Here is a 135,217-nt window from a genome sequence, read left to right on the forward strand (position 1 = left end):
CCTTAATTCTACTGCATGCATCTCCATTTCTCCATTACTCTGTAATACCGATCCTGGGTACTTAAAACTATTGCTTTTCACAATCATTTCATCATCCACAGATACCGTTTTATTTGTAGTAACTGCATCTTTAAATGAACTTTCCAAATACTCTGTTTTTGTCCTACTAAGTTTTAAACCTTTTTCCTCCAGAGCTTGTCTCCACTGTTCCAGTTTTTGTTCGAAGTCTCTTTCACTATTTCCCATTAACACTACATCATCAGCATACATTAGAAACCATGGAATGCTACCCTGTAGTTTCGCTGTTATCTGGTCCAAAACTAATGAGAATAAGGACTAAGCATCGAGCCTTGGTGCAGTCCTACTTTCACCTGAAATTTATAAGTCTCTCCCACACCTGTCCTAACACTAGTCGTTACTCCCTCATACATATCTTTACATATTCGCCAGGGACTCCTTTCTTATTGAGTGACCACCACAGAATCTCTCGAGGAACTCTATCATATGCTTTCTCAAGATCAATGAATACCATATGAGCGTTGGTCTCTTTATTCCTGTATTTTTCCATCAGTTGCCTTACAATGAAAATTGCATCTGTTGTTGATCTGCCCTGCATAAAGCCAAATTGATGATCGGATATTTCGGTTTCTTCGCGTATTCGTCTATCAATTACTCTCTCTCCTATTTTCATGGTGTGGCTAAGTAGTTTTATAGCCCTGTAGTTTGTACATTGTTGTATGTTTCCCTTGTTTTTGTAGACAGGTACTAATATACTGCTTCTCCATTCGTCTGGCGTTTGTCCAACTTCCATAGTTCTATTAAATATACCTGCTAGTCAACTTATTCCTGTCTCTCCCAATGCTTTCCATAATTTCCATACTTCCCTAGGAATATCATCTGGTCCGACTGCTTTTCCTTTCTTTATTTTTTGAAGCGCTTGAGCCAGTTCCTCGTTTTTTATTCTGGTAGCCATTGCTGTTACTGCCTCCGTTAACTCCACAGGCTGTCTGTCAAATTCTTGATTTAATAAACTATCAAAATACTTTCTCCATCTCTTTTTGACATCCTTTTCGTGAATTAGTATTTTATCATTTTCATCTCGGATACATCTAATCTGATTAAAATCTCTTGCTTTCTTTGCTCTCTGTTTAGCTATTTTATATATCTTTGCTTCGCCTTCCCTGGTATCAAGTTGATCGTATAGGCTTGAATACGCTTCTGCTTTATCTTTTGCTACTGCTACTTTCGCTTCCTTTTTGGCGACCATATAGTTTTGAAGATCTATGTCCGATCTGGTTTCTTGCCACTTTTTATATAATTTTCCCTTCTCTTTTCAAGCAAATCGATCCATTCTGTAAAAATTGCGAGGTGAAAAGCTTCGGTTCCTGGACTACTTCCCATTGTGTGCAACACCATTTCGTTCGTAATATGATCGGTTTATGATATTTTCAAATTCTCCTAAAAGCTCCATCTCAAAAGCTTCCAGCTTTCTCATTAAGTCAACATTAACAATCCAAGCTTCGGCACCATAAACAAGAATAGAGTGGATGTAACATTTCACCATCCGATATCGGACTGAAATGATTGAGGCTTTTGAAATTTGGGCTTACCGCAGAATATTGAGGATATCGTGGATAAACAGAGTAACAAATCAAGCTGAATATCATAAAACGAAGAAAACTAGAGTACTTTGCCCACTTGATGAGAAATCCGAAATATGAAATACTACATATAATACTACATATAATATACTACATACTTTTTAATATAGAATGTAACAATAATGTAATTTTGTTTTTACACCTATTGAAGTGGCTAGTTACAATTACTTGTACACTGTACGTAAGTAACCACACTTTCTTATTTTTTCAACTGTCAAAATTTCACCCTTTTGCTTTTTAATGTTAGTGGTGCACTTATTTCCAGGTTTACACTGATGATGGTCAGTTTGACCGAAAACGTTTTGTACTTCCACTCCTTTGTGGATAAATTTTAAGAATTTTTAATATATTCATATGCCTACATACAACAGAAGTGTTTACTTCATTCCACGTTACTGCATATAATATCCAAGGAAAGTTAGATAGAGAAAAACTTCCTGGCTTAGGAACCTCTGCCAGTGGTATGGAGTGAGCACCATGACACTATTTCGGTCAGCTGTGAACAAAGTAAAGGTCATGCGACTGATTTCCAATGTTCTGGGAGGTCAAGGCACTCAAAAAGAAGAATATCGGATTTACAGGTTGAGTCTTTGGTTACTTAGAAACTTCCTCATCTTCAACAAGGCTGCTATTCTTGATCGAATTTCTGATTTCTAATTTAGATCTTCCCTAATTTAGACTCCTAAGTATTTCAGTTTGTCCACTTATTCAATATCTTATAACTTTTTTTTTGTTTTCTTTATGTTTATTGTTAAACCAAACTGTTCCCTAGTAGGTATTACAAATTGTGTTAGAATATCCGTCAGAAAAATATGTATCTCTTCACTATCTTGGACCAGTGTATATTTTATTTGAAAATAAAAATCTGGAAAATAATTAAAGGAAAATACCAACTATTTTTAAAACAAGTTTTATTTTAAAACAATAAATAGGTATAAAAAATTAATTCTAGTAACAGTACATATATACACTTCTTAAACATCAATAGGCACTTTAAAATTAAAGTCCTCACTTAAGAATCCCTGATATATTCGCTGACACAAATGTAGAAAATTGGTATGACAGATCCGTTCAAAGTTTGAAGACGATACAAAAATGACTCATAATATCGTTTTATCTTCCAAAAAACAGTTTTCTACAGTTCTTTGTGGAATCCATTTTCCTTTACGTGTGTATCCTTTTCTGTATCCTTTTCTGCTGGTGTAGAATATTTTAGTGCCCCTAAAATGAATACAAGATAGATTATGATCTATTTTATTGTTTTAAATATAAATTAGGCTCGAAGAAATTATGTTTAATTCAGATAAATTACAACTTAAAGGCGGGTTGACATTACTAGTGAATAACGAACGTGGCTCACGCTTACGTTGCATAAATACAAATGTACTGCTCGAGTTTGAAAATAGATAATAAAATATAGTATTTTTACTTCAAAAACGTTATTACGTAGGTCAAAATTTTTGATGTAAGAGAACTGTCAAAACATTAGAATGTGACTTTTCATTATTGCTATGTTTATTATAAACATAGCAATAATGAAAAGTCACATTCTAATGTTTTGACAGCAATAATGAAAAGTCACATTCTAATGTTTTGACAGTTCTCTTACGTCAAAAATTTTGACCTACGTAATAACGTTTTTGTAGTAAAAATACTATATCTAACAATAGCACGGGCAAAATACGTAAGCGTGAGCCACGTTCGTTATTCACTAGTAATGCCAACGCGCCTTAAAGCAGGCAACCTATTGTACTTTGATGATATCATACCGGATTGTAATTTTTTACATGATATGTGTTAAAATTGGAGTTTACACCGTGTCATTATCTTACATAGATGGTACATCATAGTAACAGAATATCAAGAACTTTGCACGAAATATCAAGAACACAAATTAGACTTCGACACGTAGATAGCCTACCGTGCCCCCTATTCAACATTGCAATAGAGCAGTGGTCCTCAGCCTATTTGAATCATGTACCACCAAATTATTTTTGGTACCATCTAACTGAAATACCTATCTCGCAAGGTAATCTAAATTATATGCTGGAAATAACGGACCTGCAAGAGATACACTGAACGGTAACATCCTGTTTGGGGGCACCAAAATGAGCTTTTTTTCTGCTGGTGTTACACAAAATACTAATTAAAAAAAATGAAAGGCGCTTATGTTGGTTTTGCATGCGGGCTTTACGTATCACCGCAAATATGATATGTACCACTAGTGGTACATATACCACAGGTTGAGAACAGCTGCCCTAGAGAAAGCTGTTAAAGAATGTGGAATAACATCATGAGGAACCGTTATTAATAAGACTGTACAAATACTAGCCCATGCGGATGATATTGATATAACATCAAGAAGAAAGGTGGACCCGGTCTAGTCGTTCACGGCATTGGAAGTAGCAGCAAAAAGGATGGAGCTACGCATTAATACTAGTAAAACTAAATGAAGGTGACAAATAATAAGCAATTAGCAAAACCCAAAGAACTAACGGTTAGAACATATACTTTCGAAGGATTAAGAGAGTTCACATATATCTACGCGCACAAATCAACCAAAGTAACACAGTAACTGCAGAAATCAACAAACTATGGATTAAAGAAACTTACATCAAACATAGTCACAAAAAGAACGCAAATATTGAGATACACAACTCTTATCAAGCCCGTCCTCACTTTCCCGTCAGAAAGGTGGACGATGATGACAAAAACCTGCCACTTAAGGCTGTTTTGAACGTAAAACACTCAGACATATTATTGTGTTTCAATTTATCAATCAAAGATAGAATAAAATTTTTTATTTTTTTAATATAACGCGGGCACATAAATTTGATACACCCTGTATATTGATTTGTAAATATTTATTAGAAGTTAGCTTTCACGCAAGGTGGTTTCTCCTTAATGAATTTTTCCATGAAGAATATTAAAAACATTTGTAAATAAAAGTGAAGTGAAAGTTATTTAGGATTATTATTTTAAACCGATTGTTTATTACGGGAAAGGTAGAAGCCATAGGTAATTAGTTCTTAGAAAATTAAGGTAAAGAAAGTTTGGAATTTTAATCTCTTTTTGTTTAACCCCGAGTAAATTTTGTAGAATTTCCCGAAAGTAATTATTATGATGGTAGGAATATTTTTGAAAGTATGAGTGGGTGTTTCGAATGAAAAAAGAATGGGGAAGAAGAAATGTCTGTGATTGGTTTGGCAATTTGGACTGGGAAGGAGAGAAGGTTGAATTTTCAGATAGTTTTGGAAAGAGGGATTATTGTGTTACCGGCATTCGAGAAGAGCAGTAAAAAGTTTTAGTGAGTAGTTCAGAAGCAAGTACTAGTGGTTGTTTCTATAGTGAGATTAGCTGAAAAGTGGAATGAGAGACAAATCAAATCGAGAAGAAATACCTCTTTGATTCTGTAAAGTCCAAGAGAGTAAGTTACAAGAATTATCGTTATTAAAATTATTTGTGACATTAAGTAAAAAGATACTTGGGTCTCAGGAGATTATTGTTAAGAGAAAGAGAGGAGAGATTTTGGAGTTTATTGAACGAGTACTGGCAAAAAGAGGCCTGGCTTGTGTTTTGGAGAAATAGTTGCTGGTATCCTTTTGGATTGTTTGCTGAGAACGGAGAGGGCTTTGATTGGTAGCCTAACATAATCAACAAGGAGGAGCTGTTTGGGTCAAGAGGAGACATCAATGTGTGTGAATCAAAAAGGTCAGTCAATAACCTATGTGATATATTTTTTTTATAATCAGAAGTTAATTTTTTTACGTAAAAGCATATGAATTTAAGATTCCAACATTTCAAAAATTTAATAGGAAGTATAAGTAATTTTGCGAATACCAAATTTGTTTGTTTAGCTGGGTTTATTAATGGTGTCAAGAACAAAGCGATAAATATTTGTTTGAATTAGATTAATTTATATGGTAAAAGTTTCTTTTGGACAGTTTGCCCACAGAATTTAATTGATAAATTTACAGAACATTGCTTTTGATAATAAAGGTAATTGTATGTGCTTATTTATGATTTTTCTATTTATTTCCTTTTCCTATTTTATCCCGATAAGGATCAACTAAGAGATACTGAAGCCACGAGAAAGGATAAGTATAACCTAAGAGAATTTAATTAAATTTTTTATGACAAAAGGCACCCTGAGATTTTTTCTTAATTTTTTATGTATGATTTGCGTTAATTAAATAATTAATTAAATAAATACTAATTAATATAAAAGTAATAGAAAGCAGATCATAACAATATTTATAAAGGCGTGCAGACGAACAGATTTTGGCGTAGATGCATAATTTTGAACTTTACCACCTTTATAGTAAATATAGTATTCTTTTTCTTATGCAATCCACTAATGGATGTTCGCGATCACGTTTGACCATTTTTTTCTATCCCTTGCAGTATGTATCAGGTCTCCTATGTTTTTTAGTCCTGTCCATTGTTTGACATTACGGAGCCATGACATTTTCTTCCTGCCCACTCCCCTTCTTCCTTCGATCTTTCCTTCAATTAAGGTTTGCAGAAACTGGTATCTTTCATTTCTAATTAGGTGCTCCAGGTATGCCGTTTTTCTCTGTTTAATTGTACATAGCAGTTGTCGTTCTGTACCAATTCTTCTCAGGATTTCTTCATTTGTTATTCTTGCGGTCCAGGGAGCTTTAAGTAGGTCCATCAAAAGTCCCTAGTATTGGTAGGTCCATCAAAATAAGCAGGCAATGGTGGCTGGGCCATCTAGGGAGAATGAACGAGGTGGAGTGAGAAGAGGCAGGCCAAGAACACTATTTAGGGACCAAGTGGAAGACGACTTACTAGTATTAAGAGTACGAAATTGGAAAACCACTTATAGGAAGAAATGGAAACTGATTCTAGATCAGACCAAGGCCCACAAGGGATTGTAGGGCCAATGATAGCGATACATCGTAGGAACCAATGTAAAAAACTTCTATTTTTTGAAAATAAACACAGAAGTACACAAGGCTTAATCCTTATGAGCTATAATGTTTTCTTACCTAAGAAACTGAGCAGCGCTGGAAGGTACACCAATCCATGTAGTGCTCCTATTATCACGATGCCTAGATACATTCTGAAATAAAATATCCGAAAGACCTGAGAACTAGCAAACGCTAAAATGATAATACCACAGAATTTTGTCAGGGTTATTCCGCTTAGTACCTAAAAATCAAAAATTGTTAGAGTAATGAGAATAATATAAATATTACAATAAATAATGTATGTTCCGTCGCTCCAAACTTCCCCTAACTTACTTAAGGGATGCGGCGAAACTTTTTCGGCGTGGGCATACTAATGGCTTGATTACACGTAACGAGTACAGTGGCGAGACAGCAAATTGTTACTAGGCCGAGACAGTGGTGAGGGCGAGAGATGGTTTATACGCATTTGGCAATTTTTTAATTTGGAGGCGAGTCAGTTCAGTTTCGATTCACAAAAACAAGGAGTAGTGTACTTATGGATCGTAAAGCTGACATTAAAAATATATCAAACAGCTTATACCACTGCTTATACAAGAATTGACGGATATATTATGAGAAAGAGATAAGCGTCTTTGGACTATAGACAATGGATTTTAAGAAGACCAAATCTCGGTACTCCCGATTTCTTCGATTCATTGATTTTTTTTATTTCTTGTCTATACGTCGAACTTAATTTTTTTTGACTTCTTGAGTTTTAAAACCAACAATAATTATTTCTTCTACAATCGATACATATGTTGCATCACGTACTTGTTTATTTTTATACTCCAAAGGTTTGAAATTTCATAAGCACGGGTGTGACTTATACAACTGAACTAAACTGTATTGTCCTATCTGAGTTCCATTTGTTAGCTATTTTTGAGAATCACATTCATTAACTCAAGTCGTCTCCTCTGATAAAGTGGTAATGTGCACAGTTATACAGCGAGTGTTGTTAACACATACCGAGTGGATTGGCGAGTATACGATTGAAGGGTGGGAGGTCGAAGACTCGGCCTAGTAAATAGAACAAGATCCGAGTGACTTTCTCGCTATATTACTGGGTCGAGTGCTCGGCCAAGTACTCGTTAGTATGTTTATACCAAACGAGCACTCGGCCGAGAACACTGTCACGCTACAATACTCGTTACGTGTAATCAAGGTTTAAGTAATCGTATAACCGTTACGCATATAACGTCACGCGTATTTAGTATAAACCCGTGAAAGTAACACGTCGTGACCCACGTGAAAGAATAAGATTTCGCAGTCTAGCCCAATTCCAGAATCCAGTGCCCTGGAGAAACAAGAAGAAGCAGACATTCATCATCAAAGGTATAGCGTAACATTTAATTTTACATCCGCACACAATTCAATCGATTGATAAATTTTGCATTTAATCATTTAACTTATTTTGACATAACGCATAACAAACAGCTGATCTGGGGGTGCGGGTTTCTGGAAGGAGTTGGAGAGGAAGTCTAAAGAAGACCTGCGGGAAACGCTTGGGCAGGACATGTCGGTAAAGGGAATAGAATATGACCCAATGGAGAAATGTAATTAAGGAAGCTATTAATTAGGTATGGTCGAAGCGAAGATCGGTGGGATATGTGCATTTTATCAATGAAATTCGATATTTTTAAGATATTCCAGAAGCCGCTACAGATAAAATGTTTTAACGACCTATTAATCATTTAGAATTACTCGATGGATATTAGTACAGTTAAAATAATTAAGACGATAACCAGACAATAATGATTTAATGACTGAAATTTGAAGGTTTTTTTAGTTTAATGACAAAAAGAGCAAGCCCATTGGCAGAACCCAATTAAAAATTATTTTGCACATCATATTTGAAACATTATTTGGTTGAAAAATCCCATTTTTGTTGGCAAAAAAATATATTAATTTGTTTGGACTAAATTACAGTTGTGTTTATCTTAAAAAGGATATGTTACTATCAACATTTACACAGTGTTGCCAAACTGAATTTTGTTAATTTGGGTGTAAATTTTTTCCACGGATCTCCGAGGGTACAAACTTACTTTAATTCCTGTATGCGCCAAGGCATCTGTCGCTCGATCCAGGGCATTATGTTTCGCAGAATTCTCAAATGCGTAAACCATATGTCCACAAAATTCAATTGCTATACCCACACTCTAAAATAATGAAAAATATAATTAAAATTTGTTAGTACATATTTTATGTATACGTTATATTATCTGCTATATTAATTAGTTAGTATTGTAAATGGTCGCTTTGTTGCAGACATATGAACAATTGAACAGTTCCTATACGTTCTCTGAAACTTTTAATCCTCAATCTTATACTGTATTTTCATATCCCGAAGTTTTATTTCTCTTCATTTTCTTTAGTGTGTTACTTATTTTGTGCCATATTCCTTTTTTGCCATTCGTTAATTTTCTCCTTAGATCTTTGAGCCTCCTGTTATCTCTAATTATTCATTGGTTTTATTCACTTTTGTACTTTCGGTTTTGTCCGTCCTTATAGATTTTTGTAATATTTTGCTTATATGTCTAATTTCGGGGTGTTCTTTGCTCCTACTACTTTGTATTTTTCTCCTCTCTTCCAATATACACACACCGGCAAAAATAAAGAAACACCTTAAAAATGGGGCATGTTTGATGTATCGAATCTTCTAAACCAGTTATCCGACTGGAGTGATTTTTTTGGTATGTTTTAGCCTTATTATCTAAGAATATCAGTGTAATAATATTGTTGCTAGATATGTAAACGTCATTTTATACTGGATGTGACAATCTTACTGTGTTTTTTCCCAAAGTTCGGAACACCCTGTGGAATATTCTAGCCTATACAACATATTGAAATTAAAACTCAATTGTAGCCTTAGGTTTTTTTAACATTTTTTTTTGATTAATTTGCTTGTGTGGGATAATAAAAGAGTTAGGTGCTTAGGCCAATCAAGTTATCAAGTTAGGTTTTACTAGACATAACGGAAAAGACGAGGTTTGACAGTTGAAATGTATAGTATAAGATATTACAAAAAGACTACCATCTTTGGATTCATCAATTTTTTAGTGGAACATTTTTTAAATAAACAATCAAAACGTCAAACTTAGCTTTTTACTCATAACTTAAAAACTTGTTTATTTAGAAATTTGACGTCTACAGGTAACTTTCTCAGAAAAAAAAAGATACATCGAACGAGATACGCTAAATAAAAATCGGTTAATAAACAAAAAAGTTATTGCAAAACGGATGACAAAATCACTGTTTTTGAATATAGTTAATAACAATTTTATTGTTTGTTAAAATACGTTTAAATATACCCAAAATTGAGGGCACTATGGTGTTTGAATGGTGTGCAAAAAATGGTCCAGATCTGTTAAATAGTTTTCGTAAAATTGAATTTGTTTATAAAATTTTTTGAAAACGAGCTAATTTCTGAGGCTGGTCCAGTTAATATGGCTGAATGTATCTCAATAATTCGGGGCTCATTTCCTTCGATAAGATGTATACTAACAGCTTATGTGTAACGTTACAAACGTCACATCTTTGATATTTTGTTTTTAAATAATTATTTTACCTTATTTTCTTTAATATTTCATTAATCATTATCTTCTTCTATTTGGTTTACCCATTTCCCCTTTAAAAATTGGTTGGCGCTCGTTCTATAATAGGCAACCCTATTTACATTGTATCTTCTCTCGTGTTTCATGTTCGTTATTTCAAATTTCAGTCCAAGGTTCGTTGTCATGTCATTTTAATGACAGTGACAACCCCCATATCTCATTCTCAAAATGGAGGTGGAAATGTTTTAAAAAGCAAAGTAGCTCCAAAAATAAATCATTTTATTTCAACAAATCATCTTCCTCTTGGGGTGAGCTACATATAGTTTTTTTAATAATTTCTTACAGTAATTATATTTCTCCATCTAACAGTTTTTCTAATTTTTTTATCTAACCTTCAAATGTTCAACCATGTGTTTGATTTCTATATTTCTTTTCATCTATTAATATGCACGTTTGGTAATCAGAATTTTAACTATTCTCATCTAAATTCTATGTAATTTACCCTTGCCAATTACTATTTCTGAATACTGTTGTGGCAAAGGTATATTTTGGTTTTTCTTCTTGATGGTTGATATGTGTCTCTGTTTTATAGTTTTTGGGAATAAAGATCACAGTCCTCCCTCCGGGAGCTTCAAGCCATCCACACCGGTGATGGAACTAGGGCTATACCACAACAATGGACCATGAAATCTAGGCTGCAACACTGAACATCTTTTGCTGCACTGACCTAGGGCCTCAACATCTGCCCAGGTCAAGAGAAGTCCACAGCAGTACCATACGACATCAAGAAGATACCATCAGCTACCAAAAGCCATAAGTATAATCCAGAATTGTTAGTTTTTGGCAAGAATTTGAATACATTTGTTAATGCAATTTACTAAGTCATTTTATTTATTATATCTTTATGAACAATAAACATGATTAGTTAAAAAACTATGTTTTGTTTGCTTCCATTCCAATTTTCAGAGTTCATTCTAAGGTTAGGACAAGACGAACACACACCTGAGTGACTGAGCTAAGCTAAGGGTGTAACGATGGCTATCTTGGTTAGTTGGGGTAATATTTTCGAATATTATTTCAATTAGCGGGGTAGTCAATCGCCTTTTTCGTTACATATGAAAAAAAAGTAAAAAAAAAATTACATATACGTAAAAATTACATTTTACGTTTTCGTAAAATTGAATTTGTTTATAAAATTTTTTGAAAACGAGCTAATTTCTGAGGCTGGTCCAGTTAATATGGCTGAATGTATCTCAATAATTCGGGGCTCATTTCCTTCGATAAGATGTATACTAACAGCTTATGAAAAAAAAAGTAAAAAAAAATTACATATACGTACACAAAATTATTTGTTAATAAATAGCAGTTTTTAAGCTTATAAACAATTACAATAATTTCGTAGAAATTAGATCAAATTAAATGGCAATAAAAAATACGGAAAGCTAATTAAAATACACAACTTTCAAAAAAAATTTTTAGGTCCTACGACCCTTGGGGTCTGAGATAGCCCCTTTTTTTGAAAAAATCACTGTTACGTTAATTAACAACACTAAGAACTGAAATTAATCAATCTTTTATAAGAAAAGTCAAAGTTTTTAACAAAGTTGTTAGTAAGAAAAAATGTTAAAAATTGTTTAAATGGGAGTGTTATAAACACAGAGTATTTTGCGTTCCGACTAAAGTAAAAAATAGCGGGCGTAGTCGACTGACTGAATAGTGGGCGCGGTTGGTGACCGGCATGCCGCAGCAACTATTAAAATTACGTTATCCCGACCACAAAAATCCACTTTAAGGTGAATGACAAATTTTCGTCATTCCTTATGTTTTCGAGGTCTCTGAATCCGAATATGGAGTTAATTTTTTTCTAGAATTAATGGAACATGTTCAAAAATCAAATTTTATGCAAAAATGCGAAAAATAAATTTTGATGATTTTTCAATTTTAACGCACTGTATTTTTGGTCGCTGTAAATATTTCCTTTTGAAAATTTTACTGTGTTATCTTTGAAGCATTTAAATAACAATGAGATTTGTCCAAAATGACTCAACACGTTAAAAGAGAAGTTGTTAATTTTTAAACATTTTGTCGTCAGATTTCGTTAGTTTCATGTCTACTTAAAAAAGTTGAGTGACAATCTTTTTAGTTTAAAATTTTAATTAATACAGAAATAAAATATAATTCATGAAGAAGTTTTCCAAAAAAAATTAATTTAAAATATGCAATAGGAAAAATGTTATGTGACTTTATAGACGAGGGGCACACCCCAAAAAAGCTTATTTCTCGAGATACTGATACTAATTGTGGTCATACATTTTTTATGGTGCTGAAAACTAAAATTAGGGTTGTTTTGAATTTTACGTGGGGAAACATTATCAAAATCGGAACTTTACCCTAAAAATAAAAAAAAATCACGTTTTTTGAGTTTAATTTGCTACAACTCTGTTCCATTGTAATATTTTTTTCTGATATTTTTATAGTATATATTTCTCACCTTTCTGAAGACAATGGGACCTGCTTCAATATTTCTGTCTTGCCATAAAGAAAGTTATAAATTGTTTGAAGTAAAAGGTGCAGACTCTTGAATTGCAAAGTTTAATCGCAAAAGTTGAGTAACAAAATTTGAAACTTAGCTGTTTAATTAATTTTAAGTTAAAATCTAGAGTACAGAGAACAAAATGAATGTTTTATAGAAAAAAGTGGTGTAACTTTTAATTTTAAGAAAAACGTGATTTCATTTTTTTTTTATTTTTAGGGTAAAATTGCGATTTTGACAATGTTTCCCCATCTAAAATTCAAAATAAAACTCATTTTCGTTTTCATCACCATCAAAAGTATAAAGTAAGACCAAAATTAGCCTTTCACCACACCGTGGTTGATATCTCGAGAAATGAGCGTTTTTTTTTGGGGGGGAGTACCACTCGTCTATAAGGTCGCGTAACTTTTTTTCTGTTGCATATTTTAACTTTGTGGCCTTTTTATTGTTATTTTTTAAATTCATTTATTTAAAATATAATTTTACTAAATAAATGTGCAACATAATAATATTCATAAAATTCAAGTTTCTACCAAAATATATAAATATAATATTAAGCTTCAAATCCGGTATACTGTCAATGTTAAAAAAATGGGCTGCAACGGTCTAGCGCTAGCGAATGCTAGTCCGCGAATTTATTCTCATTCGGCTGCGCCCATCATTTTTTTTTACTTTAATCGGAACGCAAAATACTCTTTCTTTATAACAATACTGTTTAAACAATTCTTAACATTTTTTTTGCAAAAAACTTTGTTAAAAACTTTGACTTTTCTTATAAAAGATTGGTTAATTTCAGTTCTTAGTGTTGTTAATTAACGTAACAGTGATTTTTTCAAAAAAAAGGGGCTATCTCAGACCCCAAGGGTCGTAGGACCTAAAAAATTTTTTTATAAGTTGTGTTTAATTTAATTTAATTTGATCTAATTTCTACGAAATTATTGTAATTGTTTTTAAGCTTAAAAACTGCTATTTATTAACAAATAATTTTGTGTACGTACATGTAATTTTTTTTACTTTTTTTTTTTCATAGGGTATTAGTATACATCTTAACGAAGGAAATGAGTCCCTGATTATTGAGATACATTCAGCCATATTAACTGGACCAGCCTCAGAACTTAGCTCGTTTTTCAAAAAAATTTATAAACAAATTAAATTTTGCAAAAACTACTTAACAGATCTGGACCATTTTTTGCACACCATTCAAACACTATAATGCCCTCAAGTTTAGGTATATTTAAACATATTTTAATAAACAATAAAATTGTTATTAACAATATTCAAAAACAGTGATTTTGTCGTCCGTTTTGCAATAACTTTTTTGTTTATTAACCGATTTTAATTTTGTGTATCTCTATCGATGTATCTTGTTTTTCTGAAAAAGTTATCTGTGGACGTGAAATTTCTAAATAAACAAGTTTTTAAGTTATGAGCAAAAAACTAAGTTTGACGTTTTGATTGTTTATTTAAAAAATGTTCCACTAAAAAATTGATGAATCCCAAGATGGTAGCCTTTTTGTAATATCTCATACTACACATTTCAACTGTCAAACCTCGTCTTTTCAATTATGTCGAAAAACGGCTTATTTTTTACTAACTTGATTGGTCTAGCTTTAAAAACTAGCCAAGTTCTTCATCAATACAGGGTTGTTTCTAAATAAGTGCGACAAACTATAAGGAGTAATTCTGCATGAAAAAATAATGACAGTTTATTTTATAAACATATATCCGTAAATGCTTCGTTTCCGAGATACGGGATATTGAATTTTTCTTGCAAACTGACGATTTATTTATTGCTCTAAAACTGGTTGAGATATGCAAATGATATTTGGTACGTTTTAAGAGGTGGTTATTGCACATTTTTTGACATACAATTAAGAATTTTATATTTACCACTGGCGTACATATGGGTATAAACATTATAGATATATCCATTTATGTGAATACACAATTCTTAATTGTATGTCAAAAAATGCGCAATAACCACCTCTTAAAACATACCAAATATCATTTGCATATCTCAACCAGTTTTAGAGCAATAAATAAATCGTCAGTTTGCAAGAAAAAATTCAACGTCCCTTATCTCGGAAACGAAGCATTTGCGGACATATATTTATCAGGTAAACTGTCATTATTTTTTCATGCATAATCACCCCTTAAAGTTTGTCGCACTTATTTAGAAACACCCTGTATTGATGAAGAACATGGCTAGTTGTTAAAGTACCTAACTTTTGTATTATCCAACATAGGTACATGAATCAAACAAGAAAATGTTAAGAAAGCTTAAGGCTACAATAGAGTTTTAATTTTAATATTTTATATAGGCTAAAATATTCCACAGGGTGTTCAGAATTTTAACGAGAAAACACAGTATGATTGTCACGTCCAGTATAAAATGACATTTACCTATCTAATAAAATCACTCCAATCGGACAACTGGTTTAGGAGATTCGATACATCAAACATGTCCCATTTTTAAGGTGTTCATTTAATTTTGCCGGTGTGTGTATTTATGTTTGAGGACTGTTTATGTTTGGTTACATGAGTAAGTTTGAATCTAATCTAATATCTCTTATCTAGTATTACAATACTTGATGAAATTAACATTTTTACTACTTTTATCTGATTTCTTGTTTATTACTCTTTTAATCAAATGCAAAATAATAATTTTATTTCTTCTTCTTCTTCACGTGAAGTATCAGAATTATCCGACGTTGGCGATCACCATTGCGAAAGCTCCTCGGTCTTCTGCAACATGGAATAATATTGTCGTGTATTTGATATCTGAGTCCACGTACGAATTTTATTTGACCAAGAAACTCGTTTTCTTCCTTACACTTCTACGGCCTTCTATTTTGTCTTTAAGGATCAGTTGTAATATTATTTTATATCGATTCCCCCTCACTATATGTCCCCGATAATATATTTTCCGATGTTTAACAGTCTTCATACTCTATCTTTGTTGACCTTCCAAAGATAGAGAATTTCTAAAGACTGTTAAACACCGGAAAATCTTTTCTTGCTCTCCAAGGTATCTTCAGCAATGCTTCAATTCTGTTCATGTTTTTTTACTTCTCCATTTTATAAACTTACGAGCATAGAAATCCCACCTAAAAATTTGGTCATTTTTGAAGCCTCGTATTTCCTAAACCTATTGGCCGATTTAAATGATTTTTTAATATGTTATAGCTTTATTCTTCATCAATATCGCTGTAATAATATTGTTGCTAAACAGGTAAGTGTTATTTTATACCGGGTGTAACAGTGATAGTGTGTTTCTTCCTCAAAGTTCGGAACACCCTGTGGACTATTCTAGCGTATATAAAATATTTAAATTAAACCTCGACTGTAGCCTTAGGCTTTCTTAATATTTTGCTTTTTGATTCATTCGCTTATGTTGGATAATAAAAAAGTTAGGGATTTTAACAACTAGCAACGTTCTTCATCAATACAGGGTGTTTCTAGATAAGTGCGACAAACCTTAACGGGTAATTCTGCATGAAAAAATAATGAACGTTAGGTTTATAATCATATGTTTGCAAATGCTTCGTTTCAGAAATACGGGATGTTGAATTGGTTCGTACAATCTGACGATTTATTTATTGCTCTAAAACCGCATGAGATATACAAATGAAATTTGGTTGTTTTTAAGAGGTAATTATTGTGCATATTTTGGCATACAGTTAAGAATTTTATATTCACCATTGGCGTGCATACGGGTAATATGACCGGGTAATATGACCCGTATGCACGCCAATGGTGCATATAAAATTTTTAATTGTATGTCAAATATGCGCAATAACTACCTTTTAAAGCCTACCAAATTTCATTTACATATCTCAACCGGTTTTAGAGCAGTAAATAAATTGTCAGTTTGTAAAAAATAATCAACATCCCTTATCTCGAAAACGAAGCATTTGCGGACATATGTTTATAAATGAAACGGTCATTATTTTTCATGTCAAATTTCCCCTTAAAGTTTGTCGCACTTATTTAGAAACACCCTGTATTGATGAAGAACGTTGCTAGTTGTTAAAATACCTAACTTTTTTATTATCCAACATAAGCGAATGAATCAAATAGCAAAATGTTAAGAAAGCCTAAGCCTATAGTTTAGTTTTAATTTCAATATTTTATATACGCGAGAATATTCCACAGGGTGTTCCGAACTTTGAGGAAAAAACACACTATTATTTTTACACCCGGTATAAAATAAAACTTACCTGTTTAGCAATAATATTATTACAGCGATATTGTTGAAGTATAAGACTATAACATATTAAAAAAATCACTTAAATTGGACAACAGGTTTAGGAAATACGAGACTTCAAAAATGACCAAATTTTTAGGTGGGCCGATTTCTATGCACGTAAGTTAGTTTATTTTTTAGTTCCTTCTCGTATCGGAGGTTGGCTATCATCACAGCTATCCGTACCTGATTGGCGGCTGCTCTGAAAAGATCTACTGAGCTGCAACTATACCACTCTTTTAGCTTTCTCAGCCAGGAAATTATTCGTCTTCCTATGGATCTTTTACCCTTAATGTTACCTTGCATTGTGAGCCTTAATATATTATATTTCACACTTTTGGCACTGTGGCCTAAATTTTCCAGCTTTTTTGTTTTGATGTTCTTTATTACCTCGCAATCCTTTTGTAGACTTTTTAACACTTCTGCATTTGTAACTCGTTAGATACATAGTATTTTCAAAACCATTTTATAACACAACTAGACATGCATCAAGTCAAACTAGTTTTATTTTATTCAGCAAACTTGACTTGACTTGAAAACCAAACTTTTTTTGTAAAAAAGTTTGACTTGACTTGATTTCGATATCTTTAGGTTTGACTTGAAATCAAACTTCTTCAAACAGTTTGAAGTTTGAATATCATATTGGGCAACGTGTTTATTTCCAATTCTCTCTACTACTCCGCCAATGGCGGATCTAGAAATTTGCCGAACCGTTTTCTTCTTCTTCTTCTTTTTTTCTCAAACTATCATGTGAAGCGATTTTTCAGTGATTTGGTGTTTATTTAAACAAATTTGCATTTTTTTTATCGTAACATCTCAATGGAAAAGCAATGTTTGAATAGAATGGACTCAAAAATGTGAATATTAGGCATAATAATAAGTTTTTTTTATTTAACACAAGTTTTTAATCAAATTTTAGTGTAGAAAACGTTAAAATACTGTTTTTTACATGTTCTTCCATTCTCAAAATATAAGTTCTTCGATTTGGCTGAAAATTTGCCCACACATAGACAAAACACAGGACTTTAAGTGGTTCGAAGAATTTATATAGTTTTGCAATACAAGAAAAGTTACATGCAATAATATCAGAGTTAAAATTATATATAGTCCAGTCGGGTTAGCATTTGATCTTGCATGCCGAGCTACCCAAGCAAGATTCTATTTTTCTAATCTTTAGGGGGTCGATAGTAGTGTAAATTTAAAATCGCGAATGAATTCCGCCGTTACGTTAGCCGCCATCCTAAATTTAAAGGAGAACCGGTTTTGCTCAACATCTCCGCCATTTTTAACTTTTCGACAAAAAGCGTAAGGAATGAAATTGTTGAAAATATGATTTCCTATAATTTATTTTATTATAATTTTTTTGTGCCGTCAAAAATTGGATCAAAAACTTGTTTTTAATTAAAATAACTTGTTATAATGCGTTATAATGAATTTTTGAGTCCCTACTATTAAAACATTATTTTTTCTATTGATATTTTACGATAAAAAAATGCAAATTTGTTTAAATATATATCAAATCACCGTAAAATCGGTTAAAATGGTATTTTGAGAAAAAAAAAGAAGAATTAAGCAGAAGCTATACACTAAATTTCAGACAAATCTGAGTAGTCCTGTCGCCAGGGGGGTACAACAGCTTCCTGTATTCAGATGGACTTACCCAAGTTTTTTTTATGTATTTTGACCTGTAGAACACGAATGTTTTGGGTAACAGTTGATCCGGATGTCGATAAGATTGTTATAAACCAAGAAGTTGAGGAATCACATAACAGCGATTTCTCGCAAAACAAAACATTTTTTTGTATTTTTTGGTCCATTTTAACCAAAAAATGTTCCTACAAATTTTTTCGTAGGATGCATAGTTTTCGAGATAAACGCGGTTGAACTTTCAAAAAATCGAAAAATTGGAATTTTTGAACCCGAAAAACTTTTGATTAAAAAATAAAATAGCAATTCTGCTTACCGCATTTGAAAGTTCAAGTCAAATTATATCGGTTTTAATTATTTGTATTGCCAAAAATGTATTATTTTATTGTTAAAACAAAGCTATAAACACCTAGTGCTTGAGTGATGTTTCAATGATTTCTCATTTAAAATCGAACGAGAACGTAGAGGAGGTAAAAGTGCAAGCGGGGCTATTTCTAAGTAGCATGCATTAAAACGCATGTATTAGGCACGGGAAACAGTATGTGTTCATAGCTTTTTTTAACAATCAAAAAATAAATTTTTAGCAATGCAAATATTCAAAACAGATATAATTTGACTTAAACTTTTAAAGGCGGTAAGCAGAATTACTATTTTATTTTTTATTCAAACGTTATTCGGGTTCAAAAATTGCAATTTTTCCATTTTTTGAAAGTTCAACCGCGTTTATCTCGAAAACTATGCATCCTACGAAAAAACTTGTAGGAACATTTTTTGGTTAGAATGACCCAAAAAATACAAAAAAATGTTTTGTTTTGCGAGAAATCGCTGTTATGTAATTCCTCAATTTCTTTGTTTATAACAATCTTATCGACATCCGGATCAACTGTTACCCAAAAAATTCGTGTTCTACGGGCCAAAATACATAAAAAAAAACTTGGGTAAGTCCATTTGAATTAAGAAGGCCGTTGTACCCCCCCCCCTGGCGACAGGACTAGAGATCCAAAAGTTTTTGTCTGAGTGATTTGACCTGGAATGTACCAGGTTTATAATCTAATATATTATATTTAATAGAAAGTTTCACTTAAAAAAAACTATAATTAGTACATTCAAGATATAAAGAACTTAGGAATTACTGAACGGGAGTCTTACAACTTGTAATATGAAGAAATGAATCTACACGGATAGTTTGACTTTCGAACAGGAATAAAGCACTTTGTTACTCCGAGTTCCCGTTAAGGGGAAAGGTGCAAAATGTCGCCTGTCAAAATTGTCAATGTGTTTTAAATGTAGATATTCATTTTTTTCGAATCCTGCATTTTTGAAAAATTTAAACGCGAATGAAAGATTACGTTATTACCGAGGGCCGAAATTCCCTTAGAATAAATAATATCTAAGTTTCTTTTGAATGAAATTTTTCAATTAAAAATCACACTAAATTTTACCTTTTATTTTCACTCTGTAACTTATTAAAATAAACATTATAGAAGTTTTAAGGGATTTTTGGCACTTCGAATTAATGTAATCTTTCACGCTGCTTTTAAATTTTTCAAAAGTATTTATTAGTTTTCTCAGGATTCGAAAAATAAATATATTTAAAACACATTGAATATTTTGACAGGAGGCATATTACCCCTATGCCATTAATGGTTGCAAAAAATACTATTTGGTTGATCAATGGACAATTCAAAATAATCATTTGGAGTTTTTATGACTTTCTTTTATTAACAGAGGCATTTATCTCATCGAAAGCAACATCTGGTACCAACCTGCAGGTACCAACCTGCAGTAATCTTTCATTGACTATAATCGCTTCCTATAGCGAGTTACTTTTATATGGAACTCATTGTATTATTAAATTTCTTATCTTAATTGGCAACTAACATGTCTATTTCAACAAAAAAGTATATCTCTACGAAATAAATTATTTTTCAAACAAGTTTGACAAACAGTTTGAATTTTCAAACCTGTACTATTGACCAGTTTGACTTGACTTGAATTATTTGTCGGAAGGATTGACTTGAGTTTGACTTGAAATTAAGTCAAACTCAAGTCAAGTTCAAACATTCAAGTCAAACTTGTGCAACTCTAAACACAACATCTCAAATGCTTCCAATCCAACTTCTTAATATTATCCACTTTTATTATCCAGATTTCCATACAACAAAGTCGAGAACACGTAGCATCTTAAGGCTCTTATCCTAAGCTCCAGAGGAAGGTCTCGATTAAGAAACATGTTTTTCATTTTTATAAATGCTTGTCTTGCAATTTCAATGCGTGTCCTGATTTCTTTATCTTGGCATTGTTTTCATTTACCCAGGTTCCGAGATATTTGTAGTTATTCACTCTTTCTACTTGTTTTCTCTCGATATCTAGTCTTCCTACCGTATGTTGCTTAGAAATAATCATAAATTTGGTTTTCTTGACGTTCATTTGTAGTCAATTTTTTACCTACCATTACAAAATTAAATACAAAATATTCTTGTTACTTACCATTACTAAATTGACCAAGGAGATAGCATTTAATGAAATGCCCCATAAGTACATCAATCCCATCATGTGAGAAATGATCATAATTGCAGTGGACGTCAGTATAAGCGATTGCATGATACTGAATCCAGTAAATACAAAGGTTGTGCCCAAAATAGTCGCCAAAGATACAGCTAATGACCTTAGCGTGTCACTCCAGATAGTGAGGTATTGTTCGAAATATACATAAAATACACTAAAAATAACAAGAATAATCAGGGAGGTGAGATTAATATATTCTAAAAAAATGTAAATTCATAGTAGACCAGGGCTGATCTGTGAAAAACGTCTATTTTTGCATGTGCAAGGTGGCATTTGGATTTTTGCAGATAAAGTTAGGTGACAACTTTAACAATAATAATTGACTTATGCTCCGTCACAAATATGCCCGGAACATTAATTAAAAAATTAAAATATTTAAAAATTTCGAAAAATATCGATTTTTTTCTATTTTCATTGCTTATAACTTTTAAACGATTAATTTTGGAACAAAGTCGTGGGTAAAGAAAATAAAGATAATTGAATTTTGTATAAAATACGGCTGCTTTAAAATGTCTTAAAATATTACCCTTACTGCAAAATATCAATAAATAGAAAGGGGGCAAAAAGACTGTTTTTATTCAATGTTTTTCAACCAGTTTGGTTGCAGTTAGAACCTTCATATTTCGCTTAGAAAATTCTTACAATATACTTAAACCGTCCACCAAATTTCGTTAAAATCGACCTAATAAATTTTGCATAATAATTTTGCAATCTAAATTTTTTTAAAAAAGTTCAAATTTTTAAAAAAATTTCTTAAGAAAAAGTAGACTATTTAGAAGTTTGCTATTTTTTTGCATATAAAAAGGTTCTCTACCTATCTAATACACTTTACAGGATTAAAATCGAATTATTTAAGCAGCCTCAGCACTGTTTTAAAGTTATAAACAATGTTTTGGCTTATAAACAAATACACTAAGGATGTTTGAGTTGGAATAAATTCATTTTCTTGAGAATGGGCGGCTCTGGAGATAAATCCCGAAACAGATCAATTTTTATTTTTAAATTATAATTTTTTGGCATAAATATCATACTAATGACGTCATCCATCTGGGATGATGACGTAATCTAAATATTGGAATTAATTTAATTCAATTTTTTTTTAATTCAAGTCCTGTATAAATAATTATGTGAATGTTTATATTAGTGAATACAAAATTGAATAGCCTTTCGATTGAGCTATCACACGGCACCTATTCTCATTTAAAAAAATCGTCGATTACGTCATCACGCCCATATGGATGACGTCACTAGTATGATATATATACCAAAAAATTAGTATTTAAAAATAAAAATCGACCTGTTTCGGGATTTATTTCCAAAGAAGCCTATTCTCAAGAAAATGAATTTATATCAACTTAAACGTGCTCACTGTATTTGTTTTTAAGCCAAAAAATTGTTTATAACTTTAAAACCGTGCTGAGGCCGCTTAAATAATCCGATTTTAATTTCGTAAAGTTTATTAGATAGGTAAAGGGCCTCTTTATATGTAAAAAAATTAGCAAACTTCTAAATGGTCTACTTTTTCTTAAGAAAATTTTTTAAAAATTTGAAAATGTTTTAAAAAAATTTAGATTGCAAAATTATTCTGCAAAATCTATCAGGTCGATTTTAATGAAATTTGGTGAACGATTTAAGTATGTTGTAAGAATTTTAAACATTGAATAAAAACAGGCTTATTTTGCCCCCTTATTTTGTATTTATTGCTATTTTGCAGAAAGGCTAATAATTTAAGACATTTTTAACCAGAGTCGTTTATCATACAAAATTCAATTATCTTTATTTTTCCCTACGACTTTGTTTCAAAATGAATCGTTTTAAAGTTATAAGCAAAGATAGTAGAAAAAAATCAATATTTTTCGAAATTTTTAAATATTTTGATAATTTTTTTATTAATGTTCCGGGCATCTTCTTCTTTAAGTACCGTGCCCAAATTTTTAGGCGTGGGTAGCTTCCATAACAATTTTCCGATATCGTTCTCGATCTTGTGCGGCATGTAACAATTGATCTGCTGATAATCCAGTCCATTGACGAAGGTTTTGGTGCCATGAATATTTCTTTCGACCAATTCCTCTTTTTCCGTCGATCTTTCCATTGAGTATTAACTGCAGCATCCTGTATCTGCTACCTCTCATTATATGCCCCAGATATTCAAGTTTTCTCTTTTTTATCATCTTCATTAAGTCACCTTCGCCTTGACCTACTCTGTTTAAGACTTCTCTGTTAGAAATGCGTTGAACCCAAGATATTCTGAGCATTCTACGATACGACCACATCTCAAAGGCTTCTAATTTGTTCATCATGTTAACCTTCATGATCCAGGCATATTTGAGCATAAAGTCAATTATAATTATTGAAGTTGTCGTCTAACTTTATCTGCAAAAATCCGAATGCCCCACCTCTCACATCCACCTCAAAACAGATCCGCCCTAGTGTATAGTATCATTATTCAATGGAAACACGCCATTTTTTATTTAGCAAATCTAAAACGGTGGATATAGTTTCTAAAGAAAAAATTATAAACATAAATAACATTTATTGATTTAATCCTTCTTCTTGTTTATGTGCTTTCTCCCAATCGGAGGTTGGATATCATCATCACTACGTTTATTCTATCTACCACTGTTCTGAAGAGTTGGTATTAAACTGATCAGTCCTTTAAATTTTTTAACCATGACAGTCTCCTGCTTCCGATACTCCTTCCTCCTCTTATCTTTTCATATATTATCAATCTTAGCATCGCATATTTCTGTCCCCCATTACTGTCCCAGACATTGTAAATTTCTTATTTTTATTATGTATATTATTTCGTTTTCTTTGCCCATTTCTCGCAATACTTACGTGTCTGTTTTCTTCTACGTCCACGGTATTATAATCTTCCCTCCGTAACAACACATTTCAAATGACGTTAGCTTAATTATATGTTGTTAAAGTTTGTTTAGCAGTAAATGGTTGACTTCAATTAAAACATCCTGGGTTAACCGATAATAGTATAAAAGACCCGTTTTCAGGTAAATTTTAAATATGTTTCATTTACATATTTCGGGTAAAAATTTTGTGGATCCTTTGCTTTATTATAGGAGTACCGTCTAGTCAGTGGTAATTATTGTCAAAAGACCAACCCGGTCTACCTCGTTCGCGTATCGCTTCGGACCGGTCTTAACAATGGGCCAAGTCAGATAAATTTAATAATATTTACGACCGCACTAATTGAAGTCAACCATTTACTGCTAAACAAACTTTACTTAAGTATCTAGCTTTCAAGTCCATATTGTATTATCGAACAGATTAACATCTCAGAGCTTTTGCTTCCATTTCTAATTTAGGCCTATAATGCAGATAATTGTTTTCATTTTTACAAACGCGTTTCTTGCTATTTCGATGCTGGCCCTTATTTCTCTTGTTTGATAATTATTTTTTGAAAACCAGATTCTCAGATATTTGTATTTTTCAATTTTTTTGTGTCGGTACATCTCTCAAATGTATGTTGGTTTGTATATTTATTTTCTTTGTTATTATCATATTTTTAATCTTTTTTATATTCATTTTAGTCCATATTTTTCACAGAAACTGCTTGTCTTGTTTAGTAGTAGTTGGAGTTGTTCAGTAGAGCTTGCCATAATCATCTTCATATCTTATGTTAATAATAGTTCCATGTCCACGTGATTCAAGCAAGTGTTGCACAGTCCATAATGTTTATTTATAATAAAACACGCTGTATATGTCTATATTTTTAAAAGCCCCTTAACAACCTAATCTCCACGAACTCTATCATTTAGGATTTTGTTAACATATTTTGTCATGAACATCAAAAAGCTTATAAGATGATATTTTACATGAAATAATAGTAAGTTCCTAATAAATGACAATATCTGTGGCAAAAAGTTTATCTAATGCCATCCCCTCTTTGTGAACACACACACTAATAAATAACAAAATAGTTAGCTGAGACTAAATGAATTTAAATTTTAATTGGTTACGGGGATAATTGCAGAAGTCAACTTGAAGTGGCAAATTTTAATCACAGTATACTCATTTGTCTAATCTTTCGCAAGGTACTGTGTCTATTACTATTGTGTACTATTGTCAATGCACAATTCAGACAAATTGTATATGTCAAAACAGTAAAAAAACAACACATCGTTGAAGATGATGGTGAAAGTGCTTATTTTGTTGTGTCATAGGGAATTGTGTGTTAAAAGTATCACAGAAAATCTGTAAAAAATTCACAAGGAAATAGGTTTTCCTTTAGCTGGCTGTATACTATATATCACAAAAATTAAGTAAAATCCTATATAAAAGGTATATTTATTAAAATTCCCTAAAAAGGGCTACATCAAAAAAGCAGAACTAGTTTTCGATCTGATTACAGATCATCATCGGTGCTGACCTAAAATAAGTATAACCTAACAAGTTGAAGCAAAATTTAAAATGTTAACTAAGTTTGAAAAAAGATACAGATTATACTCACAGGGTTCTAAACTGCTAAGCCACCACAAATGAAAATATTTGGGTATACCCTTTAAAATTGAGCAGCCATGGAAACATTGACTAGAATTATTATAATAAACCTTGATAGACCAGGGCGCATCTGTAAAAATATTAGTACATTTGGATGTTGAGAGGTGACTCAAATTTTTTTGCAGAAATTGCTTCAAAATAACTCATATAATAAAATTTGAGTTATCCTCCCACTCAAAAAGTCCGTAACATTGTTTAAATAATCAAAACGTCAAAAAATGATGGAAAAATTCGATTTTTTTCTTGGTTTTTTGATTATAACTTTAAAAGTATTCATTTTCAAGAAAAGCCGTACTAACATAAAAGTTGCGTAATTAATTTTTCTACAATATAGGATAAACTGATCATTTTAAAAATTGTCATCCTTGTTGCAAAATAGCAATAATTTCGAAAAAACCATAAAAAAACAAGTATTTCTTTTTACGTTTTTCAACCATTTATGCTACATTTAGGACCTTCATATTTCACCCAGAAAAACTGTATGGTATGATAAAACAATACTGTAAATTTCATTAAGATCGGTTGAATAGATTTTGCAAAATAAATTTTGCAATCCAGCTTTCGCAAAAAAATCATTTTTTCAAAATGTTTCAGCACTGAAAATAAAGCAGACAGCAAGTTGAATTTTTTTACATCTAAAAGATTACCGTACCTTTCATTTGTAACTTGCAAAATTAAAATCGGTTAAATACCACGGCGTCAGGAATTTTTTTAAATAAACATTAATTTTTGGTGCTACGCGCAGGACAGCGGATACGGTCGCTCTGATTGGACATTCCAATGACCTTTGGTAATGATTGATAAATTTTAATTTTTAGTACATTTCGAAATAAATAAATAAATTTGTTTATTGCAAAATAAAAACACATACTCTGCCCTTTGAAATAACACTTTTTTAGCAAAAACTTTCTTTGTTCATATATTTTAACTTAGTTAGAAAATAAAAGTGTATTATTTTTAAACATATGCAATTGTTTAAAAAAATTTTCACAAACAATAATCAAATTAGTTTGGTTTTTGTGGAATTAAATATGAACATACAACAAAATATAGAGTAAGATAATAATATATTAGATAAAGATTGGAAGAAATTTTGGTGGAAATCAACTTGTGTGAATCGAACAGCGCGCTGTCCTGCGCGTGGCACCAAAAATTAATGTTTATTTAAAAAAATTCCTGACGCCGTGGTAGTTAACCGATTTTAAATTTGCAAGTTGGAAATGAAAGGTACAGTATTCTTCTAGTTGTAAAAAAAAATTAACTTGCTATCTGGTTTATTTTCAGTCCTGCAACATTTTGAAAAAATGAAAAGCAAAAGCTGGATTGCAAAATTTATTTTGCAAAATCTGTTAAACCGATCCTAACTAATTTACAGTGTTGTTTTATTATATCATATAGTTTTTCTGGGTGAAATATGAAGGTCCAAAGTGTAACAGAAATGGTTGAAAAACGTAAAATGCGAATACTTGTTTTTTATGTTTTTCTCGCAATTATTGCTATTTTGCAACAAGGATAACAATTTAAAAAAATTTTAACCAAACTTATATTGTAAGAAATTTAATTATGCAACTTTTATTTTAGTACAACTTTTCTTGGAAGTGAATACTTTTAAAGTTATAATCAAAAAACGAAGAAAAAAATCGAATTTTTCCTTCGTTTTTTGACATTTTGATTACTTATTTAAACATTGTTCCTGGACCTTTTTGAGTGGGAGGATAACTCAATTATTATTATGTGGGTTAATTCCAAGCAATTTCTGTAAAAAATTAGAGTCACCTCTCAACGTCCATCTCAAAACAGATCTGCCCTGGACTATGATGTATTAAATATCACATGATTTGACCCTCACTTGAGTTAAATTCGTTCCTCACATTTTGAACGGTCTTTGGCAACCAATTATAGTAAGGGAAATCTTGAAAGATGTCAAGACTAAACTGACAGTGCAACAAGAAGTACCAATATATACCTGTTGGTTATACAGTCAACAGTAGCCAACAGTGTTTTAATTTCAACAAATCTTATACTGTTGGCTATATAACCAATACGTACATATTGGTACTTCCTGTTGCACTGACAGTTTAGTCTTGACCTATTTTAAGATTTCCGTTAGTATAATTAGTTGTCAATGACCGTTCAAAATGTGAGGAACGAATTCAACTCAAGTGAGGGTCAAATGGTACCCGGGGCCTAATCATGTGATATTTAATACATCTATCTATTTTCGGGTACAATTTTGTTACAATATTTATTGAACTGTTAACAGCATCTTGCCGTATTCCCTTCATCCTTTGCCAAACCTCTCTGTCCAGGGCATCGTCTTCTTGTAAATTTCGGACATACATCGATCTCCTGGCGCTCTCATTCCCCGACCTTCACGGTCTACTCCGCTTTCTTCTTCCTGGTGGTCTCCACTGAAATATTTGTTTAGGCCAACGTTCTTCAGGCATTCCTAATACGTGTCCCAACCATTTCAATGATCTTCTTTCTATTCTATCTACTACCGTTTAATAAGCATGACTGTTTAATTTTAAAGGGTTTTTACCCAAATATTTTCAATGTTGGTGGCTTAGCTTGTCAGCATGCTGTGAGTATAGCCTATATCTTTTTTCAATCTTAGTCAACATTTTAAATTTTGCTTTAACTTATTAGGTTATACTATGGTGGTAAGCGGATATTGAGACTTCCCTGGTGATGGGGTCGGATATCAGGTATACACTAAGTACTCATAATATGTTTATTTAATCACTATAATATATGCTAATAACTAGTTGGTGGACGAAGTCTATATTCTAACTACTTGATGTCTGAATAATGAATGATGAAAAAATAATGATTAAAGAATGATCCCGTTACTTTCTCCGTATCTATAAATAAACTCTTTATTGTTTTGTCATGATTGACGACACCGTTGTGACCATGAAGTACTCATAATATCAAAATCGCTGACTTGGGTATTCTAGAAACGAGTGGCCTACTTTGTGAAATCAATGTCACCTATTTATTTTACTATAAACAATAATGTTTGTTTAAGACCTTTTAAAATTAAATCGATATGAACTGCTCTTATTTTTGAATGCTAATATAAATCCTGTACAATACTTATTTTAGGTCAGCACTGATGATGATCTGTAATCAAATCGAAAACTAGTTCGGCCTTTGTGATGTAGCCCTTTGTAAGGAATTTTAATAAATACACCTTTTATAAAAGATTTTACATAATTTTCTGTAAAAAAAATATTGTATGATGCAGGCTGTCATCTTCTGCAAAATTCAGGGTGTATTGTTGGTTATCTACCTTTAGTATTTAGTAAGTTTATTATTTTAGTTGTTACAAAGTTCAGTTAAGATAAGAAAAAATCAGGCATTTATTCAAATTAATACTATGGTAAGTATAGGTTTGTTCGTAGTACGATCAGCATCCGTTGCCAACCATCAGACGCAGGCGCAGTTCAAAATAATTAGCGTGGGTACAGTACGAACGCGCATGCGTCTGATGGTTGGCAACGGTTACTGATCGTACTACGAACAAACCTATTAGGTATTGAGTCTTGAGACATGCATATACGCAGAAATAAAAAATTATAATTAAGTATTAATTACCTGTACGGAAAGATTTCAACACCTGGTAGATCCAGAGTCTTTGTTAAATTTTTTGATATCGCTCTTGCATACTTTAAAGCATCAATGTAGTCCTTTGACTTTTTAAGAACAGTGTGGTACCCCATAATGTTTGAGGCAATTATATCTGTATATCCATTTTCATCGGACAAATAAGTAATGCCCTAGAAGAGAAATATTCTTCATTAATAACTATTATTTTAAACAGAAATCCTAAATAATGCCCAATCCAACAAGAACTTACAATAGATACAAAACAGAATAAGTCCATAACCTTTCTAGATGTAACAATTACCAGACTACACAACAAACATGAGTTCTCCGTATATCATAAACCTACCCATACTGGCACAACTATACACAATTCATCATCCCATCCTACACAACACAAATTAGCAGCCTACCATAGCATGATACATAGACTGACAGAAAATCCCATGTCAAAAAATAACTTCGAAATAGAACTGAATATCATTAAACAAATAGCAGTAAACAATGGCTATAACGAACAAACAATTAATAAAATTTTAAACCAAAAACTCCATAAGAAAGCCCTGAAATTAGTCTATCCACCACCACAGAAAGAACCCAGCACCTTCTGCTCTGTCACATATACTGGCAAGATAACAACAAAAATAGCCAGATACATAAAAATGAAAGGAATAACACCAGCTTTCAAAACTAACAACAACTTAAGCAAATATATTAAGAGCAATAAGAGCCGAAAGAGAAAACAACTACAGAGTGGTATCTACAAACTAACTTGTGGTGACTGTCCGAAAACTTACATCGGTCAAGCAGAACCTTTGACAAACGGATAGCAGAACACAAAAGGGCTTTCAAAAATAGAAAAACAGACACTTCTACATACGCACTTCACCTTTTAGATCATAATCATTCTTTTATTGAAGAGTTTCAAATTCTGCATATTCAAAATAAAGGCCTTAAGTTATCTTTATTAGAATCTATGGAAATTAATAAATTAAAAAATACAGATATAATTCTGAATGACCAACTCGAGACAAACAGCTCCCCACTCCTCAACCTCTTCAGTTAAAGTCTTTAAAAGGGCAAACCCATAGTAAGCTAAATCACTTGAGAAAGGCACTCTGCCGAAACAACTGTAGTCACATAGTTATAATAAATTTTGTGGATGTATAGAAAACAAACGTTTTCAGTGTTTTATTGTTAGAAAAAACTCTTTGGTTACTTTGGAAATAGACTACTGATTCATAACTTGACACCAAAATATCTTGGCGTAACTCTTGACAGAAGTTTAAATTTTAAATAACACCTACAACAGCTATGTAGGTAGTAGTACCACAGTTCCTCAATCTCCGTTCTTCAATCATCCGCTCTCGTAGTTGTATACTCGGCAGCTGAATATGGTTCCCGGTATGGCTCAATAGCAAACACGAAGATTGTTCTCACCCAATTAAATCATGCAATGCGAATAATCTCAAGTACAATTAGACCTACAACGAACTATTGGCGTCCTCTTGTGAGTCACATCCCACCGCCGAAGAAGTTATTTTCTTCTTAGAAAATGTAGAAAAATCTAGGCTACACCAGCGACTACACATCCACCATGATAAGTTTGATATCGAAATTAATAAACTTCGCTCCAGATATTCTCCATTGTTAAAGCCACCTCCTTACTGCGTGAACATTTCAGCCTCACCAACATAGTCCGTTCTTTAACGGTAAAATATTGCAAAACCTCTAAATTTTAAAGAACCGCTTGGATTGACATGAAATTTGGCATACACATAGCTAACAAGTCAAAGAAAAAAGTGATATTGTGCCGATATGTGCTTTTGCCCTGGGGGTGAAACAATATTTGTCCAAATAAAGTCAGGAAATGGATAAACTGGCTAATTTTAAGTAACTTTTATTCTATAGAGTTTTTTCACTAAGTCAATACTTCTTGAGTTATTTGGCAGTGAATATGTTCATTTTTTCAACAAAATAACCACGTTTTTAGACGGTTTTTCGCAAATATCTCAAATAGTAATAGGTCTGGATCCCGCGTATGAAAAAAAAGTTGATTAATATCAAGCTGAAAATTTGTTAATAGCTTAAGGGTGTCTAGTCGGATAAATTTTGATATATGGGAACACTGTAACAGGGGCAGTTTTAATTGTGGAACAGGTTAAAAATTTGGAACGGTCAGAACACGAAAATGGCACATTTATTTTGTCTGACAGAACAGACATATTTTCAGCTTGCTATTAATCAACTTTTTTTCATACGTGGGATCCAGACCTATAAGTATTTTGTCGAAAAAACATTCTTAGCAAAAATATAGCCTGTAAAAAATTTTAAAAAATGGTGTATATATCACGTCTCTACACCTAGTAGAAGCAGAGTTACAGCTAATTAAAAATAGGTTCATATTCGTCAAATTCCAAATGGAATATTTTAACGTGAAATAACCAAAAATGAAGGACATTTCGGGGAAAACTCATTAAAACTTATTTAAAGTGTTTAAAAAAAGCTTCATTTTGTTTTATAAAAAAAATTTCTAGCATCAAAATTAAACAAGTTACGCTCAAAATAAAGTTAGTCCCTTTTGGTTTTGGTAAAAAAATCGAGAAAATCACCCCCTAATTAGTATCTTAAATGAACTTAATCGTTACGACTTCACAAGTTTCTTGACTCGTGTATATATTGTTTATATGATCTGTAAGTTTCATCGGTTCAAAGTCCTTATTTTTGAAAGAGCTGTAGTTAAAAGGGCTTGAACGAGTCACTGATCACGAATGTATGCAAATTTAGAAACACCAAATCTTAATCAATTAATTTTTGTCTAACAGAAAAACAAAAAAGTACATGATATTCAGAAAAGCAATGCTGACTTTTTTGTCTTTCGAGATTTTTGGTATCTAACAATTTTTAAGTTATTTTGAAAAAAGCATATTTTCCAAAATTTAAATTTTTAAAAATTTTACTTTGGTACCAAATTTTTTCAAAAATAAGCACTTTGAATCGATGAAACTTACAGATTATATAAATACAACATAAGTAAAATAATTTGTGGAGCGGTAACGATTAATTTCATTTAAGTTGCTAATTAGGGGGTGGTCTTCCCGATTTTTTTTTGCAAAAACAAAAGGGACCAACTTTATTTTGAGCGTAACTTGCTGAAATTTAATGCTAGAAACTTTTTGTAAAAACAAAAATAAAGCTTTTTTTAAACACTTTAAAAAAGTTAAAATGGGTTTTCCACAAAAAGTGCTTAATTTTTTGGATATTTCACGTCGAATTATTCTATTTGAAATTTGGTGAATATGAATCTATTTTTCATTGGCTATAACTCTGGTTCTACGAGATCCAGAGACCTAACGGGTACATCATTTTTTTTTACTTTTTTAGAGGCTATATTTTTTCTAGGAACATTTTTTCGACAAAATACTTACTTTTTGAGTTATTTGCGAAAAACCGTCTAAAAATGTGGTTATTTTGTTGAAAAATTAACATATTCACTCGCAAATAACTCGAAAAGTGTTGACTTGGCGAAAAAGCTCTATAGAATAAAAGTTACTTAAAATTAGTCAGTTAACCCATTTCCGGACTTATTTTGGACATATATGTTTTCACCCCCAAGAGGGGGTGAAAGTCACCCCCAGGGCAAAAGCACACATCGGCACAATATCACTTTTTTTCTTTGCCATATAAGCTATACGTATGCCAAATTTCATGTCAATCCAAGTGGTTCTTTAAAGTTTAGAGCAAAAACCGTGAAAGAATGGACTAACATGTGGAGAAGACAATAGGAGATCGAGGTACAGCAAATGGTCTGTATCGATCAGAAACCACCAGACTTTGAATTACTTCACAATACACGGACAACGCTGAACAGCGCCCCACGTTGAGCGCCAATTTGTGATGGTAAGAACAATCAGCTGGCGATGTGATGACAGCTTACATACATGGGGAAAAGCCCTTACTCCTGAGTGTGACTGTGGTTCACAACGGCAGACTGTCCGCCACGTTGTTGAATAATGCCCTCGAAAGGGGTTCCCTAGAGTTTTTGATAAGTTCCTGAAAAATATCGAAAATGTTTTAGATTATTAAAACAAACATTTCTTACGTTAGCATATGCTGGATGTCCGGCTTTGGCGCAACTTGGATTCGGATTGTCATTCAAAAAGTGAGGCAGATATTTTCGGTAATAATTGTACTGGCTTAAGCCAGTAGTTTTATTTATTAAAGTGAAGTAACAAGGATCGCAATCTTCAGAGCTGTATGAATGAGGGCAGAAGTAGTTGGTGTCCTTAAAGTACTTGCAACAGCTCTCGGTTTCGCTCCAGTCCTTGAAATCGTCTAACCAAGAGTTGGCCTGGGTTGCTATTCGAGTTCTGAAAAAGTACTCTAGTAAGAAATATGATTATTAAATGAATACGGTCAAAATATTTTTGACTCGTCAAATGCAGCAACTATTAAATACTAAAATGAAATCTACACAAAACAAATGAGGCCATGAGAGCCAGAGTGGCCTAACTGATTTTAACATTACTTTACATAATCAAAAAAAAAATGATCAGAAGCTATCAATGTCCGATGGTTTTAGTAATTGTATGTTGACCAATAATGATTATTGGTCAACATAAAACTAATAAAACAATCGGACAAAATCAGTTAGGCCACTGTGGCTCTCATGGCCTTAAATTATTATAGAGTTTATCGTTATTTTACTCATATCACACCAAGTCGAAGACAAAACCCTTCTATCTTCTACTGTCTTTTCCTTTACCCCTCGTTCCCTTGACAGACAGGAAGGAAATAATAGAAACATATGAAGGGTCAGGGGAAAGAACGATGAATGTATGTCTGGAAGCATTTTCGGTAAAATAAGAAACAAAGTTACATATCGTCGGTTCCCTGCGAAAAGTCACTAACTAACATTTTGTGTGAAATTTACTTAACTACAGCTAGTGGTCTACTGTGGGCAGTTTGTTCATCTGTAGAAGTCACTAACTGCAAAACTGAACGGAACATAGTAATTTAGAATTGGTATAAATCATTATATGACATGTAACAAAAATATGAAACTGGTAAAATTCACTAACGGAGTTAACGACTTTTTCCAATAAGATCAATGTGTTATATAGGGAATATTGTATGTTAAAAAATCACTAATGGCAGTTAGTGACTTTTGCCACAATAGTGTTCTCGACAAAACGAGATTACCTAGCTAGGGATGGTTGGAACAGGGGTTTTTCAATAACTGTTACAATGTGTTTCAGTTCCAAAAATTATCTGTTTCAAAAAAACTGCTTCAGTTCCAAACTGTTCCAATTCTAACACAGTGTTGCGGCACGTTGCGGTTTGCTGCACTGCACTAAAAGGTGTATCAATCAAGATACAAAAGACAAAAAAGTAACCCAATTTGGAACTTTTTAACCATAGCTGACATTGAAAACAGGATTGCGAAGTGTAATATATGTGTCAGTTACAAAGGTCCTATAAATTATCAATAAAAAAACTTAAATAAATTGATATTGACATTATTAACAGCACAACACCACAACATCGATCTCTGTTGGTAGTTATAAGTACACTGTTCTGTTGTGTGATAATTATCTCTTCGCAAAATGTACTCACTTTATACTATATTATGTGAAGAAAAAAATAAAGTTCCAGTAGGTCATTCAGTATACCGAAAAGTCTTTTGTGAATCGTACAATTTGTCATTTTTTGTACCAAAGATAGACCAGTGCCCTTTGTGTAATAAAGTTTCTGATGCAAAATTAGCATGAGAACTAACAGAAGAGCTAGAACAGCGCTTTAATGAGCATATTCAACGAAAAGAAGCAGTCTATGAGGCAAAAACCAATGACAAAATTAGGTCACAAGAAAATGCTACATTTATATGCAACATTTGATATGCAAGCTGTTCTTCAGATACCCTCAGGAAATGTATCTTTATTATATTACAACCGTAAACTGTGTATTTACAATTTATGCATTTATGAAGCTCCACCTCCAAATGAAGCGCACTGTATGGTATGGTCTGAAGTAAATGGCAAATGGGGTACTAATGAAATTGGCACCGCGTTAATGCAGTGGATTACTGGTCTTCCTAATAATATTAAAGAAATTTCGTTGTTTTCTGACACATGCAGAATAGGTATATTCAAATGGGAAATAAGCCACAATTTTACCTAAAAATGATTTTATTAACGTTTCGACGCCCAAGTCGGGTGTCGTTGTCAAAATACAAGATAATACTAAATAAACAAAAATGTTGTTGCTTAGTAAAAAATTCAGTGGAGAGATTCAAGTATAGTCCTAAAAGAAGCAGATAGTAAAAAGAGAAAAATCAAAGAAGCGGCTCTAATTATGCTAAATGAAACCAATTGTGTCGCAAATTCCTCGGTAGAATGCAGTAGGATGTGGTTACCCATATTAAAGGAGGAAGTCAATAGAAAGAAAATACCACAATTAGTAAATCAGTAACATATCGAGTTAGTACATTGAGTATTTTAGTATTATTTAAAATTTAAAATATCAAGTCAGAATTCGGTATTAGTTTTGAGAGTAAACTAAATGTAAACCCAAATACTTACGATGTCGGGATAGTATCACGAGGTTTTTCCTGGTTTTCCCTCGTGATTTACTATGGAATCTCTAACGCGAGAATTTCAGTGCCACCGTTGCATTTGGTTGTCTTTTTAAAGACAGATCACATGCTATGATTTTTTGTGGCGGATATTCTTGAGTTGGGATTGATTTCATGTAATCGAATGAACTATCTTTTAGTAAAGTCGTCCCAGGAACGCAACTCATCAATATTGGCAATATCATTTTAAAGTTGTCTACTTTAAAATGTATAATACGTGTCTGAATTGCCGATATAAATGAGTCAGATTAAATAAATTATTAGAAGAATTTTTTACTAAGCAACAACATTTTTGTTTATTTAGTATTATTTTGTATTTTGAAAACGACACCCGACTTGGGCGTCGAAACGTTAATAAAATCATTTTTAGGTAAAATTGTGGCTTATTTCCCATTTGAATATACTTGATTATAAAAATGCCACAAGAAAATAGCTTCAGAACAACATGCAGAATAGGAACCAACACATAGCAGTACTTTTTCTCTTTGTGTCACAAAATTCCCACCTGGATGTCATTGAGCATAAATTTTTGGAATCTGGACATTCCTTTATGGAGGTGGACAGTAAGTACAGCGCCATCGAGTCAGAAAAAAAGCACACCACTGTAACTTCTGTTATGGATTGGATTAATATCATGAAAAGAGCTAGATACAAACGAAAGAGAAACTCCGCCAATCCGCATCAAATCAAACAGCTTCATTTTTTCGATATGTTGGATTTGAAAGATCTTGCTAAACTCTTAATAAAAAATCGTTTAAAAGATGAAAATGGTGACACAGTTAAATGGCTTCAAATCAAATGTTTACATTTTGAAAAAGCTTGTCCACGAGTTATAAAGTTTAGATATGGGTACACTTGACCTTACGTCAAACTCAATGTAAGTGGAAAAGGTCGTCAACACCATGTTACCGAAATTAAGAAAGCATATCAGCACCCTATTCCAATCAGTTCATTAAAAAAAGGATTTGTTACAACTTTGCAAGAAAGAAGTAATACCCCAGCAACTTCATGCCTGGTATGCTTCCTTACCAACAGCGAATGTACCGGATTTAACACAGGAACCAGCCGTTGATGAAGAAGACGATGATGAAGAAGCCTTCTCAGAATAACAACTTATTTTAACTTGTTATAAGTATAATAAATATAATAATAATATTGTCTTTATTTTTTATAAATCATTACTAGCATATGAGCTCTATTTAGTATTTGGAAAAAATCACTAACTGCTGTTTTGCCAAAAATCAGACGTATTACTAACTACTCTCGGATTATACATAACACTCATTATATTCACTTATTGCAGCGTCACTAGAAACAGTAAATATGGAAAATATTTTGTCAACGGTTTATTTATAAATTTAAATGATTACTTCAAATTAATATATCTCGAAAACAGTAAAATGTCAGTTAGTGACTTTTCGCAGGGAACCGACGATATTCATTGTTTTTCCTCCTTGCGTTCAATCTTATGACGTTTTTTTAAGACGATTCTCAACGTTATTTCCCCTTGGCCATTCACAGGTTGATAGTACTCTCTCTAAGCTAACAGATTGCATAAAAATCGCAAAATGACCAAAACTTGACATTCATCGTTTTTCCCTCTGACGCTTCATATCGTATTTTACTTACAAGTCTGGCTGAAGTTTTGCCATAAATATCTGAGTACTAATCGAGTCTGGTGCGCAGCCCATGCCTCCGCAATATTTATAATTAACTTCAGAGTTAAAATAGTCGACTTGACCTTTTGTTACCCAATACACTGGTGGTCCAATCATTAGCAGGTCATTCATGTACTAAAAAATAACAGAATATTATGGTATATTATTACTATAAATATTACTTTTATACGTATTATTTGTAACACTTTCTCAATTTTTTATTTTTCTCATTGAGTAAAAATTGAATATTGGATGAATTGACAAAATCTCTCTCTCTCACCCTCTCCTCTTTAATTTTATCCTTCCTTGTGAAGTATTAAGAGCTTATGGGTGCCTTGGCTTAAAGTGTATGATTGCTGACTGGCTAGTTAAGCGCATCTTCTTCTTTTTTTATGCCTTGGATAAACTATGTACTATAACTATGTAACTATACATACAGTATAATTCCTCTTAACCGGTCACCTCGGGACTTCATACCTGGCCGGTTGCCGTTTTGGCCGGTTAATGCGAAGTGTACTTTACTTGCATACATAATATGTACATATAAAAAAATTAAGAAGTATTTTTTACATATTTATGTACATATTTCATATGTATTTACATACATTAATGTGCTACATACATACATCAACAAATATGTACAAGTTTAAAAAGTAATTATTTTTTAAAAAAGTCTGTAATTTTCTTCTGCTTCATCTGCGATATCCCTCCATTTTTTAATCAACAAAACGTCTAATGCTGTTGACTCATGTTGCTGCTCAATGTATTTTAATGCAATTTCCATTGCATTTTTGGATTCTTCGTGAGAAACCGTTTCCTCTTCTTCAACGTCACTACTCTCATCATATTCCTCTGGTTCTTTGGTTGCTACATCTATGATTTCGTCATCATTCAAAAATTCATTTTCAAGCTGATCATCACAGTTTATCATCCAATTTTCCACATCTTCTGGCTGTAATGCTTCGTTACCCGATAACTTTTGAAGGTCTTTTAGAGTGGATTTGTTTTCTTCTTCTTCAGTCCCTGCAATATTCGAGATCACAACTAGATTCTCAACATCTGGCCAAAGCTTTCTCCAAGATTTAACAAACGTTGAAGAGGGCATTTCTTGAAATGCTGTAGCTAACATATAGATAACGTCTTTGATATTGATATTTTTGATGACTTCTAAAAGACCTTTGTCTTCACTTTCCGAATGTTGCAGAATTTCATAAACAAATTTACGCCTGTATCGTCTATTTAAGCTTTCGATCACTCCTTGGTCCATTGGTTGCACTAAGCTTGTCACATTAGGAGGAAGAAAAACTAATTTTATGTCATCTACATCGCAGTCATGAGGATGGGTTGGAGCATTGTCTACCACTAGAACTGCTTTGATAGGCAAGTTTACACTTTTTAAATGTTTTTTTAACTTTTTTAACAAACTCTAAATTAAACCACTCTTTAAACAAGTCTGAATTCATCCACGCTGATTTTTGTGACTTATAATAGACCGGAAGGGAAGATGGATTCAAGTTTTTGAATGCCCGTGGTTTAGCAAACTTGCCAATAACGAAAAGAGGAATTTTGTGAGTCCCTGTTGCATTCGAACAAACGACCACTGTAATACGTTCTTTGTTCTTTTTAAAGCCAGAAGCGGACTGTTCATGACTGCCTAGAAAAGTTGTTTCTGGTAAAATTTTAATGGTTAGCCCGGTCTCGTCCATATTATAAACTTGTTCTGGAGATAATTTCTCTATTTCAATCATTTCACCAAACTTAGTCTTGAATTCTGTCGCACCAGAAGAATCAGCATTTTCCCCACTTACGTGTGCTAAATGAATTCCGTGTCGCTTCTTCCATTGATTAAGCCAACCATCACTTGCCACAAATTCGCCTCCATTATTAATCTTCTGATGGATAGCCAAAGCTTTTTCTTTCAAAATTGGACCGCCAATCGGTGTACCTCTTCGACGTTCCTGAAGAAACCAGATCAACAAAGCTTCATCGACGACCTCGCAAATCGGTTTTTTCTCGTACAACGGCTACCCAGATTTTTATCAGATTCCATTTTCGAGCAAAACTCCTCAATGGACCGTCTATCTCTTCGCCAGTAATTTACAGTGCTTTTTCCAACATTAAATTCTGCACATATTTTCGCCACGGATTCACCATTATCAATCCGTTTAGCACTTTTAAACGTGTCTCCATCGAAACCACAATTCGTTTACGCTTTGCACTCATTGGGAAAGTATGTTATGTACGTGCGTACCCACAGCAGAAACAAACCACACTGATCAAAACGACAAGTACTCAGTTTATCGAACATCCGTCGCGAAAACACGTCCACACACTAAAGTCGATTTCATGTTTGCCGTCGGTTACCGTCCGCGGAAGCCGAATCGTCTCGCCGTGCCGGTGAATTTCTTGGCGTTCGGCTGTTGTAAACAGACCGGTTAATCCGTCGACCGGTTAATGCGAAGCCGGTTAAGAGGAATTATACTGTATTATAGTTCCTTTCATTATCTTCTGATTTTTGCTTTGCTTTTCATTTCACCCCATCTTAGTCCAATTTTTTCGTATTTTCTCGTTGTAATTCTTTTCCAGATGTTGTCTGATCTTCCCTCTGGTTGGTATTCGAGTGCTTGTCTCGCTATGTTGTTTTGACCTTTCCTTAAAGTAAGTATGGCCAATTCATTTCCATTTTTTCCTTGACTGTAGTAAATATGTTAGTTTGTTTTGTTCTTTCTTATAGTTTTGTATTACTTATTCTGTTGAGCCAATATATTTTCAGCATTATATTGACGATTTTTAACAAATTTAAGATTTGTTCACAAAATTTTGTAGTTGTTTAGTTTTAGTTTTGCCCTGTTTTCCTGTTTCTGTCATATTAATTACATCATGGCAAGAGAGGGGTAAACTAATATACTACTAGAATGCGTTTCACAGTTAACCCTTATATAAGCTGTGAGCCCGTACGTAGAAGGGATATTTAAAAGTTCGTGAGCGCCAGTAGTGACAAGTCAGGGAACCTTTCCTGGAAATTTGACATAAATGTCAGTGATTAATTTAAAATTGAAATTAAAAACATTAATTAGAAAAAATATTAGTTGGTCAAAGCTGTGGTATATATTTTTACCTTAAATATACTTACGTTTTAAATACTGAATTTAAGTCTTTTTAATATTCCGTAATATGTAATTATAAATTAATCTATTAATCTTAGCGCCATCTACACGATAGTTGTGAAAGTATCCGAAGTAAGAATTTAATATTTTATCAATAGAACGTCAAAATGATTAGCAAAATCTTAAAAAAATCGATTACAATTTAATTACTTTTTTGCGTTGTAAATAATAAGCGATAACAATTAAATAATAAATTTAAAAATTACCGGCGAAAGTTGCATTAGTAATCCGCTAGTGGCGACACCAGCGAAGCTCAGAGCGTACCTATATCCCTTCAAAAAGCTACTTACTTGGAAATATTTCAATACATGACTGCCTTCTGGCATGGAGAGTTGTTGTTCCAGTCCAACTTCTATCATTGGTGAAACAAGAATTGACATTATAGTCGTTATGGTGAAAAGGCATATCACAGCCAGTCTAACAGGATATCTAAAAATAAAAAATTTTAAAACATAAATCAATTAAAACATCTTTTTAGGGCTTCTCTCATATGTTAAACGATAAGACTTCAGAAAGGCTTCAAAAATGGAAGATCGATTATGTATTCCTAGATTTTAAAAAGTCCTTTGACAAAATAGTGAGAACGATATAAAGACACACAAGAAAATAAAACATCGTAAGGCTTAAAGATAAATAGATGTGGAAGATAAAAGTACCAATAAATATAGTAAAAGGGAATATGTAATGAGTGTCTTGACGAAATTTTAGAAAATGATTCCATATTATTTGCCAAAAATAATAACAACTGCAGTAAGAGTCATCTTCATCAGCCTGTTTAACTCCACACAAGACATAGGCCCCCGTGTTTGTATTCAGAGTACATGGTCTTTTACAGAATGGATCCAATTTTCTTGGAATGGATTTTTCGAAGATCATATTGCCATCGTATATGTGATCTTCCTCTGTTTCGTTTATCTGATCTTGCTCTCCATTCAGTTAACTTGCATGTCCACCTTCTATGCTTCATTCTTACCACGTGAGAAGCCCATATTCATTTCAATCTGCAAGCTTCCACAACATCTGTAACTGAGAGTTATACAACAACAAGCCATCTGGACATGGACCTTCGGGACCATATAACTAACCAAAAAATCAAGCAAAGATTAGGTATGCTGTAAGTACGCTTTTCCACGGCAAAATATAAGTTCTTACTCAGTAAAAATAAAGAATGAAAATGGTATAAAAAACAATAAATTATTACTCACTTCATTATAATAGGTGTAACATGATCTTTCCATGAGTTATACAGAAAGTCTTTAGATTCTAAAGTTGCATCCCTCTTAACTTTAATGCAGTAAGCCAGATCTAACCGATTAGCCTTAAAACAATAAAATATAAATATAACATCATTGAAATTCCATTGAAAAAAGTAAAATTCATAATTACGTTATGTTTCATAAGTTAATAATTTATTGACGATATGGCAGCGTCGTATTTTAATATTATAATAATCACATCTTTGCTATGTCCATATTTTAAATTTTTGTAGGTCTTAATGATTTAGTATTAAATGTATTGTTTTATAATTTTTTATGGGAAAAATTTAGAAAATAAATTTATATCAGAGATTACGAAATTATAGATTTTCATCGCCCTGTATGTGACCAAAAATTGTAATAGGATAATTTCGTGAGTAATCAGTGTTTTCGCGGAAAAGTGAAATCAATAAGAAGGTGGTTTTCTTAATGGGTTTTTGAACGGACTTAAATAATGGTGCGGTCAGATTAGACAATACAGTTTATTTCGCTTTGCAATGGACAATAAGACATTTTATAAAAAATTCGAAGAAGGTTAAGCGGTAAACAAATTTATTGAGTTTAGAATGTAAGGCTTTTTGTTTAGCATTTTAAAACAACGAAAGTAATTTGATGTCTCCCGGAATTTAACAAATTGGAAAGTTGTATACAAATTAAATTGGTTCTTAAGAAATGATAATATGGGGTAGCGGGTAGAAAGGATATTTTGTGATTGGTGGAAAATGATGGATGGAAGGGATGAGAGTGTGGAGTCTGATTTTGACGAGAGAAAAAATAGACACTGTGAAATGAATATCTGAAGACAGCAGTCCAATTTTTGAAAAGTGAGAAGTCAGTGTAAAGTGGTGAAGTTGGCCTTTGTGAGCAGAATCAAGTTGAAACGAAATCGTTGACCGAGTTGAGAAGTTAATTTTCCTGGGACCGAGGAAAATTTCTTTTTTCTGTCTAGAACGAGTAGCCGATTGGTATCTATTTGCACAAGATATCGAGCAGAAAGAAAACTGAGTCGAGAATTCGAGCGAGTCCTGTTTGTTTGTTTGTGAAGCAGTTTGGACGAGAGGGACTTTTCGCAACATCTTAAGAGTACGTGTGGGAGAATCGAGGACGACGCAATCAGGGAAAAGAAGTAGAGAAGAAACAAAAAGGTTAGTCAAATCATTTGTGAAACGGAGAGAGTTTGTTTATATCCACACCATATCTGCTTAATTTTTGTATTGAACAGTTCTATAACATAATTAGTCAGTCATTCCAAATTTTAAAGAAGAAATAAGTAATCAATTCAAAAGGAAAAAAGTAAAATTTCTTAAATTTTGTAAGAATAAATAACGAATTATTTAAATATTTTTTTTGTTTTGTTAAAACAGAGGAGATATCAGAATTAAAGCTTAATTTAGTAGATGAGAAATAGTTACAACAAATCTAAATTTTTAGCATATTTTAAAATCTTATGTTTATGGTATATTGGATAAATAAATAATATTTTTAACATTTATATGACATTGAGTGTGTTTAATTTCCCTGTTTTGTCCTGAATGGAGTAAGCAACTAGAGATACCAGAAGCCACAAACCAAAGGTAAAGCATCAAAAATAAAATAACCCTGATGATTCAGTGAATTTGTACTCTACGAGCTCCCTAGTGGGAAAGTTTTGGGGTAGTTCTGATTTCTTTCATTATATAAATATGTATTTTGGGCTGCTGAATCCGAATATGAGGTTTGCGGACAAAATTTCTTGCCGGAACATGAAATAATCGCGAAAAAATCGAAAAATTTCAGCTTTTTTCCGCTTTTTTGCTCAAATCTCGAAAAGTATTAACTTTTAGTAAATGATCTGTTAACAGAAGTTAAAGCACTTAAAATTATCTACAAATATCACTATTTACTTTTTTTCTCAGAGGAACCGTTCGGTCTAAAGTGCAAGTTGAAAATTGCCAATTTTTAACGGTCTCGGAAAAACCCACTTTTACATTCCAAAAGTTTAGTTTTTATTAGAATGCTGTCATTTGATAAATTTCTCCTAGTTTTCTGTACAAATAATTAGTGTTAGTTCATAATATGAATATGGTATGTCTCTTCTTACAGTTTCCATGTATCCATTCCATCCTAAAATACCGAAAATGTCTCTGCTTTTTCCTTAGAGCCACAGAAGATCAGGCACAGATGGAGTCACAGTTTCAGTTGGTGTGAGCATTCCCTTCGGATCTTGATTTCTGATAAACCTTGAGGTTTTGTCCTTCCAAAATGTATTAGTTGAACAGCTCTCTGACTTCCATAAACCTCAGGTGCGGGTTTAGTTTTTAGCCGAGGAATGGATTGGTTAGGAGCTATTGCATGTTTTGGTGCAATACAATAAATGCCACCTATGACGTAAAAGTGTGGTATCCGTCGATTGTATGTACGTTAACCCTTTCTGTCCCAACGCTGCATATATACGTTTTTGAAAAAGTGGGTCTGTATTCCCAGCCGCCGTATATATACGTTCAAGGTGTTATGGTCTCAATTTACCAAAGCCAAAAATATGCGTTGCTTATAAAATTTTAGACTCATTGGTGTCCCAATGCCGTAGAAATATGTCCGAAAATGTTAGATTATTGTTCCCAAAGCCTCAAAATGTTGGCACGTAAGACAGGTCATGCGGACCTATTGCCGTATATATTTGTTCACATATTTTAGATATATTCTATATTGTAGCACTGGTGGCAACGCTTATAGGTAGCTGCTAGAAGGTAAAACGTTGTAGCCACAGAAAAGACCAGAAAAAAAGAAGCGAATCGAGAAACATGTGTGCAAGATTCGGATTCGGAGTTTGCGTAGTGTCATGTTTTGAGGAGTACCACACAAAAGAAAACTTTTATTGTTAATTTACATTACATTATTTTTTTTAAGTTAGGTACATTTTTTCAAATTGGTTTTGCTCTCTGATGTGTACTTTTGAAAAGAAAACGTTTAGGTTGGTTAAAAAAAACTCATTAAAAAACATATTTTGGTCATTTGTTTGTTTATTTATATGCGACGTATATATAAGGCAATGGGACTCTAAGCATGAAAAAACCTTTGGGATTGAGAGACCAACATGCAAATTAAGGCCTGGCATAGAAAAGGTTAAAATCAGCGTTTTCGTACACCTGTTGTGTAAAGCACGGCTGGTCAATTGCTGACACTTCCAGATAAGCAACGCGCTTGCCCAAAGTCTTGTAGCGGCGGCGGTAAGGCCCAGATAGTTGGTCTCACCATTCCTTGCAGGTTTGGCCGTTTTCTCTACAAAAAGTACGGCTCAAGAAAATAGGTTGATGTAGTTTCCTCTTTGGGGTTTTGTTCATCCTATACAGAAACTGTTCGCCTGGAAGTGTCAGCATTCGCAGGCGATCCGCAGAAAATTGACCTGCCGTGCTTTACACAGCAGGTGTATGATAACGCTTATTTTAACGTACATACAATCAACGAATTCCACACTTTTCTCGTCATATGTGGCATTTCTTGTATTGTACCAAAACATGCAGTAGCTCCTAGGCAATCCATTCCTCGGATAAAAAAGAAACCCGCGCCTGAGGTTTATGGAAGTCAGGGAGCTGTTCAACTAATTCATTTTAAAAGGACAAAACCTCAAGGTTTATCAGAAATCAAGATAACAGATCCGAAGGAAATGTTCACACCAACTGAAACTGTGACTCCATGTGCCTGATCTTCTGTGGCTCTAAGGGAAAAGCAGAGATATTCCCGGCCTCTTAGGACGGAATGGACTCATGGAAGCTGTCACAAGGGACATACCATACCTATGAACTAACATTTACTATTTGTACAGAAAACTAGGACAAATTTATCAAATGACAGCATTCTAATAAAAAATAAAGTTTTGGAATGTAAAAAGTGGGTTTTGCCGAGACCGTTAAAAATTGGCAATTTTCAACTTTCACTTTAGACCGAACGGTTTGTCTGAGAAAAAAGTAAATAGTGATATTTGTAGATAATTTTAAGTACTTTAATTTCTGTTAACAGATCATTTACTAAAAGTTAATAGTTTTCGAGATTTGAGCAAAAAAGCGGAAAAAAGCTGAAATTTTTAGTTTTTTTCGCGATTTTTCAATGTTCCGGCAAGAAATTTTGTCCGCAAACCTCATATTCGGATTCAGCAGCCCAAAGTCCATATATAATGAAAGAAATCAGAACTACCCCAAAACTTTCCTAGTAAAAACACAATTTTATTGAATCATGAGAATAAAGTTTATTAGAAAATTTAATTTAAATTTGGTTTTGTTTTACATAAGCAGTAATTAAAATAATTGGATAATTAATTTAATTAAGAATTTGCTCATCAATCTCATAAAAGAGAGAAATAGAGAGCATAACAGTATATATGATATTCTGTTTTATTTCACTTGCTTTAAATAGAGGTTACGTTAATATTACTGATATTACTGATATTTTACCTCATATCGCTGTTCATCCAAAGCTAATAGAGCCACAAACGCTGTTATTTGTAATATAAAATCAAACAGAACTGCAACAGTAGCATACAGCGCAAATGTGTGTACTGCCGGCATACTAGACAGAGTACCTAAAATGTTAATACAAATACTTATTAATGAAAAAACAGTGTATGTTTCCTTTCGATTTAGAGGCGATGTACCAGACAGCTGTTTCTGTCTTATGACGTCTTTAGTGGAGCTGCGTGCACACCTCTGAAGCAAAACGAAACCTTCTTCTTCTTCAGGTGCCGTGTCCGTATTCAGACGTTGGCCTTCATCATGTTTACAAGTTCCTGAAACCTCTCTCTATCGGCTGCAGCGCGAAACAATTCTTCTACCGTGGAACCACACCATTGTCTAATATTACTCAACCATGAAAATTTCTTTCGACCAATACATCTCTTTCCCTCCACTTTTCCTTGTATTATAAGGCGAAGTAGATGGTATTTAGGCCCTCTAATTATATAGCCGAAGTATTCTGTTTTTCTCCTCTTTATGATGTTTATGAGATGAGCAGACGTTCTGAATTCATCATTTGCAGAACATTTTCATTAGAAGTGTGCGAAACCCACGATATCTTTAGGATTCGTCGATAGCACAACAATTTGAATGCTTCTAATTTATTTAGCATTGTGGTTTTTAACGTCCATGTCTCACAACCATACATTAATATATACCACACGTAACATTTTAGGACCTTTTTGCGAATCTTCATCGACAGGCTTCGGTTACATAAAACTAGTTTCCAGGTCATAAAAGCCTTACGTGATATTTCAATCCTGGTTATTATCTCTTCATCACAATCGCAATTTACATTTAACCAACTGCCAAGGTATTTGAAATGGTTTACTCGTTCTATCTCCTCCCCATCAAGAGAAAGCACGCCTTGGTCTACATTTATCTTTCCAACTGCCATGCACTTTGTCTTTGAAATAATATTGATTTTTAGGCCTCTCCGATAACTTGCTTCACTGACTAGATTTACTAATGTCTAGAGGTCTTCTAAATTTTCTGCAAGAATGGCTGTGTCGTCAGCATATCTGATATTGTTGATTACTTCTCCGCCCAGTCTTACTCCCTCTTGTCTGTCGTCCAAAGCCTCCCTAAAGATTTCTATTCAAAGATAAAAGAGACTGGGGGACAAAACACAACCCTGTCGCACTCCACGTTCGATGGGTAGTTTTTCAGTACGACTATCTCCAACTTGGATAGATGCTACTTGATTGTAATATAAGTATTTAAAACGAAACCAAACTGTATATTTATGTGGAATTTCAAAAATAATTTAAAATTCATTTTTTGGAACCGCTGCAGCGACATCTATTAAAAAAAGCGAAAGGTCCCAGATAGAAAATTTATTAAAATTTTAATAATTTTAAGAAATTTATTAAAATTTTAATAAATTTTGTATCTGGGACCTTTCGCTTTTCTTCACAAATATTAATGTTAATACACTCTATAGTATTTTGTGAGAAGTGTCAGTATAAACTGGGTATATTACCTATTGCAAAACAAAATATCTCGGAAGAGCTAGTAAGCAACATGCTGGGTCCCACCTGAGCCATGGTTTCCGCTATATTTTCTGGAATGCTCTTGTTGGGATCTCTAAAAAGTTATCACATTATTACCTTAAATATTCCTAAAGATCTTATATTGGTTACCTTTCTTTCCTCTGGTGAGTTTGCACTATAATAAAAATGTTATCTACTCCTACAGCTAGCACCAAAAACGGTATTACTTCAATGGTTAACATTGTGGTTACTATCCTAAAATAACCACCTAGTCCAACGGCGCAACCAACTGAGCTAAAGACGATTATTATTCCTCCAAGACCCAGAGAAAATTTGGATTCAAGCTAAAAAAAATGCTAAATATTATAAGAGGAAAGTTTCTTAAGGGTGGCATATTTAGATAAGAAATGGCTCTCCCAATACACTTGAAAATAAAAGAAGTTGCCGAAGAATGAATATTGTCAAGCACAAGGTGTGATGATAATGCTCCTCTATTCTGTAATTACTGATTGAGTTCTACATTGCTCTGCCTGCCACAATCTCACAGATGAATGTACTTTGTCTACATACACATACACAGATCTATATATTGTAGCCTATCAAGTGTGCCTAATTGATGGTGGTAAAAGCTCTAATAAATAGCAGCGCTGTTACACAAATAAAGTGCTAAAGTCTGGACTTCAGTCTGGCAGTGGTGTCTTGGTCGGGGTTCGTTAAAGCTGGACTACAAGTGATTAACGATGGAGATATACAGGAAAAAAGTAAAAAATAAAATTTTGGGTGCCACTTCATTTTTTTCTATTCTGTTGTTCTATTTTCCTATTTAAAGAACTAGGAAACCTAGTATATGTATATGAATATACACTATATTGTACGCCATAATAAAGGATAGGCAAAGAGAACCGTTTTGACATAAGACAAATCACCAAGTGATCGAAGAAGTGTTGGAAGACTACTGAAGATATGGATTGATAATTAAACAACATAAAAGGCAAATATCGAAAAAGATTCAGAGCTTAGGAACCTCTATATAAGAAAATAAGAAGAGAAAGAGAAAAAAAATCAGAATAGTAGAAGAGTTTAAGAGAAGTAAGTCATCGATTGGAAGTAGAAGTGAGACACTGGTTAACGCGGCCGATATTATAGTGGTAAGTACATTGTTGTCAAATCTTCCGTTTTTCTGGAAATCTAATGAACTTTCTTATTTCAAATAGAACACCCTGTATATTTTTTGCATTTTAAAATCCTTAAGAAATACCGATTATTTTTCATAATATTCCCTATACCTAAATGCCATAATTTTGGAGTTATTGCTACATTTATTAAAAAAAAATTTAACAAATTATAAAAATCATTTTTTTCGGCCCGGGTAGACATTGTTTTAGGTTCTTTGGATCATTGGTAACAAAAAAGGTCTTTTTTAATTTTCCTCTGAAGTTAATCGTTTCCGAGTTATAAACAATTTAAAAACACAAGTAAAAAATATTATTTTTGAAACTACAAAGTGCCTGAATTCAAGTTCAAAGCTTATTTTATCAGTTACCGATAAGCAATGTTGTCTTATTTTATTCTAAAACATTGTTTTTTTTTTAATATTAATGAAGCGCATATGTGAGAACGGGAGATCGGGCGCTAACAACTAAAAAACAATATTTTAAAATAAAATAAGACCAAATTGCTTATCGGTATCTGATAAAATAAGCTTTGAGCTTGAATTTAGGTACTTCGTAGTTTCAAAAATAATATCTTTTGCTTTTGAAGATATAAAATCGTCATTTTTCCAGTTTTTTCAGTTTTAAATTGTTTATAACTCGGAAACGATTAACTTTAGAGGAAAATAAAAAAAACCTTTTTTGTTTCCAATGATCCAAAGAGCCTAAAATAATGTCTATCCAGGCCGAAAAAAAAATGATTTTTATAATTTGTTAAAAATATTTTTTTTTAATAAATGTAACAATAACTCTGAAATTATGGCATTTAGGTATAGGGAATATTACATGAAAAATAATTAGTATTTCTTAAGGATTTTAAAACGCAAAAAATATACAGGATGTTCCATTTGAAATAAGAAAGTTCATTAGATTCCCAGAAAAACGGAAAGATTTGACAACAATGTAATTACAACTATAATATCGGCCGCATTAGAAGACCCTTACCCACCAAAATTTATAAAAATCTTTTTAGCGGTTTCCGAGAAATTACCGTGTCAGTCTTTTTCGCAACCCTGTATGTATTCAAATAACCAAAGAATAGTTTTTAAATTTAATTGGTCACTTCTTTTAGGGTAGCTAATCTAGTTGTACCCTCTTCTAGAAGTTAAAGTCTTATTTACCAAAAATATTAATAATTACCAAAATGTTATTGAATGAGGTGAATTTTCCCAGAGTTAGAATAATGTAGATGAACATAACGGTGTAACTTATAATAACTGTCCACATGGTTGATTTGGAAAGCTCTTCGATCTCATCTTGTATGGACCTTTCGGCACTGAAAGCTATTGACATGTTACCAGGTCGCTCACTTTTGTCCCAGTCTTTTAAAAACTCAATGAATCTGTAAATAAAAATAAACTATATGAGTACCTATGATTGTAACTTATAACAAAACTAGATAATAATTTTAATTATTTGTAAAAAAATAAAAACCTTATCTTGTGAAACGTATATTTAAAATCACTAAAAAAGGTTATATCTCAACAGAACGTTTTCGGAATCAATATTCCATCATCAGTGTTATCACAGGTTTACATGTTTTAACCACCAAAATATACGGGTAAAAACCCCTAAGTTGTTATAAAATTGTTAAGGTTACATTATATTATAGAATTTTTAAAGGATATTAAAAGTATTTCCAGATTAACTCCTGGAATCACATGACATCAACCATATTATTATGGTTATATATGTTATATTATGTTATCATATATGACATCAATCATATAATTTATATGATTTATTTGAAACGTCAGTTCTAAGTGTTTAAATCATAAAATTTATTGTAAAAATGGATAAAACACAATCAAAAGTCATGGTAATTCTCATAGAAAACGAAGTCCCGCCAGAGGAGTCCCATCACAAATTATTCACAATCCTTTTTTTTTTATTTTATGAGATTATCGTAGGTCCGATAGACAAAATTTAACAGTAATTGAATTAGTGAGAAGAGGAGCCCAAATTTGAAGACAGATGTGCAAAAGACTATTTTTGATTCATTTTTGTAAATTTTAAAATTATTTAGTGTTGTTTTATATTCAAAATTTAACCCTCACGCACAAGTTGTACACACAACTTCAGTGAGGAACTGAGTTTATTTTATATGTATAATTTATTTGCTACAAATAAACTAATTATTAATATATTGGTCGGAATATTTAAAAGTTGTGTAACGTTACAAACGTCACATCTTTGCTATTTTATTGTTAAATAATTATTTTACTTTATTTTCTTTTAAGAATTCGTTAATAATTATCTTCTGTATTCGTTTTAACTTGTTTTTCCGTTAAAAACCTGTTTGGCGCCCGTTCTATAGGCATCTCTCTTTTCATCTAAGTCATACTGAACATACTTCATAATCTTACATTCTAGCATCTGATCTAATCTTGTGTTCCATAGTCGTTATTTAAAATTTCATGTTCTGTGTTGTGCGTTCCACCGTCATGACAGTGACACTTCATCCCCGCCGCTGACAAACTGAAAATGGTAAGGAAGACTTTTTTAAAGACATGAAATTTAAATATTAGCTTCGTTTTATTCCAACACTTATTCTCTTGTGGTGAGTTTTTATTCTATTATATTAATTACATTTCTACCTCTACTTACCTAACAGTTTTTATATTTTTTCTCTAACCTCCAAATGTCCAACCGTACATTTGGTTTCTATATTTCTTTTCATCTATCAATATGCTTTTAGTAATCAAAGTTTAACTAGTAGTATCAATCTTAATTCCATTTAATTTATTCTTATCATCTGCTACTCTTTCGGACGATTATTTCTTAAAAGAATGGCAGACTTGGCACATTTTGGTTTCTACTTGATGTTTGATATGTGCTTTACTCTTATAGTTTTTGGGATAAATATCACCTTCCTCCCTCCGGGAGCTTCAAGAATCCTCAAATCGCCGGCGATACAACAACGAGGACAAAATCATCCAGACTGCAATGAATTTCATCTAGACTGCAACTAACCAACACCTGTAGGCCTGGTGGCCCAGAACATCCACGTCGCCAGAGCCAGTTGCAGAACCAACAGCAGTACCATTCGACATCTATCAAGAAGTTACCATAGAATCAGTACCACAAGCCATGCATAAGTGTAATCCAAGAATTGTTAGTTTTTGGAAAGAATTTGAATATATTTGTTAATGCATTTGATAAGTAACATTTTTGTTATATCTTTATTGAACAATACAAGGTGATTGATTAGTAGGGTAAAGCTCAATAGCTCCGCTATAGTAATAGATAGCAATAAAAGTTAATAACAAAAATTTTAGCCACCTTTGAGCTAGAATGTTACAGGGTGTTCGATAACACCGTGGCAGACCTAACTTATGTTTTTTTTAAATGGAACACCCTATATTTTATTCTATATTCGAAATCCTGTTAACTTCTCCATCACAAAAATATAAAGGTTTGTAATGTTATACAGGGTATTTACAAAGTTAACCAATTTTGTATGAAAATCGTAATAAATTCAACTCTCTGTATAAATAAAAATAAGCTCAACACCAATGGTTTATGAATGCCATATTTTTTTATTTATTGTCAAAACTTTTAAGAATAATTGATATGGCTAATTTTCTTTATATCAAATACAGGGTGAGTCAAAACGCAAGTACATTATTTTCTCAGTAATGTTAAATGGAACACCCTGTATTTTATATCATTATTGAAAAGTAACATTACCGTACTTTAATTTTTATATAACATTCCCTATGCCCAAATTTATTAGTTTTCGAGATATTTTCATTTTTCAGAGCAAATTATTTTAGGTGTTTAAATCTAAATTTTAAGTAAGCCATGACTGAATTGACAATTGAAGATTACCGATATTATCAATCCGGTAATCAATGTAACGCTGTAGCAAGTAAAGAAATAAAAATAATTTATTAGTAATACCTTTTACAAACAAAAACACAACCACTACGTGCAACATTTTTGAAACAATTAAAAACTATCTTTATATGTAAATGCAACAAATAAACAAAGAAAATTAGTAATAAATTTTACAAAAAAACAAACAAACACAAAATACAATATTTTGTGAAGACAATTAAACACTACTTTTGTATGTAAATGTAACAATGTAACAAATAAAGAACGAAACATAATTTATCAGTAATACATAAAAAAAACACGTTTGAAAAAATTAGAAGCTACTTTTAATAAAATATTTTTAATATTTAATTACATAAGGAACTACTTACTCTACGGAGCAGTTGTAAATTAACACATGGAAATACACTTTGTATTCTATTTTTCATCTCATCCCTTGTTGTTGGAGGTATTTTATAAACTTCATTATTAACGTAACCCCAAAAAAATCAGTCCAGTTTATTAAATTCTGGTGATTTGGGTGGCCACGCTACTGGTCCATTGAAAAATGAAAATATCTCGAAAACTAATAAATTTAGACATAGGGAATGTTATCTAAAAATTAAAGTACGGTAATGGTACTTTTCAATAGTGATATAAAATACAGGGTGTTCCATTTAAAATTACTGAGAAAATAATGTACTTGCGTTTTGACTCACCCTGTATTTGATATAAAGAAAATTAGCAATATCGACCATTGTTGAAAATTTTGACAATACGTTAAAAAATATGGCATTAATAAACCATTGTTGTTTTGCTTATTTTTATTTATACAGGGAGTTGAACTTGTTACGATTTTCATATAAAATTGGTTGTAACTTTATAAATACCTTGTATAACATAACAAACCTTTATATTTTTGTGATGGAGAAGTTAACAGGATTTTTAATTTAAAATGAAATATAGGGTGTTCCATTTAAAAAACATAAGTTTGGTCTGCCACTGTGTTATCGAACACCCTGTAACATTCTAACTAATTTTGTAATGTGAAGCTCAAAGGTGGGTAAAATTTTTGTTATTAACTTTTATTGCTATATCTATCGCTATTACTATAGCGGAGCTATTGAGCTTTACCCTACTAATCAATCACCCTGTATAATGATTGGTTAAAATATTGTTGTGTTTGCTTGAGTTCATATCTAAGATTGGGACAAGACGAACATACACCTGGGAGACTGAGCTAGGCCAGGGTGAACAATAACTATCTTAGATGATTAAAATATTATTTTCGAATGGTATTTCAATTAGCTGGGGTAGTCTATCGCTTTTATTCGTTTCAGTAGGACCTTGCATGGAAGAGTTTAGGTGACAAAACAAAACAAAAACAGAAGTTGTCACCTAAACTCTGCCATTTAAGGTCCTACCTTTAAATTTTCCAAAAAATATAGTTGGCCTGAAATTAATCTGGAAATATTTTTAACATCCTTTAAAAATTCTATAATATAATGTAACCTTAACAATTTCATAACAACTTAGGGGTTTTTACCCGTATATTTTGGTGGTTTAAAATATTAAACCTGTGATAACACTGATGATGGAATATTGATTCCGAAAAGTTTCTGTTGTGATATGACCCTTTTTAGGGATTTTAAATATACGTTTCACAAGATAAGGTTTTTATTTTTTCTGATTTATGGTATACAGCCAGTTACAGGAATTTTTCCTTGTGATATTTTTAATATTTGATAGTAGTTATGTATGAGAATGTTGATAAAGATCTAAAAGTTACAATCACGTACATCACAACATATCAATAATAGAATCAAACAATATGCAAATCAATTCCATAGCTTTCGTCTTTTTTGTTGATATTGTCATATTTAAATTTTAACAAATTGGTCCAAAAAATTAATATTACAATGCAAGGTATCAGACGCAAGGAGACAACTTAAAACAGATACTTACTTCTTCTCCCACACCAGCGTATCTTGGATCTCTGAAGACTCAACACTATTCTTTGTCAAAAATGTTAATGACACTCCAACTGCGTCCATGTAATTTTTATCTTTTGTTCCTCCTCCCAAAGCAATGCCAGGAAGAATTGGTCCTCCATAAGGCGCTAAACAGTTCATACTATACGGTGCCCTAAAATTCAAATACTTTCTTAATATTTGTTATGTCGTATATTTATATTGATTGTATCAAATGTTGTAAACTGTATTTTATGTGTTAATCTTCTTCTTCTTATTCTTGACTGGCTTTACAACTCGGGGTAACTTATCTTCTACGATTTTGCGCTTCCATTTCCCATTATTGTACCTCAATTTTAGATAAATCGACTTTAAAATGATCCTTTCATCTTTTTCTGGGGCTGCCTACTAATCTACCATCTAATCTCTCAAAATATACTGTCTTTAACCCTCTGTCTTCCTCGGATGTTACCAGATGACCTGTCCATCGTATACAGTTAGCTTTTATCGATATTTTCAGTACCACACAAAGTCACCAATTCAGCACTACGGCGCCGTCCCCACTTTCCTGCCAATTCCTTTCTTTCAGGGCCAAATATCATTCTTCAATCTTCCTTTCAAATACTAGCAGCTTATTTATTTCCCGCTGATGTAGAGTCCATGGTTCACTTCAATATATAACAACTGAGTGAATAATTGACATGTACACAATGTACAGTCTTAATTTAGATTTTCTTTTTAGCAGCTTAGATCTTAATAATGATGATAGGGAGTATACTGTTCTATTTCCCACAGCTATCTTTGCTGAGACCTCTTTTTATATGTAGTTGTCACCTGTGATTACCGCCCACAGATATTTAAACTCTTTTACTACTTCAAAGTTGTGGTCATTAATAGTTATGTTCTGCCTAACTCTTGGTCTTGTATTTTTGGTTACAAGCATGTACTTCTTCTCCTCTTCATTTATTCGAAGGCCTTATTCGAAGCTTCTTCTTCTTCATGTGCCGTGCTCGATTGTCGAACGTTGGCTATCAAATTGGCTATAGCAATTGTGTTAACGGCAGCTCGGGAAAGGGATGCAGAGGATCTGTTATACCATTCTCTCAGGTTTTTAAGCCATGACGTTCTTCTTCGACCTGGCCCTCTTCTTCCGTCTACCTTGCCATGTATTATTAAATGGAGTATATTATATCTCTCTGGGTGTCGCATAACATGGCCAAAATATTCAAGTTTTCGATTTTTAACTGTTCTGACGACTTCCGTGACTTTTCCCATCCGGTGCAAAACAACTTCGTTACGAACTCTATCCACCCAACTTATTCGTAGGATTCTTCGGTTTACCCAGATTTCAAAGGCTTCCAATTTCTTGAGAAGAGTATCTGTTAAAGTCCAACCTTCGACACCGTACAAAAGAGTAGAGAACACATAACATCTCACTAATCTAATTTTAAGATTCAAAGTAATGTTGTTTCAACATAAAAGTTTCTTTATCTTAAAGAATGCAGCTCTGGCCTTCTCTATACGTATTCTAATTTCTTTGCTCATGTCCCAGTTCTCATTTAGATTACAACCAAGGTAGGTGATACTGGTAGTTCTCTCTAATTGTTCACCATTATCTGTTACTACTTCCGGTTGTATTGGCGTCTTACTGACAACCATCACCTTGGTTTTTGCGGTGTTTAGCTTGAGTCCATATTCATCACACGTTGTGGTAATCCTATTAATCAGATGTTGAAGTTCTTCCTAATTGCTCGCAATAAACACCGTGTCATCCGCGTATCTCAAATTATTAATATTGACGCCATTCATTTTGATACCACATTGAACATTATCCACTGCTTTATTGAAAACAAACTCAGAATAGATGTTAAATATTAGTGGGAACAAAATGCAGCCCTGCCTTACTTCTCTTCGTATTTGAAGTTCTTCAGACGTGTCCCGGCCGCATATTTACAGATGCTTGCGTGTGTAGACACCAGGGTGTTGAAATCAGTTAGGGTTTGGAAAAACAGTACATTTACACACGCTAGCGCGTGTTGACACCACGGTGTTGAAATCAGTTGGGGTTTGGAAAAACAGTACAGTTACAAATACTAGCAGATTTGGACACCAGAGTGTTGAATCCAGCTAGCTTTTTTAGTAATTAATATACATGCATAAATGCTAACGGCTATTGACTTTGATTTTATATACCTACTGCTGTGGAAAAATATTTAAGTGATTTAGGTATTAGTACATAATTAAACTTGTTGGGATATAAAAAAAAATATATTAACACAAAAGAACAACATAAAAAATAATGTTGCTCTGAAGCTATTTGCTTGTGGAATTTTTATAATTAACTATTTAGATGGGAAACAAGCCACAATTAAACTGAAAAAAATAATTTTATTAACGTTTCGACGTCCAAATCGGGTGTCGTTGTCAAAATACAAAATACATACTACTAAATTAAACAAAAATGTTGTTGCTTAGTAAAAAAATACTTTAAAATGTATAATAATATATTATGTCTGAATTGCCAATATAAATGAGTCAGATTAAACAAATTATTAGAAGAATTTTTTACTAAGCAACAACATTTTTGTTTAATTTAGCAGTATTTTGTATTTTGACAACGATATTGGATTTTGGAGTCGAAACGTTAATAAAATTATTTTTTTTTAATTTAATTGTGGCTTATTTCCCATCTAAATAGTTAATTATAAAAATGCCACAAACACATAGCTTCAGAACAACATTATTTTTTATGCTGTTTTTTTGTGTTAATATACAGAGAGAGTCTGTAATTTGGAATAAATTCAATATCTCAAATACTAATTGTTTTTTGAAAAATGCTCAGACCCGTTGATTAGTATTTCAAATTGTCCTTTTTGACATACAATAATATTGTATACATGATGTCCCAATTTAGAGATATGACGTCATCGTTGATTTTCTTAAATAGCAACACTGTCATTTTGATAGTAATTTTGATAGAGTGTGTAAAGTTATACACAACTGCAAAATATCAAATTTTTATTCTCTACCATTTAAAAGATAATAGAAAATAACAAAGTTATGTCTGTAATTTGGAATAAATTCAATAATTAAAATACTAATTGTTTTTTTGAAAAATGTTCAGACCCATCGATTAGTATTTTAAATTGTCATTTTTGATATGTAATAATAATAATGTATACAGGGCGTCCCAATTTAGAGATATGACGTCATAATTGATTTTCTTAAATGGCAATACTGTCATTTTGATAGCTATTTTGATAGGGTGTGTAAAGATATACACAACTACCGAATTTCAAATTTTTATTCCCTACCGTTTACAAGATAATAAAAAATAAAGTTATGAAAAACAAGTAATCAAATAATAATTGAATTTAATAATTATGTATTTCAATTAAGCAAATACTCATAATGTTGCCCTCAATTATTGTCAAATTGTCAATGGGCAACGTTATGAGCATTTGCTTAATTGAAATAATTAAATCCAATTATTATTTGATTACTTATTGCTTTTCATAACTTTGTTATTTTTTATTATCTTGTTAATGGTAGGGAATGAAAATTTGAAATTTTGCAGTTGTGTATAACTTTTTACACCCTATCAAAGTAGATATCAAAATGACAGTGTTGCCATTTAAGAAAATCAACGATGACGTCATATATCTAAATTGGGACACCCTGTATACATTATTATTGTATATCAAAAAGGACAATTTGAAATACTAATCGACGGGTCTGAGCATTTTTCAAAAAAACAATTAGTATTTGAGATATTGAATTTATTCCAAATTACACACTCTCTCTGTATTATTGTTTATATCCCAACAACGTTTAATTATTCATTAATACCTAAATCACTTAAATATTTTTCCACAACAGTAGGTATATAAAATCAAAATCAATAGCCGTTAGCATCTATGCATGTATAAGCACTAAAAAAGCTAGCTGGTTTCAACACTCTGGTGTCCAAATCTGTTAGTATTTGTAAATGTACTGTTTTTGCAAACCCTAACTGATTTTAACACCCTAGTGTCAACACACGCTAGCGTCTGTAAACGTACTGTTTTTTCAAACCCTAACTGGTTTCAACACCGTGGTGTCATCACGCGCTAGCATCTGTAAATCTACCGTTTCTCCAAACCCTAACTGATTTCAACACCCTGGTGTCTACACACGCAAGCATCTGTAAATATGCGTCCCGGCCAATCCTGTTGTTTGAACGTTGATGCCACTAAAGATTTTTGATAATGCGTAGGTCTTTATCATCAATACCCACTTTCTGAAGAATAGCAATCATTTCAGTATGTTTTACCCGATCAAAGGCCTTCTCAAAGTCAATGAAACACATATAAACCGGATGTCCGACATCTCTGCATCTCTGTACCATAACCTGAATACTAAATAGTGCTTCTCTGGTCCCAAGGTTATTGCGGAATCCAAACTGTGTATCACCAAGCTGTTCATCGATTTTTTGGTACATCCTAGAGTGCAAAATTCGTAAAAGTATCTTTAAAACATGACTCATCAAGCTAATGGTTCGGTAGTCACTACATCTTTTCGCATTTGCTTTTTTATTGGAAGCTACATGTTTCTTCCTCGAGTTCTGAAAGCACATCTCTAGCGTCTCTTGTAGAATGAGCGAATGCATCTAGATCATCAGCAAAGACGAACAATAGTTTTGATCCTCGATTCTCAAATCCCATGTCAGCCTAAAAGGTTAATGGCCCCAAGTAATTAATAGGAAATAAAAAGATACTTACTGTATACATCCGATAATGGTATCATAGGACTTGGTTACATTAGTTGAAAATGTATCTATATCGTTTTCGAACAATCCCAACAAAGACATAACAGTACACTCATTTGTAGTTGGTGTTCCTGAATAGATCGTTCTCATGGGAGCATAACATATATCTTTTAGTCCTTTAGTTACCGTTTTGCCTTTAGCGTTAGTTGATACAAATGTAATCTACAAAAGTATACAAAAATTTCAATATTTTAAGTACAACTATACAAAACTATCTGAAACTGCGAAGATAACTCAGGTAGCAAATCACAGAGAGGAGACTTTAGTTGAACGCGTTGGTGCAAATATTAATGTATGTTACAGACTATAAGGACGCTTTGATATCAATACATTTCAAACAAAGTTTTAGCGAGAGGAAAAAGTTGTATCGATAGTTTATAAACTTATTTGACTGACTTTTCTGACGAAGGTTATGCTTAAAATTCCGTTAAAGTTTATATTTATTTTAACTTACGTTTTCAATCTGTTGCTGTAGCTTGAATACTTCAACCAAAAATTCGGCATTAAAAGCAGGACCCATGGTAAGATTTTCATCATACTGAGATTCGTGGATAAACTAAAAATTAAATGACTAAAAGACTAAGTTTTCACTCTAATGGCATATAACATATCCCACCAGAATGAAAACAATGGGAACCTTCTCTGGTTACACCTCCGAGGCTTCTACAATTTGCAAGCCATAATTGAAAATGGTTATTCATTTTTAAAAATTAAATGTATATAATCAAAATAACCAATTGCATAAAAATGTTCTTAAACTGTTCCCTTTTGGCATAGGCTATTGATTATGTACTTTAGAAAGGAACTACAACGTTAACGGGATTTTATTGTTTCATAATATGGTCAACGGATATCTAAATATGAAAAAACCGCGGAGGGTTACCATTTAAAGGGGTGCGTTTTTGAGAAAGAGGTGAATTAGTCCGTAGGCAAAGGGTGAAATAGGATGAGTTATATACACTTTTAGAACAAACACGTCTACAGAAAAATTGTTCCAGGTTAAATTAACTATCCAAATATCACCTTTTAAAAGTCAAAAATATTTTTTTTACAAAATTATATTCAAAGAAAAGCAAAAAAGAACACGAAAGAAAACAATTTTTTTGCCCCATAACTTCTTTCCACGGGAATATAGGTACAGTCATCACATAAAAAAAACTTCCATCCTTCCTCTTTAAAATGACGTTTGGTAGAAATCTCTACGATTTATAGCTTCAGAAATATGATTTTTCAAAGTCGCCACTCACAGCGATTTTGGGTCATTTTCCTTGTTATTTCGCAAACATTGTTCTGTAACTTTTTCCTACGCAGATTTAGGTAGGTATATGCAATAGTACATTTTTTAATAGGAATAAAAGTCAATTACCTTTACAATGTTCTAATGTAAAAGGCTGTATGACTATTTTTAAGCAACATATGGTTTTGCAAAATTTTATACTTTTAATGATTTTTGATATATTTTACGATTACATACTCGTATTTTTAAATTTCTCATTATAACTTTTTCTTGTTACATTTAGGTATATTGTGCAACAAGAAAGAAAGCTTATTTTCTTTAGTTTAAAATAGTTTACTTTAAAAAATATAGGACAATTTTTAAACAAGATATGCTTTTCCAAAGTGTGACATATTATACACATGCAATATGTCACAATAAGTTAGAACCATATTATAGGAAACTTTTTATTGTTAACTTTATGAAAAAAAATTATTCTTTATAAAATACTCTGCATAGTCTAGATGAAAAAATGAATGAACAAAATATGAATTTCACTAAAGAGTAAAGTACCTTTATATTTCACAATATCGAAAAGTCTTATTAAGAAAAGTTATTTGTAACTAAAAATTATGTTATAATATGCATTATATTCTTCTAATTGAATGAAATAAAAAAATTCAAAATTTTTCTCAAATTACTGATACCATTGGATATCCTACGGATATCTTGTTTAAAAATAGTCCTAGAATTTTTTACAATACACCATTTTAAAGTAAAGAAAATAAGCTTTCTTGTTTATTGTACCATGTATATACATACCTAAATGTACAAGAAAAAAAAGTTATAATGAGAAATTTAAAAATAATCGTAAAATATATAAAAAATCATTAAAAGTATAAAACTTTGAAAAACTATAACTTGCTCAAAAATAGGCGTACAACCTTTTATAATAGACCACTTTAAAAGTAATTGACTTTTTCTCATACTAAATAAATGTACCATGCATTGCACATACCTAGAAATGCGTAGAAAAGTTACAGAACAATGTTTGCGAAATAATAATAGAGGAAAATGGCAAAAAAATGCTGTAAGCGGCGAACTTTGAAAAATCATATTTCGGAAACTATAAATCCTAGAGACTTCTACCAACCGTCATTTTAAAGAGATAAGATGTAAGTTTTTTTTCTGTAATGGCTATATCTATATCCCCGAGAAAAAACGTTATGGGGCATAAAAAAATTGTTTCTTTTGTGTTTTTTTTTGCTTTTTTTAATATATTTTTGTAAAAAAAATATTTTTGACTTTTAAAAGGTATTCATAGTAAATTTGACCTGGAACAATTTTTCTGTAGACGTGTTTGTACAAAAAGTGCATAGAACTCACCCTAATTCACCCGTTGCCTAAGGACTAATTCAGCCCTTCCCCTTTCTCAAAACCGCACCCCTTTAAATGGTAGCACTCCGCGGTTTTTTCATATTTAGATGTCCATCAACCATATGAAACAATAAAAACCTGTTAACGTGGTAGTTCCTTTTAGCTCCCATATTTTGAATATAATCAATAGCCTAGCATGTCTAAGTTAAATATTATGTTTATATGCGCCACTGGAGGACCAAACAGCGAGATATTCTTGGTCTTCCATTGGAATACAATTTTTTTTTTGTAAGAGTGAGATAAGCGCTACTTTTATTGAAGAATTTTTACAGAGTATAATAATTATGTACCTATTACACCATTTCCATGCATCCATACAAATGGATGCAAATGCCGAAGATAGAGAGGGATAGCAGAAGGAAAAGAAGGCCTATATCCAGGGATGGATGTTTAGGGCTGCTTAATAGATAGATGTAGAGTAAAACCAAGTTGTCTGCAACCGTGAGGAGAAGAGATGACAGACGTTCGTTTATGCGGTGCAAGTGAACTTGAGGGTTTTTATTAACTCTGTTTACCTGTACTACTATTAATTCTCTTTCTAACGCCAAGAAATTTCTAAACAAATAGACATAGACAAAACCAAATACATATAACATAATACTTTATACTAACGCGTCTAAGACTGAAAATAAAAAATGTATGTTCTGTAGTCACTGTATAATCACCCATCTAACTCTATAGAGTTAGGTAGTATCTCCTTGGTGTAGTATATACAGTCGGAAAAATGAAAGAATACCCATGAACGATCACATCAATCACTTATTTTGTATTTGCTGTCTTTTTCTATAACAAACGTTTGTTATTTATAGAAAAAGACAGCAAATACAAAATAAGTGATTGATGTGATCGTTCGTGGGTATTCTTTCATTCTTCCGACTGTACCTACACTTTGGTATTTCATCTTCAGTACAATGAATTGTGCTAAATCCCGTATAAATATAATATTTAACTGAGACACTCCACAAGAAACCAGTTTCATAATGTTTACATTAGTTCAATTTTTTTAAATATTATATATTAAGGGGATAGGCGCAAGATCTTGGCCCAATGCTTTTATATGCATTCATCATTTTTTCGAATCCCGGAAAACTAATAATTATTTTTGAAAAATTTAAACGCCGAATGAAATATTACGTTATTACCGAGGGCCGAAAGTCCCTGAAAACTTTTATAATGTTTATTTTAATAAGTTAAAGGGGTGAAAAAAGAGACAATTTAGTGTGATTTTTAATTTCAAAAATTTCATTCAAAAGAAACATTTTGTTTATTCTAAGGGACTTTCGGTCATCGGTAATAATGTAGTTTTCCATTCTGCGTGTAAATTTTTCAAAAATAGTTATTATTTTTCTCAGGATTCGAAAAAAATTAATGCATTTAAATAGCACTGAACCAAGATTTTGCGCATGCCCCCTTAAATGAATGAAACATCTAAAATATTGCAAAACTTACTGAATTTAATCCCACAGTTTTAATAAAAATTTGATTGGTTCTGTAGAACGGTCCAAAGTATGTGTCAAAAAAGGTCTTCTCGATTCTGCTTTCACTATTCGGTGCAGCCCAAAGTTCAACAGGATCCACAGTAACCTTAAGCATTCCACTGCCAGCTGTCAAAATACCTACTGTGGCAGCGCACATGACTAGTACTTTGATTCTTTCCTTGGCAATAACTGAAATAAGATTTATTGAAGAAATAGTGAAGTATAAAGATAGTTAATAAAGAGTGAAAAAATGAGAAATTAGAGGAGAAGACCAGACGAATATCAGCCATAATTGGAGCCACTTTTCTCTATTTTTTGGTCATCTATTTTCAGACATTATCTGCAGGTGTCTATATCAGTTTAGTCTTTTGGCTTCAATTGTGTCTATTATACTAATAGTCCAGGGCGCATCTGTTTTAAGATGGACGTTGAGAGGTGACTCAAATTTTTTTGCAGAAATTGCTTGAACATAAATCAAATAATAATATTTGAGTTATCCTCCCTCTCAAAAAGTTCCGGAACATTGTTTAAATAATCAAAATGTCAAAAATTGAAGGAAAAATTCGATTTTTTTCTTGGTTTTTTGATTATAACTTTAAAAGTATTCATTTCCGAGAAAAGTTGTACAGACATAAAAGTTGCGTAATTAAATTTCCTACAACATAGAATCGGTTAAAAATTTAAAAAATAGTCACCCTAGTTGCAAAATAGCAATAATTGCGAAAAAACCATACAAGAACAAGTTTTCGCATTTTACGTTTTTCAACCATTTATGCTACCCTTCGGACCTTCATATTTCACCCAGAAAAACTTCATGATACAGTAAAACAATACTGTAAATTTCATTAAGATCGGTTCAATAAACTTTGCAAAATAAATTTTGCAATCCAGCTTTCGCAAAAAAAATTCATTTTTTCAAAATATTACAGGACTTAAAATAAAGCAGATAGCAAGTTGAAATTTTTTTGCTTATAGAAGTGTACTGTACCTTTTATTTGCAATTTTCAAAATTAAAATCGATTAATTACCACGGCGTCAGAAAATTTTTGAAATAAACAATAATTTTTGGTGCTACGCGCAGGACAGCGGTGTTCGATTCACACAAGTTGATTTCCACCAAAATTTCTTCCAATCATTATCTAATATATTATTATCTTACTCTATATTTTGTTGTATTTTAATATTTTAATTCCACAAAAATCAAACTAATTTTATTATTGTTTGTGAAATATTGTTTAAACAATTGCATATGTTTAAAAATAATAAACTTTTATTATTTAAGTTAAAATATATGAACAAAGAAAGTTTTTGCTAATAAAAGTGTTATTTCAAAGGATAGAGTATGTGTTTTTATTTTGCAATAAACAAATTTATTTATTTATATCGAAATGTAATAAAAATTAAAATGTATCAATCATTGTCAAAGGTCATTGGAATGCCCAATCAGAGCAAACTATCCGCTGTCCTGCGCGTAGCACCAATAATTAATGTTTATTTAAAATTTCCTGACGCCGTGGTGTTAATCGATTTTAATTTTGCAAAATTGGTAATGAAAGGTACAGTACACTTCTATACGCAAAAAAACTTGCTATCTGCTTTATTTTCAGTCCTGTAACATTTTGAAAAAATGAATTTTTTTTACGAAAGCTGGATTGCAAAATTTATTTTGCAAAATCTATTGAACCGATCTTAATGAAATTTAAAGTATGTATTGTTTTACTGTATCATAAAGTTTTTCAGGGTGAAATATAAAGGTCCTAAGTGTAGCATAAATGTTTGAAAAACGTAAAATGCGAATACTTGTTTTTGTATGGTTTTTTCACAATTATTGCTATTTTGCAACAAGGGTGACTATTTTTTAAATTTGTAACGAATTCTGTAGGAAATTTACTTACGCAACTTTTATGTTAGTACAACTTTTCTCGGAAATGAATACTTTTAAAGTTATAATCAAAAAACCAAGAAAAAATCGATTTTTCCTTAATTTTTTGACATTTTGATTATTTAAACAATGTTCCTGACCTTTTTGAGAGGGAGGATAACTCAAATATTATTATTTGATTTATTTTCAAGCAATTTCTGCAAAAAAATTTGAGTCACCTCTCAACGTCCAAATGTACTAATATTTTTACAGATGCGCCCTGATCTATAAGAGTTTTATGAAGGACTAAATACTTTAATACCAACATTAAAATACTTACTATATGCGACATGATAGAAACAACTTTCAAAGACATGGTAAACCTTATCATTTGTACTCTTTACTTTAGCTGCACAGTTTCCTAAAAATATAAATGATTATTAAGCGATATTAAATTAACTTCAAAGTATGCTACTGTTCATTTACACACAAAATTTCTGGGCGTACAATTAATAATTATCCAATGCAGAACAAACTAAGACCGTCCGCACATGGGTCGATCGAAGACACGTCTCGAAGTTCGCGCGTCTTGCTCGTCTTGTACGAACCCTTCGACATAAGCGATTGCCCTCCGCACACTAGTCGATTCTGTTTTTATAAATTAACACATTTTTTGTATAGTAACCAAAACGACTATTTCGATCTGTGAAGAGTACGGTATTATTACATTTTTATACAGTTGCATTATACAGTTGAAAATATTTTTCTACTTCTAAACAGAAGTTTAATGTTTTCAGAATTTTACATTTCAAACAATATATTTTCACAAAGCTAATAGTACTACAATCAACGAACATAACATTCACCGATCTTTAAAAAGACTAAAATTTAATTTAGAGCAAAAATCGACAAAAACGAAGCAAACAAATAAAATAATGACTAAACGTGCGTCTCACTCGAACTTTCTCGTTCGCTTCAGATCGCACGGAACGAGAGTCGTACAAGACGAGGAGATTTTGCAATCGTAAACGCCTCGTGTACGGAGCCCAATGCCACAACGAAGGAACTTGAGTGGCAGTGAGAGATCTACGGGATTTGAATCGAGTCGAGTACTTCGAGCGTCGCTCCATGTGCGGACGGCCTAACTCTTATGGAACAGAAATTAATATATAATTAGTAATCACTAATGAACAGAAACGATTAAGTTATCCAGACGTGGTGCACTGGGTATATCATGTACACCATGGTGATCAAACCCTAAATTGAATCGCTTATTGTATAAAGGGAACAAGTCCACTTCCGTACGAAATTAAAGTGAGATATACATTTTGTTAAACCAACGTCGACGGTATAAAGGAAATTTGTATCTCTCACCATATGCGAAATATCGCACAATAAAATTTTTGTTGAGCGTATAAAGGGAACTAGTCCAGGACTGATTATTATCTTTATACAATAATTCTTGTGGCGCCACCATCGTTTGTGTCATTTTGTTTACAGGTTCGTTTATTTTACTACTTCGGTTAGCTGTATCAGTAGTTTTGCTGATAAACATTAATATTTTTTTATTAAACAATATTCGTTATTTAGCATAATGTCTGATATCTCTGTTGCAAGTAATGAATCTATTTAATTGAGAAAAGAAGGGAAACCAAAAGGGGCCTGCAAATCCCTGAAAAATATAAGGAATAAGATGCGAATTAAAGCTCAATTACTTGGAAAAAGTTATGTTAGTCAAAAAGTAATTACAAAACCTGATCGACAAGCAGGACAGGACTGGTGGCCAGCCTATTTAAAAAAAATGGAAGAGAACTCGTCACGGACTGGGACGTTTCGCCGTCGCCGTTTCGCCGTCGCCATTTCGCCGTCGCCGTCTCGCCGTCGAGCCACTTCGCCGTCGGCCGTTTCGCCGTCGAGCTAGTTCGCCGTCGGCCGTTTCGCCGTCGCCATCCCGGCATTGGTTAAGTTTACAAGAACGTGATAACATACTAAATTTTTTATACTAAATGTCGCAAGAACGTGATAACATACTAACTTTTTTTATACTAAATGTCAGTGTAAATAAAATGCCGATGTTGCTAGTAAAACCAAGTTATATTTTCGTATTTAACTATACATTGTTTTCGCCTGAAAAATAAAATACATCATTAAATAGATAAATATGACTATTATCAGATTCCCGAAAATAAACAATTAAATATTGAGAAAAGGGATTTCAATTTCAATTGTTTTTACTGTATCAAAAATAAAAAACTTCATTATGCAAAAGTGGTAGTAAATAATCGTTCGAAAAACATTCAAAACTTATATACAAGTAATGATCATCCCGAAATTATAAATACGAATGCTCACAACGAAATGGCGACGGCGAAATGGCTCGACGGCGAAACGGCGATGGCGAAATGGCTCGACGGCGAAACGGCGACGGCGAAATGGCTCGACGGCGAAACGGCGACGGCGAAATGGCGACGGCGAAACGGCGACGGCGAAATGTCCTAGACCCAACTCGTCATGGGTACAAATAAAATTAAAGAAAATTTTGCCATTTCAAATTATAAACACTTTACTTATTCAAGTGAGACTCCTGGTAGTATAAGAGCTGTGAGACATTTTTGAGTAGGTATTTTAGGCAACCTGAAAATTTTTCAGGTGACTCTTCTATGATAGCCTAATACAAAAATGCCGGTCTGGCTGGAGAGTAGCGGTTATTTTCCCCAAAAATCACCCCCAAAGTTAAAAAACGGTAAAAATTGTTATTACAAAAAATATCATTGATATGACTTGAAAGTAAATTTAAGTATTCAAATATAAAGAGAATAAACAGGCCAGGCGATTTGAGGGCGATTTTAACTCTGCAAGATACTTGCATGGGCGCCCCAGGATTATTTTCAGGGGGTGCATCTGAACTTCAGAAGATTTCATCTGAATCTGTACATACTATTAACGAGTATACAATATACAACTATATACGCATAGCTATGTACATTCCTTCCGGACAGGGAGGTGCAATTGTTATTTTGACAGGGTATTTTTTTAATTTTAAAAATAAATATTCTACGAAAGACAGGTTTTTTTTTGGTGACATTTTCCAATTGCCATGTGATCAAACAAATTACGCGTGCATATAAATGAAAACCGCTAGAAGTAAGCAGCAGTGTGAGAAAGAGCGTATACCGATAGCTATTTGCGTCCTCTGTTGTAGTTGAGTGAGTCCGTTCGCTCGAGAAAATCACGTGACCTGGCGATATCCATGTTGTTGTGCCTCGAAACGTTAGAGTAATTATTATATATTATAATTTTTTAAGTAATTTTTTCTTAATTAAAGTAAAATAATACGTACTATACAATAGATTTTGCAAATATGATAGAAAATGACAAATTTATTATTATAAATATATAATATAGGTAGAAAATATAAAACTATAAACTAAATTAATTCGGTGTCCGAATCTTGTACTGCTTCTTCAAACTCCTTATCTGAGCTTAAATGTTCATTATGTTCTTCTTCGTTAGACTCCTCTCGAGACTCAGATTCCTCTTCTACATGATCTGTAAATAGTTGTAATATGTGTTTAGAATTAATTAAAAATTAATCAGTGATTAATTAATTGAGTTATTAATTGAGTTATAATTGAGCTACGTATTCTCTGTCCTTTTATACTGTTAAGTGTTTCTTTCCTTCATAGTGTTGAGTATTTCTTTTGCCTTTTTCATCTTTATTAATGTTTCCGTGTTTGTTACGTGTGTCCATGATATATTTAATATTATTCGATAACTCCACATCTCAACAACGGCAAGTCTTTCTTCAGATGCGCCCGTGATTGTCCAGGCTTCGACTCCGTATAAGAGGACGGAGAATACGTAGCAACTCAATTAGTTAATCACTAATTAATTTTTAATTATTTCTAAATACATATTACAACTATTTACAGATCATGTAGAAGAGGAATCTGAGTCTCGAGGGGAGTCTGACGAGGAAGAAGAGAATGAATATTTAAGCTCAGCTGAGGAGTTTGAAGAAGAAGTACAAGATTCGGACACAGAATTAATTTAGTTTATAGTTTTATACTTTTCTACCTATATATTTATAATAATAAACTTGTCTTTTTCTATCATATTTGCAAAATCTATTGTATAGTACGTATTATTTTTCTTTAATTAAGAAAAAGTTACTTAAAAAACCATAATATATTACAATAAATACTCTAACGTTTAGAGGAACAACAACATGGATATCGCCAGGTCACGTGATTTTTTTTTCGAGCGAACTGACTCTCTCGGCTACAACAGAGGACGCAAACAGCAATCGGTATACGCTCTTTCTCACACTGCTGCTTACCTATAGCGCATTTCATTTATATGCACGCGTAATTTGTTTGATCACCTGGCAGTTGAAAAATTTCACCAAAAAAAACTGTCTTTTTTAGAATGTTTATTTTTAATATTAAAAAATACCCTGTGAAAATAACAATTGCACCTCCCTGTCCGGAAAGAATGTACATAGTTATGCATGTATAGTTGTGTATTTTAAATTCATTAATAGTATGTACAGATTCAGATGAAATCTTCTGAAGTTCAGATGCATCCCCTGAAAATAATTCTGGGGCGCCCATGCCAGTATCTTTCAGAGTTAAAATCGCCCTCAAATCGCCTGGTGTGTTTATTTTCTTTATATTTGAATATTTAAATTTACTTTAAAGTCACGTCAATGATATTTTTTGTAATAACAATTTTTACCCTTTTGTTTAAATTTGGGGGGATTTTTGGGGAAAATAACCGCTGCCCTCCAGCCAGACCGGCATTTTTGTATTAGGCTATCATGGAAGAGTCACCCGAAAAATTTTCAGGTTGCCTAAAATACCTACTCAAAAATGTCTCACAGCTCTTGGACCATGGAGTTATAACAGCATTTGAGTTCATAGATGGATTTACTTCATCTAAATTTAATTTGTCAAAAAAAATGTTGCAGCTCCTTCACATCCAAATAAAATGGCTTACGAATGAAAATTGCCAATCAAAGCAAAAAAACTCGGTGATCTTATGAAAGTCCTGAATTACATTCCCGACGAAGACAAAGCATTTTTTGAACAATTTAAGGACTGGCCGACGAGCAATTAAGACTATGACAGTGATTAGTTTTTTTAAGTCTTACAATATATTTTAGTGTATAGGTCGTGTTTGTAATAATAAAACTTTTTTATAAATAAATTAATAATTTAACTGTAGAGAAGCAGCATTATTTCGTCTTGTATTCATTGATTGTATAAAGGAAACAAGTTCCAGCCTTTAAAAACTATTTAATAATAATAATAATAATATCGTCTTTATTATTTCTTCAATATAGAAATGTACATTTTTATATAAAACATAATATATTATTTTCAGAAATAAAGGGCGAAGTTCATTTTCTGAAATGTCGCCATTTACAGAAAATGTTCTTCCACTTAACCCGAAAAAGAAAAAAAAACTTATCTATATAGTGCCATTATAAAAACAACAATAATTTCGTTTCATTTACTAATTTATTCGAGCTCGAGCATTATGTTCGTCCAGAACCAAAATTATGATTGAGAAATAAACAAATAGTCTCTAGATTTGGATTTAAACTGCCCAATGTTTAATACTTTTATTGTTGATGGTAATGAATTATACAAATGACATACCTGATACCTAAAAGACCTTCTAAATATCTCTGTTTTAAATTTCGGTATTGCCAGCAAACCTTTATATCTAATATTTAAGTTGTGTATGTCCGTTCGATACGTGATTTTACGATGAAGATAAGACGGTTTTTTTGTTAGAATTATTTTATGATAAAGACAGACTGTATGATGTACCCTTCTATTTTCCATATTCAGCCACTCAATTTCCTTAATTTTATGTGAAACTCTTTGTCTTCTGCGAATGCCAAATATGAGTCTTAGACAGGAATTTTGAACTTTTTGAATTTTATTCTTGTAGTGAGTGGCTAAATTAGGACCGTAAAGAGCGTCAGCATAATTAAAATTTGAAAGTACAAGAGATTCACACAAAACTTTCTTAACATTAAATGGTAGAAAATGTCGATTACCGTATATAATCTTAATTGAAGCGTAGGCACGCTGTATCAATTTATTTATATGTTTTTCGAATCTTAACTCTGAATCCATTAATACACCCAAATTCTTTGCCACATCAACAACATCAAGAATTGAATCCTGAATTTGGATTTGGATTGATGGTAAAACTAATTCCCTTTGATTTTTTGGCCCAAATATTAATATGTTTGATTTACTGGAATTGATGCATAGGCAATGGTTTAAAGCATCTTCTACAAATCTTTTTAAATCGGCATTAATCAGATCATTAGCGTTTTTTAAATTTTCGATTGGGAAACTGTAGTAGAGCTGAGTGTCATCAGCATATAAATGAGCTTGGCATGACTGAAGCTTAGAGAGAAGATTAGAAGTATATAGAGAAAATAATAAAGGACCCAATATTGAGCCTTGTGGAACTCCTGAATTAATATTCAAAGAGTTTGAATTTTGACCTTCTATATTAACCTGTTGTCGCCCTTCCAAATAGCTTATTATAAGTAACAACGCATCATAGGAAAATCCTAAATACTTTAAAATGCTTATCATTAATTCATGGTTAATAGTGTCAAAAGCTCTGCTAAAATCTAATAAAATCAATATAGTACATTTTCTGTCATCTATAGCCGTAAGTATGTCATCGACAATATGCAAAAGTGCAGTTGTGCAACTAAAGCCTTTGCGAAATCCAGATTGAACATCAGGTAAAAGAGAAAATTTTTGTATATATTCCTTTATTTGAATTTCCATAGCTCTTTCCAATACTTTGGATAAAGTAGGTAAAATACTGATACCTCGCAAGTCTTTCATTTCTTTTGGATTTTGTTTCTTCGGCAATACCCTCACAACTGCCCTCTTCCACATCGCCGGACAGACATTCTCTGTTAAACAATAATTTATAATATGTGTAATGTAAGGTACGATATGAGGACAACAAAGTTTAATTAATTTAATATTTATACCATCACACCCTCTCGCATTCGTTTTTATATCTGATATGGTCTTAAAAACAAACAAGTCATTAATTTCCTTAAATTTAAAGTTTTCATTGAGTAATCTATTATTATTATAAAAATTTAAAAGATGTTGGGGTGGTTTTTTATTAGGAACAGATTTTATAAAAAAATTATTTAGATCGTTAGGCTTTTTTAAATCCTCTGGAATATTTTTATTTTTATCGGGAAGAAATTTATTCAACTTTAGTGTCTTCCACATTTCTTTTGATGAATTATTATTGAATTGATGTATAAAGTATGCTTTTTTTTCTCTCTCAATAGCCCGATTAGTAAAGTTACGCATTTGTCTATAAAAATCTAAATGTCTCTGTAATCTAGTCCTTTTAAATTTGCTTAAAGCTTTGTCCCTCTCGTTCATCATAATTTTGATGACATATGTCATCCATGGTGCTCTGGCTTTAGTGACTCTAGAGGTAACTATGGGAATATGTCTATCAAATAAATTATTTAAGCAATTAACTAAGTACGATATTTTTGCATCAATATTTTCCTGGTCATATATTCTGAAAGATGAAGTATTAAACAAATCAGCCTGAAAGGATTCTTGATTAAAATTTTTAAAGCTTCTATATGTACACATTTTAGATTGTTGCGATGTACCACCTACATTTACCTTACAATAAACAATAGAGTGATCTGAGATGTTATGATGTATGACACCCCCTCCACTGCAGCTCCTTTTTGTACTATTACATAATCTAGAAGTGTTGCAGATGTAGCAGTGACTCTAGTAGGAACGTCTATCAATTGACAATAATTCAGTGATTCTAAAATTGAATAAAAATTCTTAACACTACTATTGTCACAGTCAAACAAGTCTAAATTAAAATCACCCATACAAATTATTTCATCTACAGTTGGTCCAATATCAATTAGACTATTTTCAAACTCATCCAGAAAAGAATTTAAATTTTTTTCATGAGGTCTATACATTACACCTATTCCAAATGTTTTTTTATGAACCGTTATTTTAATCCATAACTGTTCCCAGATATAATCCTGCCTACTTATAAGTGGTTCACAACGCAATCCATCTCCAACATATATACATATTCCTTTACCTCTGCAATTTCTATCCGCCCGGTATAATTTATAATTATTAAAATTTAATTGGTCATCAACAATACTATATTTCAACCATGTTTCACATATTAAAAGAATATCTAAATAATTATCCGAAACTATTTGTTTAATATTTTGCAATGAAGGTACTAATGATCTTGCATTACAGCAACCTACTTTAAACATTTTGTTTTATTTTAAACAATTTAAATGCTCGAGTTCGAAATGAAAACAATACCAAAACAAACGATATCTAACTTAAACAAAAATTTGTAGTTCTTGTAGTTTTTGTTCCACCTAGATAAAAATCTAGTAACGGGAACAACTCAATTGGTCAAATGCTGCAAATATAATCCTTAACATTTTTATGCTCGTAAAAGATAAAAATAACAAACATCATGATTCTATCTGTTAATTTCAAAAGCCATTAAATAGAGAATAATAATAATACATTATATACTAAGTAAGTAGTTTAGCGACATCCTCCAGTGAGCTGATTCTTCTACCATTTTGTTGACCATTCAGTTTGACGTAAACTTGACCATAATTTGTCCAAACCACACCTGAACCATTAATTTTTTTCACTGCCTCCGTTACAATATTTAGCTGCTCTCTCGTTAAATCCTCTCGAATTATTATATTTGTAGACTTCAGTGACCTTTTATTTTTGTAAACAACATTTTTATAATAATTTGAGGAAAATTTCACCAAAACTGGTCTACTTTTGTGAGTTTCTTTCTTGTTCAGTCGATAGCAGAACTCTATACTTCTTTCATCTAATTCCAGATGCATTGTAGTTGTAAATATAGCAAGCATAGTTTTAGACAAATTTTCAGGACCCGATGGTTCAGGAACTCCATAAATTCTAAGGTTGGTGCTTCTCCCCATTTGTTCCTGTTTCTTTTGGTGATTAACAAGAGATTTGATTGTCTCTTCCTGCTGCTGAAGTTTTCTAACAATTACTTTGATTTTCTTCTTCAAGTTTGGCAATTTTTTCGTTATATTTCTCTTCGATAATCCCAGTTATAGTTTCGGTAAGCTTGAGGATAAACTCATCTGCTGTGCACAATTTAACAACAAGGTCTTTAACTACTGAGTGCAATTCATCCTCTCCCTTACCACTTTGACTTCTATTACCATCTCTACCCATTTTAACAAAACAAACTTTATAAAAACTTACTGCAAATCAGCTAAAAATCAGCTAAAAATATTTCTATGTATCTATGTATTTACGTCCGTGGTCATAACTTCCACTTACAGACAAATTTTCAAAATTATACGTGCACGTTTACCACATATTCCAATACTTAATCGCAGCACTGCAAAACCACGTCTACTCTGTAAGGCACATTCTTTTCGACTCCCCATTCTTTTCGACTCCCCATTTTTTGGCCTTAATAGTTTTCAAAGCTAAGTTTGCTGCCTTACATGTCACTCTACTAGTCTCCTTCTACATTTCATCTGTAGAACAAAATTTGATAGGTCATCACGTTTCTAAACTAAACAGTTTTTTTCGTTTTTCTCAAAACTAAGTATTGTGGACTTATACCCTTTATACAATAAGCGCTTCAATTACCTATGCAGCGACAATGAGGTGGACTAAGACACTTCAAATACACCAAAAGATGATTAACATTTTAAAAGGAGCAGACTTGGATGACAAAGACCTCAGAATAATTTCAGAACTCTACTGGAATCAGACCGCATACCTATATGAAAATTAACGGAGAAGAAACAGATCACATAAAAATGCTACGTGGAGTTAGGCAGGGATGTATCCTATCGCCGTTGATATTTAATATGTACTCAGAGAGAATTTTTAACGAGGCTCTATACGGAGTAGACGAAGGCATCCTTCTAAATAGAGAAAGAGTAAACAATCGACGACACCATGGTGATAGTAGATAGTTTATAGGGACTTCAGAGGTTAATGGACAGAATCAACGAGTACAGTCAACAGTACGGACTAAACATTAATACCCAAAAAACCAAACAAATGATTATCAGCAAGGAGAATATAAAGGGGGCTCATCTATACATTAATGGAAAGCAGATAGAGCGCGTAAAACAGTATTGCTACCTGGGAACTATTATAAATGAGCAGTGGAGCAACGTACAGGAAATAAAGTGCCGCGTAGGAAAGGCAAGAACGGTTTTAATACAATGAGCGCCATCTTCAAAAGCCACAACATATCCCTAGATACAAAAATGAGACATTTGAGAAGTTATGTTTTCTCTATATTATTGTACGGAGCGGAGGCAAGGACGCTTACAGAGGCCACTATTAAAAAACTTATAACGTTTAAGATGTGGCTCTATAAAAGAGTTAGAGAATTCCTGAATAGAATAGGCATTTAAAGTGGAGTTTACTGCAGACTCGGAGATAGGAGACCAGAAACTGTAAAACTTGTATTATGCTATTAAGCGGAACGATATGGGCAAAAAAGAGGACACACAAAGCAACAGACCTGTATAAATTACAGTGTACAAAAATTTTGAACTGAGTGTAGGAAACAACTATGGGCAGTAACCGCAATACGTTTCAACTTCAATGATAATGGAGATCTTTTGGATCAGACGGGTCCATGGAGGAAAAAAATTAAAGTATTTGTCCAAAATCGTTGTGTGTTCAAGTACAATAAATTACTATCATGTTTGTATAGAAAGATACTTACCGATTTTCCATAAGCCTTTAGGTAATATAAATCTCGTAAGTATAACCACTGTTATTGAGCAAGAGATAACAACGAATAAAAATAAGCATGCCACCATAAAGGCATAAATGTTAAAAATATTCCAAATCAGAGGTTCCTCTTCCAATTTTTCATATTTCACACCTTTGCAATTAGCCGGGCAGTCACTACAACTGCAGGCACTTTTATTCGGCTGAAAAGTAAAATATTGTTAGTAAGGAAATTAATAAGTAATTGATTGATTCGACCGTTTCTTGATGTAAATTCATCATTCAATTCATGGTTTATTTAACAATAAAACACTGAAAACTGAAGTGCATAGGTAGAATCTGTTTTTCTATTATTGAAAGCCCTTTTGTGTTCTGCTAGCCGTTTGTCAAAGGTTCTGCCAGTTTGACCGATGTAAGTTTTTGAACAATCACCCCATGTCATTTTCATGTTGTTCTGAAGCTATTTCCTTGTGACATTTTTATAACAACTTTCAATGGGAAATAAGCCACAATTTTACCAAAAGTATAATTTTATTAACGTTTCGAAGCCCAAATCGTTTATTTTAGTAGTATAATAATAATAATTTAGTAGTATTATTATAATATATCAACAACATTTTTGTATATTTTAGTAGTATTTTGTATTTTGACAACGAAACCAGATTTGGGCTTCGAAACGTTAATAAAATCATTTTTTCTACGACCGTTTAATAATATGCTCATTATTCGCTATTTTTTCATAGATAATAGCACCCATTACTGTACCCGTGAGTAATAATTCATTACTCACGGGCTGAAGTTACTCACGGGTCATTACTCACGGGCTGAAGTTAGATTCAAGTGACGCATGCCACTTTTAATATTAATCGTATATAAACTGCAACTAAAATTACTTAAAATTGTTTATTTAATACAATAATTATTGTAATTTATATCAATAATTAACTTCGAAAAATTTTTAAAGGAATTTTAACTGTAACAATGTCAGTATATTTTTTACGTTTATACCTATCTTGTTTACTAAAAATATTGACGTTTATTATATCATTTATTTTAGTGACAGTGACAATAGCGTATTAATATACTAAATTATATATAATATTTATATTAATTAATATAAAATATTAATATAAATATAATTATACTAAAAATTTTGACGTTTATCATTTTTTAGTGACAGTGACATTAGCTCATTTTGTTTATGTTAATTGGAATTTATAACTAATATTGTGTTTATTTTTCAAGTTATATTGTGTTAAATATGTCATAACATATTAGTTATATTATTATATTATACAGGGTGTCCAGAAACTCTACCGACAAACGAAGACAGGAGATTATTCAGATAATTTTAAGATAATTTAACCCAATTCACTTAGTCCGAAAATGCTTTCTAAGGGAGCTAGAGCTCTTTGAAGATGGCGTCTTGTAATTAGTTTTTCTTAAATACCTCCAGAACGCTTCTATTTAGAAAAACAAAAATTTGTACACGTATTTATCTTCAAGATATAAATCTAATCCATGCATTGCAAATTTCTAGTACCGATCATAGGCGTCCGTTTTGGGTAGGGCAACGGATATTTTATCGCATAACTTTTTTGTATTTAACTTTTATGCATTTCTGATACTGGATTATTAAATTGGGAAGTATTTTAGCACTAAAAGGTACTCTTGTTTTAATTCGGTAGGACACACCGTTTTCTAGAAAAATCGATTTGAAAACTTTTCGCTTTTTGAATTAAAAAAAAAATTCAAAAAAAAACTGTTTAGAAAGACGAAAACTGGTACATTTATTTATATTCCAGAGATAAATCGATTTCATTAATTGCGAATTTCTAGTACTGGTCATAGGCGTCCGTTTTGGCTAGGTAAACAGTTATTTTATAGTATAATTTTTTGTCTTGAATTTTTGAGGATTTTTGACACTAGATTATTAAATTATGAGGTATTCGAGTACTAAAAGTTACTCTTACTTTATGTTGGTAAAATACTTCGTTTTTTGTTGAAAAGTTCTTTCAATTTTTTTTCAAATTCCAAAAACGAAAAGCTTTCAAATCGATTTTTCTAGAAAACGGTGTGTCCTACCGACTTAAATCAAGAGTACCTTAAGAGTACCTTTTAGTACTAGAATATCTCACAATTTAATAATCCGGTGTCAAAAATGCATAAAAGTTAAGGACAAAAAAGTTATGCGATAAAATACCCGTTGTTCTACCCAAAACGCACGCCTATGACCGGTACTGAAAATTTACAATGAATGGAGTCGATTCATCTCTGAAAAGTAAATAGGCATACCAATTTTCGTTTTTCTAAATAGAAGCGTTCTGGAGGTATTTAAGAAAAACTAATTTCATGACGCCATCTTCAAAGAGCTCTAGCTCCCTTAAGAAGCATTTTCGGACTAGGTGAATTGGGTTAAATTGTCTTAAAATTATCTGAGGAATCTCCTGTCTTCGTTTGTCGGTAGAGTTTCTGGACACCCTGTATATAGTTTATTGTAAATATACATTATAACTATTGAAATACGTCCAGCGACAACAGCCATTTCCTATTTATTAGATTAATTATTGACAGTAGGTACAAATTTAAGCTTATAATTTTTCCGACACGAATAGAACTTAATATGGACTATTTTTAGTTGTATTTTTACAATAAATAATAATTTGGTAATAGTAGGCAACCAATTATTCAGCCACGTACTAGGGGTAAATAGCATTTAGGTATTCCTGTAAATTGTAATTTAAATCTCGAGTAAAAATCTCGAGTTAAAATAAAAAAAAGGTCGTAGAAAAAGTATAGTATTCTACTCGCATGTAATGGCTATTACATGCTCGTTGAATAATATACTATTTTTGGTAAAATTGTGGCTTATTTCCCACTGAAAATAGTTGATTATGTCATTTTCATACACCACTTTTTTAGTTCCTTTTTCTTTGGCTCTTATTATTAATGTATTTGCTTAAGTTGTTGTTTGTTCTGAAAGCTGGTGTTATTCCTTTCTTTTTTATGTATTTAGCTATGAAATTTATTTAATTCCTGGGCACTTATTGTTTTAAAGACATTTGATTGCGTTCTTTACTTTCAATACTGAAATAGGTTATATGTATATAATTTCTTAAAATTATCGAAATATTACTGTTAAAAAGAACTGGTCGGAAAAAAATACCCTGTACTCACCCATGCCTGGTCACAAGGATAAGCAGTGTAATTGATAGGAATATATTGTTCGTATACTTCTGTATCAATTTCAGGATTAACGATTTCATAATGTATTGTGAACGGAGCTACCATATTGTCTGGATTATTCATAAAATCGAACCATCTAAAATATTTAAAAATATTACGTAGTAAAGAACTCATATATAGACTGTTTAGTTTTAAATTAGACATACGCCCTGTGCATGGCAACAGCGCGCCATCGAGTACAAACGAGACGGTCTCCACTTCCCTCCTACTGCACCTGATTCGCCCTATTCTAACACTCTGTCCTCTGCTGTCATTAGGTCTATTCGTGCAGCATATCCTGAACTTACCCAGAGGAAGAACACCTGCGCATGGCCCCCACCGACAGCCCTGGTGAGATATATGAATATATTTTCATAGATGCAAAACAATAATCAAAATATAAATGGTTGGATTAATCCATCAAAACATTGCATAGGTGTTTATAAAGAAAAACTAGGGTTGGAGAGTTGGAGTTACTGATAGATTTAAGTGGAAGTTATATTTCTTTACCCAGATATTAGACATGGATGCGTGTTGTCACCTGACTTATTCAACATTTATGGTGAACATGTCATGAGGATGGCTTTAGAACGATGGGACGGTGGAGTAACAGTAGCTGGTAGGAGAATCACCAATTTAAGATTTGCTGATGATACTACACTTATAGCAGCAAATTAGCAAGAAATGTTTGTCTCCTGCGAATAGTTGAGTACGAAAGCAATAAAGTTGGTCTGAAAATCAATAAAGCTAAGACAAAAATAATGGGGGTCGACAGATTAGACACTATTCAACTGACTAACATGTTACAGTAATTAGTACTATAGTATTACTAACGATGGTAACTGTGAAGCAGAAATTCAAAGACGTATTGGTATGGCAAAAAATTCAATGAGTCGCCTAACTAAAGATTGGAAAGATAGATCTATCTCTCAAAATATCAAGATGAGACTGGTAAATGCTCTTGTATTCTCAATATTTCTATACGAGGCAGAGACTTGGACTCTTCGCGCATGCGAGCGCCAAAAAAATGATGCTTTTGAGAGGTGGTGCTGGAGAAGAATGCTGCACATATCTTGGACCAAGGGCTGATCCAGGGAGGGGGCCATGGCACCCTCCGATAATTTAAAAAAATATTTAAATTTTAATATTTGCAGTTCAAATGTTTTTAATTTCAAACACATATATATGTAGAAAACAGAGGATGCATATGTTTTCTGGACTAGAATTGAACAAAGGCAGTAACGCAAGCTTCAAGAATGACAGGATGTTTTATAAACCAAAATGTTGATAATTTTACAAATTGCAAATTGTAAGAATGATCTTGACAGCTATCAAAATCGTATCAATTTCCATTTTCTATACACACAAAGAATAAAAACGAAATGAAGCGTTACTTAAGTCACTAGCACTTAGAACAAAGGAGTTGGTTGGTATTTCCGCACAGTCAAAAGGAGTTGTTTTACAAGTATTGCGTTTTATTTTTCTATTGAAAAATATGGTCACAATAAAGGGGTGACAGCCCAAAGCCTTGTCACGAAACCTTTAACATCTTTTGCCAAACTCATGAGCAAAGACGGAGCCATACAAACCCACGAAAAAACATCATACCACAAGGAGTACGTTCAGGTTGAGCTGGATTTTCTACAAATTTATCGCAACCCTCAAAAGTCAGTCATTAACCAGATAGACTCTCAGAGGTCTAAACAGATACAAAAAAATAAAGAAAGACTACGACCAATAGTAGGGTCTATAGTGTCCTTAGGTCAACAAAATATTCCTTTAAGAGACCATCGTGATGATGGCCTTCTGCTTCTGGACGAAGATGCTGGACCTAGCAATGAGGGGAATTGTTAAGGTTTAAAATCGCATTGGTATCAGGAGATAACATTCTTAAATAACACATATCCACAGCATCTTCCTGAGCAACATATATTAGTAGCATAAGTCAAAATCAATTAATAACATGCTGTGGCGAAGAAATAATTGAACACATAATGAATCAGGTTAAAAGTGCAGATTATTACTCTATCATATTTGACGAAACGACCGACGTATCCCACGTGGAACAGCTTTCTCTAAATTTGAGATACATACACAATAACAACATTCGTGAAGACTTTGTCAAGTTCATTGACGCTTATGAGAACCTAAAAATAATTAGTGAAAATCAAGAAAGAGGGAAACAACAAAGCCTGACAGGAGAAGCATTGGGAAAAATAGTATTAAACTTGTTGAAATAACTGCACTTGGATCCGAAGAAATGTGTAGGAATCGGTACTACGGCAGGAATGGTGAGTTTTAAACCTTACACACGGTAAAAGTGTGTGAAAAGTGCCTTAAAACTCACCATTGTAACCCTAATTTTTAAAAATTGCCACCTGTACCTCCGCCTACCCCTCCCCAAAAAAAGTTCATGGCCCCTCCCGAAAATCGGTCCTGGATCCGCCCTTGTCTTGGACAGCTCATAGGATAAACGACTCCATTCTAAACCAACTCGAGATTAAAAAGAGGCTGTCCACAATATGTCTGCAACGAATTCTGCAATTCTTTGGTCAGGTGGTTCGTAGAGGTGACGATAGTTTGAAGTGATTAATTGTTTCTGGAAACGTTCAGGGGAGAAGATCAAGAGGACGATCGCCGATTAGATGGTTGGACCAAATTACGAATTCAGCTAGAAACTCATTCTGCGAAGCTCTAAGAGCAGCTGAAGATAGAGACCAATGTAAAAGAATGATTATGAATATTGGAAGAGATCACGATCCTCAATAATGGGGAAATGACAAGAGAGAGAGAGAGAGAGAGAGAGAGATACTTCTTTAGGCGAGATTGGGAAAAATGTTGAGAGTGAACTTTTATAAGAACGACAGGATGAAGTACGCCCACACCGACGCGACAGTCTGAAGTAAGTTGTTAAATATTTCAAGTTACGTATGTATCAGTGCAAATCAAATGTAAAAAAATATATTGGTATAAGTATTTAGTAAATCTATTTATTATAATTTTTGTTTGTTTGGATTTATCCTCTATACTACTAATACAAACATAACTTCTTACGTGCGTACAAAGTACATACACATTATTTTTTATGTGTGTGTCGTTCAACAGTCAACTAGCGTCTCAGTCTCTGGTCAACTGACGTCTCTGCTTCGACCGACGCCCAAGCTCATTGATTGCGAAATCCAGTATCACCGATAGGCATCGAATGGTTTAATAGTAAGGAAAAAATGTATCGATTAATTGACACATCCATATACAGGGTGTCCAGAAACTCTACCGACAAACGAAGACAGGAGATTCCTCAGATAATTTTAAGACAATTTAACCCAATTCACCTAGTCCGAAAATGCTTCCTAAGGGAGCTGTAGCTCTTTGAAAATGGCGTCATGTAATTAGTTTTTCTTAAATACCTCCAGAACGCTTCTATCTAGGAAAACGAAAAATTTTCATACAAATTTACTTTCCAGAAATGAATCGATTCCATCCATTGCGAATTTCTAGTACCGTCATAGGCGTCCGTTTTGGGTAGGGCAACCGTTATTTTATCGCCTAACTTTTTTGTGTTTAATTTTTAAGCATTTTTGACTTTGAATTATTAAATTGCGAGATATTCTAGTACTAAAAGGTACTCTTACTTTAAGTCGATAGGATACACTGTTTTCTAGAAAAATCAATTTGAACATTTTTCGTTCTTCGAATTAAAAAAAAAAGATTAAAAAAAAAACTATTTAGAAAGATGAAAACTGGTACATTTATTTATATTCCAGAGATTAATCGATTTCATTAATGGCGAATTTCTAGTACCGGTCATAGGCGTCCGTTTTGGGTAGTTCAACAGTTATTTTATAGCATAACTTTATTGTCTTTAATTTTTAAGTATTTTTGACACTAGATTATTCAATTATGAGATATTCGAGTACTAAAACATACTTTTGCTTGAAGTTGGTAAAATACATCGTTTTTTTTTTCAATTTTTTTCATTTTTTTTTTCAAATTCCCAAATCTAAAAAGTTTCAAATCGATTTTTCTAGAAAACGGTGTGTCCTACCGACTTAAAATAAGAGTACCTTTTAGTACTGGAATACCTCACAAATTAATAATCCAGTATCAAAAATGCTTAAAAGGTGAAGACAAAAAAGTTATGCGATAAAATAACCGTTGGCCTACCCAAAACGGACGCCTATGAGCGGTACTAGAAATTCGCAATGGATGAAATCGATTCATTTCTAGAAAGTAAATAGGTATGAAAGTTTTCGTTTTTCTAGATAGAAGCGTTCTGGAGGTATTAAAGAAAAACTAATTACATGGCGCCATCTTCAAAGAGCTCTAGCTCCTTAGGAAGCATTTTCGGACTAGGTGAATTGGGTTAAATTGTCTTAAAATTATCTGTGGAATCTCCTGTCTTCGTTTGTCGGTAGAGTTTCTGGACACCCTGTATATTGGCCTAAAATTGAAAATTTGCTCTTAATGTTCCTTTAAAAGTATTTTTACGTGTACGTTGAAGTTTAATATTGACAATAGCTTTGTAACAGTTATGTGTAAAATAATTTTTAACTGAAAAAACAACAAAAAATTTACGTTGACATTTTATATTAAGATCTCTAATGAAAAATTCTCAATTTTGAGCCAGTAACTGTATAATAATTTTACTTTAAGTGCATAAATATGTATTTATTAAAACTAGTGTTACCTTTGCGGAGTACACCAGAGAGCGCCGTAATTTCCGCAAGAACTTCCCATTACACTCTCGCCAGTGGCGGGTAAAGAGACGTCTTTGCAAGAATCAAAAGTTTGGTTGATATATTTTTCATCTATATATACAGTCACATCGTCCGTGTATATTTGCCCTAAAAATAACAGAAAATAAAGTAAAATAGGAAAGCTGTCTAATACTTACAATATTTATTAATATCATCAAGGTCGGAAAATATTAAATATCTATTGCATTACGATAACATTTATACTAAATTTACAATCAAGATGCAGTAGAGATAAACAAACCAAGACACGTTAAATGCTACTGGGAGCACTCCCGAATGATAATTTACAATGTATAAACATTGTAAATCCCAAATCATGATTTCCAAAGTTATGTACATTGTAAGTTATGATTCGGGAGTGCTCCTAGTAGCATTTAACGTGTCTTGGTTTGTTTATTTCTACTGCACCTTGATTGTAAATTTAGTTTAGGTATATTCTCTTGTTTACCAATTATATTTCTAATATCACGTTTGGTATTGAACTATATTCAAATCGAACACATGCAAAACAAGTTTAATTTGAATCTTCAAAATTTTTGTGTCATATGCCACAAAATGTTGGAAATAGGCAAAGAAGGGTGGAAGAAAAAGAAGCAGACGAAATAAACATAATTGTGAACTCATTGTGAAACGAGGTGCAGTCTGTGGATCAGACCACCACTTACTCAAAACCGTAACCTTCATAAAATACAAACATTTAACGCAAAAACAGGAAAAATCAAGACCTGAGTTTCCATCTAGACAACCTATATATAACCTAGATAGTTTTTACAATGACTCCACAGTCTTCTTGTATAGAATAAGACTGGCCGAAAAGATGAAAAACGAACCTACAGGATCACCTGAAGAAATGTATAACACTCTTAAAACGTATCTACACGAAGCGGCAAATGAGGCTGTAGGAGAAAAATCATTAGTAGAAACACGGAAAAACTACTGGTGGAACGAGGAACTAGAGGATCTTATAAAACAAAAGAAAGAACTTTATAATAAATGGCTAACCTCACAAGATCTAGAAGACCGACAAATTTACAAAAGGTACTGCTATATGGTCAAGAAGCAAGTAGCGAAAACAAAAAACGAATTCTGGGACAGAAAATGCCATGAGATCGACAGATTATTAGGGAGCTCAAAATCTAGAGAAGCCTGGAAAACTGTAAGAACCCTCAAAACTAATAGAAACGAAAAAGTAACGATAGACCCAATTGGACAAGAAACGTGGAAAAACTATTATGCAGACTTACTAACTGAGAAAAGAGAGAAATTTAAGAATGTTAATTACGACTTCCAAATGACTCAGAATAACTGTGATCCATGTACACTAAAGGAAATCAAACAAGCATTATCGAAAATGAAAAACAATAAAGCTCCTGGGCCCGGAGGTATACCTGTGGAACTCTTTAAATTTTCCCCGGATGTAGTATTGGAAAACTTGACGAAAATATTTAATAAATGCCTGAATGGAGAAAAGATACCATCCGAATGGAAAACTGCAAGCATAAGCTCCATACACAAGAAAGGGAATAAACATGACTGCACAAACTACAGAGGACTCAGTGTTATAGCTTCCGCAGGTAGACTGTACGGCAGAATACTACGAGATAGAATAGAAAGTCAATATGAGGACTGGGAGGAGCAGAGTGGTTTTCGAGCAGGAAGAACGTGTATTGATAACCTTTTTTAACTATTTAGAATGGGAAATAAGCCACAATATTATTAAAAAATGATTTTTATTAACGTTTCGACGCCCAAATCGGGTGCCGTTGTCAAAATACAAAATACTATTAATATAAACAAAAATGTTGTTGCTTAGTAAAAAAATTCTTCTAATAATTTATTTAATTTGACTCATTTATATCGGCAATTCAGATACATATGATACATTTTAAAGTAGAAGACTTTAAAATGATATTGCCAATATTTATGAGTTGCGTTCCTGGGACGACTTTACTGAAAGATAGTTCATTCGATTACATGAAATCAACCCCAACTCAAGAATATCCGTCACAAAAAATCATAGCATGTGATCTGTCTTTAAAAAGACAACCACATGCAACGGTGACATTAAAATTCTCGCGTTAGAGATCTCATAGTAAATCACGAGGGAAAACCAGGAAAAACCTCGTGATACTATCCTTATTATGCTTATTTCCCATTCTAAATAGTTAAAATAGTTAGAATGCCACAAGAAAATAGCTTCAGAACAATATTGATAACCTGTTTTGTATAAAACAATTAATTGAAAAATCACTAGCATATGGAAGTCAGCTACATCTAGTATTTATAGATTTGAGGAAAGCCTATGACAGTGTACCGGTAAATAGAATTTGTGAATCTCTTATAGAGAACAATGTACACCCACAGTACATTAATGCGGTGAAAAGTTTTTACCAAGGAAACAGTAGTTATATAAAAACGAGAGATGGACACTCAGAATACTTTCAGGTTAACAAGGGTCTAAGACAGGGATGCTGCCTGTCCCCTACCCTCTTCAAAATTTATATAAACACGGCTCTGAAGAAATGGTTCAGAAAATGTAAGAAAATGGGAGTACAAATAGAAATCTGACTACTTTGTTATTTGCTGACGATCAGGTGGTTCTAGCGGAGGATACAGAGGACGCTGCTTATATGGTTCGAAAACTGATAGAGGAGTATAAAGATTGGGGTCTGGAAATAAATACAAACAAAACAGAATATATGACAATAGGCTGCACAGGCGAAGACCTAGACTTAGAAGGAAAAATAATAAAAAACACTAAAGAATATAGATACCTGGGAGTTACATTGACGGAAGATGGAAACGACGAAACAAAACATAGGTAGAGGAAGAGCCATCACAAGTCAGATAAACTCATTACTATGGAGTAAAGATATACGAGAAAGTACAAAAAAATAACTATATAAAACATTTATTGAAAGTAAAGTTACATATGGCTCAGAAATCTGGACAATAAATAAGAAAATGCAGAACCGAATAAACGCAGTAGAGAATAATTTTTGGCGAAGATGCTGTAGATTAACATTACACGATCATGTTAGAACCGATAGAATAAAAGAAATGATGAAGGTGGAAACAACATTAACGGATACGATAGAGAGAAAACAACTATCCTGGTACGGACACATGAGAAGAATGAATGATGAGAGATTACCAATTAAAACCTGGAGGTGGATCCCAAAAAGAAGAAGGAAAAAAGGAAGACCAAAAAAGTCTTGGGAAAAAGGGATCAATATAGCCATGAACAGAAGAAATATAGAAATAGATTCATGGCAAAACAGAAAACAATGGCGTTCGAATTGCGATAAACGGCCTATGATGCTGTAAAACAGTCGCTATATATATACGAAATAAACATCAAAATTTTAAAAGAGACACAACAATAGAGGAATTGGATGAAGTAATATAGAGAAGCAATAATGGAAAGATTCGTAGTAAAGACAATATATTAACATGGAACTTGTAGGGTGAAAGCTAGATAAAAGAAAAAATGTGTGAAAAGAATTTGTGAGAACTATATAGGAATAACATGGTAGAGGGAGAGCATAAATACATGGGAGAGGGTAAAACCTATTGCCTATGCGATGGCCTACAGATTTAGCTAGCTCCGAAAAAATATAGCCTTCGCACAATATTGCCATCAACCAGATGGTTCAGCCAGATTCAGAATTCAGCAGGCTACTTATTCTGCGTAACCCTTAGAGCAGCTAAGGATAGAGACAAATGGAGAAAAGTTGTTAGGCGTTTTGGAACAAATCACGATCCTCTGTAATTTGGAAACCACCAAGGAGAGAGAGAATGTATAAGAGCGATTTTGTACCTAAGAGTATTTCGTTTCGATTCAAGATAAAATGGATCTGAGACAAAAAGAAATGACCCAGAAGAAGACTCAGAAATAAGTTACATTCTGAGTTTGCAAATAAGAATGTGCAGTGCAGATATGTCAAAGTCCCGACGACTTGTGTAATTAGTGAAGGAAGATAAGAGTACAGCGTGCACATACAGGGTGAGTTTTTAGTGCGGGATCGGTCGATAATTCCATTACGGTATAGAATATCGAAAATAGTTATTTAGAAAAAATGTAGGCAATGATATTCTCCACGCTTGGAAAATATGTCCATTTCTACAGGGTTATCAATAACAGCGTGGTATATCAAACATATAATTTTTTAAATGAAACATCCTATATATTTTTTCATATTTATATTCCCCTTATAATTCTTGTTCATATAATGTAGGGTTTTGTATTATTATACAGAGTATTTAACAAGTTATGACCATTTTTATTTCGAAATCCCTATGAGATTAACACCCTGTATATAAAGAAGTAATTCATAGACAATAATTTGTTTTATGCAGTAAGGTAAACAATATACTGTAGTTTTTAAATTAAGTCCAATTGAAATCATTGACGAATATTTGTATACAGGGTGAACTACAAAACCAAATTACGATTTTCTCTATTTTTTTAAATGGATCACCCTATATTTTATTTTTCAAAAATATTGTATTTATTATACTCTTTCATTTTTATATAGCATTCCCTATATCTAAACTTATTATTTTCGAAGATATTTTTAGTTTTCTTCAACTTTCGGGAATACATTCAATTTTTCTAATAGAAATAAGTTGGTATTGAATGATAATTTATCAAAATTATTTTTATTCAATAAATAACTAACACAAAATATAAACCATAGCAATATGCAATGAATGTATCAATAAATGTGATATTAAGGAATTATCATATTTTCCTAATATACAAGAGTCATACAATTCCTACAAAAAAAATATAGGTATCTTGTGTATAATAAAATTACAAGATTATTTTTATTAATAAACAACTCACACAAAACATAAATCAAAACAATATACAACTAATTTAATAGTTTTTAGATTATTATATCAAAAGCATTCTAAGCCAAGAGGTTTTTAGTAACACATTCTTAATTGCAGTTTGTGACCCGCAGTTATTAATAATATAATTTTCATATTAAATTTCATTAATATGCATCAAGAAATCCCTACTTTGTTAACACTCAAAACATGTGATATTGTTAGAGATTATGTTATTGGTCCACATTTTTTGACGGTTGAGGTTTTTATACGACGGTGCTCCAGTTCTTCCAAAATTGATTTTTTTTCAAGTGGGGCTATATAAAAAACTTTGTATACCAGAAGCATCCAACAACGCTTGATGATATGAAAAATAGAATAAAAGAAGCTTTTAATAATATTGACTTACAAAAATGTTAGAAATGTGGCTCGGTCATTTGAATATCGGTTACAAAATTGCATAGATGTTGAAAGTGGTCATTTTCAACATTTACTTTAGACTTATATCCTTAACATCACATTAGTTGGTACATTCATTAAATTTTGTTATGGTTTATTATTTTTTTGTTAGTTATTTATTGAATGAAAATATTTGTTATATTATTACGTAATACTTTGTTAAGTTATTTATATTTTTAAGAATTGAATGTATTCCCGGCAAATAAAGAAAACTAAAAATATCTCAGAAACTAATAAGTTTAGGTATAGATGCTATATAAAAATAAAAGAGTATCATAAATACAATATTTCAAAAAAAAATAAAATATAGGGTGATCTATTAAAAAAAATTGAGAAAATCGTAATTTTGTTTTGTAGTTTAAAAGTGCTTATAAAAATGAATGTTCTACTAAAAAATTCTTGGTTTAGAATACTGTTGATATACCAATCTAAAAACTGTTACATCAGTTGTATATTGTTTTGATTTATGTTTCATGTAAATTATTTATTCAATAAAAATAATCTTGTTATATTATTATATACAATACAAAGTTTTTTTTGTAGGAATTTTACGATTCTTGTAAATTAGGGAAATACGATAATTTCTTAATATCACATTTATTGGTATATTCACTGCATATTGCTATGGTTTATATTTTGTGTTAGTTATTTATCTAATAAAAATAATTTTGTTTAATTATCACTCAATACTAACTTATTTCTACTAGAAAAATTGAATGTATTCCCGAAATTTGAAGAAAACTAAAAATATCTCGGAAAGTAATCAGTTTAGATATAGGGAATGCTATATAAAAATGAAAGAGTAGATTAAATACAATAATTTTGAAAAATAAAATATAGGGTGATCCATTTAAAAAAATTGAGAAAATAGTAATTTGGTTTTGTAGTTCACCCTGTATACAAATATTCGTAAATGATGTGAATTGGACTTAATTTAAAAACTACAGTATATTGTTTATCTTATTACATAAAACAAATTATTGTCTACGAATTACTTCTTTATATACAGGGTGTTAATCTCATAGTGATTTTGAAATAAAAATGGTCATAACTTGTTAAATACTCCGTATAGTAATTCAAAACCATATATTATATGAACGAGAATTATGAGGGGAATATAAATATGAAAAAATATATAGGGTGTCCCATTTAAAAAATTATATGTTTGATATACCACGCAGTTACTGATCACCCTGTAGAAATGGACGTATTTTCCAAGCGTGGAGAATATTATTGCCTACATTTTTTTTAAATAACTTTTCTCGATATTTTATACCATAATGGAGTTATCGACCGATCCCGCACTAAAAACTCACCCTGTATGTGTTTTTAAGGATACTACTTAATTTCGACAAATACTTACATGTCTCAAAATCAATACGGGTGTTATGATCCTTTACAAATTCAAGTTGCTTCGGTGAACATGAAAATTGACAGAATATAGTTTCCAAATTTGTAATGCAAGTTTCACACCTCTTAAACGGGGCAGCACTTGCCAAATTATCGCCCAATGTCATTACTTGATCTACATCACAGCACAGGTCGATTGGTTCTGAAAAAAAATTATATTGAAATTGGTCTAAGCGCAGAAACAGACGAACCACTCTGCAGCGCTACTCTGTGGCGCCACAAAGTGGCTTAAACAGGCGATTTTGTAGCGCCAATGATTTTGTAATGGGCACTAAGAATCGCTACATTGTGGCTACAAAATCGCCTGTCTAAGCCAGTTTGTGGCTCCACTCACTAGTAGCGCTGCAGAGTGGCTAGAGAATTAACATATCGGAAAAAAACGAGAAAAATTGGGAAAAAACAGGTTTTTTCCGTTTTTTTTCCAGACCATTGGAAAAATTGGAAAAAATGGGAAAATTTGAAAATATTTTTTAATTGAGACTTAAGTGTACTTAAACTAAGAGACTTTAATTGTAAGTGTCACAAACGAAACTTCAAAGGTAGAACGCACATTATTTAACCAAATTGCTCAGTGGCATATTTTTATCTGAGTCTGAATCTGAATCTTCAGACCAATCATCTGATTCAGACTTGATCTCCGCTTCACCATCCTGAACGGATAACACCAACAACATGATTTTTTCAGTCTCTTTTAAAAGTGGATCTGGTCTAGTATCGTAAATAAATATCTGTTTTTCGTTTATAACCAAATTTAAGTGAATGGCAATAACTTATAAATTTTATCCTGTGATAACATATTTTTTTGCTTGTATATATGAGGCCGTGTAAAGACCAGTTTCTTTCTGAAGTAGGGATCGGAAAAATCTACCGGTTTAAACCTAAAACCAGTTTTTTTACTTCGCAATAACCGGTTTTACCGGTTGTTTTTTTTTTGTCCCGGTTATAACCGGTTTTTTCTTTTTAAAGTAAAAACCGCTTATAAGGTTTTACGGTGATTAGGATTAGGTTAGGTATTATTTTGGATCCGAATCATAATTATTATTCTCAAGCAATTATTCCAAACAAAAGCATAATTCAAATTTTATTTAATTTTATAAAATACAGAAGCAAACTGAAAGTGCAATCTCACATCAACCAGAAACAATTATTAAGTTTTATTATAATATTTCCTTGAAAAGGTATTTGTAATCATAATATTTACATAAGAAGTGATCTGGTTGAATTAGACGCAAACATCATCTATTTTTTACACTTAACTCTTGACATTGAAAGTGGGTGAATGACATTTTCTGATTATCAAGAATAATGCTCTGACTATGAATATCGAATTACTGATTAGGAATACGAATATCCAAGAATTTGGAATTTGGAAACATGTTAAAAGTAATACATGTTCTTTCGATAGTACTAATTTTGATCATATTCGTATCGAGTTGAATGGGGTATTGCAAACTAAAGTGTATTGTAAATGTAACTTTGTAACCTATTGGATTAAAAAAACCGAAAACCGGTTTTTCCACAAACCAGTTTTTTTTGGCCGGTTATAACCGCCAGGTTAAACCGTAGGCAAAAAAACCGGTATAACCGAAAACCGGTGTTTTGTCAAAAACCGCCATCCCTATTCTGAAGAGGTGGAATATGGAGGTCCATTTAAAATTCGGGAGGCAATTATAATTGGCTGCGATGTACATAAACCTTGCTACCATATAACGGGATTAGTACTACATATTTATAAGGGATCAAACTTAAACAGTTACTTATTTCTGTTACGATTTTTGTACTATATGGGACTAACTTGAAAGTATTTTTTTCAATTACATGTAATTAATGGAATTTATTTATATTAATTTTTTTCTCATTGCTATTTGTAATGCAATTATCAAATAACAAATCTGCCAAATTTCACATTCATAACTTAAATAATAAGCATGTTATTTGAAACAATAGCTGTAATTTTGGAAACCAGAATATTTAAACGCGATTTCCCAAAAATCTACTTTTTGAATTGTGACTCTATATTACCTACTAGCCCTAAATTGGGCTAGATTTACCACCACCTTCCCTACATGTAGGTTTATGCCCAGTCTTTTCACCTCCGAATAAATAGTTATCGGGAAGTTTATCCGGCAGATTACATGTGAATCTGTCATCTGTCAAATAAACTTCCCGATAACTAGTTATTTGGCGATGAAAAGAACGGGCCTTAGTGAACAAGCCATTTCAGAAATGAAGTCTATGGCTTCCATTAGTTGGTCTTCATTCAATTATTCTTCTTTAAAGCGAGCATCAAGAGGCTGCAAAGTGAATCAGCTTAGAACAAAATTTGTAGCGTTTTTTAACATACATATTTTAGCAAGCTTCCGATAAGAGAACTAGTCTGGTTAACTTGTTGGGGAACATTTTTTAAAATTGTGTCTTTTATATACCTACTTAAAGACAAAAGGCACTTCTGATAATATAGATCTATAGAATTCTACTAAATTTATCGATTTTGATACGGGATGCAGAATTTGTTTAGTATATTGTAACAAATGTCAATTTTTCCATATTTTTCCATTTTTTCCTGTTTTTTTTTTCCGGAAAAAAAACAGGTTTTTCTCCTGCACCCAATTTTTCCGGAAATTTTAAATCTCTAAGAGTGGCTCGTCTGTTTCGGTTCTAAACAATTCAAAAAGGTTGATTTTTCTTGGAGCGTTGATCGAAGAATAATAAACAACAACGAGGTATAAGAGGTGAGTTATCCCGACCATTTTTCGCCGTAGTTTTGATGCGCTGAACGAATCCGACGGTTTTTCCTTTTACCTATCCTTATACGAGCGGTGATCGTACTTCCCTACATGTCTTTTCCTCTGGCGAGCTGAGCGAGATTTCCTCTCCTTACGCGTCCATTTCATATTAATAAAAGCAATTCCTAATCCACGCGATCGTCAATATCATTTATTCATGTACAAAATATCGTCACATCGACCCGAACCGAAAGCTCGATGCGTAGATTATAAATATATTTTATTAACGAAATTAACGAGTAAGTATTGGAGACCGGGGCTGGTTGACGTACCGGGTTGGTTGACGCAGTGCAATTTTCTTAAAACTAAGAAACTTGGCAATCACGCGTTTACACAAGTTCCAAGGCTTCCCACAGAGCGCACTCTCGGAAGGTAGTTTCAGTTTGGCGCGAAAACTAATAGGGTGTACAGAGCGTTTTGTAGTTTTTTTACAATGATGAGTAAATTTTTATTATCATACATTTTTTGTTCTAGAAATCCCATTTTTAAAGATAATACTTCGGTCTTTGTTTTTATTGAAGCTTGGAAGTACTACTATAAGATACAATCATTATATTTTCCAAAAACTAATTAATATAGAGTCGATTACCATAATTATCCAAAATGTTCTCTGGGGCTGGTTGACGCATTCGATTAGGGGCTGGTTGACGCATGCGTCAACCTTCCCCGAGCATAAATATAGTTTTACTGATTTGAAATTTTGCTTTAGGAAATGCGTTCTTTTAAAAGGAAGTCCGAAAAAGGTAAAACTACACCAGATATTATGTTAAGAGCAGTTAGTGAGATAAAAATATATGGAAAATCCATAACAGGGACTGCCAAAGAGCGAACCTTCAAGTTTTGAAGGTCACACAAAAGTGTCACACCAATCCAACGAACAGCTGCAACCAGAGTGTTTGAAGGCACTTGATGCTCACAAACATATTGAAAGATCTTTGAGCAAAACTGATGAAGGATCGAAGTTGTGCTCAAAGGATTCTAAAAGTAATCTTACAACAAAAATCAATGCAAAATCAAAAAGAGCAGAGTGTCCGTTCCTTTTGAAACCACTACCAAAAGCAGCGGCTAGAAATCAGGATACAAAATATAAAAGAAGGTAGCGTGAGGCAGTAATTTTAACCTACACTCCAATAAAAAAAAACTGTTGAAGAAGTGTAAAATAATAGTAAAACTCTTAAAGGAAGCACTTCCCCAGATAAGAAAGCTGCATCAAAGAAACGAAATACGAGGAAAGTTGTTAAGAACATCGACTCTGAGGGTGAAGAATGCTTCTGTTTCTTTTGTTTAGACACGTATCAAAATACCGCCTCATAAAAAAAGTGGATACAATGTAGTAGTTGCAAAAAGTGGGCACACGAAGCTTGTGCTAGTGATCCTGAAATTTTTTTATTTGCATAAATTGTAAAAGCGACTACCTATCTAAAATTAAGTTTACTTACAGAATATGTATTTGGTCATATACTTTTTATTTAAATCTTTTTTAGTAACTAAAAAAACGATTTATAACTTTTATTTCATTCAAAATTTGGTTGCACTTAAAAGTAAAAAAAAGGAAATATTTTATGCTGTTGGTTTTATACCTAATTTATTATTTGAGTTAAATTTAGATTCTAGAAATTTAAATACACCAGTGTTTTTCATTAATAATAAAGTTTGTGTTTATTATTTCGTTGTTTTGTTACTTTATAATATGGGCGTCAACCAACCCCATGTGTTGCGTCAACCAACCCCGTGGCGGGGCTGGTTGGCGCACAGTGACATACAATTTTCTTTCTCAAATTGAACATAAAGTATTGTCTGTAAGATGTTTATTTTTACAACATCTCTTGCGCAAAAGATTAAATTTTCATACATTGAGCAAAAAGTTGTACTAAATCTTTTAATTTAGCATCTAGGTCCAAAAATGTAAAAAATGCGTCAACCAGCCCCGGTCTCCCCTAAGGCTAATTATCTTATCAGGTAAAAGGGGGAGAAGTGTACTTTTGAAGTGTGTAAAATTAATAATTCTTAGCTGAGCGCTTTCGGCTTATAAAGCCATTTTCGGAGCTATGGTCAAAAAGGTCAAAATACCACTATGAAGACAGATGGGTTCCATTTATGATATGAAATACTTCTGTTTCTTATGTAGTTTTTTATTGGTTGGAAAAAACTTTGTCTGTCTGTTTAAAAAATTGTTCAATTTGCTGTTGGTTATTTTTGTATCCAGAAAAGTTAAACATCAAGAACGAGCACAAAGTCTACATCGACTGTCATTAAAAATCCTTCATGCGAGGCGACCATTCTGCTATCTGACACCGCAATATTCAAATGACAAGGTTTTTTTGACCTTACCATGATCAAATATTCGTTTTATATAATGTAATTTTCGTGTGAAAGTCCTTTGTGCTCGTTCTTGATGTTTAACTTTTCTGGATACAAAAATAACCAACAGCAAATTGAACAATTTTTTAAACAGACAGACAAAGTTTTTTCCAACCAATAAAAAACTACATAAGAAACAGAAGTATTTCATATCAAAAATGGAACCCATCTCTCTTCATAGTGGTATTTTGACCTTTTTGACCATAGCTCCGAAGATGGCTTTATAAGCCGAAAGCGCTCAGCTAAGAATTATTAATTTTACACACTTCAAAAGTACACTTCTCCCCCTTTTACCTGTTGTCATAAGTGTGTACAAAACTATTTCAGTCTTTACATTTATTTAATTATCTTATCTTTTGTATGTTTTGATTCTAAATCTGATTTTGTTACCTGGAGCAACAAACGCAACTACCACGTTACATTGGTAACAAGAAATATTTATGAACAACAAATTGTAAATAAAATATTCATTATTAGTTTTTCAACTTCTAGATGAAAATTTCTTGATCGAATTTACAGAGCAAAATATTCAATCTTTTGTCTAATAACTCTTCTTAGACCTGCCTCTTTAACGATGTTTTTTCTATGCTCTGCAGCAGTAGACCTATTTCCACCACCGAGTTGGTGAGAATGGTTGTGTCATCTGCAAATCGTATATTAAAGATTTTGTTTTACATAAATGGTGACACCTTCATTCCATCCATCAGTGACCTTCCGCATAATCCATTGATCTTTTTCTTCTGACGATATTTATCCGTTCTGAATGTTTACGAATTTTAAAAAATAGGATGGAAGTTGACAACAAGTCACATTTTTTAACATTAATACAATACACAAAAATGTTCATATTAAATGATTCAAAACTCATTAAATGATATACAGGGTGTCCCGAAAAGATTGGTCATAAATTATACCACACATTCTGGGGTCAAAAATAGTTCGATTGAATGATTGAACCTAACTTACCTTATTACAAATGTGCTCATAAAAAAAGTTACAGCCCTTTGAAATTACAAAATGAAAATCGATTTATTTTAATATAGCGAAAACTATTAGAGATTTTTTATTGAAAATGGACATGTATCATTCTTATGGAAGGAACAGACAAAATTATAGTGAAGTTTGTTTACCCCATAAAAATTTTATGGGGGTTTTGTTCCCTTAAAACCCCCGAAACTTTTGTGTACGTTCCAATTAATTCATTATTGTGGTACCATTAGTTAAACACAACGTTTTTAAAACTTTTTTGCCTCTTAGTATTTTTTCGATTAGCCAGTTTTTATCGAGATGCGGCTTCTTTTTAATTTTACATAAAAATGTTATGGGGGTTTTGTTCCTTTAAACCCCCCATATGTTTGTGTACGTTCCAATTAAACTATTATTGTGGTACCATTAGTTAAACACAGTGTTTTTAAAACTTTTTTGCCTCTTAGTCTTTTTTTGATAAGTCACCTTTTATCGAGATGTGGGGTCTTTTTCAAAATATACCTGAAAATGTAAATTATAAATAAATTTTCAGATTATTAACAGGTCTCTACAGTGATGAGCGCACTAATAACCGGCAAAATAACGCAAAAGGTGGAAAACATAATTAAGTTGTGAGATAAAAAGAGATGAACCTAGTGGAGGTGTTAAATTTAGCGATAGTAACTTATGGATTGACATTATATTGATTGTTTCCCACCTTTAGGCGTATCGGACGAATTTGAGAAATGCCACTGTCACAGTGACAGTTTTAGTTGACATACTCCTTTGATACGTCTAAAGGTGGGAAACAATCAATATAATGTCAATTTATATGTTACTATCGCTAAATTTAACAACTCTACTAGTTTTATTTCTTTTTATCTCACAATTTAATATGTTTTCCATCTTTTGCGCTATTTTGCCGGTTATTAGCACGCTCATCACTGTATAATCGTACTTAACCAAAATAGACAAATATGTGGTGGATTAGAAAAATATTCAAAATATGTCGATAAACACTGGCTTATCGAAAAAGTACTAAGAAGCAAAAAAGTTTTAAAAACATTGTGTTTAACTAATGGTGTTACAATAATAATTTAATTGAAACGTACACAAAAGTTTGGGGGGTTTCAAGGAACAAAACCCCCATAAAATTTTTATGGGGTACACAAATTTCACTTTAATCTTTTTTTTAAATATGATGCTGTCATAAGAATGCCACATGTCCATTTTCAATAAAAATAGAGATTTTTCAAAATTCTTAGATATATCAAAAAAAATCGATTTTCATTTTGTAACTTCAAAGGGCTGTAACTTTTTTTGTGTGCCCTATTGTATATAGGTAAGTGGGGTTCAATCAACCTATTTTTGATCCCAGAATCTGTGGTATAATTTATGACCAATCTTTTCGGGACACCCTGTATGTAAAACAATAAAGTTTAATTGTATATCTGGCAACCTAGTAACTTATCGAACCAGGTTTCTCATCCTTTCCCCTACATTTGTTTTGGTCCTTCGAGCCGGTTGGAAAAATATAGTTCATTTATTCAGCAAACTATTGTAGAAAAGACAATTTTCTATAACTTGTTTAGTTAATTTTTGTTTATTATTCTTCTTCTTCCTCTTTATAAGCAATTTTGCTTGTTCATTATCGGATTGATACCTCTATGGAAGGTTGTCACTCCATCTTTTGCGCGGTCGGCCGATACTTCTTCTACCGATTGGTGATGTATTTCTGGTTATTTTGACCACACGTGTTTCACTCAGTCTGGTTATGTGGTTACTCCATTCTTTGTTTATATTTAGTGTCCATTCGTTTATACCCTTTACTTCTAATGTCTTCACTCCTCTTTCGATCACTCAGCGTATTTCCTGTAATTCTTCTCAGTACTCTCATCTCTGCCCTTTCCAGTAGTATTTGTGTTGTGGCTGCATCGGGTCTTGTTTCTTATGCATATGCCATTATTAGTCTTACGCCCGGTTTCATAATCAACTTAAAGTGAACATTAACTAAAGTTCACTTTAAAGTTGACATTTACTCATATGAATTGCATTGATAAAGGTACCAACTTAAAATTTAAAGTCCACTTTAACTGATAATTATGAAACCGGGCGTTACACTGGCTTTATAAATTCTTGACCTCATCTGGGTGTTAATATGTCGGTTTCGCCATATAGTGTTATTAAGGCATCCTGCTAGTCTATTTGCTTTTTGTATTTGATTTCTCACTTGTTTTTCCAGGTCTCCGTAACTTGACAATGTCATTCCAAGGTATTTTATTTCCACTACTTGTCCAATACTGATACCATCAATTTCTATTTTGCATCTAATTGGTTTTTTACTGATTACTATTGTTTTAGTTTTCTGAGATGAAATTGTCATTGAATTCTTTTGCTCTTATGTTAAATCTGTGGACTAATTTTTGCAGACTATCTTCATCTTGGGTTATCAATATTGTGTCGTCTGCGTAGCAGAGTATTTTTACGTCTTTGTTTCCCATTCTATATCCTCTTCCTTTGTTGACGATTTTGATGCTTTCATCCATGATTGAATTGAAGAGCATAGGACTCAATGAGTCTCCCTGTCTTATTCCGCTGCCTATATCTATAGGTTTTGTAAGTTGTCCATCTATGCTGACTTCCATTTTGTTGTTTTGGCAGATGTTTTCATTAGTTTTTATGATATCTAGGGTGAATTCTCTATTATACAGAAGATGGATTACATTTTTTTTAGTCTTCCTCTGTCAAATGCTTTCTTCAAGTCGATCAGACATAAAAATGCTAGTCTATTATACTCTAGTGATCTATTAGTCTATATAGTATACTTTATTGTTTATTATTGACAGTAAGTCTAATTTATTGTCAAACTCAAAATCAACAATTGCCATAGCCATGACAAAAAATAAGCATTTTTTAACTGGCCAACTTTTATTTATTTCTCTTATTATGGGCCATTCCACGAACATACGCCTGTTTTGGATTACTTCGACAACGAGTATTTTACTGTGCAACATAAGAAGTACGAAAGTAAATGGCGCTAATAATTATTCCAATAAACAACAATGTAATTTTCAATTTACTTTCGTTCTTCTTATTTTGCACAGTAAAATATTCCTTGTCGAAGTAATCCAAAACAGGCGTATGTTCGTGGAATAGGGTATAGCTGTATCTATTTTCAGTAGGTACTTACCTCCATTACTATCAACATAAAAAGGGCAATACTCTCTTAGGTAATCAACAGCTGACGTATATTTTGCATGCGATGTGTTTAATGGTTTGGGCTCGTTGTCCATCCACTTTACGCAATTCTGAGCATGACCCTTGTCGTCTTTGTGACACTGTCCATAAAATAAACATTTTGCTAAAGTGTTTGGTATTAAAACTAGAATAAATAGGCTTGATATGGAATTGTAGAATAATTTACCTAAAATAAATGAATATTATACATCTTTTTATTTTATAAATATTATGAAAATATTTTATTAGTCTTTTTCTCACTTACACATTCTATTTTGTCATTTCAACTTCATACATTTAATTTATAACAAAACTTTGAAAAACTCCTGATACAAGAATAAAATACCGTTAAACGCCGTAAAAATTAGTGGCGCATACAATATTCCAGCTAAAAAAGATCTGATATGAATATTACATGGCCCGAAAATGTATTTTCATTTTAATGCAATATAAAATTTTTGTTTTATTTCAAACGATTTTTCCATAATATTTGCTAAATTTGAAGTAAACGCGCCACAAAAGAGTTTCAAAATTCAAACTGTATCAAAGTTACTCTTTTGTGGCGCGTTTTACTTCAAATTTAGCAAATATTATGGAAAAATCGTTTAAAATAAGACTAAAATTTTATATTGCATTAAAATGAAAATACATTTTCGCGCCACGTAATATTCGTATCAGGTCTTTTTTAACTGGAATATTGTATGCGCCACTCATTTTTACGGCGTTTGGTGGTTTTTTATTCTTGTAATTATATACAATATATATACCTATTCTGTAAACAGGTATATCTCACCAGAGCAGCATTTTATTATCACGTATCAAACGATAAGAATCTCATCTATTATCTTATCCATTAATGATAATAATATACACAATCTTGATAGTATTCATTAATGCAACTACGAAGTATATTAAAATTATCAATAGAAAATATAAATTAATGTAATAAACGAAAATCGCTATATTTATTTTGAAACACAAATCGGAGAATAATATAGAAACGTACGAACAGAAAACAGAATGACAGATATACAGTAGAATGCATTCGACAAACTACATGATTTAGTTTGCTGTTTGAAGAAGGTAAAATATTCAAAACAATACTTCTGGATGGTACGAAATAGCAAAAGCCACTAAAAAATGGAAATAGAAAGAATATAAAGTTGGAAAAAAAAGTCTTGTGGCATGTTTTTCATTGAAAACTTTGCACAAGGAAATACTAAATCTAAAAAGGAAATGTTACAAATCTAAGAAAAGGCACATTTCTGTTGATGCCAGTAAAAAAATATTCATAGGCATATTAAGAAGGGGCCGTTGATGGATGATCATCTCAATGGCAACTTCTAGATCAAAGCAATGCGGAAAATAGGCTGATTCTAACAGACATTCAAGCAGAGGAGGTTTTGGCCAAAACAGCTAAGGGGTGACCACCGGGAGAGTGTTGTCTCTCCTACTGTGATCACCCTTTGACTTTTGACGCACAGAGGTAGAAGTGCAGACATGCATAGGGTTACCATAATTTATTAAGGCCAAATCCGGACAGGGGTAGTCCAAGAGGTTGTAGAAAATGTAAAATGTGAATTTGACTATCTTGCTACGTCTAATTGTACATACAGTGTGTTCCAACGAAAATTTGATCACCCCCTAAGAGTTTCTTCACAAAAACACGTCAATTTGTATTGGAAGGGGGACGAATTTTCATGCTTTCAAATGTAACCCCCTACTGGCCCCAGTGTTTTTTAATTAGTGTGAAGTCGAGTTGCACATCATTTTAAAGGTAGTTTTTTTCTCTACACGACCCTCTACTTTTTTTAATTTGCGAAATAACTTTAAAGACAGTTTTGGATATAACTAATTTATAATACATTTGTTAAGTCCAAAATTATTTTCAAACTTGTTATGTAAATTAAAAAAATGGAGTGTGCAGATAAAAAAATTACCTTTCAAATGATGTGCCACTCGATCACACTTGCTATTTAAAAAAAATGGTGGTTGATGCGGGGCAGTGGAGGGTTACATTTGAGGGCATGAATTTTGCATGAAAATTCGTCCCCCTCCCATTATAAATTGACGTATTTTTTTAAATTTTGAAGAAGCTCTTGGTTTCTGAATTTCTGGGGTGGTAAAATTTTCGTTGGAATAGACTGTATATGCGAAATGCATATGGCACAATTAAAAGTACAGTTGTTTCGCTACAATATGCAACTAACATCGAAAATCTTTGCCAGTTTAAAATACATAATATACACCTATGCTTTAACATACTTTAGACCTAGAACCTAACTAGGTGCTGCGCAGAATGAAATTTCCCTCCGTTGGACCAAATGTTTTCCATTTTTTTTTTTTTTGAGTAAAGAAAACAATCCGGACATTTCTCATATCCGGACGCCAATCCGGACATGTCTTTCAAATCCGGACTGTCCGGACGAAATCCGGACGTATGGTAACCCTAGACATGCATATGATGGTAAGAAGAAAATACGGAAGAAATGTTCTATCCAGCACGCCCCAAGGAACATTATATATTCTTACTAGGTGATGCGACAAAGGAAAAGTCTCAGCTTTGTATGGAGACACTGTTAAAAAAGCGAATCAGGTGAAATATCTAGTACTTAGTGGTACTAATTACACTAGTCAACAAATTAACAAAAAAAAGTTGCGACTGATGTTAAAATGGCTGTATCGGGGAGTTTAAAGCATCCTGAATGCGAATTCAAACACCAAAATGTTCCATCACGTATATATTTTGAGTTATCTTCTTCTTAAAGTTCCGCGCATTTCTGCTTATGCGTCCACCGTACATTGTCTGGTCATGTGAAATATTAGATTTGGAGTTATAGAATGCATCAAATATGGCTGTTTATTATAAAAATTCTTATATACTATATACATATAAGTTCAACACTACTAGAAACAAAAATTATATTAAGTCTTTTGCATATCCCAATTTTCCCATATCACTATTTGGATTAACACAAACACACTTTTATCCTGCATAGTAAAAAACGAGGATAGCTCCTGGTTACAGTTCTTAAATGTTATAAGTTGTCCTGGCTAGTAAATTCCATTAAAAAAATCCATTATTGTAATCTAGAGCCTATGGGTTAAGCATGACCTTTGGACAAGTGAAGGTCTCGAACTAAATCATGTAACTCGGCTTTTTGGATGCAATAAGGTGCTTTTACGTCGCTTTCGGGAAAATAAGAATCATTATTTTCTGATACATCATCAGATTCACTTTTGTCACCATACATTTCCAAATATTTCGCCTGATTTGCCGAGGTCCTAGAACTGGTAAATCTTCTCCATGAAAAACCGGTTTTATTGCTGAGGTAATATCTGGATATTTAATTTTATGCTTGTTCTTCCTTGAAAACCCAGACACTTTTGTCATGCAAGAGTAACAGTCGTTAAAATGGTTTTGAACTATATAACTTTAAATGGTTAGGTTTACTGATTAAGGACTACCTTTGGTTTGTTCTTTATTTAAATGTTAATGTGTTATTCGTAGACATTAGATATCCCAGTGTGACCAAATTATTCACAATTTTTAGGAAAAACGTTAATTTGATAAGATCACGCACCGATATATTACAAATGACTGTTTTAAAAAAATTTTAGTAAAATACTCATAACTTAAAAATCATAACTCATTTTTTTTGAAAAAATCATAACTCAAAAATCTTACGTGTTGGGAACTTTTTACCATCATAATCATATTTAGAGTGCATTAATTAACAAAAAACACCATTTTGCATTCCAGTCGCAAATTGGTTGTAAACTAGTGTTATTATTTAGCGATAAGCGACTTACTTGGAACGCCCATCTAGAAAGAATAGCCAGTACTTTTTCCAAGAAGATATTTCAAAACATTTCCCTTTATACATATCGAAGGATATGTATGAAATCATAGTACATATATGGAACCCAAACAAATGTAGTGTCTGTATATGACTAATCAAAAAACCGTTGGAAACAGACGAAGGAGTTTGAGCTGGAATATACAAAGAGAATATATGCAGGAATAAAAGACCAAGATTTGTGGTTCAGGCGTTGCAACTTTGAGTTGTATAGAAGTTTCGGGGAACCTGACGTTGCAAAATTCATTAAGGTAGCACGCCTTAGGGCATGTAATCAGGCAAAAGAAAGGTGTAATAGTCAGAAAAGATTTTGACCGAAGAGGAACGATTGGTCAACGAGCCTGAAAAAGACCGAGACTTAGGTATTAACACAAATTAGATGACGATTTAAAATCTATTAAAGAGTATGAGTAAAACAAAAACAATGACAAACACACAAGACAATAGAAACGTAATACTAAACGGCACCACAATAGAAGCGGTTAATGATTATATATATTTGGGACAGATTATAAAAATAAATAAGGAAAACCAAACAGCGGAGGTAAAAAGAAGGGTCAGATTAGCCTGGGCAGGTTTTTGAAAATTAAAATGGGTCCTAAAGAATAAAAAATTACAACAATACTTAAAAACAAGAGTGTTTGACCAGTGCATACTCCCAATTCTCACATAAGCATTCCAAACATGGACCTTGACCAAGGCAAACATGAATAAAATAATAAAGACACAAAGAGCCATGGAGAGAGCAATGTTAGGAGTAAAATTGACAGACAAAAAGCAAAACAACTGGGTCAGAAATAGAACAAAAGTCAAAGACGCAGGTCAACATATAACCAGGCTAAAATGGAGCTTCGCAGGTCATAACGCTAGACAAACGGACAATAGGTGGAATAGCACGATACAACAATGGAGACCATGGACAGGAAAGAGAGCAAGAGGACGACCCCAGATGAGATGGGGAGACGACATTAAAAAGATAGGAGGAACGCACTGGAAACAGAAAGCACTAAACAGAAGCGAATGGAGGAAACTGGGAGAAGCCTATGTTCAGAATTAGACGAATTAAAGGGCAAAAGAAGAAAGAGTATGAGAGTGTGTAGAAGAATGGCCAGAGATAGGAGTTAATGGAGGATTGTTTTGAAGGAGCTTTGATGCCACTGAGGATGATGAAGTTGTGTTTGAAATATCATAACCTATACCAAACCTATGTGCCCTATTTATAGTTATAATTATTAAAACTAACACTTCCGGGTGAATATTTCTTAAATTTTATCCTGTGTATATTAATATATCTACTGTTTACTATGTATATAGTTTTATATAGTAAAAAAATAAATAACCATTTTTAATTTCGTTGCAATACAAAACTACAGCCGCATCATTATTCCAGTTCAACCAGAGAGTGCAGCAAGCACCTCTACCGGTTTCGAAACTTATTAGTCTCTCATCAGGAGGCACATATGCTGCTCTCTCTGACCCAACTAGGACAAACCCCGGCGTGCAGTCACGAATTGCTACGAGCAAAATTAGCGGCAACTGCTAGTAAAAAATTAAGTTTTCAATCTAACAGCACATAAAACAACATCCAAAAATGATACTCTACATCCTACCAGATTGAAAACAATGGGAACCTTTCTCTGATAACACCTCCGAGACTTCTACAATTTGCAAGCCATAACGGATGCTGAGACTAAGGAAGATGAGAGAATTTCACAATTTATAATTCACGTCCTATCTCCTTAGCGCGGTAAAGTTCCAACGAGAATGGTTCCCTTCGTACTCCAATCAGAGTAAACATGTAAATAAAAAATGAATAACCATTTTCAATTTCGTTGCAACACGAAACTACAGCCGCATCATTATTCCAGTTTAATCAGAGAGAGCAGTAAGCACCTCTACCGGTTTCGAAACTTATTAGTCTCTCATCAGGAGGCACATATGCTGCTCCCTCTGACCTAATTAGGACAAACCCCGTCGTGCAGTCTATGAATAATGATGCGGCTGTAGTTTCGTGTTGCAACGAAATTGAAAATGGTTATTCATTTTTGATATACATGTTTACTCTGATAGGAGTACAAAGGGAAACGTTCTCGTTGGAACTTTACCGCGCTGAGCAGATGGGACGTGAATTATAAATTGTAAAATTCCCTCATGTTCCTTAGTCTCAGCATCCGTTATGGCTTGCAAATTGTAGAAGCCTCGGAGGTGTAACCAGAGAAGGTTCCCATTGTTTTCAATCTGGTGGGATGTAGAGTAACATTTTTGAATGTTGTTTTATGTGCCGTTAGATTGAAAACTTAGTTTTTTTTATATAGTAATTTACTTACTGTTTCTAAATAATAGCTCCATAACTGATAAGAAAACTAAGATTCACATTAGAGACTGGCTCAGATCACACACGACGATGATTTGAAACAAATAGCGTTTGAAGTATCAGATTATATTTATAATTTCAATGGAATTTGATAAAAAGCATGAACAAATGTTGATTATAAATCAATCAAAATGGAACCGAGGTATTGATTTAAACAGTATTTGCATATTATCTATATGATAAATACGTTAATATTGTATTGTCGAGAGTAATCTTAAGAGCTTGATTTTCTCTGCTGGGGGTTTAAATATTCAAAGCTTATGAACATAGTTGCTAGTCTGTAAGATAATAGGATTATCTCGAGACATTCTTTTTGATAAAAATCTTGTAACGTGTTCTTTGATGTCTACATTATTCTTTTACTTCGACCTATTCACAACCGTCTTTCGGACGAAGGTCGGCAATCATTATACTTAATCGGACTTTAGAGCTGGCTGCTGTGAAAAGTTCATCATGATCATCATCCAGCTTCTTCTCTTGTCCACTGAAGGACATAAGCCTCCTCAGCACGTCTCCAGGAAGTTCGATCTTGTACTAATTGCATCCAACTACCATCCATTATTTTTATGTCGTCTGTACAGCGTGTTGGTGGTCTGCATCTGCTTCTCTTGTCCATGCGAGGTCTCCTTTCTAACAGTTTTTTTGTCCTCCTGTCATCCTGCAGTCTCGCTATATGTCGGGCGAAACTCCATTTTAATCTGGTTATTCTTTCTATCATATCTTGCACACCCGTTCTTTGCCTTACTCATTTCTAAATTTCTCACTCGATCCGCAAGTCTTATTCCTAGAATAGATCTTTCCATTTTCCATTTTCTTGCTATTCTAAGCTTTGACACCCTTGCTTTGGTTGATTTTAGTGTTTCAACTCCATACGTAATGATTGGAAGAACACATTGATTGTATACTTTCCTTTTAATGCTTAAAAGAATTTCGCTGCTGAATATGTCTTTCAATCTGCTATATATGCTGCCCAGCCTAGATAAATAACTATAGACCAGCCTGTGCGTAAGATAGTTTTCAAATTAATGATCCTAGCCATGCACCCGATTGCGATTGTGTGAATTCTTATAAGGCCCGCTTCGGCAAGCCGTACCCAGATTGACCATTTACTTGTAATAACAAGCTATGGAATATTAGCCGATAGGCAACCAATTATACATTCCCCGTATTTATTTGAATGGCAAGTACGGCAGAAAAACAATCTGCCGAGCGGTGATCTGCAAACGGCAACAAGACACGTACCTATAGACCAGGGGCGCATCTGTAAAAATATTAGTAACATTAATTTGGACGTTGAAAGGTGACTCATATTTGTTTGCAGAAATTGCTTGAAAATAACTCATATAATAATATTTGAGTTATCCTCCCACTCAAAAAGGTCCGGAATATTATTAAATAATCAAAATGTCAAAAAATGAAGGAAAAATTCGATTTTTTTCTTCATTTTTTGATTATAATTCTAAAAGTATTCATTTTCGAGAAAAGTTGCACTGACATAAAAGTTGCGTAATTAAATTTCCTACAATATAGGATTAGTTAAAAATTTAAAAAATTATCACCCTTGTTGCAAAATAGCAATAATTGCGAAAAAAATCGTTTTTCAACCGTTTAGGCTACACTTAGGACCTTTATAATTTTACCCAGAAAAACTATATCATATAATAAAACAATACTGTGAATTTCATTAAGAGGAAACAGTAGCGACCAACAGGTAGCGAAAACGCGTTCCAAGATTGCGGCTGTAATTTTGAATATTTTTTCGAGATATTTGGCAAACTTATTCGTAATATAATAAAGAATGGCGGTACAGAGCCCAATTTGAAAAATATATTAATATGTGGAAATTACTCTGTAATTAAATACAATATTAAAAAAAACGAGTCTGTACCGCCATTAAGAAGAACAAAAAAATACACGTTCTTCAAATAAACTTTTTTATCCGATGACTAGATTTTGTGTCATTTTGGAACTACTAAAATTTTTTATTTTATTAGTAGTTCCAAAATGACATAAAATCTAGGCATCGGATAAAAAAGTTTATTTGAAGAAAGTGTATTGTTTTGTTCTTCTTAATGGCGGTACAGGCTCGATTTTTTAATATTGTATTTAATTACAGAGTAATTTCCACATATTAATATATTTTTCAAATTGGGCTCTGTACCGCCATTCTTTATTATATTACGAATACGTGTGCCAAATATCTCGAAAAAATATTCAAAATTACAGCCGCAATCTTGGAACACGTTTTGGCTACCTGTTGATCGCTACTGTATCACCTTAAGATCGGTTCAATAGATTTTGCAAGATAAATTTTGCCATCCAGCTTTCGCAAAAAAATTCGTTTTTTCAAAATGTTGCAGAACTGAAAATAAAGTAGACATCAAGTTGAATTTATTTTTACATATAGAAGAATATTTTACCTTTCTTTTGTATGTCAAAAAAATTCAACTTGCTATCTGCTCTATTGTCAGTACTGCAACATTTTGAAAAAAATAATTTTTTTTGCAAAAGCTGGATTGCAAAATTTATTCTGCAATATGTATTGAATCGACCTTAATGAAATTTACAGTATTGTTTTAATATATCATAGAGGTTTTCTGGTTAAAATATGGAGGTCGTAAGTGTAGCATAAATGGTTGAAAAACGTAAAATGTGAATACTTGTTTTTTATGATTTTTTCGCAATTATTGCTGTTTTGCAACAAGGATGATACTTTTTAAAATTTTTAACCAATCCTGTATTGTAGAAAATTTAATTACGCAACTTTTATGTAAGTATAACTTTTCTCTGAAGTGAATACTTTGAAAGTTAAAATCAAAAAACGAAGAAAAAAATCGAAATTTTTCTTCATTTTTTGACATTTTGATTATTTAAACAATGTTCCGAACCTTTTTGAGTGGGAGGATAACTCAATTATTATTTCCAAAGAATTTTTAAAATATCTATTAGACAAGTTCATTAAAAATTATCCATCATTCTTTAATCAAATAAAATAAGAAAATGGATTAACAGTTTTATATACTGATCTAAATATTTTCGGAAGGTGGGATAGTTACAAAATATGTTTAATTTTATATACTGTAATTCATTAGGTATAACAAACTGTTCCCGAAATTAATAAATTATTGTGCTCAAATGTGGGCAAATTCTGCCTCAAATTAACGGGATTTCTCTGAAGAGTCTCAAAAGAGTCCAAACGTATTGTCGAAACACCATGAAACAAGACCGAATGTCAAACTTGTCTCAAATGTTAATAGAAAAAAAACTTTTAAAACCTCTTCAAAACAATAATAAATTTTACAATGACGTTATAACCTATTTTCCTACTTCGAAACAACATAGACTAGAGTTCATTTATAAATAGGTTTAGGTTCTAAATTTATAGGAAAAAACAAAAAAAAACAAAAAAAATAAAAAAATAAAAAAAACAAAAACCAAGAATCTTCTATGAAATTGAAGCCATTTAATTAGATGGCATACCTATCTGAGGAGACAAAACCTTGCCGACCCTGTTCCTAAAGCCACGAGCCGCCACTGCTAACTATTAGCTCCAACTCGCTCCAAATCTCTTGTGCAGAACACTTTTCTCATTTTGTTAAAATTTTCTCTAGCCTTTTCTATTCTGATTTTGATTTCCTGCAAGTAATCTCCTGTGGAGTAGATCATTGTTCCAAGATATGCATATTGGTCTACTCGTTCGACATTGGTTCCGTTTATGAAGAGATTATCGTCATTTCTTTGAGTTTTCGATATTCTCATAAATTTTGTCTTCTTGACGTTCACTGCTAGACCGTATTCTTGTCCAAACTCCGCTATTCTGGTCACCAGCCTCTGAAGGTCCTCAATATTTTCTGCTTAGATGACAGTGTCATCCGCATATCTAATGTTCATAATGGGAACTCCATTTACCTTTATTCCAACTGTTTCACCCTTTCAGCTTTTTTAGTCAGAGAGAAGAATCTATGGAAGACCAAGACATGCATGGAAAATCAGAAAGATATTGTACAGAAGAAGAGTAACATGGACATATGCAAAAATTTTGACAGGCAACCGTAAAGAATGGAAGAAATTTGTTAAGAAATAAATTAAACCTTACACCTTACACCAGCGGTGCTCAAACGGTCGATCGCCAAAGTTTTTGAAGTCGATCGCGATTCACGGAAAAGGTGGAGACTGCGCTAACTTGTGGATGATATGAAGTGTCATGCACTTCATCCAAGTAAAATTAAGATGAAAAACATCTTTAACTACAACTCTCTGTAGTTACAACGTTTTATCAAATAGAAATGTGAAATAAAGTTTTTTATTTTCAAATTTTTTTTACTAGCAGTCGATCGCTGGTCGCTTGCAGTTTATGTGGTAGATCCCATGAAGTGTAAATCTGAGCACCACTGCCTTACACCATTATATGGTAGAAAAGTAGATAGGTTTTTGATTATATACAGGGTGATTCATTAAGAATGTTCAATCTCTGAGTTGTAGAATTTAGACCTTAAAATATTAAGATTTAACCCAAATCACTTATATAAAATATGCCTCGTTACTGAGTTATTACATTACAGGGTGTTCTATTTAAAAATTTAATAAACATTTTTACCCAGTACTTTAAAACTATTTGACATATCCTTGTCATACTTTGCAGAAAGTCTAGTTGCCGTACACCCTATTAAATAATCATAAACAAACGTTTCTGGCTACTACCAGAGGCGTACGACAGGGGACAGTGCATGGTTTACCCTTCCCAAATTCTACGCCACTGGCGAAATTGCTATTTTAGCACAATATTTAGATTTTCCAATACTTTCTATGTAAATAATGTACTCTTCATTCGTAACGTTAAGGTCATTAGTTTTCGAGATATTTGAAGTTGAAAATGAAACTTTACAGTTATTTTGATTATTGTATTGTGCCCCTTCATTTTTAACTTCAAATATCTCGAAAACGAATGATTTTATCTATACGAATGAAGAGTATATTATTTGCATAGAAAGTATTGGAGAATCTAAAAATTATGCTGAAATGGTAATTCCATCAGTGGCGTAGAATTTGGGAAGGTTCAACCATTCATTTTCCCCTGTAGGCCTCTGGTAATAGCCAGAAACGTTTATTTAACATAAATTGGTAAGGTGGTATAGACCCTCGGAGATCCGTGGAAAAAATTTACACCCAAAATAACAAAATTCAGTTTGGCAACACTGTGCGAATGTTGATAGTAACATATCCTTTTTAAGATAAGCACAACTGTAATTTAGTCCAAACAAATTAATATATTTTTTTGGCAACAAAAATGAGATTTTTCAACCAAATAATGTTTCAAATATGATGTGCAAAATAATTTTTAATTGGGTTCTGCTAATGGGCTTGCTTTTGTTGTCATTAAAGTAAAAAAAACTAAATTTTACTCATTAAATCAATGTTGTTCGGTTATCGTCTTAATTATTTTAACTGTACTAATATCCGTTGAGTAATTCTAAATGATTAATAGGTCGTTAAAACATTTTATCTGTAGCGGCTTCTGGAATATCTTAAAAATATCGAATTTCATTAATAAAATGCGCATATTCCACCGATCTTCGCTTTGACAATACCTACACTTTTTGGCAAGTAAGATACGGCAATTTCAAATACTTTTAAAGTACTGGGTACAAATAATTTTTAAATTTTTAGATCAAACATCCCTATTACATAAATATTAAAAATGTTTATCCAGTATTTTAAAAGTATTTGACATATCCTTATCATACTTAGCAGATAGTGTAGATACGGTACAACCTACTAAAATATGTTAAACAAAATCTTCTTGCTAGTACCAGAGGCGTACGACAGGGGAAGTGAATGGTTGACCCTTCCCACATTCTACGCCACTGGCGGAATTACTATTTTATTGCAATTTTTCGATTCTCCAATACTTTCTATGTAAATAATATACTCTTCATCCGTACCGGTAAAATCATTAGTTTTCGAGATATTTAAAGTTAAAAATGAAGGAGCACAATACATTAATCAAAATAGCTATGCCGCTTCATTTTCAACTTCAAATATCTCGAAAACTAATGACTTTAACGTTACGAATGAAGAGTATATTACTTTCATAGAAAGTATTGGAAAATCGAAATGTTGTGCTAAAATAGCAATTTCGCCAGTGGCGTAGAATTTGGAAAGGGTCAACCATTCACTTTCCCCTGTCGTAAGCCTCTGGTAGTAGCCAGAAAAGTTTATTTATTATAATTTAGTAGGATGTACAGTACCTATATTTTCTGCCAAGTATGACAAGGATATGTCAAATATTTTTAAAGCCCTGTTTAAAAATAGTTATTAAATTTTTAAATAAAACACCCTGTAACTCAGTAACGAGCCACATTTTATATAAATGATTTGGGTTAAATCTTAATATTTTGAGGTCTAGAATCTACATTTCAAAGATTGGACATTCTTAATGAATCACCCTGTATATAATATAATACGTTAATATTGTATTGTCGAGTGTATTCTTAAGAGCTTTATTTTCTTTGCTGGGGGTTTATCGTTACGATTTAAATATTCAAAGAATATAAACATAGGTGCTAGTCTGTAAGATAATAGGAATTATCTCGAGACATCCTTTTTGATAAAAGTCTTGTAACGTGTTTAGCATAACCTAATTTTTGATTTACCACGGGAAATTAACCACGAAATAAGATAATGATAAGGCAGGCAAAAGAAAAACACTTTGAAGAGAAATGCAAAGAGATCGAGTACCTCTATTTAGCGATAAGATACGATCTATTTAGCCTATATAAGAAAGTCAAAGAAATGGCAGGACTAAGAAAACAAAATCTCACTGGTGCACTTCTGGATAGACACGAGGTTGCTTTAACACAGGCCTATGAGAAAATACAACGTTGGGCAGAATACATCGACGAACTGTTCGATGATGAACGAGGGGACCTGGAACACATAGAACTTACTTCAGGAGAAATAGGTCCAGATATTACAAAAGAAGAAATAATACACGCATTAAAAACAATGAAGAACGGAATAGACATGCTTCCTATCTAAAAATTATAGATGAGCAGCGTATTGATTTTTAATATACAAAATTTATACCTTAGGCATATTACCCAAAGAATGGTTAACGTCGATCTTTATTTATCTCCCTAAAAAAAACGCAAGGGAACGCGGCGACTACCGCACCATTAGCTTGATGTCCAATGTGCCAAAGTAGCTACTGAAAGCAAATACTAGTGACTGTAATACATCCAACTCCCACAGAAATCTGGAAGCACGCGAAGCACGTTGCCACTGGCGCCACTGTCGGCTTGCGGTGAAATTACGTTTTGACAACGTAAAATTTGACGTAAACATTCAAATTTAATTTGATTAATTTTTGAATAAAGAGCTAATTTTGCTAAATTAAATTAAAATAAATATAGTTCAAACACTTATACAAAAACAATAATAAAGCTATTTTATAAATGTAAGGTTAGATTGCTCTGGTTATCACCGCGGACCACTAGATGGCGCTATTTTTTTGCTTCCTCAAATGTAATGGGAAATGTCAAGAGTTGTATGTAGTACAGTCTATAGTATTTGCTGAAAGTCATTCATAACATAACTGAATATATCATAAACTGGACATAGACATTAATTATTAATGATAGGAAATTTGGATTTCGCAAAGGCCTAGGAACTCGTGAAGCTTTTTTTACTTAATATACTAATAAAAAGGTGCCAGGACGGCAATCAAGATATATATGCATGTTTTATTGACTATAATAAAGCATTCGACAAAGTACGACATGAAGAATTAGTGCATGTCCGGAAATCAAAGAAGATAGACTACAATGACCTGAGAATTATATCGAATTTATACTATAAGCAACGAGCAAAAATACGTGTTAACAATCAGCTGTCAGAGGAAATTGAAGTCACACTTGAAGTAGATGGTACTCAGCAGAATGTATGTATTTTTCACATGTTTTTTCTTATTCACAGTCACAATTTTAACCTTTTGCTTTAATCTAACGTGGAAATACTTCATTCTAAGCACTGAAGATGATCTAATTTAGATCTAAAACGTTTTGCAATCGATTTGGATGACATTTTAAGAAGTTTTTAATAAACTATTTTAAACCAGTATACAAATTTTGAAGTTTTTTACTTCTATATGAATTTTTAAACTATGGTATACAACCATCTAATGGGATTTTCGATTTTCCCATTGTTTTCTTCTTCATATGCACATACCCTATCGCCAGAGTCTAATTTCATCATAACACTGTAGAGCTTCATTTGTTATTCTCTACCACTTGTAAAGATAAGATTGACATCTGGGTATGCTCAGATTTTACGTCATTCTGGAAGTGGTATTCCCAATTTTTATTAATTAATATTGAGTGTTATATTCTGATATTTTTAATTTTTTCTGCTTTTCTCGTAAATAAGAACACAGTTAGTTGTATTTCCTGTTTATTAATATAATCATTTTTTGCTTCTTAATTGTATATTTTTTTCAAACGTTTAGGTTACATCTTTAACAATTACAGGAAATTACAAAACATTTAAGTGTGCGATTTTATGTAATTGGTTGATCATTATTTATATTTATTATCCAATTTAACAACAGAATAGGTATTGTGTGAATAAAATTTAAAATATTTATTAAATATGTAAAAGATATCAGAGTGAATTATCATTTTCTAGGTAGGAAATACGAAACTGTAATAATTGTTATTTTACAGAAAAAAGTACGACATTTAACAAATGTCCAAGAAATGGCAACAAGAGACACAGAACCGTGAAGAGTGGCGAAAAATGGGACCTATGTTAAGCAGTAGACGGAAGAGGTTGCATAATGATGATGATGACACCCTACATGTGGGGCGTAAGCACACATGGTGTTCACGTTGGTATTGCCTGCATTCAGTTCGATACTCATTATTTTATCACTTCTTCTGGTTATCCTTACAAGATGTTCCTTTTACTCGTTGTTCAAATACCTACTTCATTTTTGTCATGACCGTTCGAACTACTCTATGTATAAACTTGCATCCATCGTCAACAGCTCCCGACTTATTACATTTCCAACGAGTTTCTTGCACACAAAGTACACATCATATCCCTTTCTTCCGTATGAAATCGGCGCTTTTTTCCTTTACCTACCATCCTTCCGACATTTTTTTTTAATAGCATGGACTTTATGTCATTCAGCCAGTCACAACATGAGTATTAGTGTCATGTGTAGTGTGTATGTTGAGTAAGTGTCTTGTTACTTTGCAAAGTCGACGTCATTGTCTTTGCAAAGAGACGCTAATTGTATCCGAACGTCTGCGGTCCCTCCGGTGAGTACCGATCCCACAAGGACAGAAACTATATTCATTTATTAATTTATAATAAATGAAACATTTCTGACCCTGGTGAGATTCGAACCCACAACCTTTCGGATTTTTCGATCCAAAGGCAGGCGCTCTTACCACCGAGCCACGGAGGGGTCATCCTTCCGACATTGAGCGTTAAAATCCTTAGGACTAGCTTCTTTAGCTTTTGCATCCTCTAAGGCAGTGTTTGTTAATCTGTGGGTCGCGAAGCCTTACTCAGGGGGTCGCCGACTGAAAGAAACAGTTGAGGATCTTACACAAAAAAAACAATTTTAGTTGGAAGGACGTGCTTATTTATTTTTCAAAAGTTTATCAAATTGTGGTGCTATTTTTGAAACGTTAATAATCAAATCATTTTTTAATTGCAGTATATTTCTCTGTTTAGTTTTAATGTTTACTATTGGAGAAAATGCCAGTTCACACAAGTGTAAAGTAGCGACTTGTGTTTTCTTTTCATCCAAATACATCGAAACTTTGCGAATTAAATTCAATTTTAAGCATGCCATCAGCACCTAAATCTAGAAAACATTCTTTCATTTTTATGGTGACACAAGCCAGATCTATTGATTTGTCCAAAAAAGGTTTTACCATCCATCTACGCCCATTATCAGCTTTGGAGTGCAAGTCTGGAAAGTATGTCAAAAGTTGCTCTTGTAAATTATGCAAGCTCTGTATCATGTATCATGCAAGGAATATCAGCCGATACTGCAAAACTTTGGTCTGTTGCGTTATCTTCAACAATCTTCTGACCACATGGAAAAGACTCTGGAAAAGAGGAGAACAACCTAGCCTCTATACTCTTTTCCACATTCCTTTTTTCCAAGGTTTTTACTGCTAAATGTCCTTTCTGATGCAAACCCTCCTCCTCTATCCGGGCTTGGGACTGGCACTGATAGTTACTTATACTATAGAGCGGCCTAGATAAAAAGGCAAAGATACTCAATGCACCCAGCAACTACCAGAGGCAGAGTTTATAAATTCTTGTGTTGGCTAATCTAACAACCGACGGAAATTTTATTTCACGGCCAACTGTATCTAATTATTACGATTTTTCAATGGCTCAAGATAGTGTGATATTATTATGTGTATACTACAATATAACTGAGGCCATGAGAGCCAGAGTGGCCTAACTGATAAGAACATTACTTTACTTAATCAAAGAAAACGATCAAAAGCTATCAATGTCCGATTGTTTTAGTAATTGTATGTTGACCAATAGTGATTCTTGGTCAACATAGAATTACTAAAACAATCGGACATTGTTAGCTTCTGATCATTTTCTTTGATTATGTAAAGTAATGTTCTTATCAGTTAGGTCACTCTGGCTCTCAAGGCCTCAATTGCACTATATTTTAAAAATGTATTTTTTAGTTGTATTTATCCCTAAAAAGTCATGTTATTATAATATATCTATATATATTGCTCGCCTTTAAACGAGTATTGTCAAAGTTCATTTTCAAGTATGTAAGATAAAAATGCAAAGATTTTTTTAGCTGATATATCACACCACGCATGATTTATTTAACACCTGACACTTTACTAAGAAGTCTATTGATAAAAAATTAGTATATACTTATAGATATTACAAAGGTTAGAGTAGGATATTAAACCGATTATATATTTCATCAAATGAATACAGTGGAACCTCGATAACTCGGATTAATCGGGACCGAGGCCGATTCTCGAGGATTATCGAAAATCCGGGTTAGCCGGAGAATATGGTAAAAATTAGTAAAATACGGTATATTTACAGATAAACTCCGTTATAATTGAAATAACATGAAATATACACAGTATATGCACAATATATGCACAGTACACATCTTAGTTACGTATAGTTTTATAGAGTATTGTTCATTTCTTGGTAAAAAACTCGGTACTGCATACAATACGGTCACAATCGGAACGATATTATGTTATTTAAGAACAGTGGAGACTAAGACCATTGTTTAAAAAAGAATTTTTAAATAGTCTTTTAGTCTTTTTTAAACAATGCTAAGACAGTTTGAAATAAATAAAGGAATACGGGTGCCTGTTGTTTCCGATAATCCGAGACAATTAAGGTCACTCTGCCGCCCGCCGTGTTCCATGAGTCATTTTTACTATCGTATAGTTCAAATTACACAAATACACATTATCTCTCAAATTATATATTACATACATTTTTATTGTTGAAATGTTCGTCTAATTAAAATCGGTCCGGGTTAGCCAGACTTCCGGGTTATCGGGGCCCGACTTATCGGGGTTCCACTGTATTACAAATTAATGGCAATGGATATTGGACGTAGCATGACTTGCCTATAACAAAACTCTGAGAAATTTCTACTGATCCCAACAAACAAGTCGGAGGTTTTAGAAATGAAATACAGATTTCCCAACAAATCCTACACTAAGGTGCATAGAGGCTCTGCTTCTTCTTCTTCAAGTTCCACCTTCTGCCGAAGGTTGGAACTCATCCTGGCTATGAGGACCCAGTTGACTGCCTCTCGAAATAGTTCTGCACTACTGCATTCAAACCATTTCCTCAAGTTTATAAGCCAGAATATTCTTATCCTATCACATTTCGCTTTCCTTGTAGCCCAAGTACTCAAGTTTTCGTCTTTGGAAGTTAATATTATTGACGCTTCGTTTCCTATTTTTCTAGTTACTTCCACACTTCCACGTTTGACATTCGCTGAATCCATGATATTCTTGTGCATCACCAAAAATTCAAGGGAGCCAGCTTATTCAGATTCAGTCGATACAACAACGAGCTTTATCAACTTCATAAGGAAACACCCCTGTCAGACTTCATTAGAATACAAAGATTGCAATGGGCCGGACATGTGATAAGAATGGGAGAGGATATGCTACCAAAAAGAGCACTAAATGATAGAATTCAGGGAAAGAGACCGGTTGGAAAGCCAAGAAAGCACTGGGAAGACACAGCCCTTTTAGGAGTCCGTGTATGGAGAAGAACAGCCACAGACAAGCAAGGGTGGAGGCAAAAAATATAGGAGGTCAAGGCTCAATTTGGGCTGTAGTTAAATAAAGCTGTAGTCAAATAAAGAAAAAGAAGCTTATTCTGATACTCTTGTTTTAGTGTCTACTCATCCAAGCCATAAAGAAGAGTAAAAAATAAGTAACACCGAAGCATCCTTACACGTAGTTCTAACCTTATATTTCGACAACAAAAATTTTTTTAAGTTTAATGAATGATGCACGTGTATTAATTTCTTCGGTTTGGTCTACATTTGATGTTATCCACATTTCTCACTATTTGTAGGTCTCCTCACTCTTAAGTACAGTATCTTCAATATTCAATTGGATATTTTTATCAGCTGATTTAGTCATGATTAGGGGTCGACAAGACAAGAATTCTAGTCTTGACAACAACTTTCTTATCTTGTCTTGAGAAAAAATCAAGAAATTTAAAAAAATCTTGTCTTGGCGTTTTCTTGACATTTTATATCTTGTCTTGGCTCAAGAAATTTCAAGATCTTGAAATTTCTTGATTGAACGGTCGGGTGATTCCACGGCGACCTTTTTATTGCGTTGCGTACTAACACGGCCTCCACTGCCACTGGGGGGAGTCCCTGATCTGCATTTGTTTCCTGACGAACCCAAAATTGATGTGTAGTTGCATGCTTACAATAAGCATTTTGTATGTTTCGCACATATTCTAAGTTTAGCTGTCCAGGATTTCATAAAAATTGCTGAGACAAATCGAAACAGTTTAGACATCGAAAAGGATTTTGATTATTTGGAGTAGAAAATGCTTTTATTGTTACTACTTTAGATTTTAACTTTTCTGTAAGTAAAACAAGAATAAAAAACCGCTAAACGCCTTAAAAATGAGTGGCGCATACAATATTCCAGCTACAAAAGATCTGATATGAATATTACGTGGCGCGAAAATGTATTTTCATTTTGATGCAAAACAAAATTCTAGTTTTATTTTAAAATATTTTTCCATAATATTTGTTAAATTTGAAGTAAACGCGCCACAAAAGAGTAACTTTGATACAGTTTGAATTTTGAAACTCTTTTGTGGCGCGTTTTCTTCAAATTTAGCAAATATTATGGAAAAATCTCTTAAAATAAAACTAGAATTTTGTTTTACATCAAAATAAAAATACATTTTCGCGCCACGTAATATTCATATCAGATCTTTTGTAGCTGGAATATTGTATGCGCCACTCATTTTTAAGGCGTTTGGCGGTTTTTATTCTTGTATCAGGAGTTTTTCAAAGTTATTTATGGGTGACACCCGGGGCGGTAATCGATGGTGTCACCCCAAATCCTAAAAATAAAGATTGTTAAAATCAACGAAAATCCGATAACCGTATGTTTTGAATAATGAAAAAATTAAGAAGTATAGTTAACGAAACTGCAGTAATACATCATCATCATCATCATCGTCTAACCGCTATCGTCCACTGCTGAACATAGGCCTCTTTTAAGTTTCTCCATGTCTCCCTATCTTGAGCTACCACTATTTAGTTCCCAGAAGTACTATATAATAGTTTATTTACTGTTTTGGTTTACACTATGTATTAAAATGAATGAATTAAAATATTTTTTTAGCTTTACTAGCGAAAAGTTCTGAAATCACATTTTCTATATTTATGTTTTGTGTTGCTTCATGTTCGATAGTTAATCATCATCATCCAGCCTCAAAAGTCCACTGCTGAACATAGGCCTCCTCCCCTCGTTTCCACCCCCATCTATCCTGCTCCTCTCTGATCCAGTTTTTTTAGCTTTCTTAAGTCGTCAGTCCATCTTGTAGGCGGTCGACCGACGCTTCTCTTGTCTTCTCTTGACCTCCATTTCAGTAACCTCTTCGTCCATCGCCCATCTGTCGTTCTGACCATCTCCACTTCAACCTGGTTATCCTTTCGATGACGTCAGTCACCTTTGTTCTTCTCCTGATTTCTTCGTTTTTGATTTTGTCTCGGATTGTTATTCCTAACATTGACCGCTCCATTCTTCTAACATTAACCGCTCCGTTCGATAGTTAATAAACCGAGGTTATTTAGCCTTGTTGACGTCATTGTTTCTCACAAGTAATTCTTGATTGATTTTAGCTTCCCAAAACTTCTCTCACGAAGCAAACGATGCAAAAATGGTCATAAACAATTTTAAGGCGACCAAGTTTGGGAGAGATTCCATAAAATCCCATTCCACAATGAATTTTAAAAAGTCTACAGCTGAAAATGTAAGGGACTTTACTCTTGAGTGAAATTCATATTTTTTTACATACCTCGTATAAAATTAATTAAATTTGATATTTGATGATTGCATCTTAGATTATATACGATGCAGAGTATTTTATAAAAAATAACTTTTTTTCGTAAAATTGATAATTAAAAAGTTATCAATAGGTTCCAAGTTACGCAGACATACTGTATACGAGCTAAAAAAAACTTTTTTTGCTGAACATTTATTATTGTTGAAGCTTATTATTAAATGTATTTTAGATAAGTTTTACAGAAAATAGTGTTGATCACTTTGTATAAACATTTTTTTAGCTGGTAATTTTCGGTTTTTGTATTACATTTTTGTTACCCTTCTTAATTTTCTCAAAAAAAATAGTCTATTTCATTTCTAAAGTAAAATAATTCAGTGCATTTTAAAGACTACATACGAGGCTTATACAACTGTAACAGATCTGTTCAAACTTGAGTAATACCGTCTTAAAATGGTGGTAATTCTATAAAACTACGAAGATTTCAAAAATTACATTTTTTGAGAGGTCATATCATTTGAATTAAATTTGTGAGATTTTTTTGAATGAAAAATCATTTAGCCAGATGCTTGAAAGGTAAGTTGTGCAAAACTCAGAATTTTATAAGAAAAATTGTATTAGTTACACACGTTTTAATCATTTTTAAACAAAATTCATGTAAAGCTCAATTTCAGCCCACACCGTACTTATGCCCATACATTTTATTTCTTTTTATTATAACCATAAGATAGCTTAATTATTCTTCTTTCATGATCAATTTGTAAAATTTCATTTGATCCATTAGTTAAAGAATTACACTAAAATAACTCAACCGTGCACTTCGTCGTACGCTAGTTTACAGTGCGCCAATGTTTGTGAGAAGGGTGACTTTAGCGTTATAAATAAAAAATTATAGAAGATAAACATTTAATTTTAGAAAATTCTTTATATAAGGTTATTTTTGTAAAATTTTCTGAATTTTTCAATGGTCAAGTCAGTTTTGTTCTAAAATTTATATTTTCGGAGTTATTTAAAAAAACATCCAATTTCGTAGTTTATTTGTTTAATAAAAAATGAAGCGCCCACTTCTCGAGTAGAACTTTTTGATATGTTGTTTATTAAACATTTCTTAATGATATTACAAAAAGTTCTATCTTGTTTGATTTTTTCCGAAGTGAAAATCTATATGCACTCCCCTATTATATCAAGAAGAATAAACGTTTGCAGACCGTAAAGTCCATAAAATATTAATCAGGAAGAAGAGATAGTTCAGTTGAGATGTAATTTAAGCACTGTAATTAAGAAAAGGTAGGTACCTACTAAGCTGAGGTAATTTAATTATAGCTTCTTTTGAATATCACAGGTGTGTCCCAGTGATAACAAATACACTTTATAAACACTACCCAAGAAAGTTATCGACGTGGACTAGTCCAAATAAAGAACCCAAAGTCAAATCGAGTCTAGGTAATCATGCAGAAAAGATGGAAAACCTCAGTAAAAGCTATGCCTGGACCCAGTGGCACACTCAGGGGGGGTTTTGTGGGCTAAACCCCCCCCCCCCCCCAGACCATATAAAAAATATATCAAGAATAGTAGGAAAATGTAACTTGTCTTTCACACGCAATACAAAAAAATTCGGTGCCCAAGCCAACCCCTCCTCCCCCCAGAGAAAAATTCTGGGTGCACCATTACCTGAAGCAAACTGTAGATCAGATCATAAGCTGCTAAAATTATTATTTAATATTAATAATAGTCCCGGGTTTAAAAATGTTTATACAATATACAATATAAAAAAAATTGATCTAAACGTGTGCAAAATTCTATTAATATTCAAAGAGATTGTTTTTCAAAACAATAAATGCATTGTACACGATAAATATTTGTTTTTATTTGTCTGTCTAGTAATTGACCCCACATAAATTTCAATGTTTAATATTTATTTGTCAAATGCGTATTGTATGTACATGGTTTCCTATTTAACTGTAATAGTAGAGGAGGCCAGGATGCTAAATTTGCAGTTACTAAAGCCTTATGGGGACCTATTGGGTTGTGGAGATTTGGTAATAACACCAAAAAAAGTTAAGTTAACTTTTCCATTTTAGTGCGAACTTTCCATATTTTAATATATTTTTCACTTACTACAATCTTTTTCCGAATATAGCGCTGTCTATCCATAATTCGAAAAAAATTTCTCATTTTTACGCAAAGAAAAAATGGGGCTCCTATTTAAGATTTTAAACAGTCTCCGTCTTGTGGGGGTCGTGTTTAGTGTCATTCGATAAAAATTTTAAAAATATTGAATAGGTACGTGTATTTTTCAGTTTTTCGATCTGATGTTCATTTCGCGAATATCGCGGGGTTTCTATTTAAAATTTACCCCCTGTGTCTCCGTGGGGGGCCGTGTTTGGTATCATTCGATAGAGTTTTTCAATCTGACGTTCATTTCGCGAAATATTCGCTTTTTTTGTAAAACATTGTGACTCACCCACTTCCTTACGCTCCGCTCAAATGGTCAGATTTTTGAAATATACATTGTTCTGCACCTACTTAACTTACCTTATCAAACTGACGATTTCGAGTTTTTCGAAAGATAGATTTTTTTTCGGTCCCCCCTTAACGAACTCCCCTGTATTAAGAGCCGATATATGGTAGGGGTACATTAATAGGGTACAAGGTTTCTCCTCATGTGATTTTCTGGCGCGCTCTTCACTTGGACTTCCCTACCATAATGATTCTTCGAATATTATACGAAACAATTCACATTTACTTTTAGTCCTGTCGCCAGGGGGGTACAACGGCCTTCTTAATTCAGATGGACTTACCCAAGTTTTTTTTATGTATTTTGACCCGTAGAACACGAATTTTTTGGGTAACAGTTGATCCTGATGTCGATAAGATTGTTATAAACAAAGAACTTGAGGAATTACATAACAGCGATTTTTCGCAAAACAAAATATTTTTTTGTATTTTTTGGGTGATTCTCAGCAAAAAATGATCCTACAAGTTTTTTCGTAGGATACACAGTTTTCGAGATAAACGCGGTTGAACTTTCAAAAAATCGAAAAAGTGCAATTTTTGAACCAGAATAACTTTTGATTAAAAAATAAAATAGCAATTCTGCTTAATGCATTTCAAAGTTCAAGTCAAATTCTATCGTTTTTAATTATTTGCATTGCAAAAAATTAAGTTTTTATTTGTTAAACAAAGCCATAAACACATAGTGTTTCCCGTGCCCAATGCATGCGTTTTAATGTACGTAATCTACGTAGTGCGCGCCTACTCGTTCAATTTCAAACGAGAAATTCATTGAAAACATCATTCAATCACTATGTGTTTATAGCTTTGATTAACAATAAAAATATTAATTTTTAGCAATGAAAGTAATCAAAACCGAGAGAATTTGACTTGAACTTTCAAATACCGTAAGCAGAATTGCTATTTTTTTTTCAATCAAAAGTTATTCGGGTTCAAAAATTGCAATTTTTCGATTTTTTGAAAGTTAAACCACGTTTATGTCGAAAACTATACATCCTACGAAAAAACTTGTAAAAACATTTTTTGCTTAGAATGACCCAAAAAATACAAAAAAATGTTTTGTTTTGCGAAAAATCGCTGTTATGTGATTCCTCAAGTTCTTTGTTTATAACAATCTTATCGACATCCGAATCGACTGTTACCCAAAAAATTCGTGTTCTACGGGTCAAAATACATAAAAAACTTGGGTAAGTCCATCTGAATTAAGGAGGCCGTTGTACCCCCACTGGCGACAGGACTATTTATATTAAACCTAAAACTAATATTTTTTTAGCCTAAATACCTCGACAACTATTGGCTATTGGCACTGTACGGTTGATTTCAAAAAATATTATTACAAAAATGAACATCAAACTCACCAAGCTTCCGGGTTCAACCGCGCCGATTTTCATTGACATGCTCTCTGACGTCTTCTTCGGGGCTTTTACGATCTCAGTCATACTACCCTTTTCATAACCCACTTCACTATTGCTGATGAGGAAGGCGGACGGTTCATTTATACCGTCGATGATGACGTGACGCTTGCGTGGTAATTGGCGCGAAAATGCCTGAAGTTGGCGGAATTTGGATTGGTAAGTAGAGCGGACGTTTTCTTTAGTAGAGGTCTTCATGTCGAAGGCAAGCGGATGCGGTTATCTCATTTATTGAGACAATTCGGACGTTTTTCTATCTCTATGGATTCTCGGGTAGGTAATTCTTGGTGTATGAAGCAATCTCCGTGTTCTTCATTTGCATTATCATTAGAATGTTGTCTTTGACTGATCGAACAAAAGATGAAAATTCTTGTTAAACGTAAATAATGTCTTTATTACTCTTGATTTAAGGATGTTGTTGATTTTGTCAATGTTAAATTGGATGTAAGAAAGAAACGCTTTCGTGTGATGAGTGTCTGACTCTTTGGTTTGGGAGTAAATAGAAGATTAAATGCTTCACAGGCATCAATGTATTTTCGCGGTAAACATTTTAAATTAGGGCTTGTTTTAAAGAAGAGAGCTTAGCGGATATACTTATATCACCTCAAAAGCGTGTTGATCTATAGAAATAAGGGTATTACCTAATGACTTAATTAATTTGTAAAAGGAGTGATGAAAGCCTTGCGATTCGTTTTTCCTCCATCCCGAACTAGATACTAGGATGTATATCGTTCAGATGGGTTTGAAAAGATACCAAAGCATCCTTGCCGTACGTTATTTTTATCTGTCGAACACCTCGTTCTCGGCTAGTTTCTTGTTTTTTTTTTTTCTATAGAGCTAGTTGCTAGTTATACGTTTTCTTGATAATCATCTTCATTCTTTTTGTCTATTACCTTCTTTTTTCGCTTTGTAATACCCAGTCTCTATTAATCTTCCTCCGTCTCAATTTTCTAGCTCAACCTCGACAACACTTAAAGGTTTCCTTAATACCTAGTTTTCAGAAGATTTTATTTATAAGATTTGTAGTGTTTTTAATGATTTAAAATTTTTTATAAAAAAAATAGACTAAATTTTGCTTTTTGGGGGTATTTGTTTACATAAAAACTACAAATTAATGAGAATCTAAATCTCGTGACTATAAACAAGAAAATTTTAAATCAGAATTAGTGAAATATGGTTTTTTATTTTGGTAATCACTTTCATCTACAAAAATTATTTTTATGATATGTCCAAATAGTCCTGTTGCCAGGGGGGGGGTACAACGGCCTCCTTTATGCAGATAGACTTACCCAAGTTTTTTTATGTATTTTGATCCGTAAAACACGAATTTTTTGGGTAGTTGATCCGGATGTCGATAAGATTGTTATAAACAAAGAACTTGAGGAATTACATAACAGCGATTTCTCGCAAAACAAAACATTTTTTGTATTTTTTGGGCCATTCTAAGCAAAAAATGTTCTCACAAGTTTTTTCGTTTTTTCGTTTTATCTCGAAAACTATGCATCATACGAAAAAACTTGTAAGAATATTTTTTGCTCAGAATGGCCCAAAAATACAAAAAAATGTTTTGTTTTGCGAGAAATCGCTCTTGTGTAATTCCTCAAGTTCTTTGTTTATAACAATTTTATCGACATACGGATCAACTGTTACCCAAAAAATTCGTGATCTACGGGTCAAAATACATAAAAAAAAGCTTGGGTAAGTCCATTTGAAAAAAGGAGGCAGTTGTTCCCCACCCCCCGCCTCCTGGCGACATTACTAAAACCTGAAGCGGTGTTTGCATCAGATTTTCGATATAATCTATCAACATGCCAATGTTTTCATAATGAAAAAAATAGAAAGTCGCATACAATTACAAACCCTAATTGTTTTTGAGTTATTGATTTAGAAATGTGAATAAACGTTGCATTTTTTTATTTTATTTTATAGACCTCCTAGCGCGTAGATATGTTACAATGTCTAGAAAGATAAGATAAAAAATAAAGATAATAATATGTACATTTAATGCACAATCATCGTTTTCTTTACGTTGTGTGAAATTCACGCATAAGTTAAGGAAATTGCAAAAGAAATATAGCTGTCAACGTAGATAAAACTTAAGCCCTAATACCAGCAAGGAAACAACGAAACTTGCAGAAATTGGTAATAATTCTTCTTCTTTACGTGCCAACTCCGCGACAAAGGTTGTCAATCATCATTGCTATTCTAGCTTTTGACACTACAGCCCAAAAGAGTTCAGTTGAGCTTTAGCTGCACCCAACCATTCTCTGAGGAATTTGACAATAGACGACGCTAATGTTGAAGTAGCAAAAAAGGTCAGACTAGGGATTACGAACACTCAATACGAATCGTATCCGCCATATTTTACCATAGCGCCTTACGGGAAAACATGGCGGATGCGATTCGTATCGAGTGTTCGTAATCCCACCTCTGATATCTGAGGTGGAGGAAATACGAAAACGGATAATGCTGGCTACCAAAGCATACTTCTCTCTGTCGCAGGTGTTTGGATCCAAAAACATACACAGGGAAATAAAGCTGAAAGTATATAAAACTATCATACGACCAATAGTAACAGCACACGCAGTGTCGGTTTATCCACTGGGCGCTTGGGACGGGCGCCCAGGGGCACGGGCCCCGGAGAGGACCGAAGAGGACCGTTCCTTTTAATTACAAAAAAAGGCTCTAAATAATTTACATATTCTCCAAAAAAAAATCGCATTTGTTCTATTGTTACATCTCTTCACGCATATACACAGTGTCGTTGCCTAGCCCCACAGGGGCCCCGTGTCAGTGTTTGTGGCGGGGCCCTTTTCCAAAAACTACAGAAAGTTGTCAGATTTCGCCATGTCATTGATTAAAAACTACCCAGGTAGTGGGTAAATACTGTGTAGGTTATTAATCAATGGCCATGTCTCGAATTGTATCCAAAATAATCGCACAAACGGAGTTTTTTTAGTTTCTAATAATTTCATTTTGAATTGTGGGGCTTAAATAATAAGTTATCTCACTTTTCGGCTTTAAAATAAGTTCTTTTAAAATAGGAACAAAATAAGTCCTTTTAAAATAGTTAAACGAAAGACAAAAATAGATATAAAAAACTAATGCTGTGCTTGCTGCACTCTCTGATTGAACTGGAATAATGATGCGGCTGTAGTTTCGTGTTGCAACGAATATGAAAATGGTTATTCATTTTTGACAAAAATAGATATACATAAATCTAATTTATAGATAAAGAATAGAGTATTCTCGAAAATGCCAATACTCAAACAATAAGTACACACTTTTCAAACATTCAAAAGTAAAGCGATTACAAAAATTGCAATTTGGCATTATACAGTGGCCTCTTCAGCCATCAGCTTTTAGATGTTTTTTTTTAATCTAGAGATAAAGAAGAAGTCAAGACGTTAATTAATACTTTATGCGAGAAACATAAATACGATGTTGATGAAACCAAAGAGAACTTGCATAATGAAATTACCCATTTTGTAAATTTGTAGATAACGTTATGCCAAAATTTGAATAAAAATCATACAATTTATGAAAAATTTGATTCTTCCAGGATGTAAAAGCAACTTTTCCCAATATTTTAACTTTACCGCAAATTTATTTGAGGATACCAATTTCTAATGTGTCAGACGAGCGGTCTTTTTCGGCTCTAAAAAGAACAAAAACATATTTAAGGTCAAATAACCTAACCTAGACGCATTATCACTATTTGTATATAGAGAATGAAGAACTGGAGAAACTGAATTGTGATAATATTATATGGCAGTCTGCTAATGCCAAGTCAAGAAAAAAAGTGATCTAAGTTTTGCCTTTACTTATGTATTTTTTAGAATGTTTTTTTGCTTGTCATGTGTTGTTTTGTGGAACTTTCTGTTTTTTTATTTATGTTTTTAGATGTATTTTTTGGATTATTTTTTACGTTTGTTATTCTTCTTGCTTGTTTAAAAAAATATTTTATGGATTTTACAATAAAACTTTTATAGTTAATGCATGCGTTTTCTTGTTAAAAAACTGACAACGAATAGCAATGAAGGGGGCCCCTAAACCTCCAGCGCCCAGGGCCCGAAGTTAGGTTAAACCGGCACTGAACATACGGCGTAGAAACGTTGACCATGACAGAAAAGACAATAACTTTATCTAAACTTTACTTTTTGAAAGATAGATATTGAGAAGGATATTGGACAATGATATATGGAGAATAAGGTTCAACCACGAGTTGTATCAATATTACAAGGTCGACAAGACAAGAATTCTTGTCTTGAGAAAAAATCAAGAAATTTAAAAAATCTTGTCTTGACGTTTTCTTGACATGTTATATCTTGTCTTGACTCAACAAATTTCAAGATCTTGACATTTCTTGATTACCTGGTCCGGTGATTCCCTGGCGACCTTTTTATTGTGATGCGTGCCTACACGGTCTAATAAATCCCAAAATGACCTACGGAATACCAGAGTCAAAAAATACGTAAATGGGCCTAGGTCAGAAGATGCTGAGAATCTACGTGATTGGTAGAGAAGACACGAGCATGTCTACCCGTTATTATCGAAAATGGCCAAGGATTTTCTCAGAACGCCAGCAACATCTGTACCTGCGGAAAGGCTATTTTCAATAGCAGCTTTAACTCCATAATGCTGGGGCCACAGTAACGTCTAATGCCGTTACTGTGGCCCCAGCATAAGAAGTATTATGTGCCTTAATTCATGGCTTATCAATTCCGATTTAAAAATTTATGTTACATTTAGGTACATGATTTACATTTTGTAAAGCGTTTTAGCAAAAAAAGTGTTCAATACATTAAAATACGTTATTTTATGTTAAAATAAGTTATCTTTTTCACAAATTAATACCTAATCAAGATATTTCAAGATTTCTTGATTTCTTGACAAGAAATCTTGGTATTGACAAAAAATTTCTTGTCTTGTCTTGAAATCTAAAATTACTTCTTGTCTTGATCTTGTCTTGAAATCAAGACAAGATCAAGACAAGATCTTGAAATTTTCAAGAACGTGGCGACCCCTAATTACAAGGAACTCTCTATAACAGGTAGTAGAACAGTTTGTGGAACTATAGTGGGTGGGACGTCGGCCAGCACATAGACCAAGGAAGAGGTGAATAGACGAAGTGAGAACAGATGCTAAAGAGATATTGAGGGTGGGTAACTGGAGGAGAGTAACCAGGGACAGAGATACCTACTTAAAGACGAATGCTGTGGGAGGCCAGGGCACGATTTTAAGCTGGGTACTGTAGCGCCAAAAGAGAAAAAGATGGGAGATAGAGAGATAGAAATTCACTAACGAGCTTAATCCCATCCAGTTCTGTCGGTCTTGAGCTTACCATTTTAGTGTTTTGTATTCTTGAGTTAGCGCCTTCCTAAACGAAATATCGCCAGACGCCATTGATTGGCAGGTTCCATCACTACAATTTGCCTTACAAAAGAAAAATTAATTTAGTTAATTATTCTTTGTCGTCTGTAACATCACTATCATTTTCCTTGACCATGCCGCATACTGAATTTTCAACCCACGTCATTAATATTTGCAAATATATGAAATCCATTGTTAAATCCGAAACAATAGATTACTCCCTGTCTGTGTATAACATGAGAAAAAAACAAAAAAATACAAAAACAAAAAAAGAGAATAAAGAAAACGTGGAATCGTTTTAACCTTAATTTTTTATAAACCAAGATGGATATTAAAAGTTATTGAAATTAAAATACAGAAATCATTATATTATGTATTTGCATAAATATATCATATAAAAACCGTTCATAAAACAAATAGGAAAGAGGGAAAGGAAATATTTTGAACATAAACAATAAGAATGTGGTTGAAAATATAGTATTTTTACTACAAAAACGTTATTACGTAGGTCAAAATTTTTGACGTAAGAGAACTGTCAAAACATTAGAATGTGACTTTTCATTATTGCCATGTTTATAATAAACACACAATAATGAAAAGTCACATTCTAATGTTTTGACAGTTCTCTTACGTCAAAAATGTTGACCTACGTAATAACGTTTTTGTAGTAAAAATACTATATCTAAATTTTTTTTATATATGTGACCAACATTACATAAAATTGTAAAATATGCTATCTATATGAAAATAACAAAAAATACAAACGAAAACAAATCTCACGTCAAAGCTGCTGCAGCTGATGTTAGAGATGGGGTCAACTGTTATGATGGTATCTCTTGAAATACCATAAAATTATTCTATTTACCAGGTAGACAAATTATATATTTAAATAAAAATACTGTTGATATTAAAAAAAACATAAAGTCTAATATGAGGATAATGTTGATTATTTTGCTTACTATTTTTTTTAAATATCTTTGTCAATTCTGTTACGATGTCTGGGCTACCATACTTAATAACCTCGTTATACATATTTATACCATCAGTTCCTGGCGATTTTTTGTTTTTCATTTTCCTGATTGCTATTTGTACTTATTCACTAGTAATATCTTCGTTATTGTCAATATATTCGTCAATCTCTTTGGTCTTGTTCTTGAGTGTATATATCGGTCTCATTTTTGAGGTGGTTTGTCCGGGATTCAGGTTTTATAATGTTTGTTTGAATTTTATCATTAGTTTTCTTCTTTCTTCTTTCTTCTTATTAGCATATTTCATACCTACTTCTAACTACCATATATGCCAATATTCATTTCTACTTTGAACCTGAATAATGTTGATTGGTATGTCATGTAGCTCGTCAAAGAGTCGTTCTCTTTTTTCCATTATTTTGCTCATCTTAGGTGCATAGATGCTTATCAAATGCTGTTTGCATTTAACGAAAATATTTAACTGCTTCGATGCTGTTTGCATATTTTTTGTAAATAGTATTGTTACTCCTGCCTGAGCTAGAGAATCATTATCAACTCCTTTGTAGAATAGTATATGATATTGGCTTCTGATATGGTGCGTATATCTATTTTATGGTGTTCCAGTTATTGAATAATTGTTTGGGCTTTAGTATTTCAGGATGTGGCGTTCCAACTTCTGAGTCTTAGTATATTCTGTGCTGCCAGAAGGGAAAATTTGCAGTTCCCCGCAATCATTATCCGCCACTTCTTCTAAACCTAATGACAGTAAACGATATGCGAGGAATTTCTCTCTCTCTCTCTCTCTCTTGTCGTTTTCCCATTACTGAGGATCGTGATTTCTTCCAATATTCCTAACAATGTTTCTCCATTGGTCTCTATCTTCAGCTCTAAGAGCTTCGCAGAATGAGTTTCCAGCTGAATTATTTATTTGGTCGGACCATCTAGTTGGTGATCGTCCTCTTGATCTTCCCCCCTCAACGTTTCCAGAAACAATTAATCTCTCCAAACTGTCATCACCTCTGCAAAACACGTGACCAAAGAATTGCAGAATTCGTTACAGACATATTGTGGACAGCCTTTTTTTAATATTTAGTTGGTTTAGAATGGAAACGTTTGTCCTATGAGCTGTCCAAGGTATGCGCAGCATTCTTCTCCAGCACCACATCTCAAAGACATCAATTTTTTGGCGCTCGCATGCGCGAAGAGTCTTTGCTCCGCATAGAAATATTGAGAATACAAGGGCATTCACCAGTCTCATCTTGATATTTTCAGAGATACATCTGTCTTTCCAAACTTTAGTTAGGCGACTCATCGCATTTTTTGCTATATCGATACGTCTCCGAACTTCTGCTTCACAGTTACCATCGTTAGTTATGCTAGACCCAAGATAGACAAAGGTGTTTACTATCTGGTATTCCTATAACATGTTAGTCAGTTGAATAGTGTCGAATCTGTCGACCACCAATATTTTTGTCTTAGCTTTATTGATTTTCAGACCAACTTTATTGCTTTCGTACTCAACTCTTCGCAGGAGATCAAACATTTCTTGTTCATTTGCTGCTATAAGTGTAGTGTCATCAGCAAGTAATAAATTGGAGATATTCCTACAAGCTACTGTTACTCCACCGGCCCATACTTCTAAAACTATCCTCATGACATGTTCACCATAAATGTTAAATAAGTCAGGTGACAACACGCATCCTTCTCTAACACCTCTCTCAGTCTTGAATTGGTTTGAGAACTTCTGATCTAGTCGTACTGTCGCTATATTGAACTGGTACAGATTTTTAATAAGTGTCACCAGGTGTATTGGTGCGCCCATTTCTATTAAAATTGACCGCAGATTTATCCAGCTTACACAATCAAATGCCTTTTGGTAGTCAACGAAGCATCAAATCATAGGTACTTGAAATTCTCTAGACTTTTCAATGAGTTGTCTCAGGTTCAGGATTTGTTCCCTTGTACCTTTACCCTTTACAAACCCCGCTTGTTCCTGAGGTATTTGGTAATGTAGATAGGTTTTTAATCTGTTTTTGATGATATGCAACAAGATTTTACTAGCTAGTATGTGTTATTAGTGATAGTGTGAGGTAGTTTTCACATCTGGTAGTAGTCCCTTTTTTGTGTAGCTGGATATAAATTGAGGTACACCAATCAGATGGCCATTTTCCTGAATTCCAAACAGCGACACAGATAGAATGGATGGTATGTAATCCTTTGTCGAGGAATGAAATCGTGGAAAATATAAGGAGCGCCAATAGTTTTTTCGCCTTTACTTCCATGGAGCAAACCTAGCTACTTCTCCTGGCTACGGGTACTGCTTCCAAAGCCACGATCAAATTTACCATTTCACAGAGGCGCTTCATCTAGATGACGTTCAGAATCGGAAGTTTGCTCAGCTCTACATATTAGATTCTTCTACAGCAACTGCAAAGCGACTCCAATTGGCCGAAACTAAAAATTGTAACACCAACGTAATAAAGCAACTTGTTAACTACTTTAAATAAAACAACGATTTTGCAAAGGCCTACAAAATGCTCGAAGATGTAGAACGAGAAGCACAAGAGGAAGCTACGAAGAATGGCAGACAAATTTCAGAAATTATGATGGCCATCAAACAAAATCAGAATCATTAGTCCAGGCGATACAATAATCCAAAAGTTTGTAAAGTTGCAGTTGTTTTTGAGAACGTCAAGATAAAATTGAGACTATCAGAGCAACAGTGGCCTAAGCCCAATGCATTAGATTGTAATATATTTGAAGGAGTAAGAAAAAATTAGAAAGGAGGAGGGAATTGAATAAGAACTCTCCTCCAGGAGAAAGAGAAATCCCTCCAGGTCTATGGTTAAACAGAGAAGAATGGCGGTTAGGCGGAAGGCGTCGGAGAACGCTGTAAACCGATAGTAGTAGTAGTAGAAAAAATTAGAAAGGGTCTGAAAAAGTTGGAGTGAGAGAAAAAATGGAGGGAGATGCGATAAAATAGGTATGGTAGGGGAGCCCAAGCGGGGATTTTTACAGTTACTCGAGCACATCAGATTATTACATGGGGAGAAACCTTGTATCCTGAACATGTACCTCTACCATATATTGGCTCTAAATGCAGGGGAGTTCGTTAAGGAGGGCCCGAAAAAAAATCTATCCTTAAAAATACTCGAAATTGTCAGATAAGATAAGTCAAGTACATACAAAACAGTGTATATTTAAAAAATCTGACAATTTGAGCGGCGCGTAATGAAATGGGTGAGTCCCAAAATTTCACAAGAAAAAGCGAATATTTCGCGAAATGAATGACAGATCGAAAAACTAAAAAATACGTACTCAATATTTTTCAAAAATCTATCGAATGATGCCAAACATGGCTTCCTACGGAGAGGAGTGGGGGGTAAATTTAATATTTTAAATACGAATCCCGCGATATTTCGCGAAATGAACATCAGATCGAAAAACTGAAAAATACACTTATT

At 32.8% G+C, this 135,217-nt stretch overlaps 1 protein-coding gene across 2 annotated transcripts; it reads right to left on the reverse strand.

Moving 5' to 3' along the window:
• Positions 1 to 2,555: 2,555 nt before the first annotated feature.
• On the reverse strand, positions 2,556 to 107,015 carry LOC114331412 (NPC intracellular cholesterol transporter 1 homolog 1b). 2 transcript variants are annotated; one of them, XM_028280999.2, is made up of 24 exons: positions 106,857 to 107,015; positions 100,623 to 100,856; positions 91,273 to 91,461; positions 84,545 to 84,701; positions 79,810 to 79,954; positions 76,625 to 76,835; positions 66,138 to 66,218; positions 63,908 to 64,125; positions 60,260 to 60,361; positions 59,759 to 59,967; positions 54,994 to 55,173; positions 50,350 to 50,551; positions 48,149 to 48,342; positions 47,989 to 48,092; positions 46,449 to 46,576; positions 41,971 to 42,083; positions 41,056 to 41,194; positions 37,570 to 37,733; positions 33,409 to 33,676; positions 29,298 to 29,479; positions 21,102 to 21,333; positions 8,677 to 8,790; positions 6,674 to 6,836; positions 2,556 to 2,882 (listed from the first exon to the last, which is right to left on the reverse strand). In XM_028280999.2, the coding sequence occupies exons 1-24, from the start codon at positions 106,876 to 106,878 to the stop codon at positions 2,797 to 2,799; spliced, it is 3,837 nt and encodes a 1,278-aa protein (XP_028136800.1). In that variant the 5' UTR covers positions 106,879 to 107,015; the 3' UTR covers positions 2,556 to 2,796. The 2 variants fall into 2 exon arrangements, with proteins under 2 accessions (XP_028136800.1, XP_050510787.1); XM_050654830.1 differs by lacking the exon at positions 106,857 to 107,015 and adding an exon at positions 100,935 to 100,953.
• Between the last annotated feature and the right edge of the window lie 28,202 nt (positions 107,016 to 135,217).

The sequence above is a fragment of the Diabrotica virgifera genome, chromosome 6 (genome assembly GCF_917563875.1).
Source record: "Diabrotica virgifera virgifera chromosome 6, PGI_DIABVI_V3a".
Taxonomy (NCBI): domain Eukaryota; kingdom Metazoa; phylum Arthropoda; class Insecta; order Coleoptera; family Chrysomelidae; genus Diabrotica; species Diabrotica virgifera.

What these genes read in the sequence shown, in the direction of transcription:
- LOC114331412 (XM_028280999.2), bottom strand. Translation starts at nt 106,878, where the DNA reads ATGGAGCTATTATTTAGAAACA. An exon ending in TTATGTTGATAGTAATGGAG is followed by an intron (nt 91,462 to 100,622) that starts GTAAGTACCTAC and finishes ATTTTTTTTCAG; the next exon opens with AACCAATCGACCTGTGCTGT. An exon ending in AGCGCTGCTCAGTTTCTTAG is followed by an intron (nt 2,883 to 6,673) that starts GTAAGAAAACAT and finishes TATTCATTTTAG; the next exon opens with GGGCACTAAAATATTCTACA.